Source organism: Diadema setosum, chromosome 18, assembly GCF_964275005.1.
Source record: "Diadema setosum chromosome 18, eeDiaSeto1, whole genome shotgun sequence".
NCBI lineage: Eukaryota > Metazoa > Echinodermata > Echinoidea > Diadematoida > Diadematidae > Diadema > Diadema setosum.
This window is the reverse complement of record NC_092702.1, coordinates 34650680-34773093: the sequence shown is the minus strand read 5'-3', so window position 1 is coordinate 34773093 and position 122414 is coordinate 34650680. Positions and strand designations below refer to the sequence as shown.

The 122414-nt window shown below is 38.7% G+C and overlaps 4 protein-coding genes across 4 annotated transcripts; 2 read left to right on the top strand and 2 right to left on the bottom strand.

The window, feature by feature from the left end:
• Positions 1–32051: 32051 nt before the first annotated feature.
• On the bottom strand, positions 32052–52159 carry LOC140241817 (PWWP domain-containing protein 2A-like). Its single transcript, XM_072321571.1, is given in 4 exon segments — positions 32052–32076; positions 47272–48853; positions 51926–52128; positions 52130–52159. Coding segments are annotated over 3 exon segments (1809 nt in total). The 3' UTR covers positions 32052–32076; positions 47272–47277.
• Positions 52160–55081: 2922 nt separating this feature from the next.
• LOC140241706 (mannosyl-oligosaccharide glucosidase-like) lies at positions 55082–58620 on the top strand. The gene is made up of 2 exons (XM_072321450.1): positions 55082–55868; positions 56428–58620. Exons 1-2 carry the CDS (start codon positions 55215–55217, stop codon positions 58327–58329), a joined length of 2556 nt encoding a protein of 851 aa, XP_072177551.1. The 5' UTR covers positions 55082–55214; the 3' UTR covers positions 58330–58620.
• A 12383-nt stretch (positions 58621–71003) lies between these two features.
• Positions 71004–84875, bottom strand: LOC140242158 (alpha-centractin). Its single transcript, XM_072321923.1, has 10 exons — positions 84747–84875; positions 80812–80876; positions 79691–79805; positions 78977–79063; positions 77815–77939; positions 76890–77106; positions 76087–76179; positions 75237–75473; positions 73882–73922; positions 71004–73253 (listed from the first exon to the last, which is right to left on the bottom strand). Exons 1-10 carry the CDS (start codon positions 84789–84791, stop codon positions 73151–73153), a joined length of 1128 nt encoding a protein of 375 aa, XP_072178024.1. The 5' UTR covers positions 84792–84875; the 3' UTR covers positions 71004–73150.
• An 847-nt stretch (positions 84876–85722) lies between these two features.
• On the top strand, positions 85723–108198 carry LOC140242159 (suppressor of fused homolog). The gene is made up of 10 exons (XM_072321924.1): positions 85723–85984; positions 90694–90828; positions 99744–99883; positions 102223–102365; positions 103148–103233; positions 103687–103883; positions 104215–104473; positions 105708–105846; positions 107140–107208; positions 108038–108198. Exons 1-10 carry the CDS (start codon positions 85839–85841, stop codon positions 108107–108109), a joined length of 1386 nt encoding a protein of 461 aa, XP_072178025.1. The 5' UTR covers positions 85723–85838; the 3' UTR covers positions 108110–108198.
• Positions 108199–122414: the final 14216 nt, after the last annotated feature.

Here is a 122414-nt window from a genome sequence, read left to right as displayed (position 1 = left end):
CACTACTGGTTCTACCTACCGCATACTGTGTGTGATTCTGAAAGCTGTGCATGTTCATGCACTTCTAATGATACACTGCAGGCTTGGGCATTTCTTGGTAGATCATCTGTTTATATATGAGCTCATAGCACTCACATGGGTAGCTCAATGTATGCATGATATCATCTGAAGAGGAATTTTATAGCACCATTTGAAGGCAGTTGTGTGTTCGATGATAATGGGTAAATGGAAATTTAGAAGAGAAGTTACCGTACTGTCTAATGAGAGCAGATGACAGTATTATACTTGTATTTGCGCAGATTGTTACAAAGGAAAATAAATAATACATAGTGTGAATACTACGTATGTTGCACAAGTGAATGCGCATCAAATTTTAGGACATATACCTTGGCTCCCCTATCCATGAAACACAGTCTCTTGAAATTTACACGACCATTAAATCTAGTGTGTATGTTTGACAACAAATTCAGTGTAAATACAGAGTTATTTTTGTCTGTGCCACTACATGTATGCTGGTAGTTTAGAGGTAATTGTAAAGTCTGGATTTCTAATTTATGTCACAGTTCTTCCAAAGCTGATCAAATCATATATAAATAATATATTGTACATAGGGCATCATTGTTGACGAGTGGTGATGTGTACTGATACATCAATATTTGAGTTGTGTTTCTTGGCAAGCTCAATTAGTCAACAACCACCGGTATCCACAAACTGTATGTAGTAAAAACAAACAACACATAAGTTTTGCTCGTTTTGTTATGGATTTTTTCCCCTTGTTTTTCCCCTACATTAAGGGTATATGTACAATTGTGAAAAATTGTGATTATCATATTTTTTTAGCAGTTGGTCTATATTTTGTCATTGTTTCCAAACACATAATGGTGTAGATGTAGGCTATACACCTGTTACTCCTGAAAAATGTCTTTCTTTTTTGTGTTCAGTTGTCGAAATCAGCCATATATTTTAGGAAGAAAAGAGTGAAATCAGTTTTAAAAAAATAAAAAAATGAATAAAAGCAGAATGAAATGAGCAACTCATCTCCCATTGATTTGAAGATTAAAAAGTATTAGGCCGTATCTATGTTCTGAGGACTGCTGCAACAGCAGGAGTGTTGGTGTGAAATTTTTTCTTGTGTAAGTCTTGCTCAGAATAATGTACAGTAGATGTTTGTAGATGCGTACAAGGCAATATCACCTAGTCAATATTGATATTTGTGTGAATGTTTCATGACAAAACAGATTTCTACCCTTGCCTTTTTTGTGTTCATAGTAATTTAAGATTGTGTGTGGATTGGTATGGCTGCCACTTTATCAAAGTATACAGTTGGGTACATGAGGTAGTCTACTGGGACTGCAACTGCCTGTGTAAATGATCAAGTGACAGAGTTTTCTGATACATGGTACCCTTTTTTAGAAAGTCCTAACATGGTCTGCAATATGTAGGACCAGGCAGCTTTAAATAGCCATCTGTAACCAAATGTTTCTAGAGGAGAGGTTTGATTGACGTACACTGTAGAGCACCTTGACTTTGATTGGCTCACTGTTCATCACATGACCATGCCTCTATGCATGTGACCTGGAAAGCATTTGCATGGGCCAAACCCGAGCCTTGTCATGAGGAAATGTGAGCGGATGTCATAAATGTCCAGTCCACCTTGGCTGGACATTGGCAGCAACCATGGGCAAGGTTTGATTGGTGGTCATTTGTTGTCAGCGCTGCAGAAGATAGTGCGTTATATCATAATATATCCACTGTCCAAACCTCTCCCACACACTGACATATGCTCATTCATTCCTGTTGCATTTAATTGTACTGCTGTAAATATTCACTTATCACGCATGATTTTTCACGTATTGTTCACATTGGTCATCAAGACCTGTATCAGTTTCATGTCTGTATTATGCATGTTACATTTCACATATTTTGTCCCATAAAATTGTGATAGGCATAACGTTTATCATTTGTACACGTGCTCATTAAAATCTACGAAGTGCTGTATATATTCCTGCGTGTGCTCGCATCTGTTTAGTCTCACTGTTCAAAGCTTGTAATCTACAGTGTAATTGCGTGCGCAGTGAGAGGAATGATATAAGGTTGTGTGAATTCTCTTTTGAAGTAAAATACCACTTCACATGCAAGTTACAGTATCAAAATCACATTGAAAATAGCGAAGTCATAGAACTTCAAGTGTGTCACATTGTTTTCACAAATGGTTGATATTGTCAAAGTCATTGTGTATGAATAAGGTGAGGTAATGATACGTCCTTATAATTCTCCCATCGGTCGTTACCAAAAATATCCCCAAATTTTTTGGTTGAAAATCTAGCAATTGGACAATTAAGCTCCTTCCACATATTATATTTAAACACACACACACACACACACACACAAAGTCATTGCTTTGTTGTAACTGAACAGTAACTACATGTGAAGTATCAATGCTTTATTCTTCACTAAATGGGAGTGTTGTGAAGATTTGTATGCGGACAAAAAACAGACTTTCAAGGCAATGATGTCACCACCTCATCTTATCCACATTAATACCATCATAGCCAATTTTAGTGTTCTGTGAAAAAATGTGAAAAGTTTCGATCCAGTAATGCTCTAACATTATGTTTATTATTTAATGAAACCTGTATCATTCTCGGTAAGATTTTCACTACATTTATTTGAGTAAAGATGAAAATGGAGCTTTCATTGCAACATGACAGTGTGTATGGTTGAGTGTCTTATACTGTACATTGACACCATAACATTTTTCTGTTAACATTATAAACTTAAAGGGACATTCCAGATGATTTTTATAATTTCACATCATGTAATACAAAAATCGACAACTCCATGTATAGATTTGTGGAATTTATAGTGGTTCTTGAGCAGAGAAACAATACTTTGAAAAACCTTAAACAAATTACACTGAACAAGGATGATGACATAGGAGGTTCACATATTTCAGAAATGTAGCAGTGTAATTCCCATTACAATACCGCTTGCTTGCGAGTTCACCTGTGTATAATCTATGCATGCCTTCTTCTTTTGTTCTGCTTCCTTGAGCCCCATCTCATACATTCTTATGGTGACTCTGCTATGTCATCATCCTTGTTCATTGCAATTTGTTCTAAATTTTGAAAATATTCTTATTCTTCATCCCAATTATCACAAATTTTGAAACTCTGTCCTCAGTATAACTAATTTATAGTTGTTCAAATGTAAAAATCTGAAAATCATCTGGAGGTCTCCTTTAACATGTCACAATTTGCCTGAAATTTTACTCACATGTGGAGAAAATACTCTGAATTCACAAGCGCATACTGAAAATGTGATTTGAGGTATGTGCTCTTAATAGCGGCTTCAACACATGGGGTATTATTTTTCCGCACTCATCGGTTGCACTGTACTTTGAAACTGACTCCCCTGCCCTCTATTGCCAATACCTGTGATGTGCACGTAATGCGTTTCCAAACTATATTTATGATTTATGGTATCATTGTTTTGCTGTTGCTATTGGTTTTTTTTTTCCCCCCAGTAATATCTGAATATATTTAAATCCCCAGTGAAGAATAAAATACATTGTACCACTGTGCATAGTCCCATGTGTACATTTTCATTCTTTACATGTAAAGCTATAGAGGGGCATCAGTTTCAATGTACAGTGTCGATGTGTTAGACACCTACCATATGCCTTGTACTCGTGACTCATTTACATAGTAAGGAGTATGAGTTTTACAAGGGCTGATGGATACCACAGCATCCACATGTATCCACCATACCACATGCATGACAATCAGACTCTTTCTTATGAACGAACGAGCAAGACGTCATTCACCAAACAGCAGGCACACACGCATCATTTCACTTTCCCTCCGTACACCACAACCTCAATACTGACAAAAGATTCCAAAGACCCACACAAGACGTGTCATTTACACACGATATACTCGCATGAAACTTTTACTTGAATCAACTGCAAGCTTACCTGCAGATCACTTTATTTGTTTCTCTCTCTCCCGCCCACAAAAATGAGGACTACACTTTCATACATAATACACCTACTAAACAGAATGAAAACATACAAAACGTTTTCCTGTTCACTGCTGCTAAGACAAGTGGAATGAACTGTATTTACCTTCTTGTTTTTTCTCTTCGTTTTCTCTGTACAGTTTTTGTTAGAAAACAGTCTAGAAATAATACTCCTACTTGGTTTGCATGAATCAATTTCTGCCTCTCTTCATGTTCAATGAATAATAACGATACATATAAATTCTCTTACGCTAACAGTTGCAGTAGAGGGGGGCTGTCCTTCACTGTACACATACTAAGAGAAATGTATTTACAATATGTACATCATGTGTTGTTGCTATACACAGTACTGCAAGAGGGTTTCTGTCAATGGGAGAGATAGAGAACATGGGGTAAGAATACAAGAACACAAGAGTGGTAACATTAACCTTGTGTATGTGCATGTACACACAGGCTGCAGCATGCATGCATTGAGTTGCCACAGACACACGCATACTCCCTGAAAAGGTTGTGCCTGTATTCATTCCCACCCAGCAGTACGGTGGCTGGCTCTGCTTGCTTGCTTGCTTGCTTGCTGTGAGTATGCAAAGGAGGGCGCGTGGAGTGTCAGGGATCACCTCATAAGTTGCCACCCTGGGTTGATAATGGTCAGTGCATATTGGGGTCAGGTGGCTTTGGGTGTGCAGAAAGAGTAATGGACCAGTGGACAACACAATACAGCCAGTGCCAACAATGGGGAAATCGTACGTGGAAAGTGCACAACAATGACATGTACACACGAGCAAACCTCAGCTGTGCCCGTGTGTAAACTTATTGCTTGAGATGAAAGATCGTACTCCTCATTTCAGTTGACACAGATGTACTCTCCAAATGAGCAATTCTGCAGAATGAACACTTTTGGAAAGAACACATATTTTCCACTCCATCATAAAAGATATTCAGCAGTCACAGCACAGGAGCAGTGATGTGATAATGTAATACACTCCTCCAAACGGACAGGTCATAGTCATTACAGGAATAGGCCTACTGTGATGAACGTTGAAACTGTCAACAAAATGCTTACCACTGTCCCAGTTTGTAGCCTTCGATCATACTCAGCAAAATGGTTCCTTTAAACGACTACTGGCAAGTGTAATGAATTAAGTCTAGCACTAAGTCATCATGATTCTAATGATATCGCACAGCATGACGCAACAAGTACATGATGATCAAATCATGTCTTAAAGTGGAATTAACTCGCATGCAGCTTACACTAGCTGCATGCAATTCACTCGCGAAAGATGGCTATTGCTAAACCTAATGTATGGAACTGATGTAATCAATTATAAAACGTCATACAGCAACCACGTATCAGGTACGCTCTGAGACTGCAATACTTCTAGTGTACCTTTTTTGGGGGTAATATTTTGCATTTTCATCTTTTCACCCGAAATTGTGTTATCACGGCATTATTTCACACGTTTCTTATGCATAGGTCTCCATTTAAGAACAAAAATTGACAGTTTTTGCAGTCATGCACACACCAGGTACAGGTTGTCTATTAGGCCCAAAAAAAAAAATTGTTGCATTGGCGTAACCCGCCCGACCCTAAAAATTCCGCCGACCCCATGTTTTTCTATTATTTTTTTTTTGCTATCGATATCAAATATCTTGTTGATTGCGATCGCGATCGCACAAACCCGGAAGTGGAAACGGCTCTGGGGATATCGGATGTACGAGGGAGAGATCTAGCGCCTCGCATAAGCCTTCCTTGATCAGTACGTCATCTGTTTCCAACACGGACACGTACTCTAACAAGATTTATTCAGTGTATACGTAGCATTCAGACTGCGATGTATTGTGCACAGTTTTGCCATAGGTTTCTTGTGTGGAGAACTTACACGAATCTGTATATGTGGGACTGTAATAGAGATCGCCGTGTGCGATGAAAAGATCGTACATATGGGTCAATTTGCATCTATCTTATCTAAGTCAAAATAGTAAAATATGAAGTGAAAACATTCAGGATAGGGATTTCAACATCTTTAAATTCTGTGAAGGGTTATAATTCCAGTAATATCGGCCTCATAAATGATTTGTAGAATAGATGAACACAGCACATTTGGTGCAGCAGTTGTAACTGTTTACTGAGCTGAGCACGAGTTTTACACGTAAAATGCAGGTAGCAAAAAAAAAAAAAAAAAAAAAAAAAAATCCGCCCGACCGACCCTATTTGAAAATCTCATGTTACGCCAATGCAACAATTTTTTTTTTTGGGCCTTATCATCCAGACAGAAACCCCCACCCCCTTCCCCGAGCTCATCAAAATACAAATAAATCACCTTTTATTTAGACGAACGCCTCTTATACCATTTCTAAGTACAAGTAGTATGCCTAGCTGTCTTTTACTTAATAGCACTCTTCAGTTAGCACACTCCAGAACATGTTGAAAACATACACCTCTCTGAGGTATATTAAATTATATTTTTTTCCCCAAGAAAGCCCTTACAAGAAATTATGATTCCTTATAAAGGAACAGGGGCCTTGCATTATAAGCATAATCTACAAATTGCAAAATAAATAACCCTCCCTGTAACTTCACCGCCCCCCCCCCCCCCCTATGCCATAGATACAACATGATAAGTTGCTCTGCTTCTATGCTTTCACATTCATACATTGTGAGAAACCTTACAGGCAGTAACTTCTTAAGACCTGAAGAAAAATGCTCCTTAGGCATACAAGTATACAATATCACTGCTGCAAATCTAAGACTTGATTATCCAGATTTCACTTCGGTATCTGCATTTGCCTACTTCAGTCAAAAGATAACATAAAACAAAAACAGTTTTGCCTATTACATGAGTGAAAGTGAAAGTTCCTTGAACCTTATTGCAGTTAGATGATTTTGGCTCTCTCAAGTAGAAAAACAAAAACAACCTCAAATATATGAACAAAATATAAGGATCATTCTGCAATGAAACCTGAATGTACATGGGACATTACGTAACACCCGATAGCTCTGGTGTAATACCTTTACTTCAAATAAACAGCACAAACACTATTTATTGCTATGTTTAATAATGTACATTTATAAGCTTCCATGATAGAAAAAAAAAATGAACCTAATCATAATCACTGGCTGCGGAACTGTCCACTGTCCAAAGCGTTATGGAAATCAAAGGCTTCATAAATTGTAAGTTCACATGAAATCTTCAATCCACCTTATAATGAGAGGGTAGAAAGCATTGTAATTTGCTCAGTATTCCCCAAATACTCTTTATATCGATCAAACACATCAACAGTGATGATGTATATTTCTCATCACATTTAAATTCTCTGTGGAGGCAAAATTAAAGACAGCCTTTGTACCAACTTTCCACAAGTATATCCTTCCTCAGGGGAAAACCAAAAGTATCCAATTAACAACCTGTGAAACCTCGTATTGATAGAAGTGATTGACCCATAAACAAATACCAGATGCAAAAACAACAGTTCCTTCCTGATCAGTTCAACTAAAACAGTTTGCAGCTGATGGAAAATGTACTCTGTTCACACTACTGCCACCCTAAGCTAATGGACAGCAAATTATGCCAATGTTGGGTATATTTAAAGAACAAATGAACAAGGCGTGGTCAAACTTTGCCTAAATAATGCAAACATAATCTTCGATGGTAACGACTGTAAGAAATATCATGATTTGAAGAAGAGGAAACAACATTCCTACTATGACAATCAGCCCCCGCCTACAACCCCAGTACCTGTACGGTTGCAGAAGGAACAGAGTGACTTGCATCACTTGCTGAAACACAGCAACGCCCACCTGCTCGTGGTTTGTAATTACTGGCAATGGCTGACTACATGCTGAAGAAACAGGAAGCAGAAAACACTGCGGGCACTTCATGTACTGTCAGCCAGTAGGCTGCATAGCTACTTAACACCACGAATGAGTGTTGCAATCCTACTGAAACACTGCAATCAAGCATGTCTGTTCTAAAGGAAGTGAGAGCAAGGAGAGAAAGTACAGGATAGGGCTAGTTTGCTGCTTGACAGGGGGGAAATAGAGATCCATTTGCTCTTCATAGTATCTTGTATTACAGTATTCCACACAGCAATTTGGGCAATATGGGTTGAATCAGCCTTCTTCTGTACAAACCCACATTCAATCTCTGCTGGACCCCCATACACTGACCATTATGACCCGTGAGATTTTTAGGTGCGGTATCTCCCTAACTTCTGCTTTTGGAATTCGGAGCAAGAATACCAGCACATATGATAAAGTCATTTGAGGCCTTCTAGCACACAAGGCTAATGTTACACTTCTTTCAGTAGGCTCAACCATTGGCTAACACAGTAAGAAAGGTTGACTGACCAATTATATTTACACATGAATACATTTGACAATCAGAAAATGATGAGTCAGACAATGAAACAGAATAAGTGGCAAAAGAAGAAAGCGAATCAAAATTCCTATAAGCATCTGCTAAGTAGCATGTCCCCTGAACTGGTCATTAACCAGAAACAATTTGCACCTGCCAAAACATCTGGGCAGACTCACCAAGACAATTTTTCATTACTGCCTTGATCGTCTGTGCATCATTTTCACTTTTTTTTTCCCTTTCTGTGAGGACTTGGTACTACACATCACTGACAACATAACAAATGCAGGAAACACTCGATTAACACATTTATCAATACCCTGTCTGACTCTGGCAAACTCTGAGCAGATTTGAGTCAAGGGTTGACTAGTCACATGTGATTTGCATAACCTGGTACCATGTTACTGAGTTATTTGAGGGCATCTCAGTACAGTGTACCAAAATTAATAGATCCTTGACTAGTAAAAGCAGACTAGCTACTGTGTCACAACGTTTTTTCTCTTTTTTTCATTAAACAGAAAGAGAACTAGTCTTTTCATTCTAGTCTCCACTACATGACACAGGAACAAACCAATTACATGACGTAACACTGAGCCACGCCTAGCTGTGTTCAGCAATCTATGCTGGTTCCCCTTCAACAACATTCTGTTGTTTCGATGAAAAGAATATTTCACAACCCTGGGAGGAAAAAAAATAGCAGAAACACAGTCAGAAAGAGATGCATGAAATATAGTTTGAGAGAGTGACTAGACCAATGGTTTAAACATCATAAAAGAGATAAAATACTAATAAATACAAAGATATTTCTGAGGCAGACCTTACACACTTATCAGTTGATTCAATACACTTTGGCATCATAACTTACACATCCACTAAACCAACAGTGGTTATTTGGTGAACTACAAAATAGATTTACACTTTATACAGGAAGCCATCACAACCTTGAGGCGGAAATGCGCTTGTCTCGTCGCACAGGTTTTATCTACAAAGATATTGACACTTTTGTAAAAATCAAAAGCCATAGTTGGACAGACAAGTAACAGGAAATATGATACATTTCTACATCTGTACATTGGTCTTATGATATGACTCTTGTGGTTTCATAATAAAGTCCCTGAAAAAGTTTTTTTTTTTCATTGAACATCTATCTTGTGACTTTGTTTTGAGGCAGAAGAAGAGGTATTGTATCGCATGAAGGGGGAAAAAAAGACAAACAAAAAGGGAAAATTACACATCTATCATTACTCAAGAATCATAAAACACTGGCAAAGACATGTATCATCCATACGAGGCCTGTGAGAAAACACTGATGCACAAGATGTGTGCATAAAGTATGCAAAAGAAATTGGTTGGTATCATTAGTATGTGGCTAAATCTTTCATTTTAATGATCCATGAAATTGTATGAACCCCTCCCCCCCCCCCAAAAAAAAAGAAATGGAACATGGGGGGGGGGGGGAAGCATCTTCTGAAGATGATTGCAAATTATTTCTTTATGAAAATGACTTTACCCCCAATGGTACATGGGGGGAAAAAAAAAGCTACTGTTAGTTTTTATACACCAATGAGCAAAACCAGACCTTGTAAAAGCAAAATTAGACTCAATACCAAATGGGATGATTATTTTACATTGTGTTTGTAGTTGTTTTTTTTTATATATATCTTGGCATAAATCCAAGCAATTGGGCCTTTCATTAGCCTTACCGAAAGTAACTGTACAACATATTGCTAGATGAATTCAGAAGGTCATTAGGACTCCTTTCTTATGAGGCATACTAGCATGATTTTTCTCATCCTTTTGCCTTTGCCCTTCTTCAGAGAAGGGATAAGCCGCAATCAAGCACAAACTCTGTAATGGCCACCACAGAGAGAGAAACACCGCAGCACTGCAGACAGCAGAGAGCTTACTTTTTCACTAGTCCCTCACAGAGGATAATATCAACTATTTGATGTCTTGATGTCTTGATGTTCATTTTTATTTACTGACTTTAGTTGGATAGATAGTATAACTTTTTCCTCTGTTAAAACAAAAAGACAGAAAACCTTACATTCCCCAGAACTGTTCCTGACATTGGCTCTTTAATCATTCCATAATCAAGCATGTATTCTAAGCAAGGATACTAGTTCTATATGTCCAATGCTTATGCACGGCAACCCCTGGAATGGCCACCAATAGAGCATCTTTTTTTTTGTATCGTCCTCATGGTTTAAATAAACCATTTCAAATCAAGTTTGAGGATCATCCCGACTGTACTGCATTACTTGAATGATGATTTTGCACAGTGTATGATTACGCAAGAGTTTAAACTCAGCATGCATCAAGTAGATCTATGTAGTATTAAATGACATGACAAATGAACATCAGTGTGTACAAACTGAAACATCTCTCAATGTCCTGCATCTAACACACAGAGAGAAAGGTCATCAACTCTATTAAAACAAAGTAGAAGAGAAACTCGAAACTAATGAGATGATCATTATCTGTAGTGTGGAGGTTGCTTTGTACTTTCAATCTGATCTTGCTGATCATGCGTTACATGTCCTATCACCAAGAGAAAATGTGTGTGGACATAATTTAATGATGTTGTGCCTCGCAAACCCTCCTCTGACAGACATGTAAACTGTAATGATGTGCAAGTGGGAGAGATTTTGAATGTTTTCATTTTTCCCATTTCCTGTTTAGAAAGTGTCCAGACTGACCGTCGGTCACTCTGCCCCTGTCACTAGGTTAGTCACAGGAAGACGGTGCAATCTTTCCCTGACTGTTCTTTCCTAGCAGTCGAGACGGAACTATTCCCTTATCTAATTACACCGACGTCTTGCGCGTGTACCCAGTAAATGTATACCCACTACAACTTCCTGTTAATATCACTTTATATGTTCATCCTTTTTCTTCTTTTTTTTTTTTTTTTGGGGGGGGGGGGCTTGCATTCACACACACATAGAAACATAGAATGCATGCACAATGTATGACCACTATAACCGTTTGGATTTATGTTTTTTGTTTCTACATCCATCCCACTGTTGACTGAGAAAAGTGTTGGAGATTGAAGCAGCTGTCACATACATGTACCTGTATTCAAACCAACTGGTAAAGTAAGCTGTGGGAGCATAAAAAGTCCTTTTGAAAATTAATCACAGCAGTCAATCATAATTGACTTTAAACCAACTGACAGTCAGCATGCAGGGCCACTGGTTTATTACCCCCCCCCCCCCCCATTTGATTTCTGCATAACTGTTTAGGCCACAAGGCTCACATCTACTAGCACTTACCAGGTTTATAACCTCCTGACTAACTTTGAGAATTTCCACAATATTATGATCACAAAGGATTGCCTCATTCTGAGGGAAATACCACTACTTAAAAATAAGCCAAGTTTCTTTATGCAAGTCCTAGGTTTAAACATCTCACTGAGTGGCAAGGATAACATCAGCAGACATGCAAATATCATTTTGATGCACTGTGGTCTACTGCATTCCACTAGCTGCAGTAGACAGAGTGTTCTGTCTATGAAACACTGTCTAGCCGTAATGTGTACGTTGCCTGCAAGCCAGCTCTCACTATTATGGATGGTGTATCCGAGTTACAAGATTTTGTTGTTGTTGCACTGATCCGTTCGTGTCTTAAGGCAAGGAGACTTGCATATCCTCACGCCATCTTGGCATAGGTCCAAGAGAAGAGCAGAATGCAGGGTGTGCTTTGAGACTGAACCAACAGTGTACGTGAAAGCAACAATGGCAGTCATGAATAAAATGGCGTAGTGCCTAGTTTTCTACGTGCCTGCTGTCTTGCAGTATCGAATCTGAAGGAAAAGAGGAACTCACTTTTCCAAAAATACTTCAAAGTTTTTCAAATTTTTGCCCATCGAGTGACTTCTGACAGATTATGGGACTAGACTTCTAACACAAGTCTTTTCAAACAAAAACAAAAATATGTGTGAATATTTCTGGAAAAGCAAGGGTAAAACATTCACATGCATTTTACTCACATGACTGCAAATGCAGATGAATGCCCTTTCACAAGAGTATGTGCATGACATTGCTTTTTAGTCCACATTGATGATGGTTTGTTCAAGTGATAACAGGAATTCTATTTCATCTTCAGCCTCAACTCTTTTTCCCCGCCCATGTCCAAAGATGGCGAAGACTGATGGAGGTGCTAATCAGGGATATTTGAAAGTGTAATTTGACTCGGGCTGACGTACAAGCACACTGTATAACTTGGTCTCCGAAGAATCACACCTGATTTGATATGATGCTATGCATTGATGGTGACTCATGCCAGTACATTTGTTTTGTTTATGACTTTGGATGGTGGTGTCAAATAACAGTTTGTGTGAAAGGTTAGCATGATCCTCAAAAAATCGAGCATGTTCAGATTTACACCCCATTCCTACTAGGGCAAAAGTTATGGGTTCTGAAGCAGCCTTGAACAGCCTTTTAGCCCAGTGTAAACACACAGAATATGGCAGAGGTAATCCAATCTGATCAGGTTCTGAAACGACCTACAAGGCGTGGTTTCAGAGCTTCCTATGGCAGCCTCAAAGAGGCTCATCTGCAGTATGAACACTCGGGGTTGCAAGAAGCATTTTTGTTTTTTGCCGATCCGGAAGTAAATCACTGCAGGTCATCGCCATTTACTAGGGCACGTAAACAAACCAGCTGATGTGACCAACGCTGTCGATTAAATAAAGGAGTATTGAATCGTATTCGCTCTCGCCCGATGTATACTGCTATGGCCTGATATATTGTAATCAATGTATCTGAATGTAAAACATCATGCAGCAACCATGATCAGGTATGTTCTGAGATTGCAAAACTTCTGGTATACCTCTTTGGGTAATATTTCGCACTTCTGTCAATACCTGAGACTGTGTTACCACAGCATTTTTTCACACATTTCTTGGGCCTATGTCTCTATTTTAGAGTGAAATTCGACAGTTTTTGCAGGCGTATGAGAACTATATTTTGCCTTTAACATTACATAATGTGCACATTTTTGCACTTATCACATTTGCAATTTCATACAAAAGTGGTATTCAAAAGTGCATGCCGTTTATCAGAAGGTTACCATGAGAATGGAGACAGTCAGGGCCTGCTTAGGTAGAATTTGAGTGGGCAACCAGAACGGTATAAACAGACAAGTAATCAGCTTTTTGAAAGGGTTTTCAAAATGGTTGAAGGAGGCTCCAAATTTTGGCTGTAGTACAATGGGATATTCGAATTGTTAATCACAATATGCTTTCTTAGGAGAGACAATGTTGTTTTTTGCCTTCCTTTCTTCCTTCCTTTTCTTTCAGATTAAGGTGGGACAGAATGACTGGTTTTGATAATGTGCAAATTGTCGACCCACAGGGAAAGAGGCGTAACCTCACACATTCTGCTCCCCTTTGTCATTGACAGCATGAGAGAAGTCCAGTTTCAAAACATAATCAGATTATGTGCTAATTCCTCTAAGCTTGTTAGTGAACTACCCTAAAATATGTCCATCCTTATCACAAAGGCAAAGTTAAGGAAACAGTACAGTTTCAATTGGGATGGGGGCTACAGGTTTCCATGTGTTTTTTATGATGATGTTTTGAGATGAGAAACCTCTTAGAAAATATGAAAGAGCATATAATTCTAACACGAATTCCAGGTTTATTTGAGGAAAATTGGTTTTGAAATGGCCGAGATATCCAAATCAAAGAAATCTTATTAGAAGGTGGGACCCAACGTTAATTAGGATCACTACGTTTTACTTTGTTTTTGGATACCTCGGTCATTTCAAACCGATTTTCATCAAATGAACTTTCAATTCCCTTAGAATTGTATGCTCTTTGACATTTCATAGAGTGGTTTCTAAATATCTTGCAAAATGTTGAATGCTGAATCCTCACCTCGACTATTATTGTACTGTCCCTTTAAGAATATCTCTGACTTGAGTGTACCCGTGAGAAAAGCTGTTGACACAAAATCTCTATTGAAAGTAAAACCTCCACTTCTCTTCAACTGCCATGATGTTGCATAACCAGAAATATGCATTTGTAATAATTAGCTCACATCTATCAATCGTCAGCTGAGAATGAAAAGGGTGTTAAGTTCTCTCAAACACTATGGGTTTAGTGGCAACTTATCACCTTCTCATTCTCACCCGACGCACTGTCACTGTTTTCTTTCCTATCATTTGTGTTTTTGCCTGTCTGCACAATTCAGACTTGGTGAAAGCTTGTGAAACTTAATCATTCAGAAGCAACAACAAATATGGACAAATTCAAACTTAACTCTCAGACATGAATTAGTAGATATACTCAACACAGGGTATTGTCTCATACGAAAGACAACTAATACATAAGACACAATAAGTCTGTGTCTTTTCTTTGGGAGAGGGTGGGGTATGGGGGATGGGGGGGGGGGTGGACTGGGCTAATAAAAACCTATTGCTGGGTCTTATGGCTCCCAAATCCCCTTCTCAGCCACTTGTGATCACTTGGCATTCCTGACATTCTTTGCATTCCACCTGCCACTTGCCCCCATGGCCTCCAGACTCCAAGGGCGATGGGGTGTAAGGTAGGGCTTGCCACAGTCAGACTGGGTATGTGGGGTGGGGCAGAGCTGGGTGTAGACCCTCCTTTGTCTGTAACAGGATGATTTTCTTTTTTTCCCCAGCAGCAGAATCGGATGCTCCACCAAGCCAGGCTTGCTTCTCCCCATGTAACTCGGCCTCATCTTGCTTGTGGCCCCTGGATGAAATACAAGAGGATGGAAATATGATTTTACAGATGAGTCTTATGATTGTATGACACTTAATTGCAGAGATCAATATTGTCTAAACTTGGCATAGTGTATCATTACAGATCATTATTGTCTCATCTTTTATTTATTGTATTGAAATTCAGACATATTCATACTCATAGCTCATCTTGAACATTTTACTACCAACGACTGGCTGCCAGTTTTGAATCAAAACCTGACAAGAAGAAATACATTCATGATCTCTATATTATCCAACGACACTCGGCTAGAGTTCCACAAGAAAATCTAGTTATATACAGTCTCTGACCAAACTAAGAAGAGCAATAACTGTTTAAAAACAAAAGAAAAGACACTGCTATCTGAATTTAGCACACGGACCAATCTGACCTGGCAGCAAATCCATCTATATACCTGGTTTCAAGACACTTTTTGAGGGACAGTAATCTCTTTGATCAAATGTCATCAGTGATCACTTAATGCACAAAGAGGCTAGGCTTGAATTATTAACAGGAGACAGCAGCACCACTCTTGGCTGAATCTAAGCACATTGACCCTGCTTGGGATGGGGGGGGGGGGGGGGAGGGGGGCAAAATCAACCATGGAGGGGAACATTTCCTTGAAACTGAACTGAAACTACCAGACCACTACAAATCACCACAGTGCATTTGCCATGCAACTAGGACTTGTTTCTCTCTCTTTGCTCTCACTCTCTCTCTCTTTCTGCAAGGAAATGCAATGTACATGGTCACTCACTGCTCCTGGAAATGCAGGTCAAGGGAAGGTCATAGAATAATACTGATACTTCTCCTGTGTGTGTTTGTGTGTGGGGGGGGGGGGGGGCAGGGAAGGTAGGGGCGGGGTGGTAGGGAGACGAGGGTCATTATAGTCTAGGCAGCAGACCTATCATACACTTCTACCTCAAGGTTGCCGAAGCAAAACTGCCTTCCACAGGTATCTTATAGTTTTCAGCATGTTCAGCGTGGGAAATCTGGACGAGTAAAGGCTTGACAATGTTTTAAACTGGCATGTACACGTAACAGCAACCCCTGGTACTTAGACTGACTGAATCACATAATGTCCTCAACCTGCTTGTCTATCAGTCCCTGCAATTAGCCTTGGGCATAGGCTAAGGTGGTGACAGGGACAGTTTCTGTGTTGCTTGCACAGCAATACTGTTCTAGGTTGTATGCATGGCTGTCCGTGGCTACCGCTTCTCAGGGTAACGGAGCTCCTGTTCATTAAAACCTCAATGAGATATTAACATTTACATAATGTCCTCACTAAGTCTGACTATATATGAAGAAGACAAATGTTTCACAAGTGGACAAGTGGCCATCTTTGGTTGGTAGCAAGCTGACTTCATGTCTTTGGAAAGTTTGGAAATCTATTATATTTAACTGCAGTCGAGGTAAAAACATGGACCGAAATCACAATCAAAGGGGGAACATTGCCTAAAATTCAGGGAAGAAAATATTTCAGAGATCATAAGATTAAGAAAAGAATCACAAGACCGTTCCCCCAACAAAGGTTACATAAACAAAACCAGCACACAAAACAAAATGATAAAACCTTCCATAAATGCCTAAAATTTGGCTTATTGAGTGTTTTTCCTGTAACAATTTATTGAAAATGATAAGATAATGAAAGTTTACTACAGTAACTGCACATTCATGAACATCCTCTTGGAGAAAATGCAATGCATATCTTTTATGCTTGCATGTTCCTTACCAGCCGTAGGCTCTACTGTGTAAAATGCCACTTGTTTCTCATGCCTAGTGATTATCAAGCAGATAAAAGAGAAAGGTATCATATAGTCAATTCCATGAAAGTCATCTGCAAATATGCTGAACAACTGGCTGGTAAGTAAGTCGATGAAACAAAAGTCCAATCTACTTTCATTGCTTTACACGTATTCCTCCATGCACGCAGTTAGTCAAATATCACATACACAGAAGCGTTCTTCCTCAGTCCGGTCAAGATCAACTTACACAGAGTGGACTGCATGTGCAATGCCAATAGTTTGGTTAATATATCACCCTACTTTCCTGGAAGACCAAAAAGGGCATTAATTACAGTGGCCAGTCCATTAAACACCTGCTTATATGGTGGGGCACTTGACTTTTGACCCCACCCTACTGGCAATCAAATGCCTCTATGTGTGTAAGTTCCTGCGCTCTCTGCAGCCAATGTTATTTGACAATGTAGGGCCTAAATCTCCACATTGCTGGCATGCCAAGCAATCATTGTTTACACAAATGCCAAGTAAGGTGAAACAGCTAACTTTGTGCTACATCTTAGTAATAGCTGCATTGCATATCATTTGTAACACAAAAGGAATTCTGCTGGGGGTGGGACCTTTTTTACTGGGCATGTCACATAAATAGCAAATCATTGAGTCATGTTAGAATTTACAGTGTAGCTGGTAGGCTAAAGACTTAAATCTATTTTTGCTTAAAAACACATACCCATAAAACATCAATTACCGGTACATATTTCTGTGAGGAGAGCCCCCCCCCCCCCCCCCATAAGAATTAATGATTATGAACTTTATCAAGCACAAATTCTGTGCACAACTTTCATCTGTTTGTGTATATGATACACATACATTCAATGTTCAGTGTTCACAGGGACATTCTGACTGAAGAGAAAAGCAACAACACAAGAAAAGCAGACTAAAATTGAATTGAATGGCATGGGAAATAAGAAATGTGCAAGACAACCGGAAGCCACAACACCCAAGGAATCCCAAGTATCTCACAGTACACACCCGTGACAGGGCTCTTCATTAGTGTGCACGAAAATTTTCTGTGCATCGGTGATATCGACAATTAATTCTCACCAGTTGCCACGGCAATAAAAAAGGTGAAGGAATTACGATATGGGGTTTAGAGGCATATCATTCATTAATACTGAGCCAATTAATGCACACTTATTAAACCAGAAACTAGACACCGCAAGCAGTGATCAGAGAGTCAACATGACTTTTATAAATTGAAGATCAAAATACCACTACGTTACAAATATCATTATCTTTCTGTCACAAGAGCATGTCTCACCATGAATGTTGCTTTGTTTCCTTGTTTCATAAACCATGTCAAGTAACATTCATGTAGGTTTTTACTCTTTCTGATTTTATTCTTGGCTGATATTGCTTCTCCAAAGAGGACAAACCCTATCATCCCTTTCATGTTGTTCCTCAAAACCAGAGGTCCACAACTGGGCAGTGAAAAGAACCTGAAAGATTAGAAATGCACAGCCTCAAGCACACACTCAACACACATACACACTCACACTCAAGTATTGCTAACATTTGTACGGCATGAGTCATAGACTGCAGTAATCCCCTGGCTACATACACACATGGGGCCTGGCATGTGTGTAGGAGTGTGTAGGGCCAGGGAGTGGGCAGGAAAATCAACACAGCAGGCCTAGTTGTATTTGTGCAGCCCTCATACATGCCTTGTGAGTGTGTGTGTGTGTGTGAGAGAGACAGAGAATGAATGGCATTCCAAGTGACTTCGATCTTCATGTACTGTGTACTAAACTCAGAGGTAACCCAAACGGACAGTACATTTTAATGAAGAAAAGCCTCATTTTTGCTCATCTAATGTAAAACCAGAAATTTTGCGAACATGCCAAACTTTCGCGTCTTTTGTGAGCCAGGATTCACAAAAGTAAAATGCATGTGAAAGTGTTTTCTTCATAATGCATTAAATGAATACCAGTGGCGATTCGCAACAATTTCACGCAATGACTCTTTCTGGTTTTACAGTAATGTTCTTCAACATGTTTTTGATAAGGATGATTTAGACCTGTCTCTGATGACTCAACAATTGTCAGTGTCTCTGTATTAAGGCAAATATTGTGTATATGTGGTACATATTTTGCAGTATTTTTTACTCATGCAAAATGAACAACTCGCAAAAATACTGCCTCCCATAAACACAAATGTTTTTTATATCTCATCCAAAGTAGGAAATCACTAAAGATCCCCTGAAAAGGGATGCTGCAAAACCAGAAATGTTGCATCCATTTCAATTTTGCTTATTTCGCGAGCCAATATTCACAAAATTAAAACATACGCAGAAGTTCTTCTCTACACTATATGTACTGAATGCCAGTGGCAATTCGCGAACATTTCTTGCTGTGAAAAAGGCCGTCGGCTCCAATTTGCGCAGATTTCATGCCACAAAGATAGTAATCTTGCATTACAGTAGCACTCATTTCATATTCCATCACTGTTGCGTTCTCACTCGCAAATTCAGTCATTCGTGAAAAAATCTTTTAAATCCCGACTGATCAGGATTACAATGATACAATCAATAGGTGAGTGACAGGATGGGCTTTCAAGGTTTCTCAGCTCTATATATATTCTAACAGTGAAACAAATGGAAAATACATCAAGGTTACATTTCAATGATGCAAATGCCACCTATATAGGCCTTGAAGTTGCTGGACATGCAACTGACCCAAGCATGGGAAAAGAATAATACAGACATTTCATGTAATTTACATCTTTTTTTTAATTCTCATTTGTCCAAGTGGGCAAACAAACATGTATTATTCATTCATGCCTCATTTTTCTCTCTCTTTAACCCCCCCCCCAAAAAAAAAAAACCAACTGCTTCATTATGGATACAGCTGAAATGACTTCTGTACTACCTTACGATATAAATCAGAAAATGATTCAAGATTTTTCAGATATATGCTTGCCGTGGGTAGTGAGTTAAACTCCTTGCACTGAAGACATAAAAAAAGAAAAGAAAAAAGAGCAGATTGAGAATAATGATGGTAAGGATCTTAGCACTGAAGAGAAATAGAGAAATATTCCTCCTTCTCTATATTTGCGCAACCAGCGCATGGGCGGATGTGAATGCCATTTCCAGTACACACACAGTGTGATTGTACTGTATGTTTAGCCATGAGTCGTGGCTTTGTGCCCCTCTGAAGGGCGGGAGTGCACTCCCAGACTTCCAGCTGCACAAAAGGGGCTCAAGGCTACCTTATGGGCAGCGAAGCACACAGCAGGGGGGCGTTTGCACACAACGGCTGCAGTCAGTCAGACCCAACGCTCTGGGGCGGCCATCTTGGATGAGAGTCATCGTCAAGGAAATGGCTTTACCTCATTTCTTTCATGACACACTCGAACCACACTACCACTTGCAATGCACTAGCACACACTCAAATCACATATATTCCTTTCAACAGCAGTCTACTAGATATTTAATCGCCTTAATTCTGTTAATTTTTTTCTTCTTATTTTGGTAACGTATTGTGAGGAAAAGAACAATGCTTCCCCCTAATATTCTAATATAACGACTATATCATGCTGTCCAAACAGACTGTATATAATGTTGCCAGCATGATTTAACAATTGATCACACAGTTCAACTTTAAAGGAAAAATACAAATAGTCTTAAGGAGGAGTAGTTTTCATGTATGTTGCAGTGTGACTGAAGTTAGTCATTCTAAGTTATTCTGACAGATGCTCTTGTATGAATCTTAAGAGGGCTTCCACAAAGCAATCCAATTTGCAAGTGTTTCATGCTCTAATGCTTTGAGTGTTTTATTTGATTTATCTGCATCAGAGACGTTCATATCTACAGTCGTCCCTCCTTTGGAACATGCAAGTCTTTACTGAGTCAATCATGGCTCGGTGAATTTCTGCAAGCTCTGAAGTTAAGCTATGTTAATTTTTGTGGGACATATTGTAAAAGTGGAATTTTTCATGCTCGAGTGAGTCAAATGAATTTTGTGTGTTTCTGATTCATTCTCCTGAATGAAAACATAATGTAGTATTACATAAAACACACAAAAAAAAGGGGGTGTGTGGTTTCATTTTTATGCTACTTTCGCATTGTGTAATGTGCGAAAAATTTTACACTTTTACAGCATGTAAAAAGCTTCTCACTTAAAATGGTGAATTCAGCCTATTCGGTATTCCACCCATATAATTGACAGCGGGCGACAATCTAGGTGTACAATTCCCTGTTTCACACCACAATCTATTAAACATAACTTTATATGACGCACAATCTACTCCACAGACATACAACTCTCACATGTTTTGCCATGCCTCTGCTGTATGTAGCAACTTGCGTAAATTGCAGCGCCAAATAGTAATAATACAGTTACCATGACAACAGCGACTCAGAGGTTATGACAGTTTTTCAGTCGCTGCCATTTGTGATTCCCATTTTCACACACTACCTGAGAACGGATGATTCATCAGCTATGAACACCCCAGAATTCCATTCAAGCGCGATCAAAGTGCCAGTCACTATGCTGGCCCTCAGAAGCAAAGGGCCACACACGCAGGCAAGATGCCTTGTTAAAATCTCCGTTTACCATGCACTGTCACTTGCTTGTGAATAAATGAGTCATGAATACTGACTCACATCGAATCATATGGACTCTGTGATGGTATAATGTTTAAGACTTACTTACTGTATTTACTTAATTAAAAGAACAGTAGTGATGGACCAAACATAATTGATTTTCTCTGTCGAAATAAATTTTGTGTTCATCACACATTGACAGATTGTGTTCGTGTAATTCCACTACACAAATATCTCTATGTTGTGTTACAATGAGTGCTTTACATGTCTGCACACTAAGTGCATAGAACACATTACATGAAGTGTGAGCTATAAAACTACCAGCTTTGCAAGAATGATGTGATCGAGTGCTTTACTAAGTACTATCATTTTCTTTTGGTTCCTTGTACTAGCAGAAAAGGAGGAAGAAGTACAAAATGTAAGCTCTTATTTGTAAATGCAGTACTACGGATAGTTACTTTTCATTAATCGCCTCAGGATGTCTCTGCATATTGAGGCCTATTCCCACTACAACACATGGTGATATTACGCAAGTGTATTTACTATTTCTTTACAATGATACTGGTATGGTAGAGGAAAAGATTGCGAAGAAAGTCAGCATATTTTGATATGCCTTATCTCATGTTGTGATCTCTCAAATTCCAAATCTTCTTCCCCATAAATCTTTAACCAATCTTTCAGTTTCCTTTACATAACTGGTGTTCAGTGAGCAACTTTCGGCATATCTGTCAATAATCAATCAACATGTGTTTTATATAGGCCTACTCATTATAACCTATCTATCTTTCTCATCTTAATTTTGACTATTTATGACTTGCGATAACATTTCTCTGACAAAACCTGCATGTTATTTTCTATATACTATCTACCCATTCAGGTATTTCCTCATCAAAAGACTTATCTACCTCTCCAGCCATATGTTTATATTCCAAAATTTTGCCAAATTCACGGGTAGCCTATCAGAATGACTTTGTCTGTTTCTTTTTCCTGCACTGCCCAACTCCAAGAACCTAATCCATCAGAGGCTAAATGGATCACAAATGCATCTAACTTTATCTTTATCCCACCCATACACACAGGATGTCTGCGGGCCAAAACCACTGGGCATTGTCCCCCCCCCCCTCCCATCCCCGACAAATCCCACCCCCAAGGCAAACAGGTCTTCTTGGTTTCCTGTGGCTGAAGCTTGGTAAGGCGTGTTCACAGCCTTCTTTCCTCTCTGTATTCTACAGCCAACAGTATTCCATGTGGCAGAGTAGCTTTGGTTTCTGATATTTGCTGGCCTTGACCTTGAGGTCCCTACTTGGATGAGGATGTCTCGCTCAATGCATAATAGCCAAACAATCGGGAAGAAGTAGAGAATCTAATATACGAGAACTGAAAGAATCGTGGCAATAGGACAGCGTGGTGCTGCTGCACAGCGGTCATATCCCTGTACATGCCAGTGATAAATAACTGCTCTCTATGTCAGCATTAGGTGATGTTCGTTAGTTTGAAGCTTCGTAAATCCGAAAATTTAATACAGTGTAAGGTTCGCTTTTCTGAAGGTTCTTTATCTTACAACACACAAATTCCCTGAACCTAGAAGTCTGCTAATCTGAAAATGAAAAGGGGTTTGTTAATCCAAACATTTGTGGTGTTATTCCGAAGGTTTGCTATTGGGAAGGTTTGTTAATCTGAAATGAAAGAAAGTTAATTATTCCAAAGGTTTGTTTATCCGAAGATGAAACAAGGTTTTTTTAGGCCTCAAATGAGAAGAACGTGCCTACCCATCAAACATTCGGAATTACAAACCTTATTTCATTTTCAAATGAACAAACCTTTGGAATAACAAACTGTAACTCGTAACCGTCAGTATAACCTCTAGCACATCATCCTTGATATGGCAAAACAGACAAAAATGAACCTGATGCAGCTCTTTTCCCTCAATGCCAGAGAAGGAAAGATATTCTGAGAGCAGAAAGTGCATAAGTTGCACTGACCACCATCAAACTACAACCATGATAACTCTTGCGATCACATCTTTCAAGATGGCACAAAGTTCAAAACAAAAGTAGAAAGGACAACGAATGATTCAATACATGACACTGCTTCCAGGGTGGTTCAAAACTTGAAATTTGAGAATGTTGCGAGCTCTGGATGTGAAAATATTGTGGAAACTGTTTGTGCGAAGGATGCAAATCCTGACCACATAGCACGCAATATTTTGAAACTTATTTCTCGTTGTGCTGCTTACGTTCAATGTTCTGTCTAATGTTTTGCGCACAAATTTTCTAAGTCTTTTGACGTTTCTCAAGTTCTGCACATGTTTTTCACGTTAGAATACATTCTATTTTGAGCTTGTTGCCAATTCTTGCGGTGATGCATAGCATGTTGCTGGCTCTTGAGTATGTTGCACAAGAATTCAAGCAAGTTGCAGCGACATGCTCAAACCCCTCATGAACCACCCTGCTGCCACAGAGCTGGCTCCAGAAACAAAGAGGGTATCCACCAAAGCATTTCAGCTCAACATCCACATTGCTGAAATGTCTAACCTCTCTTTTTTTTTCTCCCTCTTTTAACAGTTCTGCTCCAGCAGTCAATCGCTATTCTGAAAACTATGCCTGTCTATTGTCCAGAGACAATGCAACCTTTTCACAACTACTACAGCCTAATTCACCCATGTAGACAGCAGAAGAACAACAAAGGAACCTCAGAGCGGCCTTCTAGAATTGTCAAGCCATTGCATTGTGATGCTACAGCAAGCTCATTCGACCAAGCTAAATTGATCTTGGAAACCCCAATTCACTACACAAAGATGAGCATTAAAGACAGACAGTAGGCAAATGAGGAACGAGACCACTGAAAAAAAAAAGAAAAGAAAAGGAGAGAAACAGGTAGAAAAAAGCCATTCTACAGCACAGTAACTTCCCAAATGGGTAATTGAATTGACCTATATAGATAGACAAGTTGTTAGGTGGTTGGTTGTTACTGGTTTGTTCTTTTTAAACAAAGCAGTCACACCTGTATGCAATGCATAACGGCATTATTTCCGTGTCGCAAATTGCTCTGTACACCATCAAAGCATACACAGTCCCATACTGACCATTCCTTGTTACAATGCCTCCATAAACATTCGATGCTACCTATATATGACTGATTCCCCCCCCCCCCAAAAAAAAAAAAACCAACAACAACAACAGCAACAAACAAACATACAAAGGCCATGACTTGAGGGGCAGAGACAAACGCCATAAAACATTCCTGATGTGAAGCATTGTGTAACTCAAACAGAATGCATGCCTGTGATGAATTTTGCATGCAAACCTAGTCGGAGAATGTGCCATTGCGCTACCACACCTACTACTTCTTGGTCCGTTCAAAATGCAAGTATTCATGACACAAACAATGTCCAATGAGGCCCTAAAGGTAACTACGTTAAAGTTTAGCCTTACAGAGTGTTTGCGATACCAGGACAGAATGAGAGTGAGTGTGTTTTTCTTCCTCCCTAGGTTACTACATACTTCATTTGAGTACAGTTTCCTTCGATTGGTTCTTAATAAAACTAAAAACCAAAATTGATGGTCAAAATTTACCGGTCACTGTCCCCAATATTCTGACCTCCTATTCCTACTTGAGTGAATTAGAAGGAGCACTTGATTTGAAGGATGTGCTTGCTTCTCAGAAAACCTGCAGTGGTTTTTTTTTTTTCTCTGAAACCTCTACACCAGCACTTGATGTGTCATCCAACAAGCACCGCTGTTGTTGTTATTTGAATTTATTTGACGTTTATCATTCCTCGAGGAATATTTACGCCCCCCCCCCCCAACCTGTAGCCTGGATTCAAGCCTTTGCTATTATTACACTGCTCACATTCTTACATCAGTCGTGAGTGAAGACTATTTTCACATCCTACTGGGATAAACTTAAAGGGAAGGTAAACCCGAAGAGCAATGTGGATTGAGTGAAAGCAGCAACATTAGTAGAACACATCAGTGAAAGTTTGAGAAAAATCGGACAATCGATGCAAAAGTTATGAATTTTTAAAGTTTTGGTGTTGGAACCGCTGGATGAGGAGACTACTAGAGGATATGACGTATGAGTGGACAACAATACAAAGAAAATATAAAGGATATTCAACAAAAATTCACTTTTCTAGAATTATGAAAGAGCAGTGGACCAACCGCTTTCAGAAAGCAGGGGGAATAATTGCTACCCTTAACATATGTCAATATCAATTTGATGGAATTTGTAATTTTCATGAAAAATGGATTTTTGTAGTATTTTCTTTATATTTTCTTGATATTGTAGTCCACTCATACGTCATAACCTCTAGTAGTCTCCTCATCCAGCGGTTCCAACACCAAAACTTTAAAAATTCATAACTTTTGCATCGATTGTCCGATTTTCTTCAAACTTTTACTGATGTGTTCTACTAATGTTGCTGCTTTCACTCAATCCACATTGTTCTTGGGGTTTATCTTCCCTTTAAAGGTTGGACAGTCTTGGAGTGTACATTTACAGTCTCAGGTCAACCTGTAACAGGCAGTGATAAGGGAATAATTTACTATAGCCCACAGCCTAGCAGCAAGGCTACAACCCATTTAATAAATGTTACTTCTCCATCCCTCCATTCAAATCAACGACATGCTGCACACTCCAGGGCCCCGTTTCATAAAAGATGTTAGGAAGTCAACTCTTGCTGGAATGACAACTCCCCATAGCAACAGCCAATCAGGAAGCTGCATTCTTGTCATTACCATGACAATTGCCATTCCAGCAAGAGTTGCTATCATATCAACTTTTTATGAAATGGGGCCCAGGGGGGTGTTTCATCAACGTTTGTCAGCGCTAACAAGTTGTCAGTGCTGACAATCACCATACAGTGTAGTAACAGTCAGTGACCAGAGCATCTCATCCAATCAAAACCAAGGATTTTGCTGAAATTGTCAGCGCCGACTAATGTTGATGAAAGACCCCCCAGGAGTAACTTTCTAGGAAATGAAGTGGCTGCCAGCAACAGAGAATGACACTTCTGAGCACGAGCCCAACAACAACAACAACAAAATCTCACAAAAGGACAAAATATAAACCAATATTATAGAGCAAAATGATGACGTCACAGTCTTATGCTACAGCTTGGGTCGGAACCAGCTGCGCAAATAAACACTCAGGCCAGGTAAGGTTGTTCAGAACCGTTCAGAACCAGTTTCCATGACAATAAAAAGGCAACGACACCACACTTTGATACCCTATATGCAATGTTTTAGTCAGTCATCGACACAACATCTTTGACATGCCGACACATTCCGACTTCGGTGCAATTCTATCCCATGTTCAAATTGGCTTGAAAAGAGTAAGACCATACAAATCAAATACGATCAAACCTAACATAAGACAGTTATGGAATTTCAAGTTTTACATTCCTTCTTTCACAGTGATATCAAGAACAAGCACATATACAATATGCAAATTAGATTAAAGTTTCCAAATGACTGGCACACAAATGTCCCCTAAATTACTGGGGTATGTTCTAGCATGAAAGTCAACTATCAGAACAAGTTTTTGCTGTGTTGCAATAACCTATCACTGATGACAATGTTGAATACAACAGTTTTATCTACCAATGGTACCAATATAAAATTACAGTACAACAGCTTTGAGAGTTCAAAGTCAACAGCCGATTCGTATGGCTTTGTTTATTCATGGGTGGTTCACCAAACCTGAAATGAGGAAATGAGTGGGCACTTTAAGATGGGGGACAGCATATTTATTCCAATCACATCCTCCTCACTACACACATATATCCGCTATGAGTTCCACCTTCCCACTAACATCACTCACTCGGACCTCCTATTCAAGATCTTACCATCTACACTGTACATGACACAACCAAGAACTATGCAGGCAGAGACCCTTTGCAACAACCCACAACCCACGTTCTCTTGACCTTTGAGTTCTAATACCACATGGCTTGACTAGGGAACAAAGAAAATTCCACTGGTCTTTCTTGGAAGTCTGCGCGCCAGAGTTGGAAGGGCCATTACTGCAATAAATACAACAAAGAACACCCAAACAAAGGATTCTAGCAACAAAACACAGACACCCACACAACGATCAAGCAGAGGAAAAGGCACCGGAGGTCTCCTCTACTTCTACACAATACCATACACCCCATTATGCTATATCCAATCATTAACTCTTCAGAACAGAATGCTGCACCAAAATTCTAGTTTTTAAGAGAACTGGCCAAAATTTCTTTGGCAGGTGTGATGCTATGAACTTTAAAACATTAAATAATGTACACTTGCAAACTAGCAAACGGACATGTGTAGCTGATAAGTGGCACCTTCAAGAACATGACTATAGAAGAAAGTTATAGTTTGGCCTTTTCTTGATTTTTTTTTTCTTCTCCCTTATACCAGGTATCGTACTCCTAACTGCAAGGTACCACACAGAGTACCAGTACACATTTCAGATATTTGGGGGTGGAAATGGAGGTCATCTCACTAGAGGTCAGGGGTCATGTTTTGTGGTTGGCTGGGGCATTGGTTGTCCCCACTGGAGCTTGGCACACTGCCAAGAGTCAAGTTTTGGCTGTGATAAGTGGTATTTCTGGGGCATTAAAGCCATTTTAATGCATTACCTGCGAGAACCAATAGCGAACTAAAATGCTTTTCATATTTACAGGTAATTCCAAGCGCAACCTTTATAATCTATTCTCTTTGCATTACATTAAATCTGCTGTACTGTGGAGAATAACGAACTGCATCACAAACATAAAATATATCTTCGGCTTAACATAACGATTACAACAATTCCTACAGCATGTAGATTAATCGAAAAGTTGCTTCAATTCTTAATCAACCATGCCAAAAAGATTGCTGCATGCACATTTCTGGATACACATGAAAACACGCTTAGTTCTAGCACATAAGTTTAAATATTATCAAGTTGTGGGATAACAGTTGTTTAAACCGACAAACAGAGGGGAAACTAATGAAGGACAAAATATTAGTAACCGTTAATAACAAGCACACATCTGAAAAAAAAAAGAAAATGTGCATTAACTTCAGTACCAAATTACCTCTCAAGCGAGACTGATTCATTTTTTAAGTTATTTTCGGTATTTTCATAAGATTATTTTTCCCTATATACACAAGAGTTATTCAGTATTTAGTGGCACGCACACAACTCAAGCTTCACGTTATATATTCTCTTGTAGATATATTCCTCCATTCCGGCATTCCATCCTCTGAGATATTAAAGCTTCACAATGTCTGCCAAAAGTCATCTCCAACACACATCACGAAACTGGTCTGGACTATACTTGACCTTGTCCAGCTACACAGCCATTACATATCAGTCAATGTCTACACAGAAGACAGCAAGACAGAGCGACCCATAATCAGTCATATTCTCGCATCAACGGTACATCTGACATGAATAATGCACACAGCATGACCACAGGGATCTACTACCCATATATCAAAAGGACGCTGAACAGGCTGCTAAATTCAGGCCGGGTTCTGCATGGCACTTTTCCTGTAAGTAATTGCTTCACCGGTCTACTGTTGAGAAGCAAATTATCAAGTAGGTATTTGTGTATATACAGACAGGTTAGAGATCCTACAGCACTATAACACAGTTCTTCTACATGTATATGTTTAGGAGCCAATATGAAACTTGACAGTTTGAAGGTTTTGCTCATTCCAACAATAATCAAGGCCATGTGGGCACTGAAAGGAAATGAAGACCTGTTCCAGCTAAAATACTTCTTTGGCTAGTCTCTGCTTTACATCTAAGCAAGAAAGAGTTGCATTAGAATGGTAATAGCCTTTGTCTGGGACCTTCCTATCTACTCTCTACTCTACCCCCAAAGGAAATATACAGGTATAGCTGTAGTTGCCAATTATGAGCATTAATACATTTTTTTTCTGATGTCTAATCAACCTTCGTCCAGATTTCTCACAAGATATCAAGACATTTTCAAATGCTTGGAAGGCCTTTCATTCAACACATGTGATATCTCATGTCAGTTTTACACCATTCTACCGGTATACAGAAAGGCCTTGTTATGGTATGTTCATGTGGTGGGTCACTGTCTGAGTTTGATGTTAGCCCTGGAGGTCCTGCTACTATGTCTATGAGAATTAGCACCTCAAAAAAGGTAACCCTCAACACATATCTCTTTGGACTACCATTTGCTGATACCATATATTAGCAATCATTTTGACAACACTGTACTTTGAGGAAGTTAAGGCATTACCAGTACATTGACTGGCCCCTTTAAGTCCTGCCGGTCACAACTGGCAGTGCTTGGCACCGATGTTTGTCCAACAGTTTGTGCATTGCACTGTCAGTCAGTTGAGGTCTAGGATGTGCTGCCTGTAGCAGTCAAAGGTCAGGCCCTCTGGGCTCCCACGGAAACCCACAAAAGAAGGCGGGGCATGTGCTCCCACATGCTCTCCAGTGCTTCTTTGTACAGTGTTTGCCCCTAGAATGCAGTGTCAATGACACAACTGTAGACATATGCCACATTCAGCAAGATTCAAGCCAAATCAGATAGCTATGCCAATGTTTTCCACATCACAGAAGAGTGTCTTCAGCTGTTTGCAGCAAATTACAGAAACCACTAAACAAAGAGAACTCTATCAACACACAACAGAAAAATTCCAACACATACCAAAAGAAAAAAAAAACACATTTCCTCACCAGCAACAAAGTCTTGACAATGGACTGCAGAGGGAAGTACATAATGGCTCTTGGAATAACTATCCTTATCATTATACCCAGTATTTAAAATTTGTAGCAAAACAAATATTTCTGGACTGGGTGACAAATTGTAGGGAAAACCCCTTTCATCTTTTCCCTCTAAAAAATGCAATGATGAAATGGTAGGTCCTAAATACGGTACATTTGTTTACTTTGTCATGACCTCTATGCATGTAGTCATTAAATTTTGCTCAAATCAGCAAATTGCTGCAGATTGATCACATTTTCAACTTCACTCACATAAAGAAAAACAGATATTCAGCCATCTCAATGCGATTATAACTCAAAGAAGGGAAAACAGCGGCAACAAAATCTTTTTTTTTTTACAGTTCATGTTCATATCTTGTTACATTGTAAGTAATGTTTGGGTGTTTCCCTGGAGTAGGCACACACAGCAAGACACGGAAACACATTTTCAACACTGGGATGAAATCCTGGAATTCATCTTTACAAGCACAGATCTACAGCAAACTTCAAACCCACAGAGAACAACACAGCTTCACACTACAAGAAACAACTGAGCCCTGACCTGATACATTTGAGGCAAATTGAAAGCAACGGCACTTACAAATGTGTACCAGACAGCACCAAATTGTGTCAACTCCTACGAAAAGCTACTAAACTTACATCATTTCTGACACAACTAACAAATCACTCCATTAATATGCACTTACTACACATACTACAGTATCCCCTTTTGGAATCTTCAACAGAGATGTATGCTTGTACAGTACGACACGATTTGCTTCATTTATGGTCTGGTGGTCAGAGTAAAATGCTTTCATTTTACTGAAGCTCATATTTGTATTTCCACAAGGACTTTATGCCCTAAAATCTATTGTCCATTATGAGACAGTGACATATAGACTTAACCCTAAAAAGACTGGGGGGGGCCTAAAAGGCCCCCCCCTCGACATTTCGCGCGATTACTCTGCAACACGCAATGCTCTCGCCGCGATGCTCTATGACTTTTTTCTTTCGAGTTTCCCGTACATTTTGACGCCAAATTTGTGACGCCCGGGGGTACGGTTCTGAAGTTACATAACTTTTTGTACATGCACGTGAGACCGAAAATGGCTCAAAAATGTGATTTTGTGTACAAAGTCAATGCAAATTGAGTTTTTTCACATGGTTCATATAAATATGCTTATTTTTACTCTCAATAGCTAGAATTAATTCGTTTTAGTAGTATTATGCTTCGAAAAGTGTCTGCCGCAAATTTCGTTGAAAAAAACAGCAAAAACAAAAGGTCGAAAAAACAAAGAAATACATAAGAAATTCATAAAACAATAAAATAAATAAGAAATTAATTTTGATACCGAATTTTTTTTCAAGTACATTTGCGAAGAATGCCACAAAGAATAATTAGACCAAAAATGAGCACTTTTGGAGCTTTATTTACTGATTTAGATCAAAGAGTCTGATTTCTCGCATAAATTAGCATAATTAATCAAAATAAAATAAAAGAAGACTATTTTGGAAAATTTAGATATACGATCTTGTAGATTACATCGCACACTACCATTGTGCAAATTTCCGCGGTGATCGCGCAATCCACGGCCGAGATCTTAAGGGGGGGCCCTTTAGGCCCCCCCCCCAGTCTTTCGAGCTACCAAAATAGCCCAGTCTTTTTAGGGTTAATCATTTGATTTGATGCAGAGGAAACTCACATTTTCACCTAAACAAAATACCACGCTTGATGTTCCTCCAAAGGCTCTAACAACTGGAAAAAAAAAAAGAGAGGAGAGTCTGCTTTGCAAAGACTACATTACTTCCAGAAACAACAGGGATAGAGCACCATCACCACATTCACAGCATTCAGACTAAATTTTCACCCACCTGTCTTTAATGTGGTTTTCCCTGCTCCGCGGCCATCTTGTTGCGGGGGAAGAAAGATGAGAACAAGGACAGTCAGACATTGTAGCATGGCGGGTGGTAGAGATCCTTATTTTGGCGCAACATTCAGCGTTGGTGCCAGGCCGCCCAACAAAAAGCTTTGTTTCTGTTTCATTACTTTCTAGAGGGTTTAGGAACAACTGCAAACACATAAATCTTCAATATTTCTCATACTTGCTTAGACACAACATTTTCATTTCCTTCTTACACAAACAGTCACATTACATGAATGGACACCTTAAACTCTCTCTTTTCATGATTAGTCAAAAATAATGTTTTCTAAACATTTCTTACATTTTATAGTTATTCTTGTCTTGACAATGTATATATACAGTAATTGTGCTGAATGCACCTGTGTTCACAAATGAACAAGATGAAATAAACATGTCATCAAATGATTTCAACGCTTAAATCTATCAGCAGCAACTTATGTGAGACTGGTCATGAAATTTGCAGTTTTGATGATCTGATATCAAGCTCTTTTTCAAAAATGCACCAGCAAATTTTGTGGCATATAGCAGCAATGTTAGTTAAGGTTCACCCAAGTTGAAGAAAATAAAGGATTGTGATTAATGGCATTAGTTTCAGCTCTTAAAGCATATTAGCAATTAACATGCTCAGCATAATATTTGAATGTAATAATCAAATAACTGAATTGGAAAAGAATAGAACTTATGATCATACTATCAATTGCATTTACTCCTGCTAGTAAAAGGACAAACATGAGGCAAAGAATATATAACAACAGAATATGAACTGTATGTATTGACATAAGCTATGTCCATGGTAAGTAAACAAGGTACAGTATATTGGGTGGTTAAATATAGTGCTATGCAATGCTTCAATGATAGCAAAAGAAATGAATGTCATAGAACCCACAAAAATATAATATTGTGTTGAGGAAATGAGATCTGTTACTTTCAGGAAATGAATTGTTTGTGTAGTCTTTAACATACATTCAATAAGTACCACACACTACCTAGACAAGCTCTGACATTGAGACAGTGGAAACTTTGTTGGATGGATTTTTCATGCTGGCCTAATTTCTCTGAACTTGACTAGTCGATGAGACTTTTGTTCAACATAAATCCAGAAGCATTTTAGTGATACTGTCTTGTGGAATTAATTAAAATTTCAAGACTGTGAAATATTTGACATAGATATCATGAAACACAGAGGAAAGAACTTCAGTGGAAATCAAATGACTGAATACCATAAGAAGATCCTGCATAATAGACAATAAAACAATGACAATATAAAATAAAAATGAGCCCTCCATGCTCTCTTCTGCTCTTCCTTGCATGCGTTGCTCAGCACAAGTATATGAAAATTGCTTGAATGTCGCAAGTAAATTGGCATTCTTCAGGGACCTAAAAATATGTTTCAAAAGATTTTGATTTTGTGACAATATCGCTCTAACAGTGTCACTTTCAAAAAATAATTATGTATAACATTCATTTATTTCTAAAGGCAGATTATTTAAGGACATGAAGGAACATGTAGTCCCCAGTGTAATTTGCGCAAGGTAAACAAAGACCCCATGCCTCTTTTGAGAAAGTATCCCACATAGATGACATCTAACTTACCAGACAGGTGAGAAGTGATGCCCAGTCATCCAAACCCTGGTGTTATTTTGAGGTGCTTATGGGGGCACTTTGTTTCATGACTTAGAGAGTTCATAACCTTCACACTTGTCAAAGTGTGACTAATCTCTTGCTTTCATCACTACTTCTATTTAAGAAATCTTTTTCATCAAGGAAACATAATTCTCTTATATCTCTATCCCTCTTCCCCCATCCCCCCCCTCCCCCCAATTGTTAAAAAAAGAGGAGCAAGCCTGTTCATCATCTTCACTGAATTTGGTGGGACCTCTGCTGATGTACCAAGTCTCAAATAGCTCCAATACTGCCAACCCTGGTTCCTGGAAGGGTAAAAGAGTAAGAGAGAAAGAAATGGATATTAAGGAACAAGTGAGAAAACATCACATAAAACATTAAATAATTATGTCGATAGTGAATTACACCATGGATGGAATGATACACTGTTGTTATCTTGTCTTTGAATTGATTGCACACTCCTATCTTTCAAAGACCTCTCAACTTGCTAGTTTCATCAGCTCCAAGTACATGATATTGGCATCAAATCCCAAGTAAATGTCGCAGTGCTAATCAAATTACAACTGATTTGGTACCAATTTTACGAAGACTGTCTTCATTACCTCCTGAATGTGCAAACTCTGTCTCAGCTGCAATAAGATAAAACAAATTCATGAAACTCTTACGTCGAGCTGTTTTCTATTGCAACTGATTGACAAATTGCGTTGATGCACGGCAATTTGTCAATCAGTTGCAATGCAATAAGATACTTTCATTTCCATTAAAGTCTTCTAATGCACTTGCACCACAATGGCTTCAAATGCACACATAAGTACAACCATTTGTGATGATTGCATATGAATACTACAGTTTGTAGAAGCAGTAGAAATGTAACAGTGACAGCTTTCTCAAGTAGCCATGCTCTTTGACAATTATTGGTTTCTATTCAGTGTTTTTCATTCACCTTGCTGGCAATCTGTATAAGAAATTATAATCATGCACTTAGCTCTCTGCATAATCTATCATTCTCTAGCAAGATCTTATGTCAATATGTTTAGGCCCATATATGACGACAGTTTGGTGTATCAACAAACATAGGACCACTGCATGCAAGACTAGCAAGTCACCTATCAAACTGATCACAACCTGGCAAGAAATCCACATAAATGTAAAATCTTTGAAAAAAGAAGAAACATTACACCAATATAATTTTGATAGTGAAATCAGAAAAGGTAACATATTTAATAAATAGTTTTATATCTTAAATGCCAAGCTGGGGCACAGGTGATACTAAATAGCATGGTATTCACATAGGAATGATGACAGGAAAAGCCTTGTAAATGACTACAACCTCAAACAAACATTAATAATTTCTTCCCACTCAATCATCCTCTTTCTTTTCTCTTCATATTTTTCTTTAAAAAAGGCAAGCTCTAGACCATTCATGTGACTACCACATAAGGTGTACCTATGCCATGATGATTACAGATTAAAACATCATAAACATAGTGATTACTCAAAATCGAGTCACAATGCTTTTGATGGTACTATACGTGTGTCCATTGCTATTGAGCAGTGAGATATGCCATGTAACATAACTGCCGTTTACCATTACACATATGCATGATGTCAGACTATTTACACCCACATACATGTAGCCTCCACAGAAGCAGCTGGGAAAGTCTTGATTTCTACTCTGGTTCACCATAGTTACACATGGGAATCACTCGCTCTCATCACATCTCCATATCCCTACTTCTTCCTCCCACACGCCCCCTTCCTCAATTTCACTACTACTTGATTATGGGAGACAACCCTCTATCTATAGACCTGCTCTGCTCGGGTGATGTTTTCTATGTTAATGCCTATTCAAGCCGGGGGGGGGGGGGGGGGGGGGGGGGGTGGTATGCCTATTAAACAATAGTTGATTTTCAGTATGCCCCATAAACAATAGCTGATTTATGCACTGACATAGCAACCCACCTGACTCATTGCATAACCCATCAAATCATCGTTGTTATTTTGGAAGCCCCCCCCCCCCCTTTATCGGCAACATATGTTAGTATTTTAAAACCAAATAGGTCTATTTGGATGCTAACAACTCTTTCACACATACACACAAAAGCTGGACAACCTAAGAGAGAATGCTATTATTTTTTACAGAGACACATTTACTGAACAATCAAGTTTTTACATCTCGTTCCTTACATTTCTACTTGTAAATCCATGATTACAATTTTTCTGTCCTTGATGCATTACTGCTCTCTCTCTCTCTCCTTTCTGGATGACATGCTTTGTATGTAACAGTATGACCACCGGCATGGAACTAGGCCAAAACACAAAAACTAAGTGACTGGCATGTATCTTCACATAGACAAATATACTGGTAGCGAAGATTCATTACATTTGTCAACTAATTAATACAGCTTAAGAAAACTCTCATCCTCCCAGCCCCCCCCCCCCCCCATCTCCCCCACTCACTCAACCTTCTCCCACTCATTCTAACAGAGTTACAACCTGCAGTCTCTCAGTACCAGCTATACATCCCCGCGTCTGTCAAGTTTGCCCCTATATTTTTAGACGTCTACCACAGAGTGTGACTGCCTGGCGTGTCGGGAGACCTATTCCTCTCCACTAGTCTTCCTGTGGCATTCCTCCCTTCCAGCTGTCATGGCTGTATCTTATGCTGCTTTCTCCATCGCTGGTGCAGGGGCGGATCCAAGAATTCCGTAAAAAGGGGGTGCCTTTACACAATTAAAGGGGGGGGGCACAAGCACCCTCCCCCAATTCTTTTCTTTTTATTTCTTTTGTTTTAACAAAAAATAAAGGGGGCATGCCCGGTGTGCTCCCCCCCCCCCCCCCCCCGGATCCTCCAGTGCTATGCAAGACCAATGAGTGTGTACCACATTCGATCCACACAGTAGCTCAATGGAGCTTCACCACACACATTCTCTAAGTTGAGCACAACTAAGATTGAAGTCAGACCTACTTCCCCATACCAATAAGTGTCGTACATCTGTCTATCATTCCTATCCCTCTCTTTCTCTCTCAGATGCCCTAATACATATCCACCTATCTATCTATGCCACAGGTCCATATTTTTGAAGGTGTAAAAAGCTGTCTCTGGTGCCCTTCAGAAAAGAAAACCTATGACAGGGTTTTGCTTTGCAAAACTGCCAGAAGGGAAGAAAAAAAAATTGTGCTCTGCTGTTGATGCCCTAATCTATGCCTTACAAAATATATTCCACACCTAAACCCTTCAAATAAAGTAGGATATCATGAAAACATTCCATTAATCTTTCAGAAATAGTTAGATACAAAATAAACAAAAATTAAAATATAACAACCAAAATTTTATTAGTAGGAATACTAGTAGTCAGCATGCTCCTGTCTGGAAAAAAAAAAAAATGTCAAAGTTTCTGGCTCTGTGTAAAAATCTGTTTCTCACTCACTCGAGTGGTTTCAAGCTCACAAAATAAATAAAATGGCTGCATCTCCAAACTATTGTATACACATTCTTTTTAGATAACCTCTTTTGAGTCTCTAGCCAGAAATGACCCCTGCCCCTCACTTATGACCTTTCTTTTACAAGATCATTGCAGGCTGAAGACACCTAGATTGCCGAGATGTGGGGTCAACTGGCTCAACTGCTTGGTCAGTCAGGATTACTATGACCCTGACTTCAGATTTGATTACTGTTTACACATGACCTTTATATCCCTCAATGGGAATTTAAAAACAAACAAACAAACAAACTCTATCTCGAAAACATGTACAACAGTCCATTGACATGATTGCCACTTCCAGGTCAGCCATATAACCTGTAATAAACCTGCGGGTTTAAAGGTTGGTTTCTTGTTCCTCTCTCTCTCTCTCTCTCTCTCTCTCTCTCTCTCTCTCTCTCTCTCTCCCTTCTAACCCCCCCCCCCTCCTAAAAACAAACAAACAAAACACCAATCAGTTCAAGTAGCTCATTAAAACAGGGCTGCCAATCCAACTGTCAGACATTAAAATCAGGAGATTCCTCAGAGCAATATCAGGAAGTAAGTTGTGTGCTACAAGCATTTCGGTGATCAAAGATAACTTCTAAACAGGGAGGCTTTTATATTATCGTTAAGATATGACGAGACACCATTAAGTGCCCAGGGCGCCTCTTGCAAAATCAGGGAGACTTGGCATCTCTGTAGAACTATCAGGGTTCCATTTCATAAAGATGATAGGATAACAACTCTTGCTAGAATAGCATCAGCCAATCAGGAAACTGGATTCACATCGTTACCATTACCAATTTCCATTCTAGCAAGAGTTGCTATCATAGCAACTTTTTATGAAATGGGGCCCTGGACAAGTCACATGTCCCTTGTCCAGCTCAAAATCACAAACTCTCTGTCGGGACAAACATTAACATCTAGGTGAAATGTCATCGCAGTGTTGCTGTAAACATCAAAGTGCTGAAGAGATATCAATTTTCACCAAGTGGCTACACACTCCCACACTAATTCTTAAATTGCATTGCTTAGTTCTGTTCAAATTTTAACATATCATTTGCAGAACGAGACAGGAAAGGTATTTCATGCCGCCCTGCACTTCTCATCCCCCCAGCTTCCCTCTGTGTCCATCATCTCCCTGTCACATAGCATCCATTAGTGGGGTACAGCACAGCAAATGGCATGAATTAAGGGAATAAAAGAATAAAGACATGGCCTGATCTACTTACACATAATGACTCCTAACAGACTTCTCCCTCGAGTGTCACATGACACACATTAGCTTAATTACGATAGATGCATCTAGTTTAATATTCTAGCATCTTCATCCACACACCCACTACAAACTAGAGAAATTCAACTATCAAGCAAAGTCGACGGGCATGCCTTCCCATCCTTCTACAGTCACCATAATCCAACAATGTATAGCCTCTTAAAATACACACTGATGAAGTTCATTGATCATCAGCATTGACCCATGGAATTGACCTTTGACTCCTACCAAAAGACAAATACATCCCCATTAACAACTAGCCCATTACTAAATCATTTTCCCTGGGACTTTCCTAGCTTAGATTTGGTCTGAAATATGACTTCATGGGCTAAGTGCAGAGCTGACCCCTTGACCCCTGTCACTTCAACATCATCATGTGTTCACATGAATTTTCCTTCACAGCAAACCATGTCACCACTGGGATTTCCCAAGTTACATTATGGCTTGACAAGTTTGACCTTTACAAACATCTCCTTCAGCTGAAAAACTGTCTGTCTATACTATTCATTACCAAGGATTACTGGAAAAAAGGTCATCTTATGCAAAGGTCTGAAATATGACTTCATGGGCTAAGTGCAGAGCTGACCCCTTGACCCCTGTCACTTCAACATCATCATGTGTTCACATGAATTTTCCTTCACAGCAAACCATGTCACCACTGGGATTTCCCAAGTTACATTATGGCTTGACAATTCTGACCTTTACGAACATCTCCTTCAGCTGAAAAACTGTCTATCTATACTATATTCATTACCAAGGATTACTGGAAAAAAGGTCATCTTATGCAAAGTTCACTGACCTTTGACCTCGAGAATTTTTGCTCAAAAATCTAGTAAGTACATTGACAACCTATGTGGCACTCTTGGACCAACTATGAACAAAAGCTATCCAAAATTTTCATTTTCATGCAGAGTTTTAGCTGGATAGGCCTAGCCATTTTGTTTTTCAATAAATTCACTCACTAATGCTGTACACTCTATTTCCCCTGATCAGTCACTTACCTACCAGCCCAGTTTTCTGCTAACATTCTTGATTCTTACACACATTTTTGTGAGAACAAGCTTCACCCACACTTCATAACGTCAAGCTTGTCCATGGTAATCCTACATGTATAATATGCAATAGGCTAATCAGCTTTCACAAAACATCTTGCAAATAACTACTTTGCTTAGTAAGCTCAGCATTCAAACATCTTTTGAATTAGGTCTGTTTGCCCTACACTGACCCAACATAACATGACATAAATCAAAGGTAAAAATAAACTTTTCTTTACTTCCCTTTCCAACAACCCAAACAATCTCACCACTAGCTATCCAAACGCAGTACATATTGCAGAACCTACTTTCAAAACATTAAAATCTGTCTTAATCGATGGTTGATGATGGCAGAGAAAATGCAAAGTGACATTTCTGTAAAGTAAGGCTTGGGAAAGACTAGATACATGCACGTTTGACAGGTATGTGAGGGGCAGTATGGCATCAATCCACAAGAGTGAAGTATGACGACAAAATGTGGCTTGAAGATATACCTATCTGGCATACATCACATCATTTTCTAGGATAATTGTCACTTGAAGTGATGTCCGTGACAGGAAGTGAGTCAGGTTACAAGTATTCCTGATGACTCACCTAGAATGCACCATACTGTGCGTGTGGAGGGGAGGCTTGGCGCTGGAATGGGGAAAGTGTGTGTGTGCGTGTGTGTGTCTCTCTCTCTCTAAGGGTGTGGGTGGTTGTAAATGTGAGTGTACATGTATGTGGGTATATTTCCATGTCCATTTGTCTGTTGGGTATATGTATGTGTGCCTGTGTCTGTGACTGTGTATGTGTCTCTGTGTGGGTGTGTGTTAGTGTAGGTGCTCAACTGATAAGGATGCAAACAGCACATTTGTATCTTTTACATGATGTATACCGGGTATATGGGTTGTGTAAGACTGTGTAGGTGTGTGTAATGGCCTTCAATCAGTGACGTTCATTGCAACTCACATGTTCAAGCAGGAGACCCCCCCCCCCCCCCCCTTGTCATTTTCCATCTACCCCACCTCAACTGCAAGAAGGGAAGAAGAGTTCTATCTGGCACAACACATGTTTACAGGAACATGTGAAAATAATACAAACAATGCACACCAAATCCACACAGGTAAGCTTTGCGGCCTTTATGAAATCAGATAATATTTTACACAGACCATGGGCTAATGTGCACTATATAGATCATCTATAGTGCACATTGGTACATGGTCTGTGTAAAATATCAAGATGCACATACTAGTATTCATTATTGATTCCCTGCTCTGCACACATTTATCATCTAAATGCATTAAAATGCACACAGGAATGCTCTGGAAGGTAGCATATTTCACAGTTAAATATATTGGGATGTTCATGTTGCCAATCCTAATCAACGGATAAAGGCATGAAGAATGTGAGGTTTTGATACTCTTTATCAAGAGGTACCAATATTCTCCCAGCCACAAAAATACAATCAGGGTACTGTTTCATGAAAGTAGTCAGCCCTGACAATAACCATAGTAACAGTCAGTGACCAGAGCATCTCAGCCAATCAAAACCAAGGATTTTACTGAAATTGTCAGAGACGACAACTTGTCAGGATTGACAACTTTCAAGAAACTGTGCCCTGAAGAGACACTGCCTGCAGTGTTTCCAAATCTCTCCATGACAGTGCACTTGTGGAAAAAGCCAGAAGCACTCAGTTTTTACCAAGTCTGACATGCTCTAAGCACTATTCACTATAAAAACTATAAAAGCACTCTGAGAGTGCAGACCTCCGCCAAGCAGCTCATTTCCACCAGTGATCTTATTCTTCTGTAGAGATCTGTAATTTCTTCCCATGCATATGCATGCTGAAAATTGCCCAATTTCCTAATTTTAGAAACCTTTTGTTACGTCATCAATGCCAGCTGTGTGGCGCGCCTTGCCCTGGACCAGAAACTAGAGCACGCACTCTAGTGCGCGTATAAAAACATCAAAAATAAGCAGCTTGAACTCTTAAGTTCATTGACCCTACATACCCAAATATTGAAAATCCTTCATAAAAATTCCAAGATCACTTCCAAAATTTAATAAACTGTTACTCGTGTCATTCTCAACCTTTCCTGTAAGTTTCATCCAAATCCGTTCACAACCTTTTGAGTTATTTTGCACACGGACACACGGACAAATAAACAAACCAACGCTGATGAACACATAACCTCCTCCCTTGGCTGAGGTAACAAAAACAAAAACAAACACAAAACACTGCCTGATATATTAGTGCTTGTTTTCAACATTTCTTCTAGAGACATGACGTTACAGATTTCTACCAGCCTTCTACAACAACATTATGATCATGTGATAGTAGACCATTTGTGGTGCTCTGCCAAGAGCAGAACATTTTCAGATGTCCTTTATTAACAAGAGAAGAGTTCATATGTGAACTGGTAATCAATATCAAACAACAGAACCCAAACACTTCCAGAGAAATCCCCAGTCAATTTGTGTATTCAAAACAATGCTAAAGACCGAGTGATACCCTCTGCATGTGATTCAGAGAAGCAGTATTATGATAAAAATGGGTACGCATTGCATTTATGAGGCGCAAAAGCTTTGATACTCTTGCTATGGGATTGGAGGTAATGCAGCAAAAATGGTTACCATGGATATCTTAGTGCATGTTCTCAAAGTACTGCGACTAAAGTGATATATCACAGAAGATGACTTCTGCTGGCAAGAATTCACAGAAAATTTAAACTTCAGGGTTTTAAAAGCTACTTCAGGAAGGTTGCAAGCCCCATGACTTCGAGATATATTTTACTTCCCTCAGTTGTATTTCAAACCCTTCCGAGGAAACATTTTGTATGTTCCCTTCCCACACCAGTCTTCATATTCATTATATCAAATAGTCCACATAAATACTTATCTGTGATTGGTTATAATGCAATCACATGACTACTGCCGCAAGGATCAAAATCATTATATTGCCAGTGGTGATGTCACATCAGGCAATGTAATTCATTCCAGAAATTGACTGGGGCGGGAATAAAGTGATGAGCGATGTGTATTTAAGTAGACCATATGATAACAGATATCACAAATATTGCCTTGTCTATTGTTGTAATATAACACTAGACAGTCCCTTGGGAGTTATATTTTCCCCTCCAGACAATATTTGCTCTCAACGCTTTGGGAAAATATCATCTCTTGGGGACAATATAACTCCTGTAACAAATGTCAAATGTACGATTACACCTCTAAAAAGGCAAATCTGTATATAATGTTCCCTCATATATCATCATAACAGCTTCCATTAAACTCCCAAAACAATCAAACAAAGACAGTCAGCTTATCAGTCTACTGAACAATGTTTGATTTGGTATTGTCTACAGTGTTCACATGCCCTGATATAAATAATAACTTGGGGTATATTCTTGTGTCTCTTACAAAATAACTTTCTCAAGATACTTGGGTGGGATTGAGAGGATGGTCTTTTTGTGGAATCAACCGTGATGAGGGCCTTCAGATGAAGGGCAGGTAGTATATTTCGGTGATTTCACCTGGATGTGTAGAAAATTTCATTGAAACTACTGTTTGAGTACCCAAAAGCACACTGGGACAGAATATTTCTGATTTGCCACACCGATTATGACCATCAAAATGAGCCGCAAACAACAATTAACATGCTACAATTTCTTTCTGTTGATAAAGACCCCCTAATAGCATTTTTCATAAATAGTCAGTTAAAAAAGAAAAGGTTTGGCACAAATTATGTGTACCCTTATTTTGTCTGATACTATAGAGATAATCAAAGCTATCTACTGAGTTTATAGACAAAAAGTTTTCCCTGTTTACCCAGACAATGTCAAGGAGTTCAGCAGTCCGATATGCTTACAATGACTTTTGTATACAATTTTTATTAGTGAGTGTGTGTGTGTGTGTGCGTGTGTGTGTGTGTGTGAGTGAGTGGGTGGGAGGGTAGAAGGGTTGGATTGAATGAAGGATTTACATGTCATCAATATTACACCTAGTGTTAAATGCAAATAATTTGAACAAGGACAAACTGTTTTTTATATTCAAAATCCATGAGGAGAGCTAAAGGGTTATGTTGAAGTGCATTCGATCTTTTCTATCAAATTGGCTCTAAATAGAGGAAATTTGGACTAGTAGAGATTTCATCATGCATCATTGCATCTACTTTTTAATTAGTCTCTATGTTTTGACTTGTGTGTATTAATGATGCTAATATTCTTTGTACAGTGATACGTATCATATTTTGTTGTTGTAAAATAAGATAAATCATATTACATTAAATTTAAAAAAAAATGTCAAACCTTCAATTAAACAAGTTGTGGAATCTTAAAAAACAAACAAACATGTTCTTATAAGGCAGTGCTACTGGTAGATGATCTGACAATGTAGTGACATCACAAAGTCCCATTGACTTACAAAACAAATCTTCATCAAGTGACCTTTTTTGACATCACTTTCAGAAGCAGAAACATGTATATGTAGCGTATGCATCAAATACTGGTGGTGTCGCAATGACCAAGCAATAACTAATGAATTCTATAATTGTGCACACAAACCAATGGAAGAGTTGATGATATCATCACCTCAGCTAACTTGCATACGTGGTTGCAATCAGTATCACTATGCATTGAACACATGCAAAACTTTAATATTTCTCATTTAGAGTCTTAATTTTGATGAAACCTCTTCCACCCTGTTTATCCTATTCATCTGATTTTCCTTTTAATCTATTTTTTATTCATCTGTTTTTACTATTGATTTCATTCAATTATGATGTGAAATTGCACTCTATCTATAAGGCCAAGCAAAAAAAAAAAAGAAAGAAAGAAAAGAAAGTAGTTTCTTGTCAAGATTTTCGGAGAAAGGTGATGAGCGAGGTCGTTATTAGAGTCAAACCTGTCAATAGCGGCCATCCAAGCAGCAATGCAAGGGAGATGACAAAAGCGGCTGTTAGAGACAGGTGGCCGCTATAGACAGGTTCTTTAACATGCTCTTACTCTCAGAGGGAACTGTTTTTAGTGGCTGCTATAGACAAGTGGTCGCTAAGACAGGTTTGACTGTATTTGATATCTTACTATTTTTTATCTGAAGCAGCTGCACTGGGCAAGGCACTAGCGTAGTTTTGCACCACCTCATATGATTTTTAAACATACACAAACTAAAACTTAACAATCCAAAACCTAAACTACTTTTAATTTGAGTTTAAGTTGGGCAAAATTAAAATACTTACCGTTAATTTTGATGCTTTCTACACATTTATTTTCGTAATGACTTTACGGCTGTACCACTGTGTATGTGTACGTATTGTACTGTGACCGACTGACAGCTTGAGTACAGTGCAGCTACAACTTGTAGATCTCCGATTCAAGTGATCAGGTTTTTCCATAATGTGTAAAAGTGTCTTAAAGGGTCTTTTACTGGACTTTGGAGACTCAAATGCAAGTATGTTAGGTTGTGAAATACATACGGTGAGTTTGTTTATGTTTGAAAATCATCTACAGTGCAAAACGGCACTAGTATCATAGCGCGAAAGCAGCGCATGAATACATAACTTATGAAACCAAGCCAGGCTTGTGATATGTACACGATACACAAGTACAAGTGAGTGCAAAGTTTTGTACATTCATGACATACTGTACAAGCTGAAATTTTCGCGTACAGATATTTTCGCGAATTGCTACTTGGAGGACATTTGCGCGTGTTATTAATTTCGCGGTTGCGACGGTCTAACTGAACTGAACTATTTGTGCGTTGTTATTTTCGCGTGTTGTTATTTTCGCGCTTCAAAGGCGATTCGCGAAATTCGCGAAAATAAAACCACCGCGAAAATTTCAGCTCGTACAGTACAATCTACCTTAAGTTCTCTACAGTACGCCGTCCAAGCCCACAGTATTACACAGCAGCAGGTTTGCCAGATTCTTGGCTAGCAGTACAACAGTGAATACCTGATAAGCACTACTAGTATCGGAGATTCTAACACAATATGAGAGAATGCATTTATGATATTACAAATGGTGTGTGCATTTCCAATTTGATTTTTTAAGAACTTGATCTTGACCTTTGACCTTGACCCTATGACCCAATAAGTCAAGGGAGAATCACTGTCAGGCAGTACATGCATACATACTAAGTGCCATGAAGATACCTTGAGCCAATTTTGAGTTATGGAGAAAAAAGTGAAATTTTAGCCTTTTCCCTTGACCTTTCACCCCATGCCCAAAACTCTCCCTAGAGAATCTTTATTAAGTCATGTTTACACTAAGAATATACCTTCAGGCATTGCATAGATAAGGGGGGGGGGGGGAATAGAGAGGTTTTGAAAATTTGACCATGGCCTTTGACCTTTGATCTTGAGCATGTGCACAAAAAAGGTGATAGGCACAACTTTGTCCACTTATATCATCAAATATCATCTACTGTAATATTTTCTAACCTGTGGTACAGCAGGTGTCATGTTTCCCCATCATCTGCTATTACTGCAGGTTCTGTGCAAGTTCGGTGCAAGTTAAACCATTCTATTCAACTCCACTTCGCGTTGTTGAATAGAATGGTTAAACTTGCACGCTCATGTAATATTCAGAACCATCGCACTCATAAACAATGAATATTTGTATACTATATGATCTAATCATACAGGAATGTTCTCTGCCAATATCCAGTACTAGAGGAAACTTCTATACCTAAAACCTAAGTTCACTTACAGCTTATGAATGCCTTGGGTTTAGAGTGGCGGCACAATGCTTAAATGTCACACTCAATTGGGATCGAGTGTGATTAAGCACGATTGGGCTGCGTATAGTTAGTGTACTGTGTATACATGTGTATGCACAGCCCTGTCACATCATTATCACAGCAAGTCCTGACTGGTACTCTTTGTGGTCTCAGTCTGGTGGCCCCTGGCCTCCTGGGCCCCCGGACTTGGGCCCTTGGCCTCAGGCTCAGCCTCGGGCCCCCGGCCGGCCTTGGGTCTCGGGCTTAGGCCTTGGGTCCAGCCTTTGGCCCAGCTTTTGGCCCCAAGCCCTACTGTACATTGCATATGGTCTTTGTGATTTTCAGCTGCATTTTCAAGGTCATCACCAATAAGACAAAAAATAAGACACTAAGACGTCCCTGCTCAAACTGTCAAAGTATCAGCTTATTGTCTGAAAGAGTCTCTTATCTGTGGAGAAATCTCATGTTGGCCAGGCACTGTTCTTTGCAGCTACACTGTGTGCAGTTCTTCTCTTCTTTCATTCTAAAAGGAAGTGGTTTAGACTTCATTTATTAATTTTTTTTAAAGGCTGCTTTGGATCATTTTTACACCAAAAAAAGGGTGAAACAGAACACAAGTGAGGAAAATACAAAACAAATGATGAAAACAAAATAGAAATGCTTGTCATGCCAGACTTGGTAACATAATTGTGTAACAGTTGTGTGTGATGGTTTCTTTCAAGCTTCTTACCTTTCATGACTGCAACAGGCCTCGGGGGAAAGAACAGAGTACTTGTTTGGCTGGCATGCCTCAAACCAGCTGGAGCTCGGTGGACAGAGAGGGTGGGGGTCACAGGTCACCTCAGCAAGATGTGGCCTTACTCTCTAAAAAGTTTTCAGATTCTGCTTAAAGGGAGAAACTTACAACAAAAGAAGTGAGTGTAATCACCAAGCTGTATTGATGACAGCAAAATGAAAGTATAGTTACACACAACAGGTTTAGATATTTGCTAATACTGCTAGAATTTCCTCAACTCATATTTTTGTGGGTTCTATGACAGCATGAAAAAATATATGGGTTAGTAGATGATGCTGCTATGACTCACCTTGTGTTAGGATTTAGTAAGTGGTGTTTCAAACATAGTATGAAGTTCGCGTACTTCACTAGACAGTGCCTCCGCTGCCTTGGTTGCCAGGGCGACCGCCTCCTTGTACAGGCCTTTCCGCTTCTTGTCGTAGCGCTGCTTGAACTCTCCCAAAAACGGCGGCAGCTTGCTGAGCGGCATGTAGGAGATGGAGCGGGAGGCGAACCAGGTGATCTGGGCTTCCTGAGACGAGATGCTCCCATCGGGGTTGCGGGTCACTATGATCTGGACGATGCGGCCAGGCCACCACGGGAAGCCGATGATCTTCCCCCAGACGATGTCCCCGATGCACACCGTCCGTCCTCCTGGAAGGATGCTCTTGGTGACGTTTTTCTTGTGCACGCTGTCATCCTTCTTCAGCGTCTTCCCGCGATCTGTGTCCACCAGGGATGTATCGGAGTCAAAGTCACATTCGGAGTTGTTGTTGTTGAGAGATCCATTTCGTTTCTTCCTACCACCTTTCCCAGAACTCCTGCTCGTAGTTGTAACAGAAGAGCAATCACTGGCAGCATCACTGTTATCGAGGCGTGGCAAGACATTTAAGACAGACAAACTCTCCTTCTTTTGCGTCTGACCAAGGGATCTGTATCCGTTGACCAATGAGATAGGTTTCACCATGACATTGGCAGTCAATTTGCTATTTCCATTGACCAGTTTGGGCTGTGCCACTGGTACTGGGCCATAAGTTCTGACAGGTAGATTGTCTGAGGGTATTGAATAAGTTCCCTTACTTTTGACGATCCTTATACGTCGGTGCTCTGTTGAATTTGTGTGCAGTCCATTAACACGAGGTCTCTTTTGAGGTTCAATGTTATGCTTACTAACAGTCGAGAGCGGGGACAAAGGAACAGTCAGTATTCTCTTCTTGGTCTTAGACACAGTTGTACTTGAAACTGAACCTTCCTTAAAATTGTTCGATCGCGGCGGTATGCGAACAACCAGCCGCTGGCCTTTGCCTGGAGTTGCATAGGAGATCTTTATCGCAGGACTGGTTTTCTTTGACGACTTACTCTCTGGCCTTGGAGTACTAATAGGACAGGGAAGCACCACTCTGGGGTTTGGACGCACCTGGGCTGGACCACCGTTTGTTACCGGCGGCCTCGGTTCTGGCTTTGGCTTTTTTCTCACAACAACTTCACTGGAAGAGTCTGCTTTCCTTTTCTTCAGACCACCCTTGTTGTTGAGTTTGTTATTGTGGGCAGTCTTTGCCTTTGGCCCCGAGCACGGCCCCTTACAGTTGCTGCACAACAGTTGCCGCGGTCTGAGCCTGAACTGCCTCGACCTTCCGTGACTTATTGTCTTTGGTTTGATTTCTGGCGTCTTGTCCTTCTTGCCAAATAGAAGGGGCCTTGCGGGCGGCAGGGGCATATTCTGGAAGTACGACTGACGAAAACTCAGCGCAGAATTCTCCACCTTTGTCGCTGGATCCCCCATTCCTGGATCTTCCTTTGGGAGGATGACCGTGTCCGTGACCGACACTCCAAATTCTTTGTTCAGCCTGGAACCGAGACTAGCTGCATCTGGTATCCCCAGTGGACACACCCTGTTGGTGAAGAATAGGAAAACAACTCAGTCTTTGTATTGATAAACTGACTGAATATCACTTTTGTTGTGTTCTCCCAATAGTATCACTTAAGATATTTTGAACTACTGTTGTAGAAGGGAATCACTTGACCAGACACAAAAACTTATATAGCACACACTCTGGTTAGATATTAAAAATTGTACCCTCAATGCTACATGTCAGTAAATTGGTAAGTCAACAGGACTGGTTGCGTAATCAAAGGATATACGCTAAAACATTCCTGGCATATGGCTACTTTGAAGTTAGTTCCCAAATATACAAAACAACCTCAAACAAGAGACCCAGGGGCCTAGCGCTCACTGAAGTATCACAAGTTCGTCTTTCATGCATTCTTGCAGACTATTACCATTTAAAAAGAACATAGTAAACTGGGGGAGGGGGAATAGTGTCCATTTGTATATATTGTCCCACACACTGGTGACAGTACCTGCCAAGTTTGTAGAAAATTTGACTATGCACTTTAAAAGAGAAGATCAAAATGAAAAAATTGGCCAAAATTAGGTACCAGTCCCAAGAAGCTACCCCTGGATCCGCCATGAATAAAAAAAAAATATTTAAAAAAAATAATAGAATAAAAGTATGCTATCCGATAAATTTACTCAGCACACTTTCTTTTTTTTTTTTCTTTTCCTTTTTCCTTTTTTTTTTTTTTTTTTGGGGGGGGGGGATGGTGTCCATTTGTGTACATAATTTCTATCACCATAGTGATAATGCCTGCCAAGTTTGTTGATGAATTTGACTGTGTAGTTTCAAGAAGATACAATGGGAAATTTAACCCCAACTTGGTCCCCTCCCCCCCCCCCCCCCCAGCTAAAAACAGGGGCTCAATTGGATCTGACATAAACAAACTTGAAAATGCAGTCACAAACAAACATTAAAAGGATCGTATAGTTTTGGTTGAGACCTAATTTCAGGTTTCTAATATTTTTGTGCGAGATAATGAGAAACCTCTTATGAAATATGAAAGAGCATGTAATTCTATGAGGAATTCAACATTTATTTGATGAAATTGGTTTTGAAATGGCCGAGATATCAAAAAAAAAAGCGATTATAATAAAGTGAGGGACCCTACTTTGTTTTTGGATGTTTCAATCATTCCAAACCCGATTTTCATCAAATAAACTTTGATTTCCTCTTAAAATGGTATGCTCTGTACTATATCATAAGTGTTTTCTTGGTATCTCGCAAAAAGTTCAAAGCCCAATTCTCATCTCCACCAATACTGTACCACCCCTTTAAAATCACTGTACCAATAGCATTTAGCTCTATCATTTTTTTTATAAAAGCTTTTGTTTTGTTTGTTTATTTTTTAAAGAGATTCTCGATTCATGAGTTTTTAGACCGTCTGGGACTAGCATGGTGCCCATGTGTATGCATACCACTTTGGGTGACAAATTTGACCACTGTTTTTTCAAGAAGAAGCTGAAAATTGGCTCCCAAATAATTACAAACAGCAGGGTTACTTTAAATATTTTTTGACAGAAATCAAGTATTTTACATGTTTTGTACCGATTTCCTTCCGATAATATGACACATCACTCGAGCTGAACTAATTGTTTTGTTGTTGTTGTTCTGTTTTGTTTCGTTTTTTTTGTTTTTTTCTGAGGGTGAAAAATCTTACCAGGTAGCCTACTGATCTCCATCTAACATCTTGTCAGATGTCAGGCAAAAAAAAATAAAATAAAAATAAAACAATATAAAATAAATAAATAAATAAAAAATAATAACAATGACAAAGTGGAACTTCTCAAAAAAATTAAAAAGGATTGTTTTAAAGCAATTTTATACCAGAAAAAAAAAAACAAAAAAAAAAAACAACTGCACAATATGCATGCTGAACACAAGAAAGAGACATTAGTAGCAGCTGAGTATTTGAAAGTTTATAGTGTGCAACTGTTGGAAGACGACATATGAAACTGTGTGACTTGGATATACTACGACCCAAGATGTCTATAACCATATTATAGTTTCTGCACTTTGTGTGTCTGCCTCCATGCACAGCCCAAAAATGAAGAGTGGATTTAAACAAAAACTGCCCATCTGTACACCTGCTGTACAAAATAAATCAAAATCAGAAGTCTGTAGTTTTCCTAGTGACGAGCGTCAGCAAAATGGGATGATCCAAGCAGTTTTGCCCTGTCTGAAAATGAATCTAAAAAATAAGGGAAACAAATATTAGTCACAAATAATACAATCATAACCTCCGCCACACTACCAGAACAAATACATCTTTCTTTCTTCTTTTTTCTTTAAGTATGTACCATCAGCACTTCATCATGACTTTCTACATGACTCTAAATCAAATTCCCAATACTCCTCGATCATCAGTTCTTAATATGCAACTTTCATTATGTTCATCAGGATCACACAATCATTGATAATGCTTTCGTACTTCTAAAGCACATTTATAATCAAAAGTTTTTAAATTATCATTCCCATTTTGAAGTTGCCTCTTATGTTTTGGTCATTGGCATTGCCTTTAATACTTGTCTGTAATATAGAACTGCACTATCACTAGCGTCAGCAGATTGCCACCCTTCGATTGCTGATGATTGTTGAATATTTCATTCTGCACACATAAATCGTCTCGTAAATACTTCATCACAAAAAAAAAACCCAAAAGTCTGGCAGCATAAAAGACTGCGTACTAAAATTTGCTCTAGACTGTAGTTTCAAATAAAGATTACTCAAAATCAATAGTTAAAATGCATTTTTTTTTTTCTATTTGTCAATAGGTCTAGTCTCTAGACCAAACTGCAGTCTGTGAATGAGCTTTCTTGCTGCACTTTGTAATAATTACCATGTCACAATTTTGAAATTCTAGCAGAAAGACTGTAACAGTATCCTAATGCTGACTTCTATGGTGTTACATTAACTTATTCCTGTTCTAAATGGAGTTCTACAACTTTATGCTGAAAGAAAGAAACACTTTAGATAAACCAAATTTGACAGCTCCTAATGTTTTGACAGCCATCACCAATTACTTTTGTCGATTGGCTCGGGTTGTTTCGGTTTTAAAATGCCACTTACCCCGAGTGTGCATCAAGCAAAACTCCTCGAAAAATTCTGCTGCCTGACTTCAAGGACACCATCAGCAGATCTGGAAGTGCCTGCTCGACTTCCACGGGCAGAGTCGAGCCGACTTTTGGACATTCCGCCATCTCTTGAGAAGCCATTTTGGGCTCCTCCGATGCCGCTATCATGCATGTAGCAGCCAGCTTTTCTCCGTGGATCGGCTTTATGCGGCAGCAGCCGAGTCAGCATACATTATCATGCATCAGAAACACGACGCGATTTTTAGTACTCGCGCTATTGACAACAACGGCACGGGTTCTCCCCACAGTGCGAGAACAAGGGAAAAAGCGGTAGAGCACACACCGCGCATGCGTAATTATATGCATCAGCTGCTGCACGATGGAAGTCGCTACCTGTCAAAATGTGCTCGAGCTGAGAGAAAAACATTTGCGATGAAATGTATGATTTTCACCATTCTTGCAGGAAAAGTGACGAGAAAATGTTAGAGAAATTATTCAGGATCCTGTTACAGCAACAATTATTGAGGTTTATTTCGTCTCAGAGCAAGAAATGCTTTGTGAATTGCAATGTTTATACCTCGAATATGTACAATTATACCACAGCATACCAACAGCGATGTCAAGGCAGGGATCATCTTAAAAGTTTTTGTCCCTACCTTCAAGCGCGCGTTGACACTGATTATAGGGGGGAAAAATCCAAATTGATGATTTAGGTGGAGGGGGAAACAAAGTTTACTCATGTTCATTCGTGTACAAAATGTTCATCGTTATCAAATCATGATTTTATAATTTAACTTGCACCTCATTGAGGGATTGCCAAAAATACCTGGTCAGTTTGTATTAGAAAGTTGTTGTTCATGTGAAACAATATCACAAATAAATTTGTTAGGTTTTCATCTTTGTTGAAAAATAATATGCTTTCTCCAATACCAAAAGAAATGACTTAAGAATTAAGTTTACAATGCTAATAAAGGTTAGTTTTCATGTTGAGGGTACATTTCCCACGTACACTAGTGAACAGACTTTGAGAAGTAGGGTATTTGATCAGTGATTTAACTTTGAACCACATTTTATGTGACTAATTAGACTCAAATATTATGGTGATGTAATTCTAAAACGAGACATTTCTAATCGGCATTCACTGGGAAAATGATATAAAAAGATTCCATTTCACTAAGTTGTTATGAATATTAAATTTATGACAGCATTATGGGAAACATGCCCACCCCAGCTGTCTGAATTGCAACAAGTAACTCATACACTGTGATTGTGTGTGTATTGATTAAAGACAAATGGGTGTGTTGGTGTTCTTTTTTTCTTCTTCTTTTTCTTGAACGTCATCATTTGTTTATGATATTTCAATAGCAATCAAAATATATAAAAATACTTTAAAAAAATCTACAAAATGCCCCTTCTGTTTTGGTCTTAATCGATGCAAATTTGTTGAAATTTCAAGCAGGATCATGTATCCACAACCAAAAAACAACAACAACAAAACTTTTAGCTGTTATACATCAAATTAACTGAAGGCATATACTACATATTATGTACAAGCATCTGAAAGCATAAGCACATGTTGACAAACTTTGTAAATTTCTTAAACATTTGGAATGGAGGTATAAGTTGGTAAAATTGAATGCATCTTAATGCAGTGATTTGCAGCAATTAAAGTGACTTATCAAGTAGGCCTATTGCACAATTTGAATTGAATTATCTAATGATTAGAGACTAAAAGTGATTCATACAACTATGAAAAATGTGCACTCACAATAGACTAGAATACACCAACAACAATATACAAATCACCATGTGATATATCATTTCTATCCATCTATTCTTCTTTTTATATCCCCCAACGATATTCTAACCAGTCATTAGATATGCTTAACTTGTCAGCAACTTATTAGTGATTATGGCATTTTTACCTTGTATTATCATTATTTTTTATTCTTATTATCATTTTGACGAATGGATATAAACCACTTTGCAGTAACTGCAATCCAAATAAAATTTATGTGGTTTAGATAATCATCTCATTTTTGTGTGGAAACCTATAGTTTATATTCCAAGATCTCTCCTTATTTTGTTTGATAGATGTACAACTAATCATACCGGTTACACCATTGTAATGTTATCTTGCTACTCTATGTTGTTGTCTTATTCAAATAATGTTCCTCAACTGACTCACATATTGTGATGTGCACGGGTCCCGCAGATACGATCGTTGGAAGTACTATCGCATAATTATCGAGAATGGTCAACTAGTGACAATTATGAAATGTAAAGAGCGTCATCTACGACAAGCGATTTACTAGTACAACAAATCACTACCATATTACAGAGCTGCTGAAAAGTTATATCGTGTTTTACAGTAGATGCAGCTATCTTTAAACTGATATCATGATACCATGTAGCTCTCTTATGAAGTTCATATAAGTCTTAGCGTTATAAATCTATAAGGATTTCTCGTCCTCTCACTCTGAAATTTGTCTCCTCTTTTTCCCTTCTTGGTCTCAAAACAATGCGTGGATGTCGTTCACTTCGTTGGTTCGTTTGAAAGTCTTGTGAAAGACTTTGCTTATAAGGCACACTTTTATGAGAGACTTCATGGCTGGATATTACTCCTCTCTCAAGTATCTCATAGCTATCGTAGTGTATGAGTGACTTTGGCCATTCTGAGATATTGGTAAAGACTTCCACTAGTATGTGATGACTTTGAACATGACGTGTATGGACCCCCAGTCAGGCAAGCACTTCTGAGAGTGTGATCCTTCCAGCATCAACTAGTTAGCCTCTCTAGCAGACTTTGTTGATCTCCGTTTTCACATAAGCAGCAAAAATTATGCTCAAACGGATCATAAAAATGCGCACAGTTTGGGTATTAAGTTGATTATGCATATAATTGTCAAATTGAAATCCACATATACCCTGCTTACTGGTGCAGCTGGGTCATTTGTCTGTTTCGTTACAAGCATGCTAGTAAAGACGACTGCATAGAGACTACCAGTTCACGCCACTCGACAGAATGATGATGCACAGCACATGCACTCAACGTCAACAACTGGGATGCACCACGTACGTACACGTATACGTATGCTCACTAGGATCCGCTTGGTTTATGAACGGATATCGATGTCATCTATCTTGTGTTTGGACTCAGGCTTGGTCGTGACCAGAGCTGCTATTTATGGCTGTCATGAGGTCAAGAAACGACAGGAAACAATATAGATAGCCCACAAAGGACATCTTGTGTGATGACCCACAGCTCATAGTTTAGAAGTACAATGGCAAACTTAGGCGGTCAGAGACAAATTCGTCAACGAGGGGGAGGAAAGGCGGGACAGGCGACACCTCGCCAGCGCTTTACTGATTCTTCAGCTAACGCTAAGCATGGTGGTTCTCGAGAAAATTCAAAAGGAAACGGGATCAAATCTCGCAAAGATGCATCTCCATCTGCTTCGAGAAACTTCACCATGTTTCTTTTTTCATCGTTGCTTGTTTTAGTACCACTAATGTACATGTGGTACCAGCATGTTCTTCGATCAGCGGTCACAACGCCGCTGAGCGTTCCGCGAACCATAGCGGACGACGCAAGCTCGGCTGCCAGGAGTCCCGGGCGATTCTGGGGCACCTACCGGCCTGGTGTGTACTTCGGCATGAAGACCCGCTCACCAAAATCTCCTGTCGCTGGACTGATGTGGTTCCAGCAGAACCCAAGTGCACCAAATCGAGATATCAAACTTAGACATTCTTGCGAGCAAGGGGATGGCTTAGAGAGGTATGGATGGTTGGAACACGATGGTGTTAACTTTGGAATTCAGGAGATCATCGACGGTCCCCTGCAGATCAAAACAGCTTTTGCCAAGAGGGGAGGTGGCAAGAATGGGGGAGACTGGTCTGCATCCATATCAGTCAGATACAAAGATGGTGTGAATGCTGTAAGTGTGTGATAGGTTTCAAGGTGTTTCGGTTAACAAGACATGCCTACATTACTTTTTTTTTTCACCATGAAGTGATCAAAATGATGACATATTATAGAAACTGGCTATGTAACCAAGTGGTAACAGTTTACTGCTTCAGGGTATTAATCATTATATTCATATGATTGATGTGCACACTCACTTTGTTGAAATTAACTGCATATGAGCTGGCTTTTAATACAAATAATGTAGCTACAGTGTATGTAATGACATGCAAAGGTGTTTTTTTTTTTTCCTTATAACACCTGTCTTGTGCTATGAAAAGTTAGTATACTTTCATGGTTGGTATTGTAATGTAAATATTATCATATACTGTATGACTGTCCATCTGTTCCCCTGACGTGCCCTGTCATAGTGTCAAAGGATTTATGCATGCATATGTTGTTGTATTGGACAATGAAATTTTGTATTGACTGGAAGTTAAACCTTTGCAAGAGTTTAGACAAGATGGTCTCCATGAATTGCAGTATCAATGCTTATTAATCTTTTATTTCTCTCTCTCTCTCTTCTCTTATAGACTAATGAAAAAAGTGTGCTAGGTCTCATGTTCTACTTTGCACTGGACGGTCAGGGAACCCTGGAACCTGTGCTTTATGGTGAGCAGCTACAAGGCATTGAAGGAATCAGCAAGGAGCTTGGTCGATTTTCTCTCAAGTTCCCTCAGCCACTTCGGGTGAGGATGAACACGTATTTGGCATCCTACACTCCAGGTCTCCATGCAATCAAAGATCTGGTCCTACAGAGAATGAGATACTATACTTACAAGAAGAAAACTCAGCTCATTGGCCTCGTAGGTGAAGATTCGCAAACTATTGCTGCCTCGCCAGATAAGAAGGCAAATATTGTAGTCTATCATGTGGCAGTCAAGCCACCCTACATCATGGATGTGGTGTTTGAGTCAGGGAGCAATAAGAGAAGAGCAGTTCAGCTTGCCGGAGAGGAACTGACAAACTTGATTCAGCAATATAGCGATGTATTCCACCAGAATTTTGAACAAAAGTTTGGCCTGACAGAAGCTGGTTACTCATCAGCTGAGGTCAGCTTTGCGAGAGCAGCTTTGAGTAATATGATCGGTGGTATCGGTTACTTCTATGGTCGGTCGGTTGTTCGGTCCAAGTACAATTCTGAACCAGTGCCTTATTGGGAAGCCCCGCTGTACACTGCAGTGCCTTCTAGGTCATTCTTTCCAAGGGGCTTTCTCTGGGATGAGGGATTCCACAATCTTTTAATCAGCAAGTGGGACCCATACATCAGCACAGATATCATTGGACATTGGCTTGATCTCATGAATGCAGATGGTTGGATACCAAGGGAACAGATTCTAGATGCGGAAGCACGGAGCAAAGTGCCTGCTGAATTTGTTGTGCAGTACAACTCCAATGCCAATCCACCCACACTCTTCTTACCACTTCAGTCCATTTTACGAGGCCGGTCAGCAGTCATACCCCGCGAGGAGTTCCAAACATTCCTGAAGCACATATACCCACGACTGGACAAGTGGTTTCAGTGGTTCAACACCACACAGCAGGGGCCACTGCCCACGTCATACCGGTGGAGGGGGCGGGATGCGACAACCAACCGGGAGTTAAATCCCAAGACCCTCACGTCGGGGTTGGATGATTCACCACGAGCCTCCCATCCATCCGATGAGGAGCGTCATATAGACCTGCGCTGCTGGATGGCCTTGGCATCTAGCGTCATGATAGAGATTGGAAAGACCATAGGTGCACCATATCAGGAGTATGAGAAGACCTACCAAGTTCTCACCAACAATGCCTTGCTTGAGAAGTTACACTGGTCGCCAAAGGCAAAGATGTTTAGTGACTTTGGAAACCACTCATCTCGTGTAGTGCTCGAACGCCCCAGACCCCCACCACCAGTGCCAGGAAAATCCCGCCCACCTCCTCCACAGGAGATGGTGCGTGTCGTCAAATCCAAAACTGGGCCGACGAACAAATTTGTTAACTCCTTTGGCTATGTCAGTCTCTTTCCTTTTCTTCTGCAGATTCTGGACCCCAGCTCAGAAAAACTGGGCAAGACACTAACAGACATGAAGAACCCTGACCTGCTATGGACCAGCTATGGGCTGCGCTCATTGTCAAAATCAGACCCACTCTATATGAAGTACAATACAGAACACGATCCCCCATACTGGCGAGGGGCTGTGTGGATAAACATGAACTACCTGGCTGTACGTGCCTTACATCACTATGCCAATGTGCCCGGCCCGTACTCGGACACTGCTCAGCAGATGTACTCCGAGCTGCGAGAGAACATTGTCTCAAATATAATCAAGCAATATCAGAAGTCGGGCTATATTTGGGAGAATTATAATGATGTGTCTGGCAAAGGTCAAGGGTCGCACCCATTCACAGGATGGTCAGCTCTTGTAGTGTTGATGATGTCAGAGACTTATTAATAATATTTTGACAAGGATCTCACGAGTGTGTTGTGTCTTTGTGATAGTGCTGACCCTGAAAACTTGTGAAATATTAACCTTGACCTGACCTACTTGCAGGCCATGCCATTTTAGAATTGTTTCAACAGAGAAAGTTGACCATGAAACTTTAATTTTACATTGCATTGTACAGGAGTGGAGGGTAGTCAGTCCTTCAAGATAGCTCTGATGTCAGAGCAATGCCAAGTCAGTCGTATCACAGGAATTCTGATTTGATCATGCCTGTGACTATGTGTTGTAGTGAGTGCAAATACAGGGTAATGATAGTGATGATAATTTTTTTTTTTTTGAATGAGAAGGGTAGATTTTTTTTTTTCCAAGTCACACTATCTGTTGTATCAATCCAGCAAACTTGAAAATACAATAGAATCAAGTAAAGCTAGAAATATGACTTACTGCGGGCATGCTCTTGAATTCTGAATCGTTGTAGATATAGTGGTGATATTTCAAAGTTTAGGTGCATGGCACTTAGAGAAGCCATGGTTCATGTGAGAATTTTCTGAAATGCATTCACATTCATGATATCAAAAGTCAACATGTTTTGTGACACCTTGTATAGCATCCGACCTATTTCTCTCTACCTCCTGTCAACCATATTACTCTTAAGGTTGTGCAGCTAAATACAATCAACTATTAAATTCATGGCAGCGTTGGTGTCGATGCAAAATCTTGTGAAGGGACACGCTCTACAGGAACCATGTAATGCAAATGCAAGTTGATGATCATGTTGATTTATGATACCCTCAACATTACTTGTGTGGCTATCATGTAAGTGGGTATCTAAACACATGTCATATACATTACACATATTCTATAATAATTTTTCTGCTGTTTTTCTGCAGATTACTTGAGTTTGTTCAAATCTTTTGTCAGTCGTATTAGTAACGTGGAAACATGCTAGTTATGCTGAGTTTAGGGCAAAGTGCATTCCAATCTCTTATTGTTAATCATATTAGTACTTCAGAAATGGTTGACAGATTATGCCACTGGCAGAATCTTGGTTTGAAAGTTTTTTTTTTTTTGTTTTTTTTTTTTTTTTTTAGCGTATCTACAATATAAGTAAACTAAAAAAAATAAAAGATTAGTAAAAAATTATTATGAAATACATGGCAAGTTTGTAGATATTCATTTGGCCACATACAAATTGTAAGTGATGTTGAGGGTATCATGAATCAACACAAGTAAATATGCATTTGCATTGCATATTATCAGTTCCTTTAAGGTGCTTCAAAACAACATGCATACTGGACCTGGGTACACAGTATAGAATTCCTTGTCAGGCAGGCAACATGTAAGAGCTCTGGTCTGTTGAATGCAATGGGTCCAAGCTTTTGCTTATCAGTGATGGAAAGATGGAATTGTTTTATTTTGTTTTACTTGGGGGGGGGGGTGGAAGGGAAATTAGCCTTTACACTACAGTGTGCATGATTGCATTCCCAATGTGTGATCTCATCATGTTTTGACTATACATTGACCTGCTTTTCTTCCTATATATACAGTGTATATGTGTTGTTTTTGAGCCTATCATAACAAGCATATGAGACTGGTCATGTGCTGTTTTGCTTTCTTTGTTTGCTTATTCTCAGTTGTCCAGAAATTCTGCTTTTAAGTGCAGAATGTGTATGGTATAGATTGAGGTCGCTTCATTTCTTGTTTGCATTTCAAATTTTGTTGACTTTCAATATACATCCTTTTCACCAGGAAGAATATTGTTCTGTAAATTTTATTTTAGGAATTCGAATTCATTTCTTTCCTCTACATACCCTACCCATCCCCAGTCAAATTGCCCTATTGCTATGTGAAATAGATCACAGTATTGGTCCAAAATTGGTCACAAATATCCAGTACTAGACATCTTTAAACCGTACATGTGAGAGGAAGGAGTTTATCCGTTGGAACGGAATATCGCAGGTTGGTGGAATCACCATCACAGTGTTGAATCCAGAGACTTTACAGTCAAATGGAAATAAAGTTTGAATTTGACGAGACTGTTCCACGTATCTATGAATGCATTGTTCAGTAGCTCCTACACCTATACATTCAGTTCTTGATTCTTTATACTGTAAAACACTATATATTCGCGGCATGAAAATTTCGCAAATTGGAGCTGAAGACCTTTGTCGCAGCATGAAATTTTTGCGATTTGCCACTGGCGTCCAATGCATATTGTGTAGGCAAGAACTTTTGCGTGCATCTTAATTCACAAATGCTGGCAAAATTTACGAAATTAAAAGCATGTGAACATTCCTCATTTTACAGGTGAATAATGCTATTATGGACGTGACGTACATGTACAACAAGATTTCGATAGTACGAGAGGTTTTTTACCAGTTAAATTGTTGTTATTTCACGTCATTACTTTTTCCATCTTACCAAGATTTTATTACATTGTATAATGAAAACAAAAAAACTTCTCACAGTCCAGTCTGAATTGTTCACTGGTTTTGTTAGTAGTAAACAAGGAATATATCATGACCTGAGCTGGAATATTTTCATTTTCTCTCTCTCTCTCTCTCATTCTCTCTTTTGATACCTCAACTTTTTCCCAAATGATAAGCTGCTGCATTTTGTGCAATTTCATTTTTGTTGTTGGTATTTTAAGTTCTTATATAAAATGGGGATGTATTCTGTAACCATTCACAGGCATATTTGAGTGCTGTATATTATATTTGTAGATTGTACCACAGTTCACAGAAAAAAAAAATATCAAATAGATGCATAATCATGTGAGATGATGTATGAAGATAATAAGAGGTAGATGGGATCTTATCTGGCATCCAGGCGGGGCACAATGCGTCAGGCTGACTCAAATTGTTCGCCAGCTTGTACATGCTTAAATTCACAGCTTGACTTCACTGAGACGAACCTCAAGCTGGTTCTGTATCCCCTTGATGCAAGTACATGTAGCCTGTCTTGATGGTGAGAGGGTGGTTATCTCCACATAATACATAAAAGAGGTAGCTACGGTAAAATGTCAGGTAATTTCACGAGTATAAGTTGCCCTAGGTAATGACAGAAATGGACACATGACTCCAAAGATGTAGTACAGTGAAACCCCGTTATAACGAGTTCGGTTATAACGAGGAACCGCTTATAACGAGGTGATCGCGTCGGTCCCGTTTTCCTTTGCGTGTAAACCTATGGCAGAACGAATCGGTTATAACGAGTTCGGTTATAACGAGATTCCGGTTATAACAAGGACATTTTTGGTGCATCATGATAAAGAAAAACATAAGCAATTTGATCGGATACAACGAGGTTCCATTTCCTGACCTGCCGCTTTCAAACACGCGACAAACGAAACATTGAAAAGCGAATTCACGCTATCCGCGTTTTACATAATCTGTGTAAAACGCAGTAAACACACTGCACAAGTGCCCGTCCCGTCTCGATCTCTAGGGAAGACTCAGAAACAAACATGTTTCAGTCCCGCCGTTATCCTTCTTTACCGCCCATTATCAGTGACGAATAACCGAGCATCGTTCCTTCCATGTTACTTTCTTCTAAACCACATAAAATAATCATAATCATTCCATTTTTCTTTTTCGCGAGGTTCCATTTCTTGACTTGACGCTTTCAAACACGCGACAAACGGAACATTGAAAACCAAATTCACGCTATCCATGTCTCTCTCCCGTTTTGCAGAGTGGTTCATGTTTTCTTCTAAACCACGCGATAAGACACAGAAATACCTTCCGATGTTCCTACTAAGTTATTGAATAAAATCATTCGATTTTGTTTTTCGCGAGATACGCGTGCGTTATATTAGGTCAGACAACAGCGCAACGAGAGAGAAAAAGATATAACGCATTCAAAAACTTTTCATGTAGCGACACTCGTGCCCAAAATGGACGATAATATTGGAATGCGTGTGCAATTCATCATTTTATCCTTTCCATTTTTAGTTCCGACTTCTAGTTGTTTTGCTGGCTAGTAACTATGAGTGTTTATGATTAAATCCGAAATAATTAATGAAATCATAGCGATCCCGCCGGGTGACAGTTACGTACTAACGCATGTTAATTTACTTGAGTCGGTGTTTAGAAAAAGAAACAAACGCATTTAACAGTTTTAATATAATAAAATCTGGGATTCTTCATTATCATGTAACAAGTGATAATATAAATATGGGTGTGTATGATTAAAGCCGAAATAAAGTGAAATCATCGCGATCCCGCCGGGTGACAGTAGCGTAAAAATAGTTGAATAGCGCATGTTAATCTACTTAATTGAGTTGGTGTTCAGAAAAAGAAGCAAACGGATTTAACAGTTTGAATAGATCTGGATATGTTCATTATCATTTAACACTGCATTTCACAACGAAGATTTTTATTTCTTTCAGAATGGTCTTTGAGGTATAGATTTGCGTAAAAAGGATCACAACCTTCCAAATTCAACACTGTCGCATATTCTTTAAAGGGAAGATAAACCCCAAGAACAATGTGGATTGAGTGAAAGCAGCAACATTAGTAGAACACATCAGTGAAAGTTTGAAGAAAATCGGACAATCGATGCAAAAGTTATGAATTTTTAAAGTTTTGGTGTTGGAACCGCTGGATGAGGAGACTACTAGAGGTTATGACGTATGAGTGGACTACAATATCAAGAAAATATAAAGAAAATACTACAAAAATCCATATTTCATGAAAATTACAAATTCCATCAACTTGATATTGACATATGTAAAGGGTAGCAATTATTCCCCCTGCTTTCTGAAAGCGGTTGGTCCACTGCTCTTTCATAATTCTAGAAAAGTGAATTTTTGTTGAATATCCTTTATATTTTCTTTGTATTGTTGTCCACTCATACGTCATATCCTCTAGTAGTCTCCTCATCCAGCGGTTCCAACACCAAAACTTTAAAAATTCATAACTTTTGCATCGATTGTCCGATTTTCCTCAAACTTTCACAGATGTGTTCTACTAATGTTGTTGCTTTCACTCAATCCACATTGCTCTTTGGGTTTACCTTCCCTTTAAGAACGGGTGTACAAAGCGCGAAGAGATTTTCGGGAGAAAATAAAGAACGCATTTTTTAATCCCTTCGGGCGCAATGATCATACATTTTATAGGATTACAGCCGAAATAATTCATGAAATCATCGCATTCCCACTGGGCACAAACAGCGTAACATACCTCGCAAGTTACGATAAACAACGCATGTATGTTACTCTATTTGCGCTGGTGTTTAGAAAAACTTAACAAACGCATTTTATACAATCTGATTTTGTTCATTGTCATTTTACGCTGTTGTATTTCACAAACGAAAAAAAAAAATCTTTCAGAATGGTTCGATGCAAGAGGAAGAGATAGGTGTAGAAAGAATCACGAATATGATCCTGCCGAGTAGGCCTACTTCTCAAGAACATAATGTGCAACTATATTATGCGAAGAGATTTTTGGAAGAAAAATAAAGAATTAACGCATTTCAACCCCTACTTTTTCCCGTCTTTTTTATGTATCAATTCACAAATAATTTCCCTTTATTGTCTCAATAATAACGATTCATAATTGTGTAATAACAACGCAAAGGACGTTCCTAAAAAGTTTGATTGACGGGTATGACGTCGTGCTTATGTTTTTCTTTGTTTTTGATGCGTACGGTTATAACGAGGTACCGGTTATAACGAGGTAATATCGCGGGTCCCACGGACCTCGTTATAACGGGGTTTCACTGTACATAAATTACAGTTTGTGTAATGTCATTAGTGTTGAGGAGCATTAGAAGCTCAGCTCACATGAAAATTTCTTGATGTTGGTCAAACAAAATAGGAAGAGCATAGGAGCCTTTAGAATTCACACAAACTTGCTGAAGAAAATGCATCTGCAAGCGCATCACTTATGCAAGTATGTGAACTTTTTTTTTTTTGATATACCACAAGAAATGGATGGATCACTGACGAGACTGTGATTGGAGTTTGTAAAGAGAAATGGTGGTCTCTTTGTGAATTTAACCATTGCACCATGGAATCCCTGCTAGTGACCAGAATATGATATCCACACATTTATGCGGGTGTAAGCTGTTTATATGGAGGCAAGTCCAAAGTGAATGCATTTCCTTGTGCAGCGTACTTTGCTGAATGACTCTGCTGGAGAAAGTTTCAGTTGTGTTTCTCAAGCCAACATTGATCAGGGGAGAGTGTGGCAATGACTGCAATCAACTGTTTAAGGCGTTTCCAGTCCTCCAAAATGGACCAATAGAGAATTGTTGCTAACAATAAAAAAAGAAAGAAAGATTATTTACACAGACAGAAAAAAAGATTGTATGAATTCAATTTTGAGCCTTGACAAATGTATTTTGAAGGGAAATATCTAATATTATGCCCAGCCCAATACCTTAAGAGGAAGATAGTCTTGAAGCATAAGACTGACAGATTTTAACTGTAACTGTAATAGTGTACATTGTAAGTAGGGAAACAGTTTTAAATGTACTGTAGATGCTGTAAATTGATTCTCAGTTCCCTGTGGATGTGATACAAGATAAGCTTGCAAAGCAGACTTTCCAGATACCAAATTTCCAGTATGCCAATATGCCATTTGTCTCTAGATACTTTGTGTACTTTAAATACGGATTTTTTTCCCCAGTAAAATGTTAGTTTTGTAAACAAAGGGCGAAATGTATTATGGTATCACCTTATCTGTTGACATGTTTCTTGTACTGTTACACTATGTTCAACTCTATAATCCACAAGAGAAGACTCTTTGTGATGCAATGTGCAGATTAGAATTCCTCTAAGAATTATACTTGTCAACGAATGTACATGTATACCATATTTTGAATTCATCTCTGTTCTGAAGAAGTCATAAATATAGATTTTTTGATGTGTTTTATGAAATTTATGTTATTTAGATTTTTATAGATATACATTGTATGTGGCATTCAATAGATTAATAGAATGTGGTATCATTAAGCCTCATAAATTTGTCCTTTTTCTGGAATTCAGGCCAGTGTGTACACACCTTTAATAAACTTGGTCAAACTTCTAGATTGTATCCGCAGAATGCTTGGAATCATTTTTGTGTGTAAGAGTGACTTATCAGCTGCTCATCATAATGACTGCACTCCACTGTATCCTCTCAATGTACCGTATTCACCGGCAATAAGGCTGCAATGCCGGATAAGCCGCATCCCGACTTTGGTGATGAAAAACAGAAAAAAAAAATCCGAGGAATTTTGTTCTGATCAAAACATAATTACTTTTCTACGTTATTTTTTTTTTTATAAAAAACTTTGTTATTTCTACGTGTTTCCACATATTTCCGAACAATAACAATAACAATCGGCACATTGCATAATCCCATACATGATTATGTGTGTCGGTTTGGAAGGTGATTCTCCGAGTTGGAAAGGCAATACATTAATTTGCTTGTGCTGGCGTATAGGCCTCACCCAGACTTTACTGCTTTATTTGTGCTAAATATAGTGTGGCCTTATCGCCGGCAAATCAAAGTAATCTAAGACTGCCGTACGGTTAGCTGACTTCACATGAGCAGATGAAGTGGAGACAGAGAAAGGCTGACTGATGATAAAAATTGCGAGGAGGGATGGTAACTTTGATTCCATGACATTTGCTCTTGCGACAATTGCTCCCACGACATATCTGCGCACAAAGCTAAACATAAATGCTACCCATAAACAAAAGCCCTAACCCTAATCCTAATCTTACGTCAAATTAAAACCTAAAATTCCATTACAACCCTAACCCTAACCTATTTCTTATCATGTTAATATGATTTTTGTACACTGATTCACGGCCCCATTGAAAAACAGCATATTTGCTGATTGGGCTTTTTATCCGTGGTGAAATAAAATGAATGAAATGAAATGAATGAACCTTATGTTCTTGGAGAAAATAAGACCGGAGCAATTGTGGCAGGAGCAAATGTCGTGTCACCATTTCGCAAGTAATGTTTTGCAAGCAAGAAATATTATTGGCATGAAATTTTTCTGAATTGTAGCCGACACCTTTTTCACGGCATGACATTTTCGCGAATCACCACTGGCGTCAGATGCATTATAGTGTGGAAAGAACTTTTGCGTGCATTTTAATTCTTAGAATCTTGGTTCTTGCAAAATTGGTGAAGTTAAGATGCACACGAACATTTCTGGTCTTACACTAGTCATTATGAGTTATGATGGGGGGCAAATCAGTGATTGTGGGAGTGTGGCATTATCCATGCAAGACCCAGGCCAATATTTGACTTATTTTCCTCAAATTTAGAATATGGATGTCAAAATTTGCTGCAGTGATAACCAGGTTATTATCTTGTATTGTGCTCTATACATGGTATATCATAGTGTTCTATTTTCAAAAATTTCCAGAGTCAACTGGTACCAGTATTTGGAAAATGAAACAACTTGTAGAAATATTTTCTGTGCAAACACTAATGCACTGTACAAGGTAGAATATTGCTAAGTTTTAACTGAAAGGAAAAGTGCTCACATTTCATTCTGTAACTATAGCTCTCTGTTGCGAATTCAACCACTCTTGAGCTTGACTTACAAGTCCCAATTATTTCAGGAGGTTTTTATTTTCGCAAATTTCGAGATGCACTAATGCACTGTACAAGGTAGAATATTGCTAAGTTTTAACTGAAAGGGAAAGTGCTCACATTTCATTCTGTAACTATAGCTCTCTGTTGCGAATTCAACCACTCTTGAGCTTGACTTACAAGTCCCAATTATTTCAGGAGGTTTTTATTTTCGCAAATTTCGAGAGTTGGGTGCTATTCACTAATTTTAAAACGTAAAAATATTAACTCTGATCTCAACATGAATGTGACACATACATCTCTCCATTCAGTACAGTACTCCACAATCACAAATTTAACCACTCACAAAATTGTCAGGAAGTCCCAATTCGCTAAAAATCAGACTCACTAAACATATACATTGTATTGTGCAGACAGTACATCGCATGTATAGTTTACCCCCAAGAAACTGGGGGTCAGAACTAATGTACAGTGGAACCTTATTATTACCAAGCTCCTTGTTATTACAAGGACCTAAGAACCATGACAATTATACCTTGGTTTCTCACTATATCAGGATAAAAAAAAAAAAAAAAAAACCCAAAGAAATGTAAACAATTGGGACATACAAAATCACCAGGGGGTGTTTCATAAGGCTGTTTGTAAAGTTTGCGAACAACTTAAGAACGACTTGTGATCAGTTCTTGTGCTGAATTATGGAAATTCTGATAAGTATAGCACATCAGAACTGATCACCAGTCTTTCTTAAGTCGTTTGTAACTTTACGAACAGCTTTATGGCGTCCGACCTCTTTATAAAAGGTTCCAATTTATTGCAGTTGGTTCTGACACCACAGTAGATATTGTGGAGTAGAGTGTAATGATACCTTGGGATCTCTGTCTTACAATATCAATTCTTGACCTTTGTTTCCAAGTACAGTGTATTGTACTCCATGTTTGGTACTTTTGGATCCAGATATCTTTTTAATTGGCCCTCATCAAGTACACAAGAAACATTGTTAAGAACTTTTTAACAGACTCCTGCTAGTACTTTACAATACATTACAGTACAATAAACACTGAAGTACACTCCACTCATGCACACACACACACACACGCAGACACAGACACATTGATGCACCATCTTACGTGAGCCTAATAAGGATTTGATCATACAAATGAGATTTTGCTCCAAATGTCAATTTTCTTTCTTGGTTTGTAGCATTTTTTAATGCCTGCTAAAGTTTGCACATACATGTACCATCCTAAACAGTATCTGTCAGTTTATATATTGCTCGTGCAAGTTTATTCAAAAAAAAAAAAAAATCGGAAATATATCTCGATCAATTTGGCTATGCAATGATTTCTAGAGCTTAATTTCTATATTTTGGTTACTGGATAATATTTTAAACACATAACTGACTCTCCACTCTTGATGTTTCAAGGCAAACGACAAACTGACAGGTGTAAAAACAATCATAAATTTCCAACTCCTGCTCTCTTTTCCTGATGTGTGTGTCTCTCTCTCTGTTCACATTGTTTGGAAGAAAAAAAAAACAACATATGCCCTAAAAAAAAAAAAAAAAAAATCTTGTTTCACATGGCATGGCATATTTTAGAACCACAACCAACAACTAGTTTCCTTTACAAAAGTGTTCTTGTCATGAATTTTTGCCCTGCCCCTGCATTGTGTGAAATGGAGAGCAGCCCTTGATGGACATAATGTGTGACTGGCCTTCCCTTCGAGAACCAGAATTAGATGGTAGTAGTTGTCAAACAAATAGCATTATCAACTTCTTGTGTACATGTTCTATCTCTCCCTGTCAATGTCAAAGTCATTTTCAGGTCATTTCTAACCTTCAGTCTCCCCCGAGTTTGTATAATGTGTGTCTGTTGTACAGTCCATAGGGCATCTAGCAAGAAAACAGTGAGTCCAAACAGACTTCTGCACAGAAATTGTATTTTTGTTGCTCGATTTATTTAAAACAAATTAAAATACTGAAAAATATTTGGGGGGATTTGATTATCACCGAGTAATATGATATCGTTCGAAGACCACACCATCACTCACAGACGATCTCAGACATACAGACACAACACGCACAAACACATACATACACATACAAGACACACACACAATAGATGGGTAAATAGCTTCTTTTTTTTTTTCAGCCAAACAAAACAACAAAGACTGCCATTTGCTCTTGGAGTTATGGACACTTACTTTTAATTCATTTTAGTTATTTACACTAACTAAATTTTGTTGAGAGACACCACATGGGCAGGTACATAATTCAGAGAGGATATTTTAACAAGCATGCAAATTCAAAAAAAAAAAAAAAAAAAACTTTATAGAATGCACAAAATTGATGGCTGGAAGCCAGCATGAAGTGTAGTCCAGACAAACAAATGACAAATGCACAAACGAGTAAATAAATGAGCGCACGATGATCCCGTTACTCATTCGATCTCGAGATATACTGGTGATTGGCCTGCACTTCTCATTTGTGCAAACCACAAGGCATGACTAGGCCTGTGATGCCTGTCTCCCTAATGGAAGAGATTTCTGCTCTTGAAAATTGGACATGGATCTTACTCTGGTATATCGCAAGAATGTGATGAATGCAATCATGGCAGCACTAAAAGCAGCAAACATGCCTTTTAAGTGGTAATTTTTTCTCATTAAAAAAAAAAAAAATACAGATATTGATGACCACTTTCAAGTCTGTCCCTGAATAGTGCCATTCATCAGTTTATTTATTGTGTGAAATTCATTTTTTTTTTTTGTTCAAAAGTATACAACACTAATATTGCAAATTGCATAAACATATTTGGATTCTTTCAGCTTAAATTGTAGTGTGCATTTGTGACACATAAAATGATTATGTGTTGTTTTTTTCATCTCAGCTCTATAAGAGTACAGCTTTTACCTTTGACTTCAATGGAAAATGCGTACGCTCTAAAAATTCATAAAAGAAGCATTTTTTCTTTATTTTTAGTTTCCTACAGCTACGACTGAAGACTACTATATAACTATCTTCTTTTTTTTTTAATCTATTGCAGCTCTAAAGGATGTTGGTCATTTGATGCATGCCAAATTTTTTAGTCTTTCCTCTTTCCAAATATGGCTCTGAATTTAATTAAAAAAAAAATCAAACCATTTCAGTGTAAAACAGACATTTACTGCACAATTATAGGCAATGCTGTTTCAAAGAAACATTGTACATATACAAACAGCAAGTAATAAATAAAAGTAAATAACACCACGCACCCATTTTTCTGATGAAATAATACATAAATAATAGACAATAGATAATTTCTGTCAATGAAGAAGACACTATTAAGACTTTCATTTCTTTCACAATGATTACATCTTGTGACAGAAGAACATGTGAAATCCTGTGAAAACTTTAGAGCCAATACACTTTGAAACTGAGCACAGCATACCAATAAACAGGAACAATTTTCATTTGAAGAAGATGGCAAACTCGACATAAACTCGTCAATGGAAAGTTAACATGATTGTAGGATCGTAAGGTATACCATATTATCCACCCTAAGTCATTTCATAATCTGCATTACTCTCCATTGCAAAACTGGACCATAGTCTCAAGTTGGTACTAATGCTGGTATCTTTCCATTCATTGTCATGAACACTTGATCTCGGAGCAAGTTGTGATTTTGATGAATACCTCAGGTGAAACTCGGGCAGGTATACAGCGTATATTCACATACACTGAAACTTGGACATCATCCAATATGCAACCAATAATATCACAATGATTAACACATTTTATCATTGAGTGATATTCAGGAGAGAGAATATAGGCAGAAATAGAGAGATAGATACATGCAGATAGACAGATAGATAGATAGATAGATAGATAGATACAGTGTGTAGAATGACAGAAGGATGGATAGATAGATAGATGAACAGAAAGACAGATGGATAGATAAGATAAAGATAAACAGATAGAGATAGATCAATAGATAGATAGATAGATTAACTAAATAGATAAACAGAAAAGTGGACAGACAGATACACCCAGACAAATGAATAGACATAGACAGACTGATAGACAGACATCTAAGTTCTCACTCCAAGAGGACAATTAACACTTGTACTTTCACTGAGTCAGAGACACTGAAACCTATTGTAACAAAGCAGCCGAGTTCCCTACCCCTGTCCCCCACCCTCATCAGTTTTCTTCCACACAATGTGCAGATTTATCAAAAGTAAGCATCCACACGTTTGATACTTGGTACTCTCACAAAATTCAAGAAGGCCCTAGATACAAGTATATCCATATTGGATTGCTCTGGTGTTAACATGCAGGTTTCACACTTCAGAGTTTTGCAAAGGCCAATGTAATGAGAATCTATCAGTATTTTTTTTTTTTAAATGTAATATGTTTCATGAGAACTGGACTCACAAAAGTCTACTAGCAATGGCATCTGTCTCCTCACTGAGTCAGTGTATGACTGTATGTATGTGTCGTCAAAGAGTCAAATAATCAAAAACAAAAGAAAACAAAAAAAGTAATACAGACTTTAAAGCCTTTTTAATGTCTTGTGATGCAAGTTTTCAAAATTCTATGAAGAGTTTGTCAAGGCATCAGCCATGGAAAGGGATGGTAAAAAGGATCCCTTTCTGAACCTGCATGACATCTTGATAGCTCTATAAGAAAGAATATGATGCTCCTTTCATCTTTACATCGACATAAAGACTCATTACAATTTTATGTCTTTAATCATAGCATGCAAGGTCATTGCAAAAATGTAAACCACACCAGGTTATGGAAGGCTATGCATGTTTAGCTGTGACATTTGAGGCTGGTCTCATACAATTTGAATATGGTGAAGTTGATGAGAGTTCCATGGATATATTACGCACACTTTGCGATATTTCACACTACGGTGGTCCCTCTATACAGGAACTAATGATGGTAATATGATTTACAGGTATGTGGAGCATAGTGATTGGGAATATTATGCCTTGAGGAGGAGGGGGGGTTCTCCTATAGGTTATGACAAAGCCAAACTTGAAATCAAACATGGATTTAGCACACAACATCTCCAACAACATGCTGCGGAATGTCAAGTATTGAGATCGATAGTATCATATCACAAAAACAAGAGTAATGTATTGTTTGCAGCGTTATTGATGCATTTGGACAGCCTGCGGGAGTAGGTAGCAAGCAGGGTTCATGGGAAAATTACAACAAGCATGCTCGGTGCTTCCATTGACCTGGAAGAAAAAGAAAGCTTTGGGTCATACCTAAGCCCTTACTTCCACACCAGACCCCAGATAAAACAGAAAAGTGGTCATTTGGGGACACTAAGATAAGCATGCTGCAGTGTCTAAAACTGAGACTAAGCTTGCAATTCTTACCAAATATGGATAAAGGGCAAGGTTATAAAAGTGACATCATTCTGGCTCTAGTTGAGCCAGTCTCAAATTTTCTTTCAATTTGATTAGTTCTTACGACAAAGCAGGCATGATTGTAGCTAAAAATCTATCTACTACTGATACATTACAAATCAAGTGCCACCAGCCTCATATTGGCTTTGCTACCACATGGACAACTATACATGACACAAAGTTTCCTCCACAGTGAACAAAACATGAAAGATTTCCCAAAGGCAGGTACATACCACCAGCCCAATGTTTACATTAAATCGCGGCGACAGTCACTATAGGGTGTGACAAATTGGTCGCCGGCTGTGTGACTGATGCAGAACTGAAGCGATTGACTTCCACAATAGAGTATTGCTAAATCCAAAACATCTGTGACTTTTCAACTCATATTGTGCTCATCATGCAAATGTCATTGCACTGCTTTTCCATAATACCACAAGCATTTGCAGTATATTCACCACTACAAAGTCAATGCTAAGAGTGAGTGCAAAGTGGCACTGTAACTTGCAGCTAGAATCTCATAGCTATCTACCAGGCATTCTTTTTAATTCCCTACAAGCAAAACTCTCAAAGCATTTCCCTTTCCCAGTGTGGATCTCTCGTGACAGCATTGCATTGTTGCATTCAGTTCGCAGCTGCACTAATACTAGTCAAAGCATTCATGGCCGACTTATTTCGCAATGTAAGCGTATGCTAGATTGCGTTTCTACCGCAAATAAAGAATGGGGGGGGGGGGGGAGAGTTATCCCAAATGCGCACTCACTTTTGTCACACCCTGTAGATTGGGACTGCCACAAGTCAAATACATTCTAAATTACTGTACAGCTGATTAAGTATCTGGGTTTGATTAATTTACTGTTCGCTAACTTGCTCACTAAGCCCTGGGGATCTGGCTAGAATGTTTTCCGATGTACTGCCCTCACGCCTTCATCGTCGTACTCCTTCTTGGAAATCCACATCTTCTTGAATGTGTCCAGAGAGGCCAAGATGGATCCTCTGTGGAGGTTAAAAAATATATAGGGACAAAAAAAAAATGAATATACTATTTCTTGCAAAAACTTCACAAACATTTCATGAAACGTTTAATATTACGACTTCACAGAGTAGGCATAGTATTTACAATAGTAAAATATGTTCACTAGTGTCAAAAATCTCACCTGTCAGCCAGCTGGATTAAAAAAACCTGGAATTTTTGTTTTTATATTTCACATTTATATCAAGTACTTTCTTGCTTGCAGGGAGAATCTTTGGAAGTATGCAAAAAAAAAAATAGCAAAAACAAAAGAAAAGTAATTTTAGCATGTCATTTAAATTCATAAACAATATCATAAAGTTACTTGAATATGTTACCAAAACAAAGGGAACAGTGCCACACTGTTGAACAACTGAAATTAGGTAGTTGGCTACAACCAGTTTCTCTTATATATCATATACTGTTATAAAAAAAATGGAAATCAAATGGCAATTCTCTCCCTTCCCCAAACAAACAAACAAATAAACAAACAAACAAACAAACACAGTAAGCCATATCACTAAACCCTTCTTAAATTCCACTTGAACATGGAGTGGATATCACTTTAAAACTCTACAAATAAGAATGGGGAATGTTCTCTGCACAACTCACCCTATCCAAGTTGAGTACAATCTTTCTTGTGGAGCTGAAATCTGCAAGGACATGAAATGATTGTGTGAATAGGTATGAAGTAATCAATACTTTATTTATATTCATTCAAATTCACTGAATCCTACAATGTCTCTAAGGGCACAGCAATATCTCCTGCAAACGATGCAGTTTTGGTACCCTGGGGCACCATATAGAAATCTGCCATTTTACTGAATTACTCCCTTTATCTAAGTGATGTATCCTAATTTACCAAAAAATGGGTGAAAGTAAATTCTACTGCTTTGTAGAAAAAATTTTTGTTGCAATCAGGATTGCAGCAGCATCGTAACATTGATCAGCACTCATCACACAGACTACATCAATGATCAGTGTCACACACAGACAGCCGCACTGTACTATGCAATACCAGTCCACAGAAGACATAAAATAAGTGATCACAGGACAAGATAGTGGGTGAAAATAATATCACTCTAAATTACTGTTCAAAACTGTAATAACATGCTTGGGGGAAAAAAAATATAAAAAGCATCATTATCATTATTAGCATATTACGGTCAAAAGCTTCATAACAGGGCTAAATTGACATTGGCATCATTATCGCTGCCTGCAAAATTTTGACCTCCGTGATGGTCGTGTGTACATTTGTAAATATACATCTTACAAACACGAGATGGCGCCATGTAACACAGTAGCCTGGGGTATGACGGTACCCCAGGGTACCACATGGTGCAATAAATGTATGTTTATACATGCTGGATTAGAGTCATGTAAGCATAGCATCTGACATGGCATATCATATTCTCAAGCAAGTGCCTGCTGAAAAAGTCTTCCCAGCAGTCAACAAACTAGTATTTCCAAATATAAATAGATGTCCTAATTTTGCATCAAGCAAATGAGTCGGAATTTACATCTTTTCAATCTAAGCTACTCATCTGGCATGAATAACTGTATCCCATCCAAGATACTCTGCAATATTCTTGCAAATGAACACCCCTGAATACTATTGCTCACAGCATCACAAAACAATAATTACAGAATATCACATGAAAGGGAAAGGCACAATATTATGGCATGAATATGAAGAAGTTTGTGCCCAATGCAAATGACCTTAATGCAACAAGAATGACTTCATTTTTGCTAATCTGTGACTTGAGAGATGTCAGAGGAATAAGAAAGAAAATTGAAAAAAAAAACCCTCTTTTTTTCAATCTTATGTAAAAGAAACTATTCAAATACATTTCTTTCAAACTCTACAGCCCTACAGCAGTCAAGACTTATTCATTTGTAAACTCTATTTTTTGTCTCATATCAACCAACATCTTTACGATCACACCATCACGGAATAAAGAAATTACCCTGATTTTCACATCCTTGGGGGCAAGCTTCTTGACCTCGCTAAGAAGACGGTCACCGAATCCCTTGAAGAGCGTTGATCCTCCAGACAGAACAATGTTGGAGAACAAGGTCCGTCGTAGATCAAGGTCTGACTTGTCAATGGCAAAGGTCAGAACCTCGTGGAGTCCTTCACACTCCTCCCCAATGAGGTCTGGCCGGAACAGGAGCTCGGCTGCCCTGAACTTTGCGTGGCCAACCTGAAGTTTGTGGGCAAATGTTTCATTTTCGTCTATAAATCAAAACCACTCTATTCCTGGGCATTTTGAGAACCGAAACGTAAGATTTTCCACTTTGGAGCCTTTTACCATATATATTTATACATAAGATGAATTAGGGTGTTGTACAATCACAGACTCTAACACAGAATCTTAAATCATATACACCATATATTGCAAATTGTATGTATGTATGTGTACATGTTAGACAGCGGAATAGTCTAGAACACATTTTGCTTGTTATATACTTAGCATGCTTTAACAGATAGCATAATGAAATGGATGACATTTGATTGGAAAGAAACAATTATCATTTTAACCAAAATGTGTAAATGCAATCCAAACTCAATTCATTTAAAATAATAATATATCTGTCATTCAGAGGCTAGCACACAATATTGGTAGTTATCAATTTGACTATGTATCACTATGATTTCGGAACTTCTTCTTTCTAGACAGGATTTGAAAATTGACTCCTTCACTGCATGTTAAACTTAACGTGTAAAACATAATTTGGATTTGCATGAAACCGTAATTGCCATGCCACAAAAATATCTCCCCTCAGTCACTGGGGTAGAAAGATGCAGTCACTAACCTCTAAGTGACTGCCATCTGGGAGTGTGTAGGTTGTCTTATCTGTCTCTGAAGATTCATCCTTTTGAGGGTTGGGTGAAAGATAGCAGGACCGCTGGGGGGGGGGGGAAATCAACACAAAATGATTATGATGCATGAAATGATCAGGAGACACAGCAGGATGCACAAGCTAGTACTTGACAAGTTAAGACTTACTTGACATGTATCAGATCCATTTACCCCTTCCAAAATATAATAATTAAAATAATTCACACTCTACACCAAATACATAACAGATATTACCATAAACACTTTGTTATATAGCCTACAGCTCAACATCGTCAGCCTCATATTAGTACCAAGTATATCATCTTCAATATAACTACAATGGTAACAACCTGTACTCTACCAATTCTGTTGTGACAATCACGCTCATTACGCTAACCACAGGAGACATCTTTTTGGACCATTCTGGCTTTGTCATACACAACTCACTTCCTGTATTGTTTAACAATCTCAGCCTCCTAACATTATGTTTAAAAGAGAAGCATTAAATTAGATATTTGCTGCACCATTGTTCATTTCCTGTTGACATGTCCCTCAAGGAGATGTAATGCTAGTCTGCTCCAGGCCACTTCCTCTTGTGTATAGAGGTGCTGCATTCTAAAGGCTACAGTATTGCAGTTTTCCTCGCATGCTTCATTTTTTTTTAAAGCCCCTAAATATAACAAACAAATTGAGAAATCAACAGGCAAAGTTTTAATGCATAGAACACTTGGACCATGAATGACATTGTTTGTAATAAGAATGGCCATGTCTGTGTACCTCTTTGATTCTTTTTACTATCTCTAGCTCAGCTGATGTGTGGAAGTCGTAGCCCTCTTTGCGGAGCAGGAGCCGGAGGTAGCGGGTCACATCGCGCCCCGCCAGGTCCACCCTCATGATGGAGTGGGGGAGGGTGAAGCCCTCGTAGATGGGCACTGCGTGGGTCACACCGTCTCCTGAATCTAAGACTACTCCTGTCGTTCTACCCGTGGCATATCTATCAGTGAGAACACAGAAAATGAAGGAAGGTGACATTGAGCAACTCACATCTTAACCTGTTGAGGACGGACTGATTTTGCTACAACACGCATTTCCCATAGACACCAGCTCGAGTATACTCGCGACTTGTCCTCAACGGGTTAAAGCTCAGCAATATTGGTGCACAGGAAAATTTGCGTAGATGTCTTTCTACAAGTGAATGCTATGCACATCTCAGACTTGTACTGTGTACAGAAGGATGAATGGAATCTGGAGATTATGGTACATGGCATGATACTTTCTTGAACATGATGTGAGGTGGATAAAGTCACTTGGAATTTTCGTTTCAGATCACTTTGCTTACCCTACACACTTTTTTAACCAGTCATTATTTCTGGTTCTACAGATGATTTCCACAACATGACTATGAAACTATTGCTTCTAAATTTTTACCAGAGTGGCATACCCAATAGCATGAGAATAATAGCAACATCATAACAGCAGAAATAACTGCCATCTGTAATATCTAGTCTCTGCAAAAGAAATGTGAGCACCCAAGGTTTATAGCAGAATGGTGCGACACAAACGAGAAGCAAAAATATGTGATAAAATGAGCAACAGAACAAAACATGATGGCAAGAAAGTATTACTGGACAGAAAAAAAAAAATAAGATATACTCTGCAGGACCTCGCTCTGGCAAATACAACTAGAGTGGTGCAAACTCACAAACTTAGAATGGCTTGCATGGAGATGTATAGGGCTGGAACATTGAAGGTTTCAAAGAAGACTTCCGCCTCTCTTTCCCTGTTCTTCCTTGGGTTGAGTGGGGCTTCCGTCAGTAATACAGGATGCTATGTGACAGACCACATGGAGAAGAACACAGGTAAGAGGCAAGGAGGCATATACTGTATACGCCATATATTTAGCAAGTCTAAATTTTCGCAAATTGGGATTTCCCAACGATTTCGTGAGTGGTTAAATTCGCGATCATGGAGTACTGTAAAAGTGGAAATTTTTGCGCATATCGTGCAACCAGACCCTAGCGCAAAAATAAAAGCACGCGAATATTTTTGCATGCCATATGTTCCAGTAGGAAATGTCTGATTCCGCGGAATTAAAAACACAGGAATTCCATCTTACCAGGCCAACCGCAAAAAATCACTCATGTGAAAACATCTACATTTACAGTACTGTACTGAAAGGAGGAAAGTATATGTGTGCATCATTTTCATATCGGGAGCACAGTCATTATTTTCGCGTGTCTTTAATTTTGCGAATAGCACCTGACTCACGAAATTCGCCAAAATAAAAGCCTTGCGAAATATTGAGCATGATACATTATACTATGCGGCTACAGCTGCAAAGCTATTGTGATCACCAGGACTACAGTTTCAATGTCTCACGTTACAACAGTGCAGGAAAAGAGGATATACATTTGTATTCCAATTGTGTCATGGTTTCCATGCCCTGAATGTGAATTATCTACATATCTTGAGCACATTACTCCATTCTCTTAGCACTCATGTTCTCATCAAATCAAAACAACCCATCCAGCAACGATTCAACAAATAATCTGCTCTTTCACATATTAGAGTCAAATACCTAAAGCTTCGCTATAACAATCAACCCACATTTTGTCACAATGCATTCACGTAAAAACAGAGTTTATCAATATGCCACAATTACGCAAAAGTTTTGATACTACACAAAAGAACTGAGGGCATACATGTAACAATTTCACAATTAGTCTTTCTCACATTTATGTTTCTTTAGCTCATTCTTGAAAATATCAAATGTGACAGTACTTCACAACTTTGCACAGCTGGCCAACAGACAGTGATAATTAGTTTTTGTACCACCAACTGATGATTATCAGCTTCAAACTTACCTCTTCTGAGAATGTTTGTAATTGATCCTTGGAGTAGATGTAGGACCATACCCTCTCCATGTCATTCCAATCTTTGATTATACCATGCTGTAAAAAAAGACGGTAAAATGATGGTGAAAATCATTGGAAAGAAAGAAAGAAAAAATATGTATCCGGTCATTGACTATTAGTATGAACCTTGTTTATTAAATCAAAATATGCAGTGTGTACTACTTTTGTAGTACGTTAACAAGACTTTTCTTTACATATGTATGAAATTATTTGTCAAATATCACCAGGTATGCAGAATATATCATTCTACCAATTATATTGTTATGATCACTGCAATTAATAATTTCTGGCCTTGAAGCTTATGCATGAATATATGTGGGGGTAGACAATATTTTCTAGTACATATGTATTAGCTCTTGAATTCAAGGCTTGTCAATAACATGACTGATAGCACTTTATGAAGCACGAGAGTAACTGACACAGTGTGCAGAAGTTTACTGCTTAATTATGTTGAAAAGAAAGACAGCAACAAGCAAATCATGGCTTCTTGCTGTAACAGCAAGAAAGGTCAAATTTGTATTCTATGCAGAAAAATTCTAAAACAATCAAAAACATAGCTTAACTCCAACCAAAGTCCTCCTTCGTTATACTCTTTTGTTTGCTTTGTTGGTGTTTTGTTTTTAAATAGTACTCACACTGTCACTGTCCTCATAACACACTCACCTCCATTGGATATTTGATACTCAGGAGCCCTCTGTGTTCTTCAGCCTTTGGCCCAATGAATATGTCGCCCTCTAGGGCTCCTGCCATAACTCGAACATGCTTTGGTCGACCAACACTAAACATCACAGTGAAAATAACAAACAAACCAATATTCTATCTAGTTAGTTTATCCTGTGTCTGAGTTGCAGCATGATAACCTAGAAAGTTCTTTAACCCGCTGAGGACGAATCCCGAGTATACTCGGGCAAGCGACCATGGGAAATGCGTGTTGTAGCAAAATCAAACCGTCCTCAATGGGCTAACAAATAACATGTCAAAAAACTTTGCCACAATATCTGACCCTCATGCCAACTTCACATTCAAATATTGACTAGCAATGTAGCATACAGCAACCCAACAAATGAGGCATAACTGAGGTATAGATCTGCACATGATTAATCACTCTTTTGAATCGGTATCATAAATTGAAAACCAACAATAGAATGATACTGAACATCATTTTTGAAAGTTCACTGTTTGAGCTACAGTAGTTTCAAAATGAGTTTTTGCATGGAAGGAATGTCTCAAGTTGTATCATACATTTTGAAAGCCATCTGCGAAGAAATTTCACTATTTCAAATGCCACTGAAAAAATACTAGAGTTCATAACGTAAGGGTGAACAATTTCTGAAATAGATGAGCAATAAAGAAAGTTTCATAATCATGACCATCAACTCATCACTTTCCATTCTTAGTTTCTCTGATAGATTCCAATGCGTGTTCTGTCTCTTTACAAAATGCAATCTTGTAATACATCTAACAACTCATCTCACAATTTCATTGAATCATTATGATGTTAGATTGTGTTCTTAAGTTCTGAGATATGCAATATTCACATCAGAATGTAATGAAGTGTCCAGTTTTCAGTCAGGTGTTTGAACTTGTAACATTGTCTGTTGGATGATTATATATGTAAGAATACCTTGTTTTTGTGATCATATTTCTGTTCACATGTTTCATATGTAAAACTTTCAGTGCAATGAATCTTCTCCTGGACAATAAATTTTTAATCAAAATCAAAATCAAAATCAAAATGGAAATGGAAATGGAAGTCGCCTTGAACCTTCACAAAGTATACTTACTAGTTTGGAAAATGGTACTTGGGAGTTTGGTCTCCTGCAAACCCTGCCTTTACCACTCCTGAGCCCTGTAGGATAGAAGCAAATCATGATAGATATATTGTCCCCGACAAAAGGCGATCAAGACTGCAGAATGTAAAATTCATGCTGTTTGTTTTCTTATTCTGTATATCTTCTTCATTCACTAACTGCAGAACATTAGAGATTTTTCAATTTCTAACATTGTAATACTGTTCTATGGTACTGGACAGTGGTTGAAGTCGGATGCCAATTCATTTTCCACACAAAGCTGTTTTCAGTTAACCAATGAAAATCTAAGGCACTATGTCATGACAATCTGAACTAAACTATTTGAGTGAAGCAGTGGATGAAAACTTTGACATACCAGAGTCATGTAACCATGTCTAGAGTGTTCGTGTATATGTTAAGTGGGGGACCATTGCATTAGCAGAGACTTTGCATGGATAACAGTCGTCTACTATGGACGTGAATGTGAGTCTTGCACGGCAATGCTAACACCAGCACCGAACTTGAAATGACAAAGATGATAATCCCTAGGGGCTAGTGTTAGCCAATGGGGAAAAAACACATAAATTGCTAACACAAACGGCGGAGCTCAGTTCAGCAGACAACATTCAACACCGAGCCTACATGTAGCACCAGCAACCAAAATTACGTCATAGTTTTAAGGTCAACCTCCCAACACCGACTGATTTCAAGTTTGGTTTTATTGCTGGTGCTTGTGCTGAGATAGCACTAGCACTAGACTCTAGTACTGAACTTGAAATTACCCATTGTGCTGTTAGATACCTGACCGAGTAAGACATACACTAGAATATTATATCTATAGATCTAGCTATACTACAATCATGACAATGACCATTCCAATATTAACTAGAAAAGAACTCTGAGAGCACAGATCTCTGCCAAGTATGCAGCTTATTTCCACCACTGATCTTGTTCTTCCATAGAGATATCAGTGATTTGCACCCATAAGTACTTACAATGTATAGCACTGTGTGCTGAAAGTCACCCAATTTCCCAATATAGATACCTTTTGTTACGTCATAAACCCTCAGCTGCGTGGCGCACCTTACCTTGGCAGAAACTAGAGCACGCACTTTAATGCACGCATGCAAACCTCAAAAACGCGCATCCTGAACTCCCAAGTTCACTGACCCTTCCTGCCAAAATAACAAAAATCCTTCATAAATTCCCCCAAAATTCTCGGATCACTATCAAAATTTAATCATCTGTTACTTGTATCATTCTAAACCTTTCTTGCAAGTTTCATCCAAATCTGTTAACTACTTTTTGAGTTATTTTGCACATGGACAAACAAATCAACAAACCAACGGTATAGAAAACATGTAAACCTCCTCCCTTGGCGGAGGAATCCAGACATTACCATTTTAAACAGAAACTAAAAGACTACAGACACTCGACCCTTCTTCCCTTGAATACCAAAGACAAGGAGACATGATTCAGGTATAGAGAAGATCATCCACAGCCTGGACAGAATCACAAGACCAAGTAATGCCTTCTTTGAAAGCTACATCCAATGGAAAAAAAAAAAAAAATTACAAGGGGCATACTCTCGATGAAGCTTTAAAAAAAAAACGATGCGAGACCAAGCAAAGACAAGAAACCTTCAGCCAACAAATGAAATGAATGGAATTCTCTGTCAGAGAATGTGGTCAATGCCCCTTCTTACTTTCAAGACTTGACCGAAAGATCGGTCTGTAACGTAGTTAGACCCTATCTGGTCGTTGGGGATATATTCTGCATCCGGCTTAACCGATCCCCATCTATACCACGTATAGTAAGGGTACTAGGTCTCGCGCAGGGACCTAATGATCGCGCATAGTGTAACTGCGTATAGCAAGCGATATTACGCGTAGGACTAAGCGCAAAATTTGCTGATACGCCCATGGAATAAACATACCTGACTTACCGCTCAACATGAGAAGGAAGCAGGTAAGAAATTTTGATTTCCAACAAATTTTCCACTAAATTTCTAATTTTTTACCTTGTGCAAACCTACCTTCCCTTAAAATCTGTTCTAAGGATGTTGTAGCCTAGACGTGTCGTCTCGCTTGTCTCGTTCGTAGTCGATAGAATTCGTAATTTGTTCGATCGATCGTTTACCACGTGACGTCATCATACACAAGAACAATGTATGCTGCCAGCTACGCTTAAATACTGTTAATAAATGTTGTTTTAAGTCAAATTTTAACACAACGATTATAAGGAATAAATATTTCAGTCTATCGAAGTTGAAGTGTGAGTTCAATTTGAATTTGCTTGTGATTTCTTGCGCTAACTTGTGATATATTTGTGACAGGGGAGGGCCGTAATGATACTGAAGAAAACAAATTAGATGAGAGTGTGACAAATGGGTGACGAAAATGAGAGGGTGACGAATGGGTAAGCAAACACACAAACACACACACACACACACACACAAAATATATGTTCATATTTTACTATTTTCCATTTTATGTTACGTGTATATTATTGGTTAAAGTGATTAGAAATATTGTAAGAAAACTTTATAAATGAAAATCATTAACGATTATGAAAATATCAATGATGAAAATAATGATTATAAGAATGATAAAATGATGGTGGTGGAAGTGATAATAATAATAATGAAAATGATAATGATGATGATTATGATGATCGATGATGGTGGTGGTGATAACAGTAATAATGATAACAATAATAATAATAATAATAATAATAATAATAATAACACATATGATAATAATAATAATAATAATAATAATAACACATATAATAATAATAAGAATAATATACACAAGTTAGGTAAAACTGCTGTTGCTTAACAGGGACAAATTTAATATCAAGTGAAAAAATATTCTACGAAAGCCGGAGCACGTTACAGCCGCAGAGGGGCAGACACTTTCACGTATGAAACTACAGAGGGCAGCTGCGCGATCTTTACATACCCCGAGAAATTGAACGCAGAAAAAAAAGTCCGACATACAAACGGCGACAGCGCACTACTCTGTCATCGTATCATCAGGAGATTCTGGGAGGTGATTTTTCTGCATTTTCGTGATATTCATTGAGAAATTCAGGTACGATTATGGAATAACTTCTATTATAAGAGCATTTCAAATTTTCGTGCGCGATATCTAGACCCCTCAACCATACATGTAAATGGAGGAGAGAAAATTGCAATAACGTCAAAAAAATAAATAGATATAAAAGACTCCTCCCGACAGACGGATCTTTCTATTTCAAGACCAGACTGGACCAAGCATGGACAAACCACGTTTCAGCTCCACATCCAGTGGAACCTATCCAGAAAATCACTTTCGTTAATTAGTCTAACGTTAGAATCTCTAACATTATCAGTTTTCTAGTTAGCATTCTGAAAAGTTACAGTCACACTGATCTTAACTGCGAAACACAGCCCGACCGAATGGAGTTCATACACCGAGGTCCGAGTGATATAAATATTACTTCATTCATATCAACAAATTCAAAAATCGTTTATCTCTGCAGGTCTGAAAAATGCAACATGCATATAGGCCCTAGGCCCTAAATCTCAAAGTTGCACAGACAACCTCTTGCCAAGCATTGCCTTCATTCTAACACACACGTCCATCACACACACACCCTGTAGATTCACTGCAGATTCTATAGGCCTACTTAGTATGTGCCATATCAAATGATACACGAACAGACGAAGAAGTCTACCGGCTGACTGCTACTAACGTTAGTGCTAGCCTGATGATATGAGTGTAGACGAGACGAACCGATTCCATGGAATGAGTCATTGACACGACACTGTCGTGTATCGTAACTGTACGCCTTACAAACTGAACCAATACTGAAATGCACATATAATATCTGGGGGAAATATCGTCAAATATTTCCATATTACTACAATTTTGAAATGTACTTACATTATCTATGACAACAGGCTGGTTCGCTATCACATCGTAAGACATTTTCAGACCTGATTCCAGTTCACACGCCCTGCCCAGGAAAATGGTCAATTAACCATCACAGATGGTGTGTGGCAAGGACGATATTATGCATGAAGCTAGCTCAACGTCTATGGCGGCGGCACACAGAGCGAAATTCACCGTATTTCATCGCTAACTTCCATAAGAGATGGGTCGGTAAAGCGGGTTCATAGTATGAAGGTAGTCACTTGATATCAAAGTGTGATTTTTAGTTTGATCTTTATTTTGTTGGAGCTTTTTGCTAAAACATAATTAAGATTATTTTACTCAACATAAAAACTATTTTCAAAGTTTTAATATTTTTTGTTGTAAACTTTTTGATATATTTTTTATTTTTGTTGGAAATTTGATATAAAATCTGTTTCTATTACCCATCAGCAAAACACACCGTAATAATGTAATGTTGTTGGTCTGAAGGTGCACTGCGCACGGTGTACGATGTTTTCGGTCGTATTTTCACGTTAATGTTGTTCCATTCTTTTTCCTAACAGTTTCGTCTACATTCATTGAAAGTTTACATTGCCAGTATCATTTCACGTGAACTGGCGAAACATTCTCCAACATTTTTAACCAAGCAAAGGGAAAGAATAATACTCGGTAAAGTGTGGTAGACAGGACATACAGTACCCGTCGCTCTGCCGACGAGACCACCAGCGCAGCGAGGGAGCTAGGATCACCGCGATCTGAGACACTTGGGTAGGTAGGTGAGTGCAGTGCAGTGTATGTACTGTGTGTGGGAGGTGGTGGTGCGAGCGCAGTCACATTCGTACGTAGGCATTCGCAAGGTTTAGCCTGTGTTTTTACGCTAAGCTTTACTGCACATAAGAGGATTGCCTGCTGCGGATTCGTTCGTAAACTGTTGGATGTTCCCACAGATTTGCTTTGAGTTTGAACACCGTTTGAGGCACTAATATTCCCCCTTATCCTCTCTCCTCTAGGAAACTTGACGGAGTACAAAGTTTCAAGTTAGTTGGTTCAGTCTTATCGGACGTTATTGATAGGGAATCCGCACAAGTTGTTCAATCAATCATGGAGCAGCAGAGGCAAGGAGCGGAAATTGGACCAACATCGGGCCCTGTGCTACCGGCGGGTTTGGAAGCTGTGTACGCAGCATGTCGTCGCCTGTACCCAGACCAGCCCAACCCTTTACAAGTTACAGCTGTAGTGAAGTACTGGTAAGGCTTTCTGAGATGCGTTTTTTTTTTTCCTTCTTGTTATTGCTTTGTTAAATGAACCTTGTAAATCTTGACTTTGACATTTGCAACATTTCCATGTAGAATCCGGCTTTATCTCTCCCTCCACATTTTTGTGAATTTTCTTTACGACCTTTTTCAGTTAAGACCCTAAAAAAACATCTTTCAGAAATAAGAAAGTTTTAAAACATAGCATTCTGTGTGTTTCTATTTCTTTTTCCCCCTCTTCCATATATGAGTAGTATATAGATCTCTAGATGTAACTTTTAAGTTAAACACTTGACTTATTACAAATATCCCCATGATTCATTTTTTTCCCCAATCTAGCTATGCAGGTTTATTGGAATTTGATATGACTCTTTACATTGTATGTCCCTACAATAATGTGTGTGGTATTGTGCTGCTGTCACAAAAGTGTCAGTGTTAAGCAGAAATGTTTGTGCCTGGCCAGGTGAGATGAATTTCTCATTTATCTAATTCAGAGGAATCAAAACATAAAATAGCGTTATATAGACTCTATAAAAAGCACACAAAAAAAAGTGTGCTGAAAAATGTGAGAGAATTTCCTGACCACCAAATTTCCGCTTTTGAATTATGTAGGCCTGTATGGTTAAATTTCAGGATGCCAGAATTATACGTTTGGTATTGTATGCATACATATAATGCATTGTACAATGTGATTGTGAAAGGTGTAGACCAGGGCCCCATTTCATAAAAAGTTGATATGATAGCAACTTTTGCTAGAGTGGCATTTGTCATGGTAATGACAAGATTCCAGCTTCCTGGTTGGCTGTTGCTTTTGGAAGTTGCCATTCCAGCAGAAGTTGCTATCCTAACGTCTTTTATGAAATGGGGCCCAGTTTATTAGCTAAGAGACTCATCTTAAGTTTGTTTGTTTGGCTTATTATCTTTTTTGTTTTATGGCTTTCCTTGCTGCTTTCACTTTGATACCAACCAAATAAAAACAGAGTAGTTTCTTATTCCTGCGCACATCCAATTTTGGTGCCGCATCATTTTTTTTTTCTTACTACAAATACAGTCAAACCTGTCTATAGGGGCCACCCCAAGGAAAACCAAAAAAAAAAAAAAAAAATGGCCATTGTAGATAGGTGGCTGCTATAGACAGGGTTGTTAACATGGTTTTTCTCTTGGGGGAATTGTGTTCATTGGTCGCCAGCGTATGACAGCTGAAAACAACATCAGAAATTTACCTACCAATTGTGATGATCTACAAACCAGCAACTGTATGTACACTTGGCCTACACTAAGGTATTTCTGTGGGCCGGAGACATTGCATGCTATTGAGAATATCAGCACATACTCATTATGTCGTAAATTGGCAAGTTGTTTCCACACACTCATGTACATTCATTGCATGCATATTATTCATGAGCCTAGCTTGGTTTCAAAGGACATTCTATACTTGTGCCCACTATACCGGGTGTCCCAAAAAAAGCGGAACGGTGGATTTTCAGTACCTTGCGGTCTAAAAGTTATATATCTTTTGACATCATTAGAAAGAGCATCTTCAGCAAAAGACTATGATACCAAAATCATCAAATTTGGTTCAGTACTTTTTATTCTACGCCAATTTCTGAAAATGCAGTCATTGCCAAATTTCGCCGGATTTTTGCGACTTATGACATAATAATTTGAGTGCGACACACGATCCATACGGTGAATATTGTGTAAGCTCGGTGATCCATGTCAACAAAAGATACAGCTTTCACATTAGTCACGGGCCAGGAAAAAAACCGTGTGTGTCTGTGTGTGTGTGTGCGCGCTCCCAATATGAAAGCATTATCTTTTGTTGACGTGGATCAACAAGCTTACCTAATTCACCATATGGAACGCGTGTCGCGCCCAAATTATTATCTCATAAGTCGCAAAAAAATTGAAAATGACTGCATTTACAGAAATTGGCGTAGAATAAAAAGTACACCAAATTTAATGATGTTGGTATCATGGTCTTCTGCGGAAGATGCTCTTTCTAATAATGTCAAAAAATATATCACTTTTAGAACGCAAGGTACTGAAAATCCACCGTTCCGCTGTTTTTGGGACACCCGGTATAGTGTGGTTTTGCACCGCCTCATGAATGATTTTCAATCATGTATAAACTCACCCCAAATATTTCAAAGCCAAACACACTTGCATCTGAGTCTGCAAAGTCCAGCACTAGACACTTGACAGAGAACTTGATTGCTTCAATTGCAGCTCAGCGCTGTACTCTGCGGTCAGTGGTAGTACAATACTTTCACCATAGGGTCCATGCTTTCACATATACGCGGTAATGAAACCGTCAGTATAGGTATGATACAATGTACACACTGTTGTACATACATTGTACATAGCAGTAAAGTCATTCCAAAATTTGTACAAGTGTCAAAAGTAGTGGCAAATACTTGTATTCAACTTCAACTTGACTGTCGAGACTCAGATGTATTTTAGTATTTTAGGCTATGAAATGTTTAGGGTTTATATGCCAGTGAATTGCACTAGCTTGCAATTGCACATGTATGCAGCGGCTTCAGATTAGAATAATAACAGGGGCCGCAGAATGTATTGTGAGGGTGGTGGATCAAGCTCAAAAATATCCCCCACCCCCGCTTACAAGAGACGAATCTAAGGATGGAACCTTTGGAAATTCATGGATGTTGTGATTTTTTGTTTTGTTTTGTTTTTATTCTTTTTTCTTTTGACAGCCAAAAATGTGTGGGGGCGACACCCTCCCCCCCCCCCCCCACACACACAGATCTCCCATATCACCTCACTCCATATATCCAGACGAGTAACTACAGTGTACTTTCTTTTTTACGTACCCTTTAAAAAAAAAAAAATGTAACAACAACAACAAAGCTTGACATCAGAGATTTATTCCTGTTCAGAAGATTCTGTGATGATTCATATTTGACCATGAAATAGTCTTGTAGCTGTAGCCTAGTAATCATTCTTGATTTTTTTTTTTAGTTGTTTTATTCTTTTACATGATATGGATCATGTATTGTAAAGTAGGAAGGTCACATAAAAATCAAGGTGTTTGGAATGTAATGATTCGTATCATACAAGGTAACATCAGTCGAATAGGTTGAATACTCTCCATTGAAGCTGGTCAACTGTCATTCGTAAATGAATCTCGAGTAACAATCAGTCATCAATGCCACAGTTGGTGCATTATGACAGTTGGTCATGCAATTGTGATTTAGAATAGGCCTACATTTACACAGCTTGGTTGGGAACCCAGAACTGATTCCCACTCTACCTCTCCCATTTCCTTTCATTCCCCCCCCCCCCAAGTTGTAGTTTGTTCCACCGTTCAGTCTTTACCACACACAGTGGAGTGCAGCTCAATAGCACATCCTTTGCACGTGATCAATGCAGTTCTTTATACTTGCACTGAAATATGACAAGAGGAATATAAACCTATCAAGCTTTACAGAAAAAAATCCCTTGCCTGTAGTTTTGATGATAAAAGGTTTTAGTGTATTCAAAGGAATCTTTGAGAGAAACTTGACTAAAGATCAGCTTTTTATACCCAGGTGCATATTATGTGTACATGTATTAGGGGTGTGGCAATATGGCATGAATCCCTTTCAGAAGGCTCAGAGATGCTTGTTAGATGTTCAGATTTGCTTTTCATCTAAAGGAAAAATGACTCTATGGTTATTGGCCCACGTAATATGTAATCAACCATGTAGCAGTCTAGCCTATCTTTCACATACAATGTACAATCAGTGAATTCATGGTTTATGGAAGATGTGTACAGTGTTGTCATTAGATACAGGTCTGTAAGTGCTGAATATCAAACCTTGATGCATTTTTTTTTTTCATCCTTAAATGTGGCTCAATATGTATTTCTAAGGTGTATTTTGTTGATAAAACAGCAGTAAGAATTTAGAGAGCCATGAGATTTCAGACTAAATATGCACAACTCAGTGTCTGCTTTAGATGAATACAGTTTTAAAGTGTACATTACTACACAATGTTTAATTTGCCATCAGCACTGCATGGACAGAATCGAATTTGTTTAGATCATAATCCATTGTGAAATAATTTTGCAGCATTAAAAAAACAAACAAAAACTATGCCAAATTGAAGATGAAAGCTACATGTATCACAGCTACATTTTTTTTTTTTTTTTTTTTTTTTTTGTGATGTCAACTTGACATTTAAATTTGTGAATGGGATTCTCTTTAGACTTACCAGTTCCTCTTTTGGTTTACTATGCAGCATTCTTTTCTTTTCTTTTCTTTTCTTTCCTTTTCTTTTCTGAGAGATGGTGTATTATTATTATGATAAATTCTATTTGATTTATATTGGCTACAGATACAGTAGCTTACAGTCACTTTTTCTTGATAGATTCCTGTACAGCTAATTGTGTTGGGTTTCTGTTTGGTTTTATTTGATTTAGCATCAAGCTGCCTTTATCAGCATGCCAGTATCAATTCTTTGTTCTTGAAAACTGTGGTGCTAGAATTCTATTTACATACCTGTACATGTGTTTGTAAAATGAAAATGATCACACTGCATAGGTACACGTAGGTGTCTTAAATAGATTTATAAATACTTTATTGTCTGGCCTTTCCTAGTTTGACTCTGTGCTTGGCTCATTCCTCTGGTATTGATTCCTATTTTGTTTTCTTTGATGTGTATTTGATTATTTAATTTTTCTTCATACCTCATTTTGGAAGGTTAACTGGCCCTGACCCATTGGACTTCATCAGTATGTACAGCAACCCCGGTGAACCTGGACATGGGATTCCTCCACACTGGCATTACATCAGCTTTGGACTGTCTGACCTGTTTGGAGATGGCCGAGTTCATGAGTAAGTGGACAACAGTGCCTTGTGTTGCATACAGATGTGTGTCACTTGATTCGGAGTGGGAGAAAGACAGGGACAAGAAGGAAAATAGACAAAGAGAGGGGGTGAGGGGTGGGGGAGGAAATGGTCTCAGGCGTGTTTGGAAATTGGAGAATGTAGAAACAATTACTATGGCTGGAAATGTCATGCCAGATGTATATCATGTTCCCACACAGTTGACATGTCTGTCTACTGACATATTCAGTGTCTCGTGTGTATGTGTGTGTTTGTGTGTATGAGGCATCATGGGTTCTGTGGAGAACATTCTATGATACATTGTCTGCTTGTACCTCATGTTCGAGTAAGGAGTCTTATCTGTCACTCCATGTGGGACAGATGATAGCCAAGATATTTTTGTCGAGACTGAGACCAAAATGAAAGCATTACTGGTCTCTCTCCTGTAGGACATGCTGACACATACAGTGTCTCACATTTAAACAGAGTGTTGATATGCAAAGACAACATGTTTTGCTGAAGCAGAGCTGCATGAAGACTCTGCTATTCGCTTAACATTGCAATAGCAGGAAAGCTTTCTTAAATAGGTTCACCGTATGACAGTGATGGTGATCTTCCAAATGAAGAAGATCAGTAGTTTCATTTTCAGCACTATCATAAGGATTTTCAGTGTGCTGAAGTGCTCCAGGTTATGACAACGGGATCAGAAAAGTAATCCTTTTATAGAAAATGTGGGTCAGGTGCAAAATCTTGTGATTATCAAAAAAGATCAGGAAATGAGGCTGAATTCTGAATTTTATGCTCTTTGCAGTAACTGACTAAGCATTGCTTTTCAATGTAAGCAGCAGACACATTTTTTTTTTTTTACCAATGGTGTAAAGCATGGTATTGCTGGGAATCTGGGTTGACATTGTATTGTGTGATACAATTTTTTTTTGTCCCCCATGTGTGAGTCACTCAGAATACAACCCTGCTAAGATTAGCTGGTCAAAGACTACAATTGTCATGGGGCAAGGCTGCTGTCAACTGTCTCTACATTTTCTGTTTGCAGAGCATTTTAATGATATATGGAAGCAGACTATTAATAATGGTTCTGGTCATGTTTTTTCTTTGTCACTATCAAGGAAGGGGGGGGGGGGATGGGGTTCAATAATTGCCAGCAAACAGAATGCAGCTCATATCCAGAAACAAAGACATTTTGGTGTCACATGTTTGCCATCCCAACCAATCTCACAAAGGGGGAAAAAAAAAACCCACATGCATTCATTTTCAAAACTGACTCATTGCTACCCATCACAGTGTCACATCACAAAAAGTGTAATACTATGATGTCAAATTCTAAAGACGAAGACCTTGGGTGAACCGATTGAAATAGCTTGATACCTTTTGGCCGTTTTTTTTTTTTTTTCAATCTTAAGTCATGAAGAGAACTTATTTTAAAAGGGCAGATTTCCAATTTGATATCATAAATAGAATTGCTTTCTTGCTTAAAATGACAGGGCAGAAGCAGCAGCCATTAATCAGCATCCATTTGCATGCAGCTTTTGTGAGCGTTTCTTTGCTGAAAAAGCTTGCATTGAGACACTCTTTGGTTCTGAATAGACAGTTCTTTTTTCCACTTCTGTCAAAGCCCTTTGAGGGCACTATATGATTTATGTTGTAAATTTGTATGAACCCTGGCTTTAGCAGCCAGTATTTCAGTGTTTATTTGATGAATAATGAAGTCTTTTCTTAGCTGTAGGTTAAAGCAGTTGTTTGCTCAACCGACTAGTTAATATGAAAGTAGTGAGATATTCCAGTGCCAGTTGACTGTGGAATGACATTGACACACTATGAGCTTATACCAAACCATTTACAGTCAGTTTTCCTCTTAGAACTAAAACTGGAGTTTTCAATGATATTACGACACTGTTCGCTTCCATGCAATAGAGATACTTGTAGACTGTTTTCCCAAGATGCTTTTATCGGCCATTGCAGTAGTATGATAGATGACACATCAAAAAAGGATGTTGACTTGACATTCGCACATGAAGGAGGTTTTTAATTTCACTTGTCTGGTAACACTACATGTACAGTCACCAGAGTCCTTTGATTAGATTGATATGATGTGACTATCATCACCCATGGCGATGTGATAACATATAATTGTATAAATGACTGTGAAAGATTGTGAGGTTACACTACAGGCTTGAACTAATATGAGTGCCCAGACTCAATCATGGACTCGACAATAGACTTCATCTTTTAGCCATTCAATTATAGGGTATATACATGATACATGTAGCATGCATGTTGTGCCTACATGGGTCCCATGTATATTTTAAACTGACTAGGATGCATGTTTGAATCAATTAGATAAGATTTACATTTACAGCAAAAACACACTTGTAAAAGTTAGTGCAGACTTGTTTGAGGTACAGTTCGACCTCAATTATCCGGCCTCCTTTTATCCGGAAATCTCTATTATCCGGATGCATTCACGCAGTGAAGGACTTTTTTTTTCATCCAAAAATTGAGGAAAAAACAGTGACTTTCATGGATCTATTTCACTAATTTCATAAGATGTGCATGATAGGTTTCTCAATATCTAATGAGGTAAAACATGTGTGATTTTCACATATTAAATATACTTTATTTTTGTGAAGAAGGGACTACAATTTTGTGCAGGCTAGCATAGATTACACCAACGTTGTGGGGTACGCTACCTGCCTAGCTGCCAGTGCACTGGGACGGCAGCTTGGACAGCAGCCCTTCTATATACATTAACATTGTGTCTCCCATATCCGGCCAATTCGCTTATCCGGATGAGCGCCGGTCCTGACATGGCCGGATAATCAAGGTCAAACTGTATCATACAGTGTGAGAGTCTACTTCAGCAATAATTTCTGTGACACTATACTGCTCTGTGAGCTGAATTTAGAAATTCAGTGTCCTCAATGGAACTATCTGATGGTGATCAAATTTCTCATCATATGTATCATCACATCAGTGTAAAATCTTGACCAAAACATTTATGAAGTGTATAGTGTGTGTGTGTATAATGGGGGGGGGGGTAGAATTTGGCATGGTGCACATACACTATCTTATAATGTCTAATTTGAACAGTTTGACTCTGGATTTTAGGGAAAAATAATCATGTCACATTTTCTCATTACACTTCATGTGTATGATACCGATTCCAAGATCTTAATCAGTATACAGTGATTTTGTATTACCTTTGTTTGGATGAGAGTGAGAATTCCAGATGTAGCTATCATTGCTCAGTGTTGTAGGTGGGTCTTCATCAGCTCGAGCTTGAAGAATAGCCCGCTATTTCTGATCCAAAGAATTAGCCCGATCAGAAAATAGCCCGCTAATTTTGCAATGAAGACCGAAATAGTGCGCTATTCCAATTGGAAAATAAGCCAAAGAAATCTTGGACTTATTTACAGAACAGCCAGCTAATTTGCAAAATAGCGTGCTACTCTTCAACGCGTCTTCATCAGCTCGAGCTTGAACATTGGCACTGCATGCGTTACACAGGAACATAGGCAGTCAGGTCGGAGTGTGTTCGCGCCACCGCTACCGTTAGTTTAAGTGCGCATGCGCCAGCATCGAGCTTATAAACCCAACCGTGCCTGAAGCTCGAGCTGGTGAAGACGCGATGCTTGCACATTTCAGCTGACTTCGGGCTTATTTCTCTGATCCCCCGTAAGCGCACTATTCTTCAAGCTCGAGCTGATGAAGACCCACCTTGTGAGTGTGGTAGTCTTTCCTCATTAAAGGGACATTCCAGACGATTTTCATAATTTCACATCATGTAGTACATAAATCGACAACTCCATGTATAGATATGTGGAATTTATTGTGGTTCTTGAGCAGAGAAACAATACTCTGAAAAACCTTAAACAAATTACACTGAACAAGGATGATGACATAGGAGGTTCACATATTTCAGAAATGTAGCAGTGTAATTTCATTACAATACCGCTTTCTTGCGAGTTCATCTGTGTATAATCTATGCATGCCTTCTTCTTTTGTTCTGCTTCCTTGAGCCCCAACCCATGCATTCTTATGGTGACTCTGCCATGTCATCATCCTTGTTCATTGCAATTTGTTCTAAATTTTGAAAATATTCCTATTCTTCATCCCAATTATCACATATTGTGAAACTCTGTCCTCAGTATAACGTATTTATAGTTGTTCAAATGTAAAAGTCTGAAAATCATCCGGAGGTCTCCTTTAAGTGCTTGCAACGTTTGTATACACCTGAACCATTTTGCCTTTTCTGGAAAGTCCTTTAAAAATGAAAATTTTGAAAGACTGAGTTTTCCTGCGTAGATCTGGCAGTGTTCCCTTGCGGCAAAGAGAGCATGGGAAATTGATTTACACAGCAGCTAGGAAGTTGGACAAGGATATTTCCTGCTAAAGGATCACGGTGTTTAAATATTTGCTTGAGAGGGCCCCTTAATTATTGTACAAAATCTGTAAAGCCTGTTTTTCAGTCTCTTCTGCACTAAAGGCTGTTGTTAAAAAGGTAGGGTGGATTCAAAATGGGATTGTTCAGCCTCTCTTGTCGTTTCATGAAATCATATAAGCAGTCATGGTAAACAAGATCTAATTATGATATGGGTCTTTTATTATAACACCACATACCAGCTTTTCTGTGGGACCCCAGGCAGGGGGTGACTATTTTCGTGGCGATGTTATTATTCCGGGGATTCTTGTTTTTCAGTCTCAATGTGAGAAAAATTCCTTCCCAAATGATTATCGACAAACATGTTTATGCATTGCAATCGCCATTGATTATTTCACCATGGCTTTGTCGCAAACATGGATTGCTGTACTCACTTTGATACCGTCAATGGTCCATTTATTTGTTAAAGTTGGTCGTTTCTATTAGTTCTACTTGACAGGTGCCTATCACCAATCAGTCTAGGACTATATTTCAAATCTAGCCTTGGTAATAAAAGAAGGTTGAGATATAACAGAGACTATTGTCATTTGTCTGTGTACACAGTGTGTACATACCCTTGCCTTTGTTACCAAGTTGGGGTGGGCGGATTCTTCAGGAGGAATGTGGATCTCTTATAGCAAAACAATTTTGAAAAATATGAATATAAGGTGGATTTCTGTTCCTTGACTCCAGCTAATGATAAACATGTTTGTTTGTGCTTCAGCATGGGAGGTATTCTCACCGCGGTTGCATTCAGAACATTACCTTTTGTGATTCATGAATGTCGCCTGATTAATCTCTCTGGGACCAACCTCCGTCTTTGATTGATGCTTTTTAAACAGGTTGCCACCAGTAATGACAAGGTTTCAATAAAGAAATAATTGTGTAACCATAATTTTTAAGATTAGTACCCAGAAAAAAGGATCCAAAGCACTGGGTTTTGAAATATAGTCTATTTATGAACAGTTAATTCAACCAGGGAGGGGGAAGATTGTTCCACCTCCCTGATTCAACCAGTCATCTGGATTAAAGTGATATGGCTGGATGAGCATAATTCATCTATATGGTACATGTTCCAATGCTAACCTTTCTAGCAGGTAAGGGTTTGTAAGCCATTGTCAATCTACCATTCCCATGACTATGTACATGAATTGATATTTGCATGCTTTGTGATTCATGTACATAATGTGGACATAAAATCTAATATGAGTAAAGATATCCCTTCTTTATTGTTTTATTTTCTGCAAATTTGCTGACAAGCAAAGCTGTCAAACCTTGAAGGTTTTTCTCCCATTTCCCTGGGTACCTGATATGACAATCAGAGGAGTAACAGCATGGTAGCAGGTTTAAATTATTGATTGGCATTTTTTTTTTACTGCCTAGTATTTGCAAGGGATTATTACTTGGTGTTTGGTCCCAGTAAGATTTTGCATGAAATGTGCTTGAATATACAATGTACTGTAAAAGTGGAAATTTTCGAGGTGTTGAAATTTTCGCACATTTCGCGCAACCAGAAACCAGCACAAAAATAAAAGCACGCAAATATTTTTGCTTGCCATATGTTCCTGTGCATAATGTCTTGATACCGCAGAATTATAAACACACGAACCTCTTCTTAACTGGCCAAGCGCGAAAAATAAGTTGTGCGAAAATAACCACTTTTACAGTATTTGTTTGTTTGTTTGCAATTCCATGTCCAGATAAAAGAGAGATCTAGAAAAATGATGGCCAGATGAGTGAAGTTGAACTGGATATGTCATGTACATGTATCTATGATTCAAACAAACCTTTTGTAATCTCTTCCTTTGTTGAAAGCTTAATCCTGAACAGTCAAAGTTGGTCCCCTGCCACAGACATTGGGATTTTAAAACCAGTCTCACAAAATGATGTTTACTGGCTTTAATTTAGCTTAGTCTGTTCTCCCCCCCCCCCCCAGTAAAACAACAACAACAAAAGCCTGAGATTTCTGTCATTCAAGCTTTGTTAAGTTTTGCATGGATGCCAGAGACATGTGATAATCAAAGATTTCATACGAATGCACCAACAAGCCAGTTCAAAGTTGCATTCTTCACATGAGTACAGTAGAAAAAGTTCAAGTGAGAGAAACAACATGAAGAGACACATAGTCATTATGAGCGATGTTATGTCACATACAACGCATATAGTTACCTCCGCCAAGGGAGGAGGTTATGTTTTCGTTACCGTTGGTTTGTTCATTAGTTCGTTTGTCCTTGTGCAAAATAACTCAAAAAGTAGTCAACAGATTGGGATGAAACTTGCAGGAAAGGTTGAGAATGACACAAGTAACAAACGAATAACTTTTGGAAGTGATCCGAGAATTTTGGGGGAATTTATGAAGGATTTTTGATATTTTGACAGGTAGGGTCAATGAATTTGGGAGTTCAGGCTGCGCGTACTTGAGGTTTGCATGCGCGCACTAAAGTGCGTGCTCTAGTTTCTGCTAGGGCAAGGCGCGCCGTGCAGCTGAGGGTTTTATGACGTAACAAAGGCTTCTATATTGGGAAATCGGGCAATATTTTTCAGCATGTATACCTATTGGTGGAAATCACCGATCTCTATGGAAGAGCCCAAAGAGCTCTGAACTTCTCCAGTGGTGGAGAGGAGAAAAATCTCTTTGCAAGATCATCGGTGGAAAGTAGCTGCTTGGCGGAGGTCTGCGCTCTCAGAGTGCTTTTCTAGTTTCTTTATGTTGCAGTGAAAGAATATTTTGAACATCCACGGAGCTTGTTAGTAAACATAAAAGCAAATTGGTTTGCATATTAATATGAGTGATATATTTAGTTTTGCAGTTGTTCTGTTTTGACAGTTTAAGATTTGAGGTCATTTGAACCATTGCTAACTGCAAATTGAACATTGCTAATTTCATCAGCCAAGTTCGTTTGAGGCTGAGTCAATCAGAGATTGTCTAGAGGAGTAACTGGAGAAGTAGACACATGAAGTGAAGTCTGTACAAAAAGGTTGCACCCTTGGCAACCAGAAATTTTGCCTGTTGACTACCGAAACATAGCAACAGCTATTAAAATGCATGCAGAATGGATTTCAAATACTGTTCAAATGCATGCACTGTAATGTCCCTGAGAAACAGACCCGTTGGGAGAAGATAATTAAAGCAATTTGAGAACATTTAGTTAAACTGGCCTTTTATTTTGGGGATGCAGTCAGACCAAGTCGCATGCTGTTAAAGTAAGTTCCCACGGGTATGCAAACATGGCATATAGAAGCAAACAACCTGTAAGCTTCTGGCATTGTTCTGCCTCATTAATCTTTCAGCAAAAAGAAGAAGAAAATACTCCTCAAATTTTTCGCTCTCCAATCAGGGCAACTGTGAATCATGCGTCTGTGATGTTTGGTAGCTAGTGTCTTTGTGAGAGCCTGGGAAAAAGTGACGAAGAATAAGAATTATGTGATAATGTAGTGTAATAGACCTTGTAATTTCACGATTAGCCAAAATATGTGGCTCATCACTCAATGAAATCTCATTTATTTCTTTCTTGTGATTGTGATTGCTTAGACATGGCACATGAGTGCTTTTCTTTGGTGTGATCTCTGGGTGAAATGTTTTGAGCGTCTGCAGGGATTCCAAGCGAAGCGGAGCAATTTCTTTAGCACTTCTTCCATCCGTACTTCCATGTGACAGAGCAACAATGCGCGTTATCTGTACATCAAAGGGTAGGATGACAATAAGAAGCGAGTGGGGGTGAAAGATGAGAGAGAATAAGTAAACACTCTTGTTGACTTGAAAGAGAAAATGATTTCCTGTTACGAGAGAGGAGTGGATACGCATGTAGCGTTACTCCCAACCTCCCCATTGTCGATTTTCCAGATGATTAAATGCTACAGCCATATCCCACATTGTCCCCCATTCTGTAAAGGTTGCGTGCACCTTTGGCGGCTTATGGGGGGACAAAACCAGGTGAGCACGTTGCCAGAAATATTTTGGTCCCCATGGTACGCCATCCTTGTCAATGATGAATCCCACAATCTTTCGGGGTGACAGAGCGTGTCTTCCTTTTTTTTCTCTCTCTCTCGCTCTTTCTGTTCTGGTAATGTGTTGGCAGTGTTCCCATGGATGCGTATGTCTTGTGTAAAAGTTTCTCAAGTTTGTGAATCATCCTCCATGCTTCAGCTTGGACAATGAAGTACAGTCAAGCTGGTTACTCTGGAACCATCCAGGACTGCGAGAGATATAATGAGAATTTTCCAGGAAGAAAGCAGTTGCCCCATCACTACAGTGTATGAAAACCCAAGCATGCTTCAAGAAAACTTAAACCTTTGATCTTTCTGTTTATGTATGGCAAAGCCAGCTTGAACATGAAAGGGTAACACTTTGAATTGAACAAGTATACTCAAAAAAGTTCTGCACAGAAGAAGAAGAAGAAGAAGAAGAAGAAGTGGAGGAAGAAAGAGAGAAGAAGAGAATTGATAAATGACACACATTCATAAGTTCTGCTTATCCGTTTCTCTATAGGATTCCGTCAGGGCCCAATGGCCCAAGTGGCTTCGGTTTCGAGCTGACCTTCCGGCTGAAGAAAGAACCGACTGAGACGGCGCCCCCTACCTGGCCAGCAGAGCTCATGCAAGGACTAGCCAGATATGTCTTCCAGTCAGGTGAGGCAGTCATGCACATCAGGCAATATCTGTCGACAGGAAGCATATTTCAATGTCCTTGCCATAGATTTGGATTTTCTTTCAGATTAGTTGTTATATGCTGTTTATATCTTGCTTAATTTCTCATCCAGCTTATCTAGCTACAAAATATGTTGTTTTGGTTGCTAAGACTGATGTGATAATAGTGTCACACATATCATGATAATATTCCATTTCATTTCGTGGAGTACTCAGATTTTCACATGCAAATCCAAGTGCCATCATTACCTACTTTTATAAACTTGATATTGCTGCTGAGTTTGAAGCTAATGCGTACAAGAGTTTGAAGCTAATGCGTACAAGAGTTTGCAACATGATTGACTTACAGATGGATTGGCAAAATGTCCATCACAATGGAATGGTTGATCAGAAATACTGGATCCCTCAGTGAGGGTATTAAAAACTATGAGAGTTGATAAACAGTTTGGTGATATCAAAATAAAATGATGGGGGTGGGGGATCAGTATTAGTCCTGTCATTGTTCATGCCAGGATCTGATGTCAAGAAAGATGTTAGGATAGCACCTCTTGCTCGAATAACTTTTTGTAGCGACGACCAATCAGGAAGCAGGATTCTTGCTGTTACACCATGACACCTGCCATTTCAGCAACAGTTGCTACGAAAGCAACTTTGTATGAAATGGGGTCCAGGTTTTAAAACTGTTGTGTATATTTAGGAATACAGTGCATTATTCGTATTGGAAAGAAAGTCCTCTTGTCCAGAGAATGCTGTAGATATTGGAATTTAAATCGGCCGTGAAAATTAAACCATTCAGAGACATTATTTGTGATTCTGTAAGATACCCATGTTCATAAGTGCCTAATATCATGTGTTGCTGCTGTATGTGGTGTTGCATACTGCCGTGCAATCACTGCGGTGCATGCATGAGGGAGAAAGCAAGAGTAGCGGTCTTGTAGTTATACTCTGTCAATAAGGAAAGAATCAGTTACCAAGGTGGCTATCATCTCAAGAGGCTATCAACCAATCAGTGACAAAAGCTAACAAGGATCCCATTGGTCCACCTGTATGCCTCAGTGGAGGGTATATAGAGAAATCTATTTAGACTGTATTATCAAAGCAGTCCAAAGACAGGGCATTCTCTTCTTTCTCCACAATGGTGTTCCCTCCCCCCCCCCCCCCACCCCAGCACTTTATTTTTTTCTCTCTCACTCACTCACTAAATTGCTTTCTGTATCTATCTGTTGATCTCTCTTTTCTTTATCCCCCTCTTTTTTACTTTTCACTCACTAGCTCCATTGTATGTGCCTATTAATCCACTATATCTGCTTCTCTATCTACTGTGTGTATTATATGTATTTTTATTTTTTAACCCATCGAGGACAGACTGATTTTGCAATAACACGCATTTCCAATGGACACTTGCCTGAGTATTCTCGGAACTCGTCTTCAACAGGTTGAGGGGCAACTTAGATTTTAAAAAAAAAAAAAAAAAAAAAAAAAAAGATGCCTTAGAGGGCTGATTCTTTGTGGAAATATTCATGTTTTCATTGAAAAGAAATTTGAAATGTTTTTGTTACAACTTTAATTTTGATTCAAAGACATGCTAATTTGAAATTCCCTGCGACACATTGATAGAATTTATGAATTTGCCATGAAGTCTTAACCCGTTGAGGACGAGTCCCGAGTATACTTGGGCAGCTGTCTATGGAAAATGCGTGTTGTAGCAAAATCAAACCATCCTCAACGGGTTAAAACAAGTGTTTGTGTGTGCCATATGATTTGCAATACCAGTTCTTTGTTGCATAAAAGTTGAGATAAAACTTAAATCAGAAAATTAAACAGAAGTCTTTGAATGCTCAATGCTGATTAGCTAATACAGTCTCACATTGATTTTGATTTTGAGTTTGATGTTCTGTTGTATGTTTGGTTGCATCTTTGTATGCAACAGGACCCAGATTAACAGGTTGCCCCTGGTACGGCTGCCTTAAATATTATCCTGTTTTGGTTTTTCTTTTTCTTTTTTCTTTTTTCAGGGATTTTAGATATTCATGCTGTCACAACCTAAGAATAACCGATGCACTCATGGCATAAAAGACCTTCTGTACTAATGAGTGCTAACAGTTTTTGTCAGTGCATTACTATGGCAGAATTCTACCAAATGCCTTGTCTGCTAATGTTTGTAATAGAGAAAAAGGACTTTTCTCGACTGAATCTAGTGGGATGTCACACGAATGACAATGAGTGCACCTCAGACTTTGCATGCTTTCACTCAATAAGAATCAAGCATTTATAAATGGTAATTGTTGATGGCATGTCTGCTCTAATTCTGCACTCTGCAGGAAACACTCTTTGTAATGGAGACCATGTTTCTTGGCACAGTCCCCTGGACAACAGCGAGTCTCGCATACAGCACATGCTGATGGCGGACGACCGGCAGCTCATGGCGATCAACACACCCCACGGCATCGTCAACTTCATACAGGTAGCCATGCTTGGTGTCATTACCTGTCAGCTGTAAAGAAAGCAAGCAAAACAAAAACAGAAAACAGCCTCAGGGGTCTTCATCACGTCAAGTAAAAGAATGCTTGCCTATACGACTTGGTTATAGCAGACTTTACTAAACATTACCAAGCATTGAGAAAGGTTCAAACTGTCTGGTGCATTTTTGAAAGGAAAGTTAAAAGACGAAATGTAGTTAAAAAGTTAAAAGGCAAAATGTAGAAGTGAAAGGTCAATCCTCTGTGAATACATGTCACAAAATGTGATTTCTGCTTTGATCAAAACAGTAGCATGAAATTTTAAGATGTCTTCCTTTCACATTGATTTAAAACTACAAAATGCATTTAAACAGTATTTTTTTTTTCTTTCTGTGTAGGATTTATACACTAGTTTTCTAGTAGCTGTCCAACAGCGAGGTAGCATGGTTTAAACCTTGAATATCTATCTCTCACAGATTATTGTCTTTGAATATCTATCTCTCACAGATTATTGTCTTTGAATATCCATCTCTCACAGATTATTGTCTTTGAATATCTATCTCTCACAGATTATTGTCTTTGAATATCTATCTCTCACAGATTATTGTCTTTGAATATCTATCTCTCACAGATTATTGTCTTTGAATATCCATCTCTCACAGATTATTGTCTTTGAATATCCATCTCTCACAGATTATTGTCTTTGAATATCTATCTCTCACAGATTATTGTCTTTGAATATCTATCTCTCACAGATTGTTGTCTTTGAATATCTGTCTCTCCACAGATTGTTGGAGTGTGTACAGAAGAGCTCCAGGCATCTCAGAGGTGGAATGGTCCTGGCATGCTGGAACTCCTCAAATCTATGGAAGTGTGAGTGTGGCGTACATTTCATGCTGTCAACAATATTCTATATTCATAACTGTATACGCCATACATATCTCAAGGTTTTTATTGTCATGAATTTTGCGAGTCCAATGCTATTCACAAATTTAACAACACTCAAAATTATTAACTCTGATTTTAACATGAATGGGATGTGCAGGGGCATATTTCTCCGTTCATTTTTGTACTCCAGGATCACAAATATTACCACTTGCGATATTGTCAGGATGTCTCTACTATGGAAAAGTTAGACTTGCTAGATATATGGCATAAGATATATGGCATATACAGTATTCAACAGGTTCATTGTGCTGCTTTCTTTACATCCACAAAGGAGTCTCATATTTACAATTTGTACTATGTTATGTAATTGCCTCATTTCCATGTTATCGTGAGGTAGCCATGTTCAGTTTTTGCTCCGCCCCCTTTGTTGATTGACAGAGCTGGAGGGGAGTGGCTGGTGACAGACATGAGGCGGGGCGAGACCATCTTCGAGGTAAACCCTCATCTCATGGAGGAAGTCGAGCATGGCATCGAGACGGAGGGCTCCAATCTCAGCGGTGTCAGTGCTAGGTGCTCCTGGGAACCAGTCGGCGACTGGACTAATGAGGGGGACACCCCTAGGATATCACAGCTAGGTTAGTCTCTTTACAGGCATGAATGATGTATCGAAGAAATTAATGCTCTTAAACTTCATATCTTTCCAGAAGCTTGCAAATTCTAAAAATAGATATTGGTGGTATTTGATATTTTCTCTCTTCTTCTACAATAATTGTAAAGTGTAAAGAACTTTGAACAGAGCAAGAAGTTATTTCAGCATTCAATTTGTAATGCATATATCATACATGCTATGTATTTCATGTAGTGCACATGATATGTTGGTGTGATATCTTTGATATTGTTCATCATGGTTCACTGAGGAGCAAACTCCCAAGAAGTCATCATGTCCATCTCTACCTCATCTTGTAGAAACTGAGCAGATCCGGCAGGCTCTCACCCGAGGCCTGTCCAATGACAGACCGGTCCTACCGCCCATCTCGGGTCGTCCTGGGGAGGAGGGGGAGGGCAAGGAAGATGCAGAGGGGCGCGGTCTGAACCGGAAGCCCTCGCTGGAGAGCGACGCCGACACCCGCAGCTCCATCTTTGAGCTCGGCAACTCGCGCTACTTGGAAGGGGTCAGCATGAGACTGAACCTGGAAGCCGCCACACTGCTTGCCCTGGCTCTCAGGTTTGTTGTGCTGACCTTTGAGTGACCATTTAATGATCCTTTAGTGACCCTTCAGTGACCCTTCAGTAGCCATTCAGTGACTCTCATCATCTCCATGTTTTGCATCGTGTCTTGTCGATATATCATCTTTCTGTATGTACGTGTATATCTACGGATGTGGTGTGTTTATGATTGTCTCCAACAATCTATGAGTGAGTCGAGGCTGTGATCTTTGAGGCTTTATAGTATGGATATGTTTTTAATCCAGGAAGCATTCATATGCTATATATGCCATATATTTAGTGAGTCTAAATTTTCGCGAATCGGAACTTCCTGACGATTTCGCGAATGGTTAAATTCACGATCGTGGAGTCCTGTACCGAACAGAGAAATGTATACGCGTGAGTCACATTCATAGCGTGATCAGAATCGATATTTTCCTGTGTCTTTAATTTTGCGAATAGCACCTAACTTGCAAAATTTGCAAAAATGAAAATCTTGCAAAATATTCTCCGTATACAGTGTAGCTGTTGTGATCTAGGAGTGCTTTTGAGTGCTCTCCTGAAGAGTGTCATACAATACTGTATCCTTGCCAGAGGAGCGCTGTAGCCCTCTCAAAGTGTACCCTAACACACCGTACTGTGCCAAAAGTGGACCTCTTTCCAATGTCCTCCAAAAGTATACCGTAATGTACGTTGCCTGAAAGTGCTCGAACTCACAGAGTGGTCCGAAAGTGTACCGTACCAGAAGTTGGCATGAGAGGAATGCATGTAGCACACAGTACATCATAATGCAAAGAGTTGATTCTCTTAGCTCAGGACACCTGTTGTTGTTGTTGTTGTTGTTGTTGTTGTTGATGATGCTTGTTGGTGTTGATGTGGCATAAGTGCGGCAGGTGCGTGACCTTGTTGCTACAAAAGGTGTGAACCCTCTGACCCAAGTCCAGACATAACTCAAGAGGTTCACTTTCTCCACAGAGCGCTCGTACACTCCCAGTCTTCCATGACACGATTCAGTTCAGTACAGTTCAGTTTGCTCGAAAGTGCTCAAATGAAACCAAGGTCTCAGGGTAACAACTGCAATGAAGAGAGATGTTGCATGTGCAGGAGTGAACGTTCTGAGGGGCCAAGGCATGATAATTGTTATCTTATGGATGGCTCAGGGCTATTCAACTGTGTGTGCTTCACATTTGCTGGTTCTTTTTTGTTTGTTTCTCATTTCTATTTTTCTGGTTGTGTGCCTTTTACACATGCAGGGGCCGCATCAAACATGGCCGCCACTTCACCTTCAAGAACGTGGCCAACGACTGTGCAATCACGCTGGTATCCCCCAGCGTAGAGGGCTCCTTCGTGGAGGAAAACCATCCCTTTGTGGCCAGGGGTCCCTGGCTCCAGGTAAGACATATCATCCTTCTCTGCACAGCCTTGTCATGCAGCTTTCACACTTATTCATTTGTACACATTAGCATTGACAAGAACTTAGATTCATCGCCATGTCATCTTCATGATTATGTGAAATCAAACGAATGAAAGAGTGAAAAAAAGATTTTTGAAAACAGTGAAACAGATTTAAAGTAACACAATAAAGATGTGGAATAGTAGAGTTTCATATTATATTACACATTGATATTGGTCAATGTTTCTCTGACTGTTTTTCTTGTAATTTCTCAGTTTGATTAATTTCACTCTTCTCTCAAAATTTGATTTGTAAACGGTAAATATGGAGTGGATTTTTAATTTATTTCTTTATCTTGTATACCATTCTTTATCCATCTTTCAGTTATCTATGTGATGATAATGTTCAACAGCATGATTTTTGCTAAATTGATTAAGAAACAAATACTCCCAAACAAACATTTACCCCCTAACTAAACGCTCTAGACAGTGATGACCATCACTGAAATAGAAAATCAGTGAAATTGTATAATAACATGATGAATATTCATGAAAAATAATGGATTGAGCAAGATAAGACTACAAAGTCATTTACATGCAACAATGTTTGTAAAGCTTTGTGGTTCACTTCCTTACTGCAAACAGATGATAAACTGAAGAGAATGTCTTGTAAAGTTTGGGTGCAAGTTCATGAACTTGTTATGCCTGACTTTGAAGTCAAAATTTATCATTTATTGATTATTGATAATTTTACACACTAAGATTCTTGGCAATGTGGTGACAGTGAATGTTTCACAGTCTGTTTTTACTTGACTTGGCAAAGTTGTGAATCATGGCTCTGTACCAAACCTGTGTATCTGTAAAGTAAACAAGATTATTAAACTGTCTCACTCTGTAAGAGCACCTCAGTGATCAGTATCCAAGAGAGCCATGGATGTTCTAAATCTAATGGGTGGCAGAACACAGATAGTTATTGTCAAGTTGATTGTGATTGCATGTACATGTAACAAATACACAGCATACGTATGTTGAGGGTGTATATGTCAAAACATACCAACAATGGTACATGTATAGAGGATTAGTGTCTGTTTATCTCTCTCTTTGTTTGTTACAGAGCTACAAAATATGTAGGGAATTTTCATTTCATGCCGTATGTTAGCATTTTCTTATTACAACTGTTAGAATGTCAACATTTCTTAACATTTCTTTGTGATTTACGCAGGACTCGCTGCATAAATATGCTGAAATGATATTTGTAATTAAATGAACATTTCATTTGTGTTTATATTGTAGCTCCTCATCTCAGCAGATTTTGCAGATGAAATGTCCAACGACCTTGAATGCCTCCCATCAAGAGAAAGTGTGAGTATTTTCAGCAAATTTGCCCTTGAAGTGAGAAAGAAGTTAAAAGATATCTGAGAAGTTTTAAAATCTCTAAACGTTCAGCCCACACCTTGTCTAGTCAAGCATCAACCCATTCAAATTTTACAGAGTAAATGTAATTTGTCATCATATTCATTGTGACAATGATTAGGGCAGAGATAGTAAAGCAGTTGAATGATTCTCTTTGCTTTTCCACTCAATGGCAAATTAGATCCATTGTATCAACAAAGTCAAAGTAGAAACACGGAGTGATTTTTCAGTATCCAGTCAATTGTAAAAGATGGTTTTAATGCTAGGCCTGTCCAGAGTCGGGGGATAATATACAGTCTTACCTGGGTTACTGGTCGTCACTTTGTGGGATCTCTCTATTATTCGTACAAGAACTGTCTCTGCGTTTCCGGTGCAGAACTGTACTAACAGTACAAAGCAAAGTCTGGACATATATGTCAATGAGTATGATACCATGTATGTCTTTACCAACCCAAATACCAGTGCTAGAAAGAAACGGACTAAGAGGATGCTGTATTTCCACTCATATGCCATGTTATTTCCACATTATTTGAATAATGAAACACACAAACATAATTTCAATTAGCATAGTGAATTGTGAATTAAGAATGCCCAATATATACCCGAAACAACTTGCTTAAAAGTGTCGTGCTTGAGCATGTCTTGCTTCTCCAACAATACTACTTATCGGGATGTCCCCAGTCCCAACATGGCCTGATAACTGAGGTTGGACTGTATACCAAATGTTCCCACACATTTTAGTTGAATCATATCTATCAACTGGCTCTCTTGGTTGCAGCTGGACTTGCCCAAGGTGATGGACTGGGGGGAGAAGAAGCTGCAGCTGATCATCACTCCAGATGAGACGTGAGATTTGGGCGTGTCCCATTCAGGATGGCATCTCACTGCCCAGTGGATGGAGCTTATTTTTTCTCTCTTTACCCTTCATCTTCTACTCCTTTTTCTTCTCTTTCTGTCATTCTGGCACGTAATAAGTATTAGACTGAAATGAACTTCTCGTATTCCTGTCACAATCATTGTACTTAGATTTCAGAGTTGATATCGTAGTGCCTTTTTGATAACTCATTGGTTGTCTGATGAAGCATGGGGACTTGAATGTGCTTTGTAAGTTGCGGTAGCACTTATTGATGATAAGAGATTATAGAGTTTCGAAAGTGATAATATATATAAAAGCGATGACATCAGCAGTCAGTCAGGTGTAAAGGGCAAAAGCTGAGGTCCTGCTCCATGTATGCTTTTGCATGGCTGAATAACAAACTGCAGAGAAGCAGCGAAAGAGTTGTAAAAATTACTACAGTGGATCTGGTCCCAAGGATGATGCACTGCCATGCCTGTCTGTGTTGCTTCTGTTTCGTGTTGTGGCTTCTGTCACCAGTTGTAGAAGATGATCTTCTTGTTTGTAAGCTGCAGCTCTGTTTATATGCACTTTTACAAAAGCAAAGTATTAACCAGGATGGAGGGAACTTGGGGTGCAGTAATTGAATTCTACCTAATTTGGCAAATAACACTCTCTTGCTATGTCCTCTGTGCCATAAGATAGAGATCACTACTGCTGCATAGGCACCACAGTGTATGAGATAGGAGAATATCTGCTATCTGCATGGACCTAAAGAGGGAGCCCTTCAACATGTAATGTATTTATCTATTTGTTAGTTGTTGTCTTGCAAAGAGATGTGACTAAGCAAATGGACAAGTGGCACTCACGCATCATTGTCAATATGATGGGTAATCATATTACTTTACCAGCCTTGTGTGGGGATTTACAGACATGAGACACAACCCTTTGAAATCTTAGACTCTAATCTTGCTTTAGGTCTGGGTGTCTGCTCCCTTGAAGTGTACCTGCCTTTTAAAGTAACGAGTGGGTACCCACTGAGATGCAAATTTGTTTATATATATCCTCTCGCCGTTACATATTGTTCTTTATGCCCTTTGCATTGGCAAGTGGGATGAAAATGATGGCTTTGAGGCAGCCTGTAATTAAAAGAAAAGTCATAAGTTCTGGGGTAATTTTTATCTGCAGAAATTATCATTGTCCTCATTATATTGACAGCTCTGAATTTTACAATTTATCCTTTGTAGGATCAAGACTACTGGTAGATGAAACTGAATTTTTAAATCTGCAAAAAATCAGGACAAATCACAAAAATTTGCCAATTTGAGACATAAACAGTAATTTAGTCCTCCAAAATGTGTTACCAGTTGTAAGGATCCATTGCAAATTCAGCAATTAAGAGGCTTTTTAATATTTCTGCAACTGGAATGAAGGATTACATTTGAACATTAAAGGGTTCAGATACAAGAGAATGTGTTACTCTACCCTATGAAACACAAACAATGACAGATGAAATCATAAGACTAAGGTTCAGCACAAAACCACAGAATTTAACTGAGAAATGAAATAGAGAAGGCTGAACCATGTCTTTTCTATTCTGAACATTAACAGGTATGTTTGTTGAAATGAAAAAGTGAAATTACTATCCTCTTTGTTTATTTAATTTCATTATTAGTCACCTACTTTTCTTAAGCTAGAATTTGTTTAATGCATGTGGTTTTATGTGGATATGTAAGAAGAGAAATGTTTAAAGAAAGTAATTTTAGTTATTTGAGATGAAATATTGATTCTTCAATTCACTTATTATCACTGCCAATATGTCATTTTCCATTGATCTGTTATAATGTATAATTTGCCGAGTCGCCAGCAGTCAAACTAGTGCATAATGGCTACTATAGGGAGATTAGAAAAGAGTGGCCTTTATGAACAGGTGATGTGTGTAGCAAATGTCACTTACATTTCTCCTGTACATGTATATATGCCTGAGGTTTAAACAACTGTTTAATCATGTTGTAGATTTCTTTTCTTTCCAATAGGTACCCATATGTCCTATATTATATTCCTTTCATCCTAATTGAAACCTTTGTTGACCTAAAAAAGCAGGCCATTGTGTACAATACAGAAAATCTTGCAGAAGAAGTAGTAACTGGGTACAATGACAGATTACTGTATATGCCGAATATTTCACGAGGTTTTTATTTGCACGAATTTTGCGAGTTAGGTGCTATTCATGAAATTAAAGACACGCGAAAATATTTACTCTCATCCTGATGTAAATGTGATGTATGCGTGTACTCTTCTCCGTTCAGTACAGGACTCATCATGAATCACGATCGCGAATTTAACCACTCGCAAAATCGTCGGGAATTCCCGATTCGCGAATATTTAGACTCGCGAAATATATGGCGTGTAACTGAAATAAGCCAGTTCGGGGTTCCACTCTGAGCATGAGCAGAAAAAGGTCATTTGTACCAGCAGAGCATGTTGGTTTTTAAATTCACTGAGATAAGCATCTGTGATGCAATGATTATTCAAGTAACCCTTGTATTAAAGTGGTGCTTGCCATCACATCCACCTGGCAGCAAAAGCAGTATTTGGCAATATCAATAGAAGAAGATTGTCATTACATTCAATGCAAAATAAATGGATGTTTTCTGAAGTGTCAGTGATTGATGGATCATTCTGATCACCTGGTCTACGCGAGTACATTCTTTGTTTGAACATGACTGATGAATTCCATGAATAATTGTTACGTTAGGCAAGCTAATGCATTCTGTTGCTTGAAGACTAGTGGAGTGCCTAATCAACTGAGAAAGAAGAAAGGTCATTTGTACCCATCTGTACATATGCTAACCCCGAACTGGCTTATTGGAGATTGTGGTCACTGGTGACCATGAAGTACAGAGAAGCTACATTATAATGAGGTCCTAAAAACTGACAATTGCCAAGTACCTTGTTATATCAGGTTACTCCCTGCTAGTATATCAGGGTGCGGAAATGAAGAATTATAAAGAGCTGAAGCCTGCAAACTCAACTCAGTATAAGAGGGCTTTGTTATATCTTAACCTTTTAGAGCAAGGTTCCACTGCATTAACACTGGGAGAGAATTCAATAGCCACTTCCCACATGAGAGAGGTGATTGATATACACAAGATCTTTGCCGTATCACTTTTCTTCATGGGACTTTATAGCAGCCCCGTGAAGCAGTTGGCTTTGTATACAGGTGGCTGCTAGGTTTTTGACTCTGCTTGATATCCAGTGTTTTCGCATTGATGGATATTGCTTAAAGTAAGCATTGTGGTAAATATTTGATGTTCTGAGAAAATAGTTCAGTTAGATTCTTCCCATGATTACTCGGCCATGTAGCGCAAGAGACATGCTAGAATTGCAACATTCGATTGATATGCAAATATCTATCACAGGGAGGTCCAGTCAGCTTTTGGGACTTCTAGTCGTTGCTATAGTAACTAGAATTTATGTAAATTACAAAGTGAATATCCAGTGTTATAAGACCTGGGCCCTGTCTTATGAGGAGTTATAATTGATTATATAGTGGATTTCTTTCATAAGTCTTTGGCAGCCTGTGTGTTAAGGAAATTTATAATTGATGATTATATCTTTTGATAAAAGGGGGCCCAGGGAATAAGGGATTTGTAAACATACATTTCTGCATATTTTATTTTCATTGATTGTAGCTCTTGTGAAGACTTCATTTAGTCATTTTCTACATCAAATATTATGTGATGAATTTATGTAGATTTCTGCGTATCGTCTTGTGTCCTGTGACAGCAAGACAACAATCTTGACTACTATGTGATGAGATTTAGTATTGGTCCGAATCAGTCTTGGGGAAAACTTGGGGGGGGGGGCAGAAAGAAAATTATGTGTTCAATTTTTGTTGTAATTTTATTTCCGCAATAATTCTGAAAGCAGTACCACCTGTATTCTTTATTAGAAGCTGGGTTTATGCAAGTGATCACTGGTGGAATTGAATTTAATTAATAAGAATAATATTCTAATGATTAAGTAGAACAAATGACGAAATTGTAGTCTTACGATTCATGTGCTCTGCCATTTTCACATCATTTAGCAGGTGAAAAACATTGAGCAGGAAAAGAAAATCAGTGCTTCCGTTCTTCAAACACCTTGATACAGTGTAGATGCCGCTGAGATTGTAGAGTCTTCCAGTATGCTTGTTATCCGTCCTGCATTCTTAAACTCTGAGTTCAGGCGATGGTATATGATATGTTTCTTTGTTTTGATATGTTCTATTACGACAGGGCAGGGATGAGATACATTTAGGTTTAGTAGCATTAACAGTTTTTGAAATCACATTATCTCCTTGACAGACTGAAAAGATCAGCCTCTTTGAAGTGTAACATTATGTTTTTCCTTCTTCTTATCATTATTTTTCCTTTGCCTCATGGATGTTGAATGTCTTCTCTTTTTTTAGCAGATTGAGGAAATTTTTTGTGATTTAACAAGATTTTTATTTCCTTCTTTAGTGAGAAATGTTTTTGTTTCATTTTTTTGTTGCCATCTGTTAGAGAACAGATGAATGTCATTATCTAGGTATAAGATAAATTATTCAGTCTTTTCTTGTACATGGCATGATGCTTGATAGACAGAAAAATCTGTCTGTCCAGAGGAGTTTTTATAATTTTTTTTTACTTTAATGGTGGGATTCCGTGAAGCCAGACGTAGACTCCACGGAACATATCCCCGCGGACAAGATACAGACCGATCTTTCTATCAAAATGCTTTGGGGCAATAATGCAGCGAGTGGACAATGATTGAGTGCAGATTACTTTAAAAAGAATCATGTCTGTCAACAAGTAATGCTGTCAAGATGAGCCAATAAGAGTGTAAGTCATCCTTGTCCACCAATGATTATAAAATGGGATGGGATGGCGTCGGATGGGATGGATATGCTAGCATTTGAGGTGACATCTTTTTTATTTTTCGTTTGCTACTGTTGTGCTTAACACTGCATTTGGTGCAGTTGGTCATGGCTTTTGAGTGGTATGCTGTTTAGTATGACATTCTGATTGTTTTACAGTCTGTATTTTACAAATTCAATTAGATACATGCAGTTGAGCTTGTAGTCTTAACTTATTACTTGTTTTCTACTTTTGTATGTTGATGTGTCATGTGTTATGCCCAAATATTGAGACAAATATTTTTTTCCATTTAGACATTTTCTTTATCTACATAATATGTTCTTTTTGTGCTATATGTTTATGATATCTTAGCTACAATTGTATTTGTGATGACTTGTAACATACAAATGTGTGGTATGTTCAATGCTCTGACCTTGTTGTGAATACTGTTCCGAGTATGATCGTTACTTTCAGATGACATTTCATTTAAATATGTTCACTTTAATTATTGTTTGGACTGCCCATATGTGTTTTTATTTTGTGTTCCTTTATAAAAGAGACATAAAATTTAAGATACAGTGCCAGCATTCAGTCAAATGAAAATTAATGTGTTGGCTTATACTTGGCACAATTCACCATTGAAGTAATATTCTACGTATGCATGGTTTGAAGATTTGTGTCCAATTTGTTTTATGCTCACTCTACCCAGGTATGTTTACTGCATGTATAGCGCTAATACATAGGTGTATTTAGTCTATTCACATTTGCACTGAAAAGAAAAAAAAAATAGAATTTTTAATTGTATTGCGCTAATTTGGTGCTATTTCCTTCACTCATTGTAGGCTCATGGTCAGTTTATTGATGAAGTGGTGACCAGTCAGAGCAAGAAGGATGTTAGGTTGTCTTCTTGGAGTCCTTCTCGTTCTAACTTCTCATTAAAGATGTCACAAAGATTTTGAAATTTTAATAACAGGACATGCTTGTATAGTTGCTCTCATACAGTCATGGACATTTCTTTGTAATACAGTGAATGATAGGAGAATGATTCCTAGCACATTTTATGAATAAACTTTGTAGTAATTACAGACATTGTGCTTGTTCTTGTGATTATTCAGTAAACTGGTGTGTTTACTATTGTTTTACATTCTCTTTTCTTCTGTGATGTTGGTGATGTGTCCTTTTGTTTACATTTTTTTTTTTTTTTTTTTTTTTTGGGGGGGGGGTTTCATCAGTATCATCCTTGTCATAATTTTATCATTACCTCCTCCTGAGCCATACTATACAGTATGGGAAAATGCTCATTTGAGAGATGCTGTGGAATTACATTACAGTAACATTTATGGATATTTTGTGATATATTTCACAAATGTATGCACTTACATGTCTGCTCAGCTAACGATGTCACACACACACACACACACTTACACACACACACGCACACACTCACACACACACAAACACACACACACACACACACACACACACACACACACACACAAATCGTTGTAGCTCCATGTCTGAAGCACACATGTTCAAACTCGCATGCACAAACACACTGGCAGAGAAGAATTTTTTGATTGACTTCCCTCTGCCCTCATATATATTTGATATAAAGGTAACCGTACTATTTATTATATGCAAATTAGTCTTTCTCCTTTGTTCTAAGCCTTATTGTGGCCGCACCCAAATCAAGCATCGCATCGCATCATGACAGTCTCCGTTATCTATTCCTCTACTTTTAGTTATGCGTGATGAAGAGCACCTGTTGATTCGCTATAACAGTACTCGTGGGAACGAAAACAATGATCTAATAGTACGGAGTAAAGGCGTTTTGCGTCATTTTATCTCACGTGCACTTTTTTTTTTGGGGGGGGGGATGGGCTCATATTTTCACTAGTCGGAGAAAAGGTGCAGAAACGAAATGGGATGACAGTAAAGTTCATCGGAATTTTCCAAATGAGTTTCAATATCCATCCCAGCCGAACCTTCGATCGTGATTTCCTGTAATATTTATCTCGCCATCAGTTTTTACCGAATTTGGTCAGGAAACACCTGTTGCAGTGGTGTCTATCCCCGCATCGATCATCACAAACTTTTCAACTCGTCAAGGGCAGCAAAAATGGTTGTTAGCCGCAATAAGCGTCATAATCGGTTATCAGACTCGTCAGAGTAGGTTATTAAATTGAGCGCTGATTTTGATTCTTATGGCTATGACGTACATCCAGATGGAAATACTTTTTTTTTTTAATCTCCCCGCGATTAAATCTATTTATGATTGATCCTTGCAGAGAGGCAGTGCAAAGTTTTATTGAGAGAGGTGTTTAGAAATTTGTTGACGGAAGTATCGATATGATCGACGGGCCAAGGCATGCAATAAACGGAAAGTTCAAGAGTTCTATTATATTCGAATATTGCATTGCACCCACCATCTTCGTGGAATCGCAGCAATACTGAACGACTTTGATTACACTGGCACATGTAAAGACATAATATTATGTATTTATTTTACTGGCTGTCTTCAAAAATTTCTTCATTTTTTAATTACTGGGAAAAACACCAAGTTGCAAAGTCAGTGTAAATACATGTATTAACGAAACGGATGTACGACGTACACGCTTATATCGGACAAAACGGGATATGAATAGATAGCGACGTACGAAGGAAATAGTAAAAACTACGAAGGACGCATCCTGTGCTCTTCTGTGACGCGAAGATCCAGCCTTCCCCTTCCCGAACCCGTGCTGGAGGGATAGAACAACACGCATGACCTTGAAACGGAAAACAATCTAACAGTGAATCGATTCAAATATCGAACTTTCTTTATCACTGTTCTAGATTACTCGCATCAAAATGCATAAAACGTCTCAAGTGTGTACAAAACTTCACTGCTACATGGCTGATGATGAGGCAGTAATTTATCTGAAGATAATTCTCGTGTTTGTTGTCGGTTTCCTGTCTAAAAGAATGCCCTATATCCGGGGCCCTGTATACCTCGGGGTTCCATAAGCATAGATTAATATTCGAATTGTTGTAGAGGAGTTCCAAAGACAGTAATGTCTTGTAAATGGCATCCGCTACTGAAATCTTATCCCCTCGTCATCGGCTATGTGATGCCTACCTGGGGTGTCTAGACAGGGGCGTAGACAGGGGTGTAGGCAGGGATGTATATTGCATTGAAAGGGGACGGGGTATAGGAAATGTGGTATTTAGGAATGTATAATCAACACCCCACCCCCCTTATATCAGCAAAAATTAACTTAATCTCACAACAAAAATAGAAATGAGCTGTGGAATCCTCAAAAATTGTGATAAGGATTACATCGACTATGATAACACTGAAAATATTACTCTGTATCACAACTTGCGATGACATTCGTTCCATATGTATACGTGTTACCATGGATTTTACTCATTTGGAGTGTATATTTACACTAACAATAACTAACAAAAATATGACTGGACTTCTGTGATATCTGACTACCATATCATGATGTGATTAATCGTTGTGATGTGTTATTAGATTGCTGTCGACTATTTTTTCCTTGTTGATATTGCAAAAGCTATCGTAGACTATCATAAGTATCATTATATCTATAGCTCTGAATGAAACATGACAAAACTATTCATCACTCTATTAATTGTTGTCTCATTAAGGCATAGTCATAGACTGTCATCCCTTACAGTAGATTTGTGATTTCAAGCCATAGATATAATTAAAGTATTAAATACATTATTATTTTCACAGGGGTAAACTCCTGTGAATATCGAATATTCTATAGAAGCATATTTTAGTAATCATGCGCTCTGTCGTCTAATTGACAGCCAGGTCTTCTGCTTACTGTATTATTTTTTTAAGAAAAAGAAATATATACATAATACCGATTTTTAAAAATCAAAAGCCGTGGTAAGATGGAATACGCATACATGCAATTAACTCAGTGTCACAAGAACTATTTCTTGAGAAAACTACATGGACCATAATTATTAATATCATATTCTCTAACGGCAGTAACAGTTGTTACTATAGGACAAGTGCACCGTCAGCTAATAGTTGATGATACCCAAAGAGATTAAATTGTTGTTTGTTTTATCCCCTTTTCATAAACGCTGTCAGATCTAATCTTCTGTTTAAATCCATTGCAGTAACCAATATTTTTTATACATAATTTGATGACTTCTATGGCGTCATGCTGACGATATTTGAACTCTTTTAAGGGTCGACCTCCTTGCTGTCAATGATGCAGCGGGACAGGGATTGATTCCCCGTTTCTATGGATCTGTCAGCGGTATCATGGGACGGCAGTCTTCCCAAGCTAGAGAGCACTGCCATAGAAACGGCACCCGTCGCGGCGCAGCTGGTCTCACATCCGCAGGCCACATCGAGCGTCGCTCCTTGATATTGATACGTCACCCCTGGCAACCGAATTATGATCACTGGCCAACGCGATGCGAGAGAGGGGGTGAAAACGGAGGAAAGAAAAGTCATGACTATAAAGAAGAACAAAAACATTGGCAGGGATTCATGCTGCGCAACTTTCAAGGGATATCATAAACTATTTTTCTCCGCCGTTCTGGAACGAGACACGTTGGTTTGAATGGACAAAAAGCTGTGACCTGACTGAGGGAAGCCACATGACTTCAATGAATACCTTTTCGATGCTGACGAAAGATGTTTGTATGTATCTTTAGGCGGATTGGGCCGTCTTTTCCTTTGTGAACTGACTGCGTTTTGTGAAAGGTGGTGAGATAGGCAGTAAGCGGACTGTATAGGGGGTAATTCGTAGATACAGTTCCTATTCATCGCGACAACCCCAAAACCCCAAAGCTTCTTCGTGAATCGCCTAGATTTCACTGCGTGACAAACATTTTGATCAACAGACAAGTCGCTACCATGCTACGTTCAAGAATTAAATTGGCTTCCACTGACTGGGAATACGTTATTCGTAACGACGGAGCAGCAAGTTTCCAGATTTGTGAACTCCCTGACTAATCGAAATGTGTATTTTCTCTACATGTGTACCGTTTAAAAGGATCTTTTTTTAAATATATACTAGTATCTCAAACTTTGTGGACGGACTGGACCTATTCATAGTCCCATTCGATGCGCCATGGAACATGGATTATATGATTGAACTGTGACAAGGATTTCCAGTATGCAGCTTTGGTGAGACTTTTATTGACAATGATATTACAGTAACAAAGGAAAGTACGAGAGAAGTACTCCGCTGGATCCAGTTTGTGTGATATTGCATATAACGAGAAATATTTCCGACAGTTTTACCTAACATGGACACAACATTGATTGCTTATTACTTGGCCTGCAGTTCCATCGGCGTAACTCATACCATCGGAACGGGAACGTGTGAAGGGAAGTCACGTATGCACCTTCTTCGCCTTCAAGAATCAATGTCCCTTGGTGTTCAGTTACAGCAATTTGACTAATATCTTTCATCCAACCTGAAGATGTTGCATGGAAGCGTTGTTTAAGTGTGTTCTTTAGATATCTTTCACTCCCGGATCATTCCCGATTGGGAGGATCACTGCCTGTCGATTTCAATCACACGACATTTTTGTGACAGGGATACATCTTGAATTCACAAGACTCAATAAAACATTATTACCTTGAAGTCAATAGAGAGTCTATTTATGAGACGTGAGGTCGTGACATTATGTGTTTTCTTGATTACACGCCGCCTAAAACAACTAGGACTACGATCTCCATAAATCAATACACTGTCAAGTGGTGAACTGTATCCCATTTGTAAAGTTCTGACTCTCAGAATTCTTTTAACACAAAAACTCCAACATCACCATGACGATGACGATGGCTAACTTGCAGGGTTCTCCGATGATGTCCTCATCGAGGAGGAGGATGGACTACTTTCCGCCCATCACGTTTCCGGCGACGATGTACCAGCGCCGAAAGAAAAAGTCCGCTCGAGAGCTCTACCATCTGTCCCCGCCAAACCACGACCTGATCCTACAGAACCCACCGGTGACGCCCTGGGATGAACCCCCGGAGTTCTTCCGAACGTTCATCGACACTCCCGACACCCTTCGGCGGGGTGCCGAGTTAAAAGCTACCTGGCCCTTTCTGCGACAGATCGGACCCAAATGCGTCTACCGAGGGCTGCTAAGGAGAACCAAGGAGGGCGAAGGTGACGCCTTTGACTACCGCAAGGACCCCAACTACAGAGCGAAGTCCAAGCACTCACACAGCAGAGGGAGTGGGAGAACTCGCTTCTTGGAACCAGAATGTATTGGCATTTCTCGTGGTTGTGCAAACTCACAAGAGAGTGCTATGTTTACGCCACCGTTCGCTCATTTTCAAATCGCAAGCGGTTTGAGGCGCAACATCGAATCGAGTCAGAGCAGAGAATTCTCTGAAAGTTTGAGGGCGGAACTGACGTCGGGGAAAGTGAATGCGCCTCCTCCCAGTGAAACTCGCAGCGCCAAATCAGATGACAGTTTGCCCGACACTCGTCATCCGTGCCCTACCCCTGTCGAGGGCACGAATCTGCCAGGGAACGATCTCTTAGCGAGCGGTTCAAAAGAGAGGTCGAATGGCAAACTCAGTAGGTCAGCTGCTCGAGCCAAATTCGTGCGATTCGAGGAATCCCCAATGCCGAGCAGGCTGTTCAGTTCAGATGTCGAAAGCCCTCAATCACAGGAAAAAATAAACATGTGCAAGTTGACGTGGCGCGATATCGTTCAAGCGCGCGTGACGAAAACGCGCCTTCCCGGCGACGAAGAGTCTCTACTACGCGCATCGGGAAACGCGGAATCCGCGGAGGAGATTGTAGGGAGCGAGCAGGTTGCATGGCGTTTACCGCGATCGACGACGACGATTACAGCGGCGGCAGCGGGACGCGGTCTTACGGTCAAAATGAAGAATGTTGATAAACGTTTGTCGACAGAGAATAGTGCACAGAACATATCGTCCTGGATTGATGATGTAAAGAGAGCACAAGGGTGCTCCATTTCGAGATAGTTGTTCTCTTACAGAGTGTGCTCACACCATGTTGTCAGTAAAAGTATTCACACCATGCCTAACCGCCAAAATCTCATTACCCTGAAATATGCATCAATCATGTCTTGTAATTTTGTTGAGCTTAAGACTTATAAAAAGTGTTGGCAATAATGTTGAAGACTGCTTTGAATACTCTTTAAAAAATGTAGAAAAAGTATTGAGCATTGTTTTGAAAACTATACACATTACCTTGTAATTACTGCATAATTGCTCGAAATATAGTAGATCCATCCGTTTGTAGTACACTGAGTAATTATGCTTTTGCCCTTCAATACTCCGTATGTTGCAGATACTAGTGATTATATCTCTCCTAGTTAGATTTCTTTTCATTTGTGGTAAATTGACAAGTCTCATCAGGAAGTTACAATCAACATAATATTCACTTTAAATATTTATACCTTACATTATTATCACTTCATTATTTCCAGGAAGCATCATGTTTTTCAAGGTTCTCCAATTAATTGTGTAGTCTGAGTTTTAGGTTGCCTCTTCGTAATTTACACTTCACCTTAACTATAAAAAGCATAATCAACTTATCATATTAAGATGACACAAACTTCGCATAAGCTCGTCTGAAACAGCAGATAACTAGTACTACATTGAATACAGATTTAAACAGTGGGAATTTAGAATCATGCGAGTCATAATTCGAAGTGAGCTTATGCATTTTGGAGGGTATAGGCCCTATATACATACGCAGCATACCAGTACTTTGATTAGATATACAATTCAATGTAGCTCCTAGAAGCTATACGTAAGTCTTTGTATGACACTTCCAAGTACAAAGCAGTTGCCACCAGATATTTAGGATTATACTGCAGTCACCATGGAATGGTCTACATAATACTGTATTAGTGACTGTCGAAAAGACTGTCTTGTTCTGTGGATAAAGTATGCTGCATGTATGACAACATGTTAAACCGAGACTGAGTTGGGGAAGATCCACCGTAGCAGATATAATGCATCATTATTTCAGCTGGGACACCAGTATGGTCCGAACCCTGATTATTATTTCCCATAGAGAATGTAAAGTTATCGCGATAACATGTCAACTTTCATTAATTCGTAATTTTTCCAAAGTGCCATATAATGTATGCCGGACAATGTCATTATTCCTTCGAGATTTGTCAATTACAAAGTTCTCTAATTATTCAGCTTCATACGATAGCACGCAAAGTATTAAAAAGGAAGATTTGAACTGTAGACCATTGCAATGAAAATGTAAATGCAACCATCTAGTGATCATACATTCTGACAAAACAAAAAGAAGAGGAGTACATTGCTCATTTGCGAAGATCTGACGAGAAAATCTTTACATGCTTTATTACAAAGGTCCTTTAGATAAACCCTGTAGTTCACTTAACTTTGAAACAAAAGCAAATATAAAATCTGGAATAATGGAAATACAGTCGTAAAATGGACTTTATGACAAGATTATATGAAAAGATTTAGACATATATTACTATTTGTGCCTCTGGATGGGTATATTATGTAAGACGCTCAGAACCAAAATACACAGTTACGAAACTAAAACTATCGGTACCTTCTGATTGGTTCAAAAACTCCATCCATAATTTCAACTCAGGTCTTAAGTATATTTCATGCATCATATAAATAAAACCCGAAGTTCGTTTGAGTTTGGGTTTTGTCTCCAGCACTTTTTGTACGTAAAGCGCGCAATTCGAATCAAAGATTTCAGGAGTGTCTTTTATAATCTTTCTCAACATGTAGAATTGCATTGGTATTTAATCTTTAACAATTCTAGAATGTAAAAAAAAAAAAAATATTGCGTGAATGCATCTTCTCATGAGGAAAACATGACATCATCACAAGTCTGTCAATGTATGATGATTACTTTGTTGGTAGATTTAGTAAAAGTTGTGCGTAAATTAATTTATTAATAAGTGTGGCATTAGTTACTTGCATGCAATATATAATCCTGTGGAAGAGATTTGTTGCTTCGATACATTTGTGTCAACAGACGAGGCACTTAGATTAGCAATGTGTGCGAGGTATGTAATGCTTCAGACGATAGCTAAATGTCTATCATATCAAAAATTATTATGAATTATTTGGTAACTGTTGACTTGGTTGTGTAGATGTGAATGATTGATTGTTAAGAAAGTAGTCACCATTTTGGACACTTTATGTTCTTGCCATTGCGTAACAATCGAGGATGTGACCCAGCGAATTGTATCATTAATGCCGTGTATATTTAAGGACACCAGTCTCTGACATTGATAGCAATAAATGTGTTCATTCTTTGCAAAGAATACCGGACTTTTGACTGTCTTGCGTGTTTTTGTTTTTGTTTTGTTTTGTTTTTATTTTTTTCACCGTTGATGCATGTCTGTTGTAATCTCGATGAACGGCTTGTGTCTCATTGTAACTTATCGGGCTTGAAAGAAGA

What these genes read in the sequence shown, in the direction of transcription:
- LOC140241706 (XM_072321450.1), top strand. Translation starts at nt 55,215, where the DNA reads ATGGCAAACTTAGGCGGTCAGAGACAAATTCGTCAACGAGGGGGAGGA. An exon ending in ACAAAGATGGTGTGAATGCT is followed by an intron (nt 55,869 to 56,427) that starts GTAAGTGTGTGA and finishes CTTCTCTTATAG; the next exon opens with ACTAATGAAAAAAGTGTGCT.
- LOC140242158 (XM_072321923.1), bottom strand. Translation starts at nt 84,791, where the DNA reads ATGTCTTACGATGTGATAGCGAACCAGCCTGTTGTCATAGATAAT. An exon ending in CAGATGGCAGTCACTTAGAG is followed by an intron (nt 75,474 to 76,086) that starts GTTAGTGACTGC and finishes CACAAACTTCAG; the next exon opens with GTTGGCCACGCAAAGTTCAG. An exon ending in CCAAGGATGTGAAAATCAGG is followed by an intron (nt 73,923 to 75,236) that starts GTAATTTCTTTA and finishes ATGTCCTTGCAG; the next exon opens with ATTTCAGCTCCACAAGAAAG.
- LOC140242159 (XM_072321924.1), top strand. Translation starts at nt 85,839, where the DNA reads ATGGAGCAGCAGAGGCAAGGAGCGGAAATTGGACCAACATCGGGCCCT. An exon ending in ACAGCTGTAGTGAAGTACTG is followed by an intron (nt 85,985 to 90,693) that starts GTAAGGCTTTCT and finishes TCATTTTGGAAG; the next exon opens with GTTAACTGGCCCTGACCCAT. An exon ending in CTGCTTGCCCTGGCTCTCAG is followed by an intron (nt 104,474 to 105,707) that starts GTTTGTTGTGCT and finishes TTACACATGCAG; the next exon opens with GGGCCGCATCAAACATGGCC.